Here is a 142,153-nt window from a genome sequence, read left to right as displayed (position 1 = left end):
AAGCAGGCTTTAGTAGCGTTGGAGACAGCCGGGCTTTTATGAATTATTATGACCAACACAATGTGATCCATATTACTTTCAGCTTGACAGAAATTCTATTCAGGCACAGTCTCCCACTACAAGCTAGTGAGGACATGCTGATGCTGTGAACTTTTTAATGCCTAAAGGAATGATTGGGAGTTTTACTTACCATATAAATTGGTAAAATGATGCCGTATGCCGGAAGACTTCCTTTTTTTTTTTTCCTTCAGTCTCGGCAATTCAGATAAACTCGGTTGTGAAACACTGCCACCGGTGGTCATTCAGTATAATCTGCAGCTGGAAAAGTCCACTGTTAGCACATTTTCTATAAGCGATACAAAAAAATCTTGATTTTTATAAAGGGTAAACAGATCAATACTATGGAGTCTTTTATTGTGTAAATCAACAGCTCATTAGAAAATCAAATCTCAATTTTAGCTTTTTATCCTCGCATACTTCTCTGCATCCCTTGCCTCATTTGCTAAAACTCTCTAAACAACTGTAGCGCGTACATTAGGACATAGATCAACAGATGTTTTTGCCAGCCAAGTGGCAGTGAACCATTCTCACTTCTTTTGTTTTAGGATATGGTACACCAGTAGCAATTAAGCCAGCTGATAAGTTGAGAGTAAGGGTTATGCCACAGTTCATGGGAATAATAAAAACTATGAATAGCATAATGACCATCTCCATTTTAGCCAATTCCCACCACTTCAGAAATGGTGAAGATGACTCTTATCCTCAAACGTACGTTGATACAAAATGAGAAGTCTCAAAAACTTTCCTAATTTCTTTCATCTTAGTTTTCAGTTGGACATCCTGTCCACCCTGCTACTCATTTAGTTACCAACATCAATGTATCCTACTGCTTGTTAGCCAACAGAGTGGCCCTCATGTCCGACAACATCTTGCTTTAGCTTTATGATGTCAGCTTGCTAGGCAACAGAGTGGCCCTCATGTCAGACAACATCTGATTAGCTTTATGATGTCAGCGCACCACTGGACCAATTGTCCTTGTGGCAGCTGACCACACAGGAGGATGAGATCAGAAGTTATGCAGTAGGTTACTATCTGTATTCATAACTACAAGGCAAGTAGGAGGGGGAATGGTAAAGGACTCTGAACCACTCAAAGCACTGGGGCCTTTTTGAAAGTCGGATGGAGATACATAAACAGATTATCCTTAACAATCCATCTTGAGTATCAGAGTCCAACATACGGAGTGCAGGAGAAGAGGTGAAATGAGCTTCCTTCCGTGAGAATGTAACACGCTCGTTCTGAAATGAGGTAGTACATTTCAGCCTCAAAGGCAGCAATTTGCTCGAATGGAACATTGCTAGTTCCAGGATCTAAAGCAGGCTTTAGTAGCGTTGGAGACAGCCGGGCTTTTATGAATTATTATGACCAACACAATGTGATCCATATTACTTTCAGCTTGACAGAAATTCTATTCAGGCACAGTCTCCCACTACAAGCTAGTGAGGACATGCTGATGCTGTGAACTTTTTAATGCCTAAAGGAATGATTGGGAGTTTTACTTACCATATAAATTGGTAAAATGATGCCGTATGCCGGAAGACTTCCTTTTTTTTTTTTCCTTCAGTCTCGGCAATTCAGATAAACTCGGTTGTGAAACACTGCCACCGGTGGTCATTCAGTATAATCTGCAGCTGGAAAAGTCCACTGTTAGCACATTTTCTATAAGCGATACAAAAAAATCTTGATTTTTATAAAGGGTAAACAGATCAATACTATGGAGTCTTTTATTGTGTAAATCAACAGCTCATTAGAAAATCAAATCTCAATTTTAGCTTTTTATCCTCGCATACTTCTCTGCATCCCTTGCCTCATTTGCTAAAACTCTCTAAACAACTGTAGCGCGTACATTAGGACATAGATCAACAGATGTTTTTGCCAGCCAAGTGGCAGTGAACCATTCTCACTTCTTTTGTTTTAGGATATGGTACACCAGTAGCAATTAAGCCAGCTGATAAGTTGAGAGTAAGGGTTATGCCACAGTTCATGGGAATAATAAAAACTATGAATAGCATAATGACCATCTCCATTTTAGCCAATTCCCACCACTTCAGAAATGGTGAAGATGACTCTTATCCTCAAACGTACGTTGATACAAAACGAGAAGTCTCAAAAACTTTACTAATTTCTTTCATCTTAGTTTTCAGTTGGACATCCTGTCCACCCTGCTACTCATTTAGTTACCAACATCAATGTATCCTACTGCTTGTTAGCCAACAGAGTGGCCCTCATGTCCGACAACATCTTGCTTTAGCTTTATGATGTCAGCTTGCTAGGCAACAGAGTGGCCCTCATGTCAGACAACATCTGATTAGCTTTATGATGTCAGCGCACCACTGGACCAATTGTCCTTGTGGCAGCTGACCACACAGGAGGATGACATCAGAAGTTATGCAGTAGGTTACTATCTGTATTCATGACTACAAGGCAAGTAGGAGGGGGAATGGTAAAGGACTCTGAACCACTCAAAGCACTGGGGCCTTTTTGAAAGTCGGATGGAGATACATAAACAGATTATCCTTAACAATCCATCTTGAGTATCAGAGTCCAACATACGGAGTGCAGGAGAAGAGGTGAAATGAGCTTCCTTCCGTGAGAATGTAACACGCTCGTTCTGAAATGAGGTAGTACATTTCAGCCTCAAAGGCAGCAATTTGCTCGAATGGAACATTGCTAGTTCCAGGATCTAAAGCAGGCTTTAGTAACGTTGGAGACAGCCGGGCTTTTATGAATTATTATGACCAACACAATGTGATCCATATTACTTTCAGCTTGACAGAAATTCTATTCAGGCACAGTCTCCCACTACAAGCTAGTGAGGACATGCTGATGCTGTGAACTTTTTAATGCCTAAAGGAATGATTGGGAGTTTTACTTACCATATAAATTGGTAAAATGATGCCGTATGCCGGAAGACTTCCTTTTTTTTTTTCCTTCAGTCTCGGCAATTCAGAGAAACTGTTGTGAAACACTGCCACCGGTGGTCATTCACTATAATCTGCAGATGGAAAAGTCCACTGTTAGCACATTTTCTATAAGCGATACAAAAAAATCTTGATTTTTATAAAGGGTAAACAGATCAATACTATGGAGTCTTTTATTGTGTAAATCAACAGCTCATTAGAAAATCAAATCTCAATTTTAGCTTTTTATCCTCGCATACTTCTCTGCATCACTTGCCTCATTTGCTAAAACTCTCTAAACAACTGTAGCGCGTACATTAGGACATAGATCAATAGATGTTTTTGCCAGCCAAGTGGCAGTGAACCATTCTCACTTCTTTTGTTTTAGGATATGGTACACCAGTAGCAATTAAGCCAGCTGATAAGTTGAGAGTAAGGGTTATGCCACAGTTCATGGGAATAATAAAAACTATGAATAGCATAATGACCATCTCCATTTTAGCCAATTCCCACCACTTCAGAAATGGTGAAGATGACTCTTATCCACAAACGTACGTTGATACAAAACGAGAAGTCTCAAAAACTTTACTAATTTCTTTCATCTTAGTTTTCAGTTGGACATCCTGTCCACCCTGCTACTCATTTAGTTACCAACATCAATGTATCCTACTGCTTGTTAGCCAACAGAGTGGCCCTCATGTCCGACAACATCTTGCTTTAGCTTTATGATGTCAGCTTGCTAGGCAACAGAGTGGCCCTCATGTCAGACAACATCTGATTAGCTTTATGATGTCAGCGCACCACTGGACCAATTGTCCTTGTGGCAGCTGACCACACAGGAGGATGACATCAGAAGTTATGCAGTAGGTTACTATCTGTATTCATGACTACAAGGCAAGTAGGAGGGGGAATGGTAAAGGACTCTGAACCACTCAAAGCACTGGGGCCTTTTTGAAAGTCGGATGGAGATACATAAACAGATTATCCTTAACAATCCATCTTGAGTATCAGAGTCCAACATACGGAGTGCAGGAGAAGAGGTGAAATGAGCTTCCTTCCGTGAGAATGTAACACGCTCGTTCTGAAATGAGGTAGTACATTTCAGCCTCAAAGGCAGCAATTTGCTCGAATGGAACATTGCTAGTTCCAGGATCTAAAGCAGGCTTTAGTAACGTTGGAGACAGCCGGGCTTTTATGAATTATTATGACCAACACAATGTGATCCATATTACTTTCAGCTTGACAGAAATTCTATTCAGGCACAGTCTCCCACTACAAGCTAGTGAGGACATGCTGATGCTGTGAACTTTTTAATGCCTAAAGGAATGATTGGGAGTTTTACTTACCATATAAATTGGTAAAATGATGCCGTATGCCGGAAGACTTCCTTTTTTTTTTTCCTTCAGTCTCGGCAATTCAGAGAAACTGTTGTGAAACACTGCCACCGGTGGTCATTCAGTATAATCTGCAGATGGAAAAGTCCACTGTTAGCACATTTTCTATAAGCGATACAAAAAAATCTTGATTTTTATAAAGGGTAAACAGATCAATACTATGGAGTCTTTTATTGTGTAAATCAACAGCTCATTAGAAAATCAAATCTCAATTTTAGCTTTTTATCCTCGCATACTTCTCTGCATCCCTTGCCTCATTTGCTAAAACTCTCTAAACAACTGTAGCGCGTACATTAGGACATAGATCAATAGATGTTTTTGCCAGCCAAGTGGCAGTGAACCATTCTCACTTCTTTTGTTTTAGGATATGGTACACCAGTAGCAATTAAGCCAGCTGATAAGTTGAGTAAGGGTTATGCCACAGTTCATGGGAATAATAAAAACTATGAATAGCATAATGACCATCTCCATTTTAGCCAATTCCCACCACTTCAGAAATGGTGAAGATGACTCTTATCCTCAAACGTACGTTGATACAAAATGAGAAGTCTCAAAAACTTTCCTAATTTCTTTCATCTTAGTTTTCAGTTGGACATCCTGTCCACCCTGCTACTCATTTAGTTACCAACATCAATGTATCCTACTGCTTGTTAGCCAACAGAGTGGCCCTCATGTCCGACAACATCTTGCTTTAGCTTTATGATGTCAGCTTGCTAGGCAACAGAGTGGCCCTCATGTCAGACAACATCTGATTAGCTTTATGATGTCAGCGCACCACTGGACCAATTGTCCTTGTGGCAGCTGACCACACAGGAGGATGAGATCAGAAGTTATGCAGTAGGTTACTATCTGTATTCATAACTACAAGGCAAGTAGGAGGGGGAATGGTAAAGGACTCTGAACCACTCAAAGCACTGGGGCCTTTTTGAAAGTCGGATGGAGATACATAAACAGATTATCCTTAACAATCCATCTTGAGTATCAGAGTCCAACATACGGAGTGCAGGAGAAGAGGTGAAATGAGCTTCCTTCCGTGAGAATGTAACACGCTCGTTCTGAAATGAGGTAGTACATTTCAGCCTCAAAGGCAGCAATTTGCTCGAATGGAACATTGCTAGTTCCAGGATCTAAAGCAGGCTTTAGTAGCGTTGGAGACAGCCGGGCTTTTATGAATTATTATGACCAACACAATGTGATCCATATTACTTTCAGCTTGACAGAAATTCTATTCAGGCACAGTCTCCCACTACAAGCTAGTGAGGACATGCTGATGCTGTGAACTTTTTAATGCCTAAAGGAATGATTGGGAGTTTTACTTACCATATAAATTGGTAAAATGATGCCGTATGCCGGAAGACTTCCTTTTTTTTTTTTCCTTCAGTCTCGGCAATTCAGATAAACTCGGTTGTGAAACACTGCCACCGGTGGTCATTCAGTATAATCTGCAGCTGGAAAAGTCCACTGTTAGCACATTTTCTATAAGCGATACAAAAAAATCTTGATTTTTATAAAGGGTAAACAGATCAATACTATGGAGTCTTTTATTGTGTAAATCAACAGCTCATTAGAAAATCAAATCTCAATTTTAGCTTTTTATCCTCGCATACTTCTCTGCATCCCTTGCCTCATTTGCTAAAACTCTCTAAACAACTGTAGCGCGTACATTAGGACATAGATCAACAGATGTTTTTGCCAGCCAAGTGGCAGTGAACCATTCTCACTTCTTTTGTTTTAGGATATGGTACACCAGTAGCAATTAAGCCAGCTGATAAGTTGAGAGTAAGGGTTATGCCACAGTTCATGGGAATAATAAAAACTATGAATAGCATAATGACCATCTCCATTTTAGCCAATTCCCACCACTTCAGAAATGGTGAAGATGACTCTTATCCTCAAACGTACGTTGATACAAAACGAGAAGTCTCAAAAACTTTACTAATTTCTTTCATCTTAGTTTTCAGTTGGACATCCTGTCCACCCTGCTACTCATTTAGTTACCAACATCAATGTATCCTACTGCTTGTTAGCCAACAGAGTGGCCCTCATGTCCGACAACATCTTGCTTTAGCTTTATGATGTCAGCTTGCTAGGCAACAGAGTGGCCCTCATGTCAGACAACATCTGATTAGCTTTATGATGTCAGCGCACCACTGGACCAATTGTCCTTGTGGCAGCTGACCACACAGGAGGATGACATCAGAAGTTATGCAGTAGGTTACTATCTGTATTCATGACTACAAGGCAAGTAGGAGGGGGAATGGTAAAGGACTCTGAACCACTCAAAGCACTGGGGCCTTTTTGAAAGTCGGATGGAGATACATAAACAGATTATCCTTAACAATCCATCTTGAGTATCAGAGTCCAACATACGGAGTGCAGGAGAAGAGGTGAAATGAGCTTCCTTCCGTGAGAATGTAACACGCTCGTTCTGAAATGAGGTAGTACATTTCAGCCTCAAAGGCAGCAATTTGCTCGAATGGAACATTGCTAGTTCCAGGATCTAAAGCAGGCTTTAGTAACGTTGGAGACAGCCGGGCTTTTATGAATTATTATGACCAACACAATGTGATCCATATTACTTTCAGCTTGACAGAAATTCTATTCAGGCACAGTCTCCCACTACAAGCTAGTGAGGACATGCTGATGCTGTGAACTTTTTAATGCCTAAAGGAATGATTGGGAGTTTTACTTACCATATAAATTGGTAAAATGATGCCGTATGCCGGAAGACTTCCTTTTTTTTTTTCCTTCAGTCTCGGCAATTCAGAGAAACTGTTGTGAAACACTGCCACCGGTGGTCATTCACTATAATCTGCAGATGGAAAAGTCCACTGTTAGCACATTTTCTATAAGCGATACAAAAAAATCTTGATTTTTATAAAGGGTAAACAGATCAATACTATGGAGTCTTTTATTGTGTAAATCAACAGCTCATTAGAAAATCAAATCTCAATTTTAGCTTTTTATCCTCGCATACTTCTCTGCATCACTTGCCTCATTTGCTAAAACTCTCTAAACAACTGTAGCGCGTACATTAGGACATAGATCAATAGATGTTTTTGCCAGCCAAGTGGCAGTGAACCATTCTCACTTCTTTTGTTTTAGGATATGGTACACCAGTAGCAATTAAGCCAGCTGATAAGTTGAGAGTAAGGGTTATGCCACAGTTCATGGGAATAATAAAAACTATGAATAGCATAATGACCATCTCCATTTTAGCCAATTCCCACCACTTCAGAAATGGTGAAGATGACTCTTATCCTCAAACGTACGTTGATACAAAATGAGAAGTCTCAAAAACTTTCCTAATTTCTTTCATCTTAGTTTTCAGTTGGACATCCTGTCCACCCTGCTACTCATTTAGTTACCAACATCAATGTATCCTACTGCTTGTTAGCCAACAGAGTGGCCCTCATGTCCGACAACATCTTGCTTTAGCTTTATGATGTCAGCTTGCTAGGCAACAGAGTGGCCCTCATGTCAGACAACATCTGATTAGCTTTATGATGTCAGCGCACCACTGGACCAATTGTCCTTGTGGCAGCTGACCACACAGGAGGATGAGATCAGAAGTTATGCAGTAGGTTACTATCTGTATTCATGACTACAAGGCAAGTAGGAGGGGGAATGGTAAAGGACTCTGAACCACTCAAAGCACTGGGGCCTTTTTGAAAGTCGGATGGAGATACATAAACAGATTATCCTTAACAATCCATCTTGAGTATCAGAGTCCAACATACGGAGTGCAGGAGAAGAGGTGAAATGAGCTTCCTTCCGTGAGAATGTAACACGCTCGTTCTGAAATGAGGTAGTACATTTCAGCCTCAAAGGCAGCAATTTGCTCGAATGGAACATTGCTAGTTCCAGGATCTAAAGCAGGCTTTAGTAACGTTGGAGACAGCCGGGCTTTTATGAATTATTATGACCAACACAATGTGATCCATATTACTTTCAGCTTGACAGAAATTCTATTCAGGCACAGTCTCCCACTACAAGCTAGTGAGGACATGCTGATGCTGTGAACTTTTTAATGCCTAAAGGAATGATTGGGAGTTTTACTTACCATATAAATTGGTAAAATGATGCCGTATGCCGGAAGACTTCCTTTTTTTTTTTCCTTCAGTCTCGGCAATTCAGAGAAACTGTTATGAAACACTGCCACCGGTGGTCATTCACTATAATCTGCAGATGGAAAAGTCCACTGTTAGCACATTTTCTATAAGCGATACAAAAAAATCTTGATTTTTATAAAGGGTAAACAGATCAATACTATGGAGTCTTTTATTGTGTAAATCAACAGCTCATTAGAAAATCAAATCTCAATTTTAGCTTTTTATCCTCGCATACTTCTCTGCATCACTTGCCTCATTTGCTAAAACTCTCTAAACAACTGTAGCGCGTACATTAGGACATAGATCAATAGATGTTTTTGCCAGCCAAGTGGCAGTGAACCATTCTCACTTCTTTTGTTTTAGGATATGGTACACCAGTAGCAATTAAGCCAGCTGATAAGTTGAGAGTAAGGGTTATGCCACAGTTCATGGGAATAATAAAAACTATGAATAGCATAATGACCATCTCCATTTTAGCCAATTCCCACCACTTCAGAAATGGTGAAGATGACTCTTATCCACAAACGTACGTTGATACAAAACGAGAAGTCTCAAAAACTTTACTAATTTCTTTCATCTTAGTTTTCAGTTGGACATCCTGTCCACCCTGCTACTCATTTAGTTACCAACATCAATGTATCCTACTGCTTGTTAGCCAACAGAGTGGCCCTCATGTCCGACAACATCTTGCTTTAGCTTTATGATGTCAGCTTGCTAGGCAACAGAGTGGCCCTCATGTCAGACAACATCTGATTAGCTTTATGATGTCAGCGCACCACTGGACCAATTGTCCTTGTGGCAGCTGACCACACAGGAGGATGACATCAGAAGTTATGCAGTAGGTTACTATCTGTATTCATGACTACAAGGCAAGTAGGAGGGGGAATGGTAAAGGACTCTGAACCACTCAAAGCACTGGGGCCTTTTTGAAAGTCGGATGGAGATACATAAACAGATTATCCTTAACAATCCATCTTGAGTATCAGAGTCCAACATACGGAGTGCAGGAGAAGAGGTGAAATGAGCTTCCTTCCGTGAGAATGTAACACGCTCGTTCTGAAATGAGGTAGTACATTTCAGCCTCAAAGGCAGCAATTTGCTCGAATGGAACATTGCTAGTTCCAGGATCTAAAGCAGGCTTTAGTAACGTTGGAGACAGCCGGGCTTTTATGAATTATTATGACCAACACAATGTGATCCATATTACTTTCAGCTTGACAGAAATTCTATTCAGGCACAGTCTCCCACTACAAGCTAGTGAGGACATGCTGATGCTGTGAACTTTTTAATGCCTAAAGGAATGATTGGGAGTTTTACTTACCATATAAATTGGTAAAATGATGCCGTATGCCGGAAGACTTCCTTTTTTTTTTTCCTTCAGTCTCGGCAATTCAGAGAAACTGTTGTGAAACACTGCCACCGGTGGTCATTCACTATAATCTGCAGATGGAAAAGTCCACTGTTAGCACATTTTCTATAAGCGATACAAAAAAATCTTGATTTTTATAAAGGGTAAACAGATCAATACTATGGAGTCTTTTATTGTGTAAATCAACAGCTCATTAGAAAATCAAATCTCAATTTTAGCTTTTTATCCTCGCATACTTCTCTGCATCACTTGCCTCATTTGCTAAAACTCTCTAAACAACTGTAGCGCGTACATTAGGACATAGATCAATAGATGTTTTTGCCAGCCAAGTGGCAGTGAACCATTCTCACTTCTTTTGTTTTAGGATATGGTACACCAGTAGCAATTAAGCCAGCTAAGTTGAGAGTAAGGGTTATGCCACAGTTCATGGGAATAATAAAAACTATGAATAGCATAATGACCATCTCCATTTTAGCCAATTCCCACCACTTCAGAAATGGTGAAGATGACTCTTATCCTCAAACGTACGTTGATACAAAATGAGAAGTCTCAAAAACTTTCCTAATTTCTTTCATCTTAGTTTTCAGTTGGACATCCTGTCCACCCTGCTACTCATTTAGTTACCAACATCAATGTATCCTACTGCTTGTTAGCCAACAGAGTGGCCCTCATGTCCGACAACATCTTGCTTTAGCTTTATGATGTCAGCTTGCTAGGCAACAGAGTGGCCCTCATGTCAGACAACATCTGATTAGCTTTATGATGTCAGCGCACCACTGGACCAATTGTCCTTGTGGCAGCTGACCACACAGGAGGATGAGATCAGAAGTTATGCAGTAGGTTACTATCTGTATTCATGACTACAAGGCAAGTAGGAGGGGGAATGGTAAAGGACTCTGAACCACTCAAAGCACTGGGGCCTTTTTGAAAGTCGGATGGAGATACATAAACAGATTATCCTTAACAATCCATCTTGAGTATCAGAGTCCAACATAGGGAGTGCAGGAGAAGAGGTGAAATGAGATTCCTTCCGTGAGAATGTAACACGCTCGTTCTGAAATGAGGTAGTACATTTCAGCCTCAAAGGCAGCAATTTGCTCGAATGGAAAATTGCTAGTTCCAGGATCTAAAGCAGGCTTTAGTGGAGTTGGAGACAGCCGGGCTTTTATGAATTATTATGACCAACACAATGTGATCCATATTACTTTCAGCTTGACAGAAATTCTATTCAGGCACAGTCTCCCACTACAAGCTAGTGAGGACATGCTGATGCTGTGAACTTTTTAATGCCTAAAGGAATGATTGGGAGTTTTACTTACCATATAAATTGGTGAAATGATGCCGTATGCCGGAAGACTTCCTTTTTTTTTTTCCTTCAGTCTCGGCAATTCAGAGAAACTGTTGTGAAACACTGCCACCGGTGGTCATTCAGTATAATCTGCAGATGGAAAAGTCCACTGTTAGCACATTTTCTATAAGCGATACAAAAAAATCTTGATTTTTATAAAGGGTAAACAGATCAATACTATGGAGTCTTTTATTGTGTAAATCAACAGCTCATTAGAAAATCAAATCTCAATTTTAGCTTTTTATCCTCGCATACTTCTCTGCATCCCTTGCCTCATTTGCTAAAACTCTCTAAACAACTGTAGCGCGTACATTAGGACATAGATCAATAGATGTTTTTGCCAGCCAAGTGGCAGTGAACCATTCTCACTTCTTTTGTTTTAGGATATGGTACACCAGTAGCAATTAAGCCAGCTGATAAGTTGAGTAAGGGTTATGCCACAGTTCATGGGAATAATAAAAACTATGAATAGCATAATGACCATCTCCATTTTAGCCAATTCCCACCACTTCAGAAATGGTGAAGATGACTCTTATCCTCAAACGTACGTTGATACAAAATGAGAAGTCTCAAAAACTTTCCTAATTTCTTTCATCTTAGTTTTCAGTTGGACATCCTGTCCACCCTGCTACTCATTTAGTTACCAACATCAATGTATCCTACTGCTTGTTAGCCAACAGAGTGGCCCTCATGTCCGACAACATCTTGCTTTAGCTTTATGATGTCAGCTTGCTAGGCAACAGAGTGGCCCTCATGTCAGACAACATCTGATTAGCTTTATGATGTCAGCGCACCACTGGACCAATTGTCCTTGTGGCAGCTGACCACACAGGAGGATGACATCAGAAGTTATGCAGTAGGTTACTATCTGTATTCATGACTACAAGGCAAGTAGGAGGGGGAATGGTAAAGGACTCTGAACCACTCAAAGCACTGGGGCCTTTTTGAAAGTCGGATGGAGATACATAAACAGATTATCCTTAACAATCCATCTTGAGTATCAGAGTCCAACATACGGAGTGCAGGAGAAGAGGTGAAATGAGCTTCCTTCCGTGAGAATGTAACACGCTCGTTCTGAAATGAGGTAGTACATTTCAGCCTCAAAGGCAGCAATTTGCTCGAATGGAACATTGCTAGTTCCAGGATCTAAAGCAGGCTTTAGTAACGTTGGAGACAGCCGGGCTTTTATGAATTATTATGACCAACACAATGTGATCCATATTACTTTCAGCTTGACAGAAATTCTATTCAGGCACAGTCTCCCACTACAAGCTAGTGAGGACATGCTGATGCTGTGAACTTTTTAATGCCTAAAGGAATGATTGGGAGTTTTACTTACCATATAAATTGGTAAAATGATGCCGTATGCCGGAAGACTTCCTTTTTTTTTTTCCTTCAGTCTCGGCAATTCAGAGAAACTGTTGTGAAACACTGCCACCGGTGGTCATTCAGTATAATCTGCAGATGGAAAAGTCCACTGTTAGCACATTTTCTATAAGCGATACAAAAAAATCTTGATTTTTATAAAGGGTAAACAGATCAATACTATGGAGTCTTTTATTGTGTAAATCAACAGCTCATTAGAAAATCAAATCTCAATTTTAGCTTTTTATCCTCGCATACTTCTCTGCATCACTTGCCTCATTTGCTAAAACTCTCTAAACAACTGTAGCGCGTACATTAGGACATAGATCAATAGATGTTTTTGCCAGCCAAGTGGCAGTGAACCATTCTCACTTCTTTTGTTTTAGGATATGGTACACCAGTAGCAATTAAGCCAGCTGATAAGTTGAGAGTAAGGGTTATGCCACAGTTCATGGGAATAATAAAAACTATGAATAGCATAATGACCATCTCCATTTTAGCCAATTCCCACCACTTCAGAAATGGTGAAGATGACTCTTATCCTCAAACGTACGTTGATACAAAATGAGAAGTCTCAAAAACTTTCCTAATTTCTTTCATCTTAGTTTTCAGTTGGACATCCTGTCCACCCTGCTACTCATTTAGTTACCAACATCAATGTATCCTACTGCTTGTTAGCCAACAGAGTGGCCCTCATGTCCGACAACATCTTGCTTTAGCTTTATGATGTCAGCTTGCTAGGCAACAGAGTGGCCCTCATGTCAGACAACATCTGATTAGCTTTATGATGTCAGCGCACCACTGGACCAATTGTCCTTGTGGCAGCTGACCACACAGGAGGATGACATCAGAAGTTATGCAGTAGGTTACTATCTGTATTCATGACTACAAGGCAAGTAGGAGGGGGAATGGTAAAGGACTCTGAACCACTCAAAGCACTGGGGCCTTTTTGAAAGTCGGATGGAGATACATAAACAGATTATCCTTAACAATCCATCTTGAGTATCAGAGTCCAACATACGGAGTGCAGGAGAAGAGGTGAAATGAGCTTCCTTCCGTGAGAATGTAACACGCTCGTTCTGAAATGAGGTAGTACATTTCAGCCTCAAAGGCAGCAATTTGCTCGAATGGAACATTGCTAGTTCCAGGATCTAAAGCAGGCTTTAGTAACGTTGGAGACAGCCGGGCTTTTATGAATTATTATGACCAACACAATGTGATCCATATTACTTTCAGCTTGACAGAAATTCTATTCAGGCACAGTCTCCCACTACAAGCTAGTGAGGACATGCTGATGCTGTGAACTTTTTAATGCCTAAAGGAATGATTGGGAGTTTTACTTACCATATAAATTGGTAAAATGATGCCGTATGCCGGAAGACTTCCTTTTTTTTTTTCCTTCAGTCTCGGCAATTCAGAGAAACTGTTATGAAACACTGCCACCGGTGGTCATTCACTATAATCTGCAGATGGAAAAGTCCACTGTTAGCACATTTTCTATAAGCGATACAAAAAAATCTTGATTTTTATAAAGGGTAAACAGATCAATACTATGGAGTCTTTTATTGTGTAAATCAACAGCTCATTAGAAAATCAAATCTCAATTTTAGCTTTTTATCCTCGCATACTTCTCTGCATCACTTGCCTCATTTGCTAAAACTCTCTAAACAACTGTAGCGCGTACATTAGGACATAGATCAATAGATGTTTTTGCCAGCCAAGTGGCAGTGAACCATTCTCACTTCTTTTGTTTTAGGATATGGTACACCAGTAGCAATTAAGCCAGCTGATAAGTTGAGAGTAAGGGTTATGCCACAGTTCATGGGAATAATAAAAACTATGAATAGCATAATGACCATCTCCATTTTAGCCAATTCCCACCACTTCAGAAATGGTGAAGATGACTCTTATCCACAAACGTACGTTGATACAAAACGAGAAGTCTCAAAAACTTTACTAATTTCTTTCATCTTAGTTTTCAGTTGGACATCCTGTCCACCCTGCTACTCATTTAGTTACCAACATCAATGTATCCTACTGCTTGTTAGCCAACAGAGTGGCCCTCATGTCCGACAACATCTTGCTTTAGCTTTATGATGTCAGCTTGCTAGGCAACAGAGTGGCCCTCATGTCAGACAACATCTGATTAGCTTTATGATGTCAGCGCACCACTGGACCAATTGTCCTTGTGGCAGCTGACCACACAGGAGGATGACATCAGAAGTTATGCAGTAGGTTACTATCTGTATTCATGACTACAAGGCAAGTAGGAGGGGGAATGGTAAAGGACTCTGAACCACTCAAAGCACTGGGGCCTTTTTGAAAGTCGGATGGAGATACATAAACAGATTATCCTTAACAATCCATCTTGAGTATCAGAGTCCAACATACGGAGTGCAGGAGAAGAGGTGAAATGAGCTTCCTTCCGTGAGAATGTAACACGCTCGTTCTGAAATGAGGTAGTACATTTCAGCCTCAAAGGCAGCAATTTGCTCGAATGGAACATTGCTAGTTCCAGGATCTAAAGCAGGCTTTAGTAACGTTGGAGACAGCCGGGCTTTTATGAATTATTATGACCAACACAATGTGATCCATATTACTTTCAGCTTGACAGAAATTCTATTCAGGCACAGTCTCCCACTACAAGCTAGTGAGGACATGCTGATGCTGTGAACTTTTTAATGCCTAAAGGAATGATTGGGAGTTTTACTTACCATATAAATTGGTAAAATGATGCCGTATGCCGGAAGACTTCCTTTTTTTTTTTCCTTCAGTCTCGGCAATTCAGAGAAACTGTTGTGAAACACTGCCACCGGTGGTCATTCACTATAATCTGCAGATGGAAAAGTCCACTGTTAGCACATTTTCTATAAGCGATACAAAAAAATCTTGATTTTTATAAAGGGTAAACAGATCAATACTATGGAGTCTTTTATTGTGTAAATCAACAGCTCATTAGAAAATCAAATCTCAATTTTAGCTTTTTATCCTCGCATACTTCTCTGCATCACTTGCCTCATTTGCTAAAACTCTCTAAACAACTGTAGCGCGTACATTAGGACATAGATCAATAGATGTTTTTGCCAGCCAAGTGGCAGTGAACCATTCTCACTTCTTTTGTTTTAGGATATGGTACACCAGTAGCAATTAAGCCAGCTGATAAGTTGAGAGTAAGGGTTATGCCACAGTTCATGGGAATAATAAAAACTATGAATAGCATAATGACCATCTCCATTTTAGCCAATTCCCACCACTTCAGAAATGGTGAAGATGACTCTTATCCTCAAACGTACGTTGATACAAAATGAGAAGTCTCAAAAACTTTCCTAATTTCTTTCATCTTAGTTTTCAGTTGGACATCCTGTCCACCCTGCTACTCATTTAGTTACCAACATCAATGTATCCTACTGCTTGTTAGCCAACAGAGTGGCCCTCATGTCCGACAACATCTTGCTTTAGCTTTATGATGTCAGCTTGCTAGGCAACAGAGTGGCCCTCATGTCAGACAACATCTGATTAGCTTTATGATGTCAGCGCACCACTGGACCAATTGTCCTTGTGGCAGCTGACCACACAGGAGGATGACATCAGAAGTTATGCAGTAGGTTACTATCTGTATTCATGACTACAAGGCAAGTAGGAGGGGGAATGGTAAAGGACTCTGAACCACTCAAAGCACTGGGGCCTTTTTGAAAGTCGGATGGAGATACATAAACAGATTATCCTTAACAATCCATCTTGAGTATCAGAGTCCAACATACGGAGTGCAGGAGAAGAGGTGAAATGAGCTTCCTTCCGTGAGAATGTAACACGCTCGTTCTGAAATGAGGTAGTACATTTCAGCCTCAAAGGCAGCAATTTGCTCGAATGGAACATTGCTAGTTCCAGGATCTAAAGCAGGCTTTAGTAACGTTGGAGACAGCCGGGCTTTTATGAATTATTATGACCAACACAATGTGATCCATATTACTTTCAGCTTGACAGAAATTCTATTCAGGCACAGTCTCCCACTACAAGCTAGTGAGGACATGCTGATGCTGTGAACTTTTTAATGCCTAAAGGAATGATTGGGAGTTTTACTTACCATATAAATTGGTAAAATGATGCCGTATGCCGGAAGACTTCCTTTTTTTTTTTCCTTCAGTCTCGGCAATTCAGAGAAACTGTTATGAAACACTGCCACCGGTGGTCATTCACTATAATCTGCAGATGGAAAAGTCCACTGTTAGCACATTTTCTATAAGCGATACAAAAAAATCTTGATTTTTATAAAGGGTAAACAGATCAATACTATGGAGTCTTTTATTGTGTAAATCAACAGCTCATTAGAAAATCAAATCTCAATTTTAGCTTTTTATCCTCGCATACTTCTCTGCATCACTTGCCTCATTTGCTAAAACTCTCTAAACAACTGTAGCGCGTACATTAGGACATAGATCAATAGATGTTTTTGCCAGCCAAGTGGCAGTGAACCATTCTCACTTCTTTTGTTTTAGGATATGGTACACCAGTAGCAATTAAGCCAGCTGATAAGTTGAGAGTAAGGGTTATGCCACAGTTCATGGGAATAATAAAAACTATGAATAGCATAATGACCATCTCCATTTTAGCCAATTCCCACCACTTCAGAAATGGTGAAGATGACTCTTATCCACAAACGTACGTTGATACAAAACGAGAAGTCTCAAAAACTTTACTAATTTCTTTCATCTTAGTTTTCAGTTGGACATCCTGTCCACCCTGCTACTCATTTAGTTACCAACATCAATGTATCCTACTGCTTGTTAGCCAACAGAGTGGCCCTCATGTCCGACAACATCTTGCTTTAGCTTTATGATGTCAGCTTGCTAGGCAACAGAGTGGCCCTCATGTCAGACAACATCTGATTAGCTTTATGATGTCAGCGCACCACTGGACCAATTGTCCTTGTGGCAGCTGACCACACAGGAGGATGACATCAGAAGTTATGCAGTAGGTTACTATCTGTATTCATGACTACAAGGCAAGTAGGAGGGGGAATGGTAAAGGACTCTGAACCACTCAAAGCACTGGGGCCTTTTTGAAAGTCGGATGGAGATACATAAACAGATTATCCTTAACAATCCATCTTGAGTATCAGAGTCCAACATACGGAGTGCAGGAGAAGAGGTGAAATGAGCTTCCTTCCGTGAGAATGTAACACGCTCGTTCTGAAATGAGGTAGTACATTTCAGCCTCAAAGGCAGCAATTTGCTCGAATGGAACATTGCTAGTTCCAGGATCTAAAGCAGGCTTTAGTAACGTTGGAGACAGCCGGGCTTTTATGAATTATTATGACCAACACAATGTGATCCATATTACTTTCAGCTTGACAGAAATTCTATTCAGGCACAGTCTCCCACTACAAGCTAGTGAGGACATGCTGATGCTGTGAACTTTTTAATGCCTAAAGGAATGATTGGGAGTTTTACTTACCATATAAATTGGTAAAATGATGCCGTATGCCGGAAGACTTCCTTTTTTTTTTTCCTTCAGTCTCGGCAATTCAGAGAAACTGTTGTGAAACACTGCCACCGGTGGTCATTCACTATAATCTGCAGATGGAAAAGTCCACTGTTAGCACATTTTCTATAAGCGATACAAAAAAATCTTGATTTTTATAAAGGGTAAACAGATCAATACTATGGAGTCTTTTATTGTGTAAATCAACAGCTCATTAGAAAATCAAATCTCAATTTTAGCTTTTTATCCTCGCATACTTCTCTGCATCACTTGCCTCATTTGCTAAAACTCTCTAAACAACTGTAGCGCGTACATTAGGACATAGATCAATAGATGTTTTTGCCAGCCAAGTGGCAGTGAACCATTCTCACTTCTTTTGTTTTAGGATATGGTACACCAGTAGCAATTAAGCCAGCTGATAAGTTGAGAGTAAGGGTTATGCCACAGTTCATGGGAATAATAAAAACTATGAATAGCATAATGACCATCTCCATTTTAGCCAATTCCCACCACTTCAGAAATGGTGAAGATGACTCTTATCCTCAAACGTACGTTGATACAAAATGAGAAGTCTCAAAAACTTTCCTAATTTCTTTCATCTTAGTTTTCAGTTGGACATCCTGTCCACCCTGCTACTCATTTAGTTACCAACATCAATGTATCCTACTGCTTGTTAGCCAACAGAGTGGCCCTCATGTCCGACAACATCTTGCTTTAGCTTTATGATGTCAGCTTGCTAGGCAACAGAGTGGCCCTCATGTCAGACAACATCTGATTAGCTTTATGATGTCAGCGCACCACTGGACCAATTGTCCTTGTGGCAGCTGACCACACAGGAGGATGAGATCAGAAGTTATGCAGTAGGTTACTATCTGTATTCATGACTACAAGGCAAGTAGGAGGGGGAATGGTAAAGGACTCTGAACCACTCAAAGCACTGGGGCCTTTTTGAAAGTCGGATGGAGATACATAAACAGATTATCCTTAACAATCCATCTTGAGTATCAGAGTCCAACATAGGGAGTGCAGGAGAAGAGGTGAAATGAGATTCCTTCCGTGAGAATGTAACACGCTCGTTCTGAAATGAGGTAGTACATTTCAGCCTCAAAGGCAGCAATTTGCTCGAATGGAAAATTGCTAGTTCCAGGATCTAAAGCAGGCTTTAGTGGAGTTGGAGACAGCCGGGCTTTTATGAATTATTATGACCAACACAATGTGATCCATATTACTTTCAGCTTGACAGAAATTCTATTCAGGCACAGTCTCCCACTACAAGCTAGTGAGGACATGCTGATGCTGTGAACTTTTTAATGCCTAAAGGAATGATTGGGAGTTTTACTTACCATATAAATTGGTAAAATGATGCCGTATGCCGGAAGACTTCCTTTTTTTTTTTCCTTCAGTCTCGGCAATTCAGAGAAACTGTTGTGAAACACTGCCACCGGTGGTCATTCAGTATAATCTGCAGATGGAAAAGTCCACTGTTAGCACATTTTCTATAAGCGATACAAAAAAATCTTGATTTTTATAAAGGGTAAACAGATCAATACTATGGAGTCTTTTATTGTGTAAATCAACAGCTCATTAGAAAATCAAATCTCAATTTTAGCTTTTTATCCTCGCATACTTCTCTGCATCCCTTGCCTCATTTGCTAAAACTCTCTAAACAACTGTAGCGCGTACATTAGGACATAGATCAATAGATGTTTTTGCCAGCCAAGTGGCAGTGAACCATTCTCACTTCTTTTGTTTTAGGATATGGTACACCAGTAGCAATTAAGCCAGCTGATAAGTTGAGTAAGGGTTATGCCACAGTTCATGGGAATAATAAAAACTATGAATAGCATAATGACCATCTCCATTTTAGCCAATTCCCACCACTTCAGAAATGGTGAAGATGACTCTTATCCTCAAACGTACGTTGATACAAAATGAGAAGTCTCAAAAACTTTCCTAATTTCTTTCATCTTAGTTTTCAGTTGGACATCCTGTCCACCCTGCTACTCATTTAGTTACCAACATCAATGTATCCTACTGCTTGTTAGCCAACAGAGTGGCCCTCATGTCCGACAACATCTTGCTTTAGCTTTATGATGTCAGCTTGCTAGGCAACAGAGTGGCCCTCATGTCAGACAACATCTGATTAGCTTTATGATGTCAGCGCACCACTGGACCAATTGTCCTTGTGGCAGCTGACCACACAGGAGGATGACATCAGAAGTTATGCAGTAGGTTACTATCTGTATTCATGACTACAAGGCAAGTAGGAGGGGGAATGGTAAAGGACTCTGAACCACTCAAAGCACTGGGGCCTTTTTGAAAGTCGGATGGAGATACATAAACAGATTATCCTTAACAATCCATCTTGAGTATCAGAGTCCAACATACGGAGTGCAGGAGAAGAGGTGAAATGAGCTTCCTTCCGTGAGAATGTAACACGCTCGTTCTGAAATGAGGTAGTACATTTCAGCCTCAAAGGCAGCAATTTGCTCGAATGGAACATTGCTAGTTCCAGGATCTAAAGCAGGCTTTAGTAACGTTGGAGACAGCCGGGCTTTTATGAATTATTATGACCAACACAATGTGATCCATATTACTTTCAGCTTGACAGAAATTCTATTCAGGCACAGTCTCCCACTACAAGCTAGTGAGGACATGCTGATGCTGTGAACTTTTTAATGCCTAAAGGAATGATTGGGAGTTTTACTTACCATATAAATTGGTAAAATGATGCCGTATGCCGGAAGACTTCCTTTTTTTTTTTCCTTCAGTCTCGGCAATTCAGAGAAACTGTTGTGAAACACTGCCACCGGTGGTCATTCAGTATAATCTGCAGATGGAAAAGTCCACTGTTAGCACATTTTCTATAAGCGATACAAAAAAATCTTGATTTTTATAAAGGGTAAACAGATCAATACTATGGAGTCTTTTATTGTGTAAATCAACAGCTCATTAGAAAATCAAATCTCAATTTTAGCTTTTTATCCTCGCATACTTCTCTGCATCCCTTGCCTCATTTGCTAAAACTCTCTAAACAACTGTAGCGCGTACATTAGGACATAGATCAATAGATGTTTTTGCCAGCCAAGTGGCAGTGAACCATTCTCACTTCTTTTGTTTTAGGATATGGTACACCAGTAGCAATTAAGCCAGCTGATAAGTTGAGTAAGGGTTATGCCACAGTTCATGGGAATAATAAAAACTATGAATAGCATAATGACCATCTCCATTTTAGCCAATTCCCACCACTTCAGAAATGGTGAAGATGACTCTTATCCTCAAACGTACGTTGATACAAAATGAGAAGTCTCAAAAACTTTCCTAATTTCTTTCATCTTAGTTTTCAGTTGGACATCCTGTCCACCCTGCTACTCATTTAGTTACCAACATCAATGTATCCTACTGCTTGTTAGCCAACAGAGTGGCCCTCATGTCCGACAACATCTTGCTTTAGCTTTATGATGTCAGCTTGCTAGGCAACAGAGTGGCCCTCATGTCAGACAACATCTGATTAGCTTTATGATGTCAGCGCACCACTGGACCAATTGTCCTTGTGGCAGCTGACCACACAGGAGGATGACATCAGAAGTTATGCAGTAGGTTACTATCTGTATTCATGACTACAAGGCAAGTAGGAGGGGGAATGGTAAAGGACTCTGAACCACTCAAAGCACTGGGGCCTTTTTGAAAGTCGGATGGAGATACATAAACAGATTATCCTTAACAATCCATCTTGAGTATCAGAGTCCAACATACGGAGTGCAGGAGAAGAGGTGAAATGAGCTTCCTTCCGTGAGAATGTAACACGCTCGTTCTGAAATGAGGTAGTACATTTCAGCCTCAAAGGCAGCAATTTGCTCGAATGGAACATTGCTAGTTCCAGGATCTAAAGCAGGCTTTAGTAACGTTGGAGACAGCCGGGCTTTTATGAATTATTATGACCAACACAATGTGATCCATATTACTTTCAGCTTGACAGAAATTCTATTCAGGCACAGTCTCCCACTACAAGCTAGTGAGGACATGCTGATGCTGTGAACTTTTTAATGCCTAAAGGAATGATTGGGAGTTTTACTTACCATATAAATTGGTAAAATGATGCCGTATGCCGGAAGACTTCCTTTTTTTTTTTCCTTCAGTCTCGGCAATTCAGAGAAACTGTTGTGAAACACTGCCACCGGTGGTCATTCAGTATAATCTGCAGATGGAAAAGTCCACTGTTAGCACATTTTCTATAAGCGATACAAAAAAATCTTGATTTTTATAAAGGGTAAACAGATCAATACTATGGAGTCTTTTATTGTGTAAATCAACAGCTCATTAGAAAATCAAATCTCAATTTTAGCTTTTTATCCTCGCATACTTCTCTGCATCACTTGCCTCATTTGCTAAAACTCTCTAAACAACTGTAGCGCGTACATTAGGACATAGATCAATAGATGTTTTTGCCAGCCAAGTGGCAGTGAACCATTCTCACTTCTTTTGTTTTAGGATATGGTACACCAGTAGCAATTAAGCCAGCTGATAAGTTGAGAGTAAGGGTTATGCCACAGTTCATGGGAATAATAAAAACTATGAATAGCATAATGACCATCTCCATTTTAGCCAATTCCCACCACTTCAGAAATGGTGAAGATGACTCTTATCCTCAAACGTACGTTGATACAAAATGAGAAGTCTCAAAAACTTTCCTAATTTCTTTCATCTTAGTTTTCAGTTGGACATCCTGTCCACCCTGCTACTCATTTAGTTACCAACATCAATGTATCCTACTGCTTGTTAGCCAACAGAGTGGCCCTCATGTCCGACAACATCTTGCTTTAGCTTTATGATGTCAGCTTGCTAGGCAACAGAGTGGCCCTCATGTCAGACAACATCTGATTAGCTTTATGATGTCAGCGCACCACTGGACCAATTGTCCTTGTGGCAGCTGACCACACAGGAGGATGACATCAGAAGTTATGCAGTAGGTTACTATCTGTATTCATGACTACAAGGCAAGTAGGAGGGGGAATGGTAAAGGACTCTGAACCACTCAAAGCACTGGGGCCTTTTTGAAAGTCGGATGGAGATACATAAACAGATTATCCTTAACAATCCATCTTGAGTATCAGAGTCCAACATACGGAGTGCAGGAGAAGAGGTGAAATGAGCTTCCTTCCGTGAGAATGTAACACGCTCGTTCTGAAATGAGGTAGTACATTTCAGCCTCAAAGGCAGCAATTTGCTCGAATGGAACATTGCTAGTTCCAGGATCTAAAGCAGGCTTTAGTAACGTTGGAGACAGCCGGGCTTTTATGAATTATTATGACCAACACAATGTGATCCATATTACTTTCAGCTTGACAGAAATTCTATTCAGGCACAGTCTCCCACTACAAGCTAGTGAGGACATGCTGATGCTGTGAACTTTTTAATGCCTAAAGGAATGATTGGGAGTTTTACTTACCATATAAATTGGTAAAATGATGCCGTATGCCGGAAGACTTCCTTTTTTTTTTTCCTTCAGTCTCGGCAATTCAGAGAAACTGTTATGAAACACTGCCACCGGTGGTCATTCACTATAATCTGCAGATGGAAAAGTCCACTGTTAGCACATTTTCTATAAGCGATACAAAAAAATCTTGATTTTTATAAAGGGTAAACAGATCAATACTATGGAGTCTTTTATTGTGTAAATCAACAGCTCATTAGAAAATCAAATCTCAATTTTAGCTTTTTATCCTCGCATACTTCTCTGCATCACTTGCCTCATTTGCTAAAACTCTCTAAACAACTGTAGCGCGTACATTAGGACATAGATCAATAGATGTTTTTGCCAGCCAAGTGGCAGTGAACCATTCTCACTTCTTTTGTTTTAGGATATGGTACACCAGTAGCAATTAAGCCAGCTGATAAGTTGAGAGTAAGGGTTATGCCACAGTTCATGGGAATAATAAAAACTATGAATAGCATAATGACCATCTCCATTTTAGCCAATTCCCACCACTTCAGAAATGGTGAAGATGACTCTTATCCACAAACGTACGTTGATACAAAACGAGAAGTCTCAAAAACTTTACTAATTTCTTTCATCTTAGTTTTCAGTTGGACATCCTGTCCACCCTGCTACTCATTTAGTTACCAACATCAATGTATCCTACTGCTTGTTAGCCAACAGAGTGGCCCTCATGTCCGACAACATCTTGCTTTAGCTTTATGATGTCAGCTTGCTAGGCAACAGAGTGGCCCTCATGTCAGACAACATCTGATTAGCTTTATGATGTCAGCGCACCATTGGACCAATTGTCCTTGTGGCAGCTGACCACACAGGAGGATGACATCAGAAGTTATGCAGTAGGTTACTATCTGTATTCATGACTACAAGGCAAGTAGGAGGGGGAATGGTAAAGGACTCTGAACCACTCAAAGCACTGGGGCCTTTTTGAAAGTCGGATGGAGATACATAAACAGATTATCCTTAACAATCCATCTTGAGTATCAGAGTCCAACATACGGAGTGCAGGAGAAGAGGTGAAATGAGCTTCCTTCCGTGAGAATGTAACACGCTCGTTCTGAAATGAGGTAGTACATTTCAGCCTCAAAGGCAGCAATTTGCTCGAATGGAACATTGCTAGTTCCAGGATCTAAAGCAGGCTTTAGTAACGTTGGAGACAGCCGGGCTTTTATGAATTATTATGACCAACACAATGTGATCCATATTACTTTCAGCTTGACAGAAATTCTATTCAGGCACAGTCTCCCACTACAAGCTAGTGAGGACATGCTGATGCTGTGAACTTTTTAATGCCTAAAGGAATGATTGGGAGTTTTACTTACCATATAAATTGGTAAAATGATGCCGTATGCCGGAAGACTTCCTTTTTTTTTTTCCTTCAGTCTCGGCAATTCAGAGAAACTGTTGTGAAACACTGCCACCGGTGGTCATTCAGTATAATCTGCAGATGGAAAAGTCCACTGTTAGCACATTTTCTATAAGCGATACAAAAAAATCTTGATTTTTATAAAGGGTAAACAGATCAATACTATGGAGTCTTTTATTGTGTAAATCAACAGCTCATTAGAAAATCAAATCTCAATTTTAGCTTTTTATCCTCGCATACTTCTCTGCATCACTTGCCTCATTTGCTAAAACTCTCTAAACAACTGTAGCGCGTACATTAGGACATAGATCAATAGATGTTTTTGCCAGCCAAGTGGCAGTGAACCATTCTCACTTCTTTTGTTTTAGGATATGGTACACCAGTAGCAATTAAGCCAGCTGATAAGTTGAGAGTAAGGGTTATGCCACAGTTCATGGGAATAATAAAAACTATGAATAGCATAATGACCATCTCCATTTTAGCCAATTCCCACCACTTCAGAAATGGTGAAGATGACTCTTATCCACAAACGTACGTTGATACAAAACGAGAAGTCTCAAAAACTTTACTAATTTCTTTCATCTTAGTTTTCAGTTGGACATCCTGTCCACCCTGCTACTCATTTAGTTACCAACATCAATGTATCCTACTGCTTGTTAGCCAACAGAGTGGCCCTCATGTCCGACAACATCTTGCTTTAGCTTTATGATGTCAGCTTGCTAGGCAACAGAGTGGCCCTCATGTCAGACAACATCTGATTAGCTTTATGATGTCAGCGCACCACTGGACCAATTGTCCTTGTGGCAGCTGACCACACAGGAGGATGACATCAGAAGTTATGCAGTAGGTTACTATCTGTATTCATGACTACAAGGCAAGTAGGAGGGGGAATGGTAAAGGACTCTGAACCACTCAAAGCACTGGGGCCTTTTTGAAAGTCGGATGGAGATACATAAACAGATTATCCTTAACAATCCATCTTGAGTATCAGAGTCCAACATACGGAGTGCAGGAGAAGAGGTGAAATGAGCTTCCTTCCGTGAGAATGTAACACGCTCGTTCTGAAATGAGGTAGTACATTTCAGCCTCAAAGGCAGCAATTTGCTCGAATGGAACATTGCTAGTTCCAGGATCTAAAGCAGGCTTTAGTAACGTTGGAGACAGCCGGGCTTTTATGAATTATTATGACCAACACAATGTGATCCATATTACTTTCAGCTTGACAGAAATTCTATTCAGGCACAGTCTCCCACTACAAGCTAGTGAGGACATGCTGATGCTGTGAACTTTTTAATGCCTAAAGGAATGATTGGGAGTTTTACTTACCATATAAATTGGTAAAATGATGCCGTATGCCGGAAGACTTCCTTTTTTTTTTTCCTTCAGTCTCGGCAATTCAGAGAAACTGTTGTGAAACACTGCCACCGGTGGTCATTCACTATAATCTGCAGATGGAAAAGTCCACTGTTAGCACATTTTCTATAAGCGATACAAAAAAATCTTGATTTTTATAAAGGGTAAACAGATCAATACTATGGAGTCTTTTATTGTGTAAATCAACAGCTCATTAGAAAATCAAATCTCAATTTTAGCTTTTTATCCTCGCATACTTCTCTGCATCACTTGCCTCATTTGCTAAAACTCTCTAAACAACTGTAGCGCGTACATTAGGACATAGATCAATAGATGTTTTTGCCAGCCAAGTGGCAGTGAACCATTCTCACTTCTTTTGTTTTAGGATATGGTACACCAGTAGCAATTAAGCCAGCTGATAAGTTGAGAGTAAGGGTTATGCCACAGTTCATGGGAATAATAAAAACTATGAATAGCATAATGACCATCTCCATTTTAGCCAATTCCCACCACTTCAGAAATGGTGAAGATGACTCTTATCCTCAAACGTACGTTGATACAAAATGAGAAGTCTCAAAAACTTTCCTAATTTCTTTCATCTTAGTTTTCAGTTGGACATCCTGTCCACCCTGCTACTCATTTAGTTACCAACATCAATGTATCCTACTGCTTGTTAGCCAACAGAGTGGCCCTCATGTCCGACAACATCTTGCTTTAGCTTTATGATGTCAGCTTGCTAGGCAACAGAGTGGCCCTCATGTCAGACAACATCTGATTAGCTTTATGATGTCAGCGCACCACTGGACCAATTGTCCTTGTGGCAGCTGACCACACAGGAGGATGACATCAGAAGTTATGCAGTAGGTTACTATCTGTATTCATGACTACAAGGCAAGTAGGAGGGGGAATGGTAAAGGACTCTGAACCACTCAAAGCACTGGGGCCTTTTTGAAAGTCGGATGGAGATACATAAACAGATTATCCTTAACAATCCATCTTGAGTATCAGAGTCCAACATACGGAGTGCAGGAGAAGAGGTGAAATGAGCTTCCTTCCGTGAGAATGTAACACGCTCGTTCTGAAATGAGGTAGTACATTTCAGCCTCAAAGGCAGCAATTTGCTCGAATGGAACATTGCTAGTTCCAGGATCTAAAGCAGGCTTTAGTAACGTTGGAGACAGCCGGGCTTTTATGAATTATTATGACCAACACAATGTGATCCATATTACTTTCAGCTTGACAGAAATTCTATTCAGGCACAGTCTCCCACTACAAGCTAGTGAGGACATGCTGATGCTGTGAACTTTTTAATGCCTAAAGGAATGATTGGGAGTTTTACTTACCATATAAATTGGTAAAATGATGCCGTATGCCGGAAGACTTCCTTTTTTTTTTTCCTTCAGTCTCGGCAATTCAGAGAAACTGTTATGAAACACTGCCACCGGTGGTCATTCACTATAATCTGCAGATGGAAAAGTCCACTGTTAGCACATTTTCTATAAGCGATACAAAAAAATCTTGATTTTTATAAAGGGTAAACAGATCAATACTATGGAGTCTTTTATTGTGTAAATCAACAGCTCATTAGAAAATCAAATCTCAATTTTAGCTTTTTATCCTCGCATACTTCTCTGCATCACTTGCCTCATTTGCTAAAACTCTCTAAACAACTGTAGCGCGTACATTAGGACATAGATCAATAGATGTTTTTGCCAGCCAAGTGGCAGTGAACCATTCTCACTTCTTTTGTTTTAGGATATGGTACACCAGTAGCAATTAAGCCAGCTGATAAGTTGAGAGTAAGGGTTATGCCACAGTTCATGGGAATAATAAAAACTATGAATAGCATAATGACCATCTCCATTTTAGCCAATTCCCACCACTTCAGAAATGGTGAAGATGACTCTTATCCACAAACGTACGTTGATACAAAACGAGAAGTCTCAAAAACTTTACTAATTTCTTTCATCTTAGTTTTCAGTTGGACATCCTGTCCACCCTGCTACTCATTTAGTTACCAACATCAATGTATCCTACTGCTTGTTAGCCAACAGAGTGGCCCTCATGTCCGACAACATCTTGCTTTAGCTTTATGATGTCAGCTTGCTAGGCAACAGAGTGGCCCTCATGTCAGACAACATCTGATTAGCTTTATGATGTCAGCGCACCACTGGACCAATTGTCCTTGTGGCAGCTGACCACACAGGAGGATGACATCAGAAGTTATGCAGTAGGTTACTATCTGTATTCATGACTACAAGGCAAGTAGGAGGGGGAATGGTAAAGGACTCTGAACCACTCAAAGCACTGGGGCCTTTTTGAAAGTCGGATGGAGATACATAAACAGATTATCCTTAACAATCCATCTTGAGTATCAGAGTCCAACATACGGAGTGCAGGAGAAGAGGTGAAATGAGCTTCCTTCCGTGAGAATGTAACACGCTCGTTCTGAAATGAGGTAGTACATTTCAGCCTCAAAGGCAGCAATTTGCTCGAATGGAACATTGCTAGTTCCAGGATCTAAAGCAGGCTTTAGTAACGTTGGAGACAGCCGGGCTTTTATGAATTATTATGACCAACACAATGTGATCCATATTACTTTCAGCTTGACAGAAATTCTATTCAGGCACAGTCTCCCACTACAAGCTAGTGAGGACATGCTGATGCTGTGAACTTTTTAATGCCTAAAGGAATGATTGGGAGTTTTACTTACCATATAAATTGGTAAAATGATGCCGTATGCCGGAAGACTTCCTTTTTTTTTTTCCTTCAGTCTCGGCAATTCAGAGAAACTGTTGTGAAACACTGCCACCGGTGGTCATTCACTATAATCTGCAGATGGAAAAGTCCACTGTTAGCACATTTTCTATAAGCGATACAAAAAAATCTTGATTTTTATAAAGGGTAAACAGATCAATACTATGGAGTCTTTTATTGTGTAAATCAACAGCTCATTAGAAAATCAAATCTCAATTTTAGCTTTTTATCCTCGCATACTTCTCTGCATCACTTGCCTCATTTGCTAAAACTCTCTAAACAACTGTAGCGCGTACATTAGGACATAGATCAATAGATGTTTTTGCCAGCCAAGTGGCAGTGAACCATTCTCACTTCTTTTGTTTTAGGATATGGTACACCAGTAGCAATTAAGCCAGCTGATAAGTTGAGAGTAAGGGTTATGCCACAGTTCATGGGAATAATAAAAACTATGAATAGCATAATGACCATCTCCATTTTAGCCAATTCCCACCACTTCAGAAATGGTGAAGATGACTCTTATCCTCAAACGTACGTTGATACAAAATGAGAAGTCTCAAAAACTTTCCTAATTTCTTTCATCTTAGTTTTCAGTTGGACATCCTGTCCACCCTGCTACTCATTTAGTTACCAACATCAATGTATCCTACTGCTTGTTAGCCAACAGAGTGGCCCTCATGTCCGACAACATCTTGCTTTAGCTTTATGATGTCAGCTTGCTAGGCAACAGAGTGGCCCTCATGTCAGACAACATCTGATTAGCTTTATGATGTCAGCGCACCACTGGACCAATTGTCCTTGTGGCAGCTGACCACACAGGAGGATGAGATCAGAAGTTATGCAGTAGGTTACTATCTGTATTCATGACTACAAGGCAAGTAGGAGGGGGAATGGTAAAGGACTCTGAACCACTCAAAGCACTGGGGCCTTTTTGAAAGTCGGATGGAGATACATAAACAGATTATCCTTAACAATCCATCTTGAGTATCAGAGTCCAACATAGGGAGTGCAGGAGAAGAGGTGAAATGAGATTCCTTCCGTGAGAATGTAACACGCTCGTTCTGAAATGAGGTAGTACATTTCAGCCTCAAAGGCAGCAATTTGCTCGAATGGAAAATTGCTAGTTCCAGGATCTAAAGCAGGCTTTAGTGGAGTTGGAGACAGCCGGGCTTTTATGAATTATTATGACCAACACAATGTGATCCATATTACTTTCAGCTTGACAGAAATTCTATTCAGGCACAGTCTCCCACTACAAGCTAGTGAGGACATGCTGATGCTGTGAACTTTTTAATGCCTAAAGGAATGATTGGGAGTTTTACTTACCATATAAATTGGTAAAATGATGCCGTATGCCGGAAGACTTCCTTTTTTTTTTTCCTTCAGTCTCGGCAATTCAGAGAAACTGTTGTGAAACACTGCCACCGGTGGTCATTCAGTATAATCTGCAGATGGAAAAGTCCACTGTTAGCACATTTTCTATAAGCGATACAAAAAAATCTTGATTTTTATAAAGGGTAAACAGATCAATACTATGGAGTCTTTTATTGTGTAAATCAACAGCTCATTAGAAAATCAAATCTCAATTTTAGCTTTTTATCCTCGCATACTTCTCTGCATCCCTTGCCTCATTTGCTAAAACTCTCTAAACAACTGTAGCGCGTACATTAGGACATAGATCAATAGATGTTTTTGCCAGCCAAGTGGCAGTGAACCATTCTCACTTCTTTTGTTTTAGGATATGGTACACCAGTAGCAATTAAGCCAGCTGATAAGTTGAGTAAGGGTTATGCCACAGTTCATGGGAATAATAAAAACTATGAATAGCATAATGACCATCTCCATTTTAGCCAATTCCCACCACTTCAGAAATGGTGAAGATGACTCTTATCCTCAAACGTACGTTGATACAAAATGAGAAGTCTCAAAAACTTTCCTAATTTCTTTCATCTTAGTTTTCAGTTGGACATCCTGTCCACCCTGCTACTCATTTAGTTACCAACATCAATGTATCCTACTGCTTGTTAGCCAACAGAGTGGCCCTCATGTCCGACAACATCTTGCTTTAGCTTTATGATGTCAGCTTGCTAGGCAACAGAGTGGCCCTCATGTCAGACAACATCTGATTAGCTTTATGATGTCAGCGCACCACTGGACCAATTGTCCTTGTGGCAGCTGACCACACAGGAGGATGACATCAGAAGTTATGCAGTAGGTTACTATCTGTATTCATGACTACAAGGCAAGTAGGAGGGGGAATGGTAAAGGACTCTGAACCACTCAAAGCACTGGGGCCTTTTTGAAAGTCGGATGGAGATACATAAACAGATTATCCTTAACAATCCATCTTGAGTATCAGAGTCCAACATACGGAGTGCAGGAGAAGAGGTGAAATGAGCTTCCTTCCGTGAGAATGTAACACGCTCGTTCTGAAATGAGGTAGTACATTTCAGCCTCAAAGGCAGCAATTTGCTCGAATGGAACATTGCTAGTTCCAGGATCTAAAGCAGGCTTTAGTAACGTTGGAGACAGCCGGGCTTTTATGAATTATTATGACCAACACAATGTGATCCATATTACTTTCAGCTTGACAGAAATTCTATTCAGGCACAGTCTCCCACTACAAGCTAGTGAGGACATGCTGATGCTGTGAACTTTTTAATGCCTAAAGGAATGATTGGGAGTTTTACTTACCATATAAATTGGTAAAATGATGCCGTATGCCGGAAGACTTCCTTTTTTTTTTTCCTTCAGTCTCGGCAATTCAGAGAAACTGTTGTGAAACACTGCCACCGGTGGTCATTCAGTATAATCTGCAGATGGAAAAGTCCACTGTTAGCACATTTTCTATAAGCGATACAAAAAAATCTTGATTTTTATAAAGGGTAAACAGATCAATACTATGGAGTCTTTTATTGTGTAAATCAACAGCTCATTAGAAAATCAAATCTCAATTTTAGCTTTTTATCCTCGCATACTTCTCTGCATCCCTTGCCTCATTTGCTAAAACTCTCTAAACAACTGTAGCGCGTACATTAGGACATAGATCAATAGATGTTTTTGCCAGCCAAGTGGCAGTGAACCATTCTCACTTCTTTTGTTTTAGGATATGGTACACCAGTAGCAATTAAGCCAGCTGATAAGTTGAGTAAGGGTTATGCCACAGTTCATGGGAATAATAAAAACTATGAATAGCATAATGACCATCTCCATTTTAGCCAATTCCCACCACTTCAGAAATGGTGAAGATGACTCTTATCCTCAAACGTACGTTGATACAAAATGAGAAGTCTCAAAAACTTTCCTAATTTCTTTCATCTTAGTTTTCAGTTGGACATCCTGTCCACCCTGCTACTCATTTAGTTACCAACATCAATGTATCCTACTGCTTGTTAGCCAACAGAGTGGCCCTCATGTCCGACAACATCTTGCTTTAGCTTTATGATGTCAGCTTGCTAGGCAACAGAGTGGCCCTCATGTCAGACAACATCTGATTAGCTTTATGATGTCAGCGCACCACTGGACCAATTGTCCTTGTGGCAGCTGACCACACAGGAGGATGACATCAGAAGTTATGCAGTAGGTTACTATCTGTATTCATGACTACAAGGCAAGTAGGAGGGGGAATGGTAAAGGACTCTGAACCACTCAAAGCACTGGGGCCTTTTTGAAAGTCGGATGGAGATACATAAACAGATTATCCTTAACAATCCATCTTGAGTATCAGAGTCCAACATACGGAGTGCAGGAGAAGAGGTGAAATGAGCTTCCTTCCGTGAGAATGTAACACGCTCGTTCTGAAATGAGGTAGTACATTTCAGCCTCAAAGGCAGCAATTTGCTCGAATGGAACATTGCTAGTTCCAGGATCTAAAGCAGGCTTTAGTAACGTTGGAGACAGCCGGGCTTTTATGAATTATTATGACCAACACAATGTGATCCATATTACTTTCAGCTTGACAGAAATTCTATTCAGGCACAGTCTCCCACTACAAGCTAGTGAGGACATGCTGATGCTGTGAACTTTTTAATGCCTAAAGGAATGATTGGGAGTTTTACTTACCATATAAATTGGTAAAATGATGCCGTATGCCGGAAGACTTCCTTTTTTTTTTTCCTTCAGTCTCGGCAATTCAGAGAAACTGTTGTGAAACACTGCCACCGGTGGTCATTCAGTATAATCTGCAGATGGAAAAGTCCACTGTTAGCACATTTTCTATAAGCGATACAAAAAAATCTTGATTTTTATAAAGGGTAAACAGATCAATACTATGGAGTCTTTTATTGTGTAAATCAACAGCTCATTAGAAAATCAAATCTCAATTTTAGCTTTTTATCCTCGCATACTTCTCTGCATCACTTGCCTCATTTGCTAAAACTCTCTAAACAACTGTAGCGCGTACATTAGGACATAGATCAATAGATGTTTTTGCCAGCCAAGTGGCAGTGAACCATTCTCACTTCTTTTGTTTTAGGATATGGTACACCAGTAGCAATTAAGCCAGCTGATAAGTTGAGAGTAAGGGTTATGCCACAGTTCATGGGAATAATAAAAACTATGAATAGCATAATGACCATCTCCATTTTAGCCAATTCCCACCACTTCAGAAATGGTGAAGATGACTCTTATCCTCAAACGTACGTTGATACAAAATGAGAAGTCTCAAAAACTTTCCTAATTTCTTTCATCTTAGTTTTCAGTTGGACATCCTGTCCACCCTGCTACTCATTTAGTTACCAACATCAATGTATCCTACTGCTTGTTAGCCAACAGAGTGGCCCTCATGTCCGACAACATCTTGCTTTAGCTTTATGATGTCAGCTTGCTAGGCAACAGAGTGGCCCTCATGTCAGACAACATCTGATTAGCTTTATGATGTCAGCGCACCACTGGACCAATTGTCCTTGTGGCAGCTGACCACACAGGAGGATGACATCAGAAGTTATGCAGTAGGTTACTATCTGTATTCATGACTACAAGGCAAGTAGGAGGGGGAATGGTAAAGGACTCTGAACCACTCAAAGCACTGGGGCCTTTTTGAAAGTCGGATGGAGATACATAAACAGATTATCCTTAACAATCCATCTTGAGTATCAGAGTCCAACATACGGAGTGCAGGAGAAGAGGTGAAATGAGCTTCCTTCCGTGAGAATGTAACACGCTCGTTCTGAAATGAGGTAGTACATTTCAGCCTCAAAGGCAGCAATTTGCTCGAATGGAACATTGCTAGTTCCAGGATCTAAAGCAGGCTTTAGTAACGTTGGAGACAGCCGGGCTTTTATGAATTATTATGACCAACACAATGTGATCCATATTACTTTCAGCTTGACAGAAATTCTATTCAGGCACAGTCTCCCACTACAAGCTAGTGAGGACATGCTGATGCTGTGAACTTTTTAATGCCTAAAGGAATGATTGGGAGTTTTACTTACCATATAAATTGGTAAAATGATGCCGTATGCCGGAAGACTTCCTTTTTTTTTTTCCTTCAGTCTCGGCAATTCAGAGAAACTGTTATGAAACACTGCCACCGGTGGTCATTCACTATAATCTGCAGATGGAAAAGTCCACTGTTAGCACATTTTCTATAAGCGATACAAAAAAATCTTGATTTTTATAAAGGGTAAACAGATCAATACTATGGAGTCTTTTATTGTGTAAATCAACAGCTCATTAGAAAATCAAATCTCAATTTTAGCTTTTTATCCTCGCATACTTCTCTGCATCACTTGCCTCATTTGCTAAAACTCTCTAAACAACTGTAGCGCGTACATTAGGACATAGATCAATAGATGTTTTTGCCAGCCAAGTGGCAGTGAACCATTCTCACTTCTTTTGTTTTAGGATATGGTACACCAGTAGCAATTAAGCCAGCTGATAAGTTGAGAGTAAGGGTTATGCCACAGTTCATGGGAATAATAAAAACTATGAATAGCATAATGACCATCTCCATTTTAGCCAATTCCCACCACTTCAGAAATGGTGAAGATGACTCTTATCCACAAACGTACGTTGATACAAAACGAGAAGTCTCAAAAACTTTACTAATTTCTTTCATCTTAGTTTTCAGTTGGACATCCTGTCCACCCTGCTACTCATTTAGTTACCAACATCAATGTATCCTACTGCTTGTTAGCCAACAGAGTGGCCCTCATGTCCGACAACATCTTGCTTTAGCTTTATGATGTCAGCTTGCTAGGCAACAGAGTGGCCCTCATGTCAGACAACATCTGATTAGCTTTATGATGTCAGCGCACCATTGGACCAATTGTCCTTGTGGCAGCTGACCACACAGGAGGATGACATCAGAAGTTATGCAGTAGGTTACTATCTGTATTCATGACTACAAGGCAAGTAGGAGGGGGAATGGTAAAGGACTCTGAACCACTCAAAGCACTGGGGCCTTTTTGAAAGTCGGATGGAGATACATAAACAGATTATCCTTAACAATCCATCTTGAGTATCAGAGTCCAACATACGGAGTGCAGGAGAAGAGGTGAAATGAGCTTCCTTCCGTGAGAATGTAACACGCTCGTTCTGAAATGAGGTAGTACATTTCAGCCTCAAAGGCAGCAATTTGCTCGAATGGAACATTGCTAGTTCCAGGATCTAAAGCAGGCTTTAGTAACGTTGGAGACAGCCGGGCTTTTATGAATTATTATGACCAACACAATGTGATCCATATTACTTTCAGCTTGACAGAAATTCTATTCAGGCACAGTCTCCCACTACAAGCTAGTGAGGACATGCTGATGCTGTGAACTTTTTAATGCCTAAAGGAATGATTGGGAGTTTTACTTACCATATAAATTGGTAAAATGATGCCGTATGCCGGAAGACTTCCTTTTTTTTTTTCCTTCAGTCTCGGCAATTCAGAGAAACTGTTGTGAAACACTGCCACCGGTGGTCATTCAGTATAATCTGCAGATGGAAAAGTCCACTGTTAGCACATTTTCTATAAGCGATACAAAAAAATCTTGATTTTTATAAAGGGTAAACAGATCAATACTATGGAGTCTTTTATTGTGTAAATCAACAGCTCATTAGAAAATCAAATCTCAATTTTAGCTTTTTATCCTCGCATACTTCTCTGCATCCCTTGCCTCATTTGCTAAAACTCTCTAAACAACTGTAGCGCGTACATTAGGACATAGATCAATAGATGTTTTTGCCAGCCAAGTGGCAGTGAACCATTCTCACTTCTTTTGTTTTAGGATATGGTACACCAGTAGCAATTAAGCCAGCTGATAAGTTGAGTAAGGGTTATGCCACAGTTCATGGGAATAATAAAAACTATGAATAGCATAATGACCATCTCCATTTTAGCCAATTCCCACCACTTCAGAAATGGTGAAGATGACTCTTATCCTCAAACGTACGTTGATACAAAACGAGAAGTCTCAAAAACTTTCCTAATTTCTTTCATCTTAGTTTTCAGTTGGACATCCTGTCCACCCTGCTACTCATTTAGTTACCAACATCAATGTATCCTACTGCTTGTTAGCCAACAGAGTGGCCCTCATGTCCGACAACATCTTGCTTTAGCTTTATGATGTCAGCTTGCTAGGAAACAGAGTGGCCCTCATGTCAGACAACATCTGATTAGCTTTATGATGTCAGCGCACCACTGGACCAATTGTCCTTGTGGCAGCTGACCACACAGGAGGATGACATCAGAAGTTATGCAGTAGGTTACTATCTGTATTCATGACTACAAGGCAAGTAGGAGGGGGAATGGTAAAGGACTCTGAACCACTCAAAGCACTGGGGCCTTTTTGAAAGTCGGATGGAGATACATAAACAGATTATCCTTAACAATCCATCTTGAGTATCAGAGTCCAACATAGGGAGTGCAGGAGAAGAGGTGAAATGAGCTTCCTTCCGTGAGAATGTAACACGCTCGTTCTGAAATGAGGTAGTACATTTCAGCCTCAAAGGCAGCAATTTGCTCGAATGGAACATTGCTAGTTCCAGGATCTAAAGCAGGCTTTAGTAACGTTGGAGACAGCCGGGCTTTTATGAATTATTATGACCAACACAATGTGATCCATATTACTTTCAGCTTGACAGAAATTCTATTCAGGCACAGTCTCCCACTACAAGCTAGTGAGGACATGCTGATGCTGTGAACTTTTTAATGCCTAAAGGAATGATTGGGAGTTTTACTTACCATATAAATTGGTAAAATGATGCCGTATGCCGGAAGACTTCCTTTTTTTTTTTCCTTCAGTCTCGGCAATTCAGAGAAACTGTTGTGAAACACTGCCACCGGTGGTCATTCAGTATAATCTGCAGATGGAAAAGTCCACTGTTAGCACATTTTCTATAAGCGATACAAAAAAATCTTGATTTTTATAAAGGGTAAACAGATCAATACTATGGAGTCTTTTATTGTGTAAATCAACAGCTCATTAGAAAATCAAATCTCAATTTTAGCTTTTTATCCTCGCATACTTCTCTGCATCCCTTGCCTCATTTGCTAAAACTCTCTAAACAACTGTAGCGCGTACATTAGGACATAGATCAATAGATGTTTTTGCCAGCCAAGTGGCAGTGAACCATTCTCACTTCTTTTGTTTTAGGATATGGTACACCAGTAGCAATTAAGCCAGCTGATAAGTTGAGTAAGGGTTATGCCACAGTTCATGGGAATAATAAAAACTATGAATAGCATAATGACCATCTCCATTTTAGCCAATTCCCACCACTTCAGAAATGGTGAAGATGACTCTTATCCTCAAACGTACGTTGATACAAAACGAGAAGTCTCAAAAACTTTCCTAATTTCTTTCATCTTAGTTTTCAGTTGGACATCCTGTCCACCCTGCTACTCATTTAGTTACCAACATCAATGTATCCTACTGCTTGTTAGCCAACAGAGTGGCCCTCATGTCCGACAACATCTTGCTTTAGCTTTATGATGTCAGCTTGCTAGGCAACAGAGTGGCCCTCATGTCAGACAACATCTGATTAGCTTTATGATGTCAGCGCACCACTGGACCAATTGTCCTTGTGGCAGCTGACCACACAGGAGGATGACATCAGAAGTTATGCAGTAGGTTACTATCTGTATTCATGACTACAAGGCAAGTAGGAGGGGGAATGGTAAAGGACTCTGAACCACTCAAAGCACTGGGGCCTTTTTGAAAGTCGGATGGAGATACATAAACAGATTATCCTTAACAATCCATCTTGAGTATCAGAGTCCAACATAGGGAGTGCAGGAGAAGAGGTGAAATGAGCTTCCTTCCGTGAGAATGTAACACGCTCGTTCTGAAATGAGGTAGTACATTTCAGCCTCAAAGGCAGCAATTTGCTCGAATGGAACATTGCTAGTTCCAGGATCTAAAGCAGGCTTTAGTAACGTTGGAGACAGCCGGGCTTTTATGAATTATTATGACCAACACAATGTGATCCATATTACTTTCAGCTTGACAGAAATTCTATTCAGGCACAGTCTCCCACTACAAGCTAGTGAGGACATGCTGATGCTGTGAACTTTTTAATGCCTAAAGGAATGATTGGGAGTTTTACTTACCATATAAATTGGTAAAATGATGCCGTATGCCGGAAGACTTCCTTTTTTTTTTTCCTTCAGTCTCGGCAATTCAGAGAAACTGTTGTGAAACACTGCCACCGGTGGTCATTCAGTATAATCTGCAGATGGAAAAGTCCACTGTTAGCACATTTTCTATAAGCGATACAAAAAAATCTTGATTTTTATAAAGGGTAAACAGATCAATACTATGGAGTCTTTTATTGTGTAAATCAACAGCTCATTAGAAAATCAAATCTCAATTTTAGCTTTTTATCCTCGCATACTTCTCTGCATCACTTGCCTCATTTGCTAAAACTCTCTAAACAACTGTAGCGCGTACATTAGGACATAGATCAATAGATGTTTTTGCCAGCCAAGTGGCAGTGAACCATTCTCACTTCTTTTGTTTTAGGATATGGTACACCAGTAGCAATTAAGCCAGCTGATAAGTTGAGAGTAAGGGTTATGCCACAGTTCATGGGAATAATAAAAACTATGAATAGCATAATGACCATCTCCATTTTAGCCAATTCCCACCACTTCAGAAATGGTGAAGATGACTCTTATCCTCAAACGTACGTTGATACAAAATGAGAAGTCTCAAAAACTTTCCTAATTTCTTTCATCTTAGTTTTCAGTTGGACATCCTGTCCACCCTGCTACTCATTTAGTTACCAACATCAATGTATCCTACTGCTTGTTAGCCAACAGAGTGGCCCTCATGTCCGACAACATCTTGCTTTAGCTTTATGATGTCAGCTTGCTAGGCAACAGAGTGGCCCTCATGTCAGACAACATCTGATTAGCTTTATGATGTCAGCGCACCACTGGACCAATTGTCCTTGTGGCAGCTGACCACACAGGAGGATGAGATCAGAAGTTATGCAGTAGGTTACTATCTGTATTCATGACTACAAGGCAAGTAGGAGGGGGAATGGTAAAGGACTCTGAACCACTCAAAGCACTGGGGCCTTTTTGAAAGTCGGATGGAGATACATAAACAGATTATCCTTAACAATCCATCTTGAGTATCAGAGTCCAACATAGGGAGTGCAGGAGAAGAGGTGAAATGAGCTTCCTTCCGTGAGAATGTAACACGCTCGTTCTGAAATGAGGTAGTACATTTCAGCCTCAAAGGCAGCAATTTGCTCGAATGGAACATTGCTAGTTCCAGGATCTAAAGCAGGCTTTAGTGGAGTTGGAGACAGCCGGGCTTTTATGAATTATTATGACCAACACAATGTGATCCATATTACTTTCAGCTTGACAGAAATTCTATTCAGGCACAGTCTCCCACTACAAGCTAGTGAGGACATGCTGATGCTGTGAACTTTTTAATGCCTAAAGGAATGATTGGGAGTTTTACTTACCATATAAATTGGTAAAATGATGCCGTATGCCGGAAGACTTCAATTTTTTTTTTTTTCTTCAGTCTCGGCAATTCAGAGAAACTCGGTTGTGAAACACTGCCACCGGTGGTCATTCAGTATAATCTGCAGATGGAAAAGTCCACTGTTAGCACATTTTCTATAAGCGATACAAAAAAATCTTGATTTTTATAAAAGGTAAACAGATCAATACTATGGAGTCTTTTATTGTGTAAATCAACAGCTCATTAGAAAATCAAATCTCAATTTTAGCTTTTTATCCTCGCATACTTCTCTGCATCCCTTGCCTCATTTGCTAAAACTCTCTAAACAACTGTAGCGCGTACATTAGGACATAGATCAATAGATGTTTTTGCCAGCCAAGTGGCAGTGAACCATTCTCACTTCTTTTGTTTTAGGATATGGTACACCAGTAGCAATTAAGCCAGCTGATAGGTTGAGAGTAAGGGTTATGCCACAGTTCATGGGAATAATAAAAACTATGAATAGCATAATGACCATCTCCATTTTAGCCAATTCCCACCACTTCAGAAATGGTGAAGATGACTCTTATCCTCAAACGTACGTTGATACAAAATGAGAAGTCTCAAAAACTTTCCTAATTTCTTTCATCTTAGTTTTCAGTTGGACATCCTGTCCACCCTGCTACTCATTTAGTTACCAACATCAATGTATCCTACTGCTTGTTAGCCAACAGAGTGGCCCTCATGTCCGACAACATCTTGCTTTAGCTTTATGATGTCAGCTTGCTAGGCAACAGAGTGGCCCTCATGTCAGACAACATCTGATTAGCTTTATGATGTCAGCGCACCACTGGACCAATTGTCCTTGTGGCAGCTGACCACACAGGAGGATGACATCAGAAGTTATGCAGTAGGTTACTATCTGTATTCATGACTACAAGGCAAGTAGGAGGGGGAATGGTAAAGGACTCTGAACCACTCAAAGCACTGGGGCCTTTTTGAAAGTCGGATGGAGATACATAAACAGATTATCCTTAACAATCCATCTTGAGTATCAGAGTCCAACATACGGAGTGCAGGAGAAGAGGTGAAATGAGCTTCCTTCCGTGAGAATGTAACACGCTCGTTCTGAAATGAGGTAGTACATTTCAGCCTCAAAGGCAGCAATTTGCTCGAATGGAACATTGCTAGTTCCAGGATCTAAAGCAGGCTTTAGTAACGTTGGAGACAGCCGGGCTTTTATGAATTATTATGACCAACACAATGTGATCCATATTACTTTCAGCTTGACAGAAATTCTATTCAGGCACAGTCTCCCACTACAAGCTAGTGAGGACATGCTGATGCTGTGAACTTTTTAATGCCTAAAGGAATGATTGGGAGTTTTACTTACCATATAAATTGGTAAAATGATGCCGTATGCCGGAAGACTTCCTTTTTTTTTTTCCTTCAGTCTCGGCAATTCAGAGAAACTGTTGTGAAACACTGCCACCGGTGGTCATTCAGTATAATCTGCAGATGGAAAAGTCCACTGTTAGCACATTTTCTATAAGCGATACAAAAAAATCTTGATTTTTATAAAGGGTAAACAGATCAATACTATGGAGTCTTTTATTGTGTAAATCAACAGCTCATTAGAAAATCAAATCTCAATTTTAGCTTTTTATCCTCGCATACTTCTCTGCATCACTTGCCTCATTTGCTAAAACTCTCTAAACAACTGTAGCGCGTACATTAGGACATAGATCAATAGATGTTTTTGCCAGCCAAGTGGCAGTGAACCATTCTCACTTCTTTTGTTTTAGGATATGGTACACCAGTAGCAATTAAGCCGGCTGATAAGTTGAGAGTAAGGGTTATGCCACAGTTCATGGGAATAATAAAAACTATGAATAGCATAATGACCATCTCCATTTTAGCCAATTCCCACCACTTCAGAAATGGTGAAGATGACTCTTATCCACAAACGTACGTTGATACAAAACGAGAAGTCTCAAAAACTTTACTAATTTCTTTCATCTTAGTTTTCAGTTGGACATCCTGTCCACCCTGCTACTCATTTAGTTACCAACATCAATGTATCCTACTGCTTGTTAGCCAACAGAGTGGCCCTCATGTCCGACAACATCTTGCTTTAGCTTTATGATGTCAGCTTGCTAGGCAACAGAGTGGCCCTCATGTCAGACAACATCTGATTAGCTTTATGATGTCAGCGCACCACTGGACCAATTGTCCTTGTGGCAGCTGACCACACAGGAGGATGACATCAGAAGTTATGCAGTAGGTTACTATCTGTATTCATGACTACAAGGCAAGTAGGAGGGGGAATGGTAAAGGACTCTGAACCACTCAAAGCACTGGGGCCTTTTTGAAAGTCGGATGGAGATACATAAACAGATTATCCTTAACAATCCATCTTGAGTATCAGAGTCCAACATAGGGAGTGCAGGAGAAGAGGTGAAATGAGCTTCCTTCCGTGAGAATGTAACACGCTCGTTCTGAAATGAGGTAGTACATTTCAGCCTCAAATGCAGCAATTTGCTCGAATGGAACATTGCTAGTTCCAGGATCTAAAGCAGGCTTTAGTGGAGTTGGAGACAGCCGGGCTTTTATGAATTATTATGACCAACACAATGTGATCCATATTACTTTCAGCTTGACAGAAATTCTATTCAGGCACAGTCTCCCACTACAAGCTAGTGAGGACATGCTGATGCTGTGAACTTTTTAATGCCTAAAGGAATGATTGGGAGTTTTACTTACCATATAAATTGGTAAAATGATGCCGTATGCCGGAAGACTTCCTTTTTTTTTTTCCTTCAGTCTCGGCAATTCAGAGAAACTGTTGTGAAACACTGCCACCGGTGGTCATTCAGTATAATCTGCAGATGGAAAAGTCCACTGTTGGCACATTTTCTATAAGCGATACAAAAAAATCTTGATTTTTATAAAGGGTAAACAGATCAATACTATGGAGTCTTTTATTGTGTAAATCAACAGCTCATTAGAAAATCAAATCTCAATTTTAGCTTTTTATCCTCGCATACTTCTCTGCATCCCTTGCCTCATTTGCTAAAACTCTCTAAACAACTGTAGCGCGTACATTAGGACATAGATCAATAGATGTTTTTGCCAGCCAAGTGGCAGTGAACCATTCTCACTTCTTTTGTTTTAGGATATGGTACACCAGTAGCAATTAAGCCAGCTGATAAGTTGAGAGTAAGGGTTATGCCACAGTTCATGGGAATAATAAAAACTATGAATAGCATAATGACCATCTCCATTTTAGCCAATTCCCACCACTTCAGAAATGGTGAAGATGACTCTTATCCTCAAACGTACGTTGATACAAAACGAGAAGTCTCAAAAACTTTCCTAATTTCTTTCATCTTAGTTTTCAGTTGGACATCCTGTCCACCCTGCTACTCATTTAGTTACCAACATCAATGTATCCTACTGCTTGTTAGCCAACAGAGTGGCCCTCATGTCCGACAACATCTTGCTTTAGCTTTATGATGTCAGCTTGCTAGGCAACAGAGTGGCCCTCATGTCAGACAACATCTGATTAGCTTTATGATGTCAGCGCACCACTGGACCAATTGTCCTTGTGGCAGCTGACCACACAGGAGGATGACATCAGAAGTTATGCAGTAGGTTACTATCTGTATTCATGACTACAAGGCAAGTAGGAGGGGGAATGGTAAAGGACTCTGAACCACTCAAAGCACTGGGGCCTTTTTGAAAGTCGGATGGAGATACATAAACAGATTATCCTTAACAATCCATCTTGAGTATCAGAGTCCAACATACGGAGTGCAGGAGAAGAGGTGAAATGAGCTTCCTTCCGTGAGAATGTAACACGCTCGTTCTGAAATGAGGTAGTACATTTCAGCCTCAAAGGCAGCAATTTGCTCGAATGGAACATTGCTAGTTCCAGGATCTAAAGCAGGCTTTAGTAACGTTGGAGACAGCCGGGCTTTTATGAATTATTATGACCAACACAATGTGATCCATATTACTTTCAGCTTGACAGAAATTCTATTCAGGCACAGTCTCCCACTACAAGCTAGTGAGGACATGCTGATGCTGTGAACTTTTTAATGCCTAAAGGAATGATTGGGAGTTTTACTTACCATATAAATTGGTAAAATGATGCCGTATGCCGGAAGACTTCCTTTTTTTTTTTCCTTCAGTCTCGGCAATTCAGAGAAACTGTTGTGAAACACTGCCACCGGTGGTCATTCAGTATAATCTGCAGATGGAAAAGTCCACTGTTAGCACATTTTCTATAAGCGATACAAAAAAATCTTGATTTTTATAAAGGGTAAACAGATCAATACTATGGAGTCTTTTATTGTGTAAATCAACAGCTCATTAGAAAATCAAATCTCAATTTTAGCTTTTTATCCTCGCATACTTCTCTGCATCCCTTGCCTCATTTGCTAAAACTCTCTAAACAACTGTAGCGCGTACATTAGGACATAGATCAATAGATGTTTTTGCCAGCCAAGTGGCAGTGAACCATTCTCACTTCTTTTGTTTTAGGATATGGTACACCAGTAGCAATTAAGCCAGCTGATAGGTTGAGAGTAAGGGTTATGCCACAGTTCATGGGAATAATAAAAACTATGAATAGCATAATGACCATCTCCATTTTAGCCAATTCCCACCACTTCAGAAATGGTGAAGATGACTCTTATCCTCAAACGTACGTTGATACAAAATGAGAAGTCTCAAAAACTTTCCTAATTTCTTTCATCTTAGTTTTCAGTTGGACATCCTGTCCACCCTGCTACTCATTTAGTTACCAACATCAATGTATCCTACTGCTTGTTAGCCAACAGAGTGGCCCTCATGTCCGACAACATCTTGCTTTAGCTTTATGATGTCAGCTTGCTAGGCAACAGAGTGGCCCTCATGTCAGACAACATCTGATTAGCTTTATGATGTCAGCGCACCACTGGACCAATTGTCCTTGTGGCAGCTGACCACACAGGAGGATGACATCAGAAGTTATGCAGTAGGTTACTATCTGTATTCATGACTACAAGGCAAGTAGGAGGGGGAATGGTAAAGGACTCTGAACCACTCAAAGCACTGGGGCCTTTTTGAAAGTCGGATGGAGATACATAAACAGATTATCCTTAACAATCCATCTTGAGTATCAGAGTCCAACATACGGAGTGCAGGAGAAGAGGTGAAATGAGCTTCCTTCCGTGAGAATGTAACACGCTCGTTCTGAAATGAGGTAGTACATTTCAGCCTCAAAGGCAGCAATTTGCTCGAATGGAACATTGCTAGTTCCAGGATCTAAAGCAGGCTTTAGTAACGTTGGAGACAGCCGGGCTTTTATGAATTATTATGACCAACACAATGTGATCCATATTACTTTCAGCTTGACAGAAATTCTATTCAGGCACAGTCTCCCACTACAAGCTAGTGAGGACATGCTGATGCTGTGAACTTTTTAATGCCTAAAGGAATGATTGGGAGTTTTACTTACCATATAAATTGGTAAAATGATGCCGTATGCCGGAAGACTTCCTTTTTTTTTTTCCTTCAGTCTCGGCAATTCAGAGAAACTGTTGTGAAACACTGCCACCGGTGGTCATTCAGTATAATCTGCAGATGGAAAAGTCCACTGTTAGCACATTTTCTATAAGCGATACAAAAAAATCTTGATTTTTATAAAGGGTAAACAGATCAATACTATGGAGTCTTTTATTGTGTAAATCAACAGCTCATTAGAAAATCAAATCTCAATTTTAGCTTTTTATCCTCGCATACTTCTCTGCATCCCTTGCCTCATTTGCTAAAACTCTCTAAACAACTGTAGCGCGTACATTATGACATAGATCAATAGATGTTTTTGCCAGCCAAGTGGCAGTGAACCATTCTCACTTCTTTTGTTTTAGGATATGGTACACCAGTAGCAATTAAGCCAGCTGATAAGTTGAGAGTAAGGGTTATGCCACAGTTCATGGGAATAATAAAAACTATGAATAGCATAATGACCATCTCCATTTTAGCCAATTCCCACCACTTCAGAAATGGTGAAGATGACTCTTATCCTCAAACGTACGTTGATACAAAATGAGAAGTCTCAAAAACTTTCCTAATTTCTTTCATCTTAGTTTTCAGTTGGACATCCTGTCCACCCTGCTACTCATTTAGTTACCAACATCAATGTATCCTACTGCTTGTTAGCCAACAGAGTGGCCCTCATGTCCGACAACATCTTGCTTTAGCTTTATGATGTCAGCTTGCTAGGCAACAGAGTGGCCCTCATGTCAGACAACATCTGATTAGCTTTATGATGTCAGCGCACCACTGGACCAATTGTCCTTGTGGCAGCTGACCACACAGGAGGATGACATCAGAAGTTATGCAGTAGGTTACTATCTGTATTCATGACTACAAGGCAAGTAGGAGGGGGAATGGTAAAGGACTCTGAACCACTCAAAGCACTGGGGCCTTTTTGAAAGTCGGATGGAGATACATAAACAGATTATCCTTAACAATCCATCTTGAGTATCAGAGTCCAACATAGGGAGTGCAGGAGAAGAGGTGAAATGAGCTTCCTTCCGTGAGAATGTAACACGCTCGTTCTGAAATGAGGTAGTACATTTCAGCCTCAAAGGCAGCAATTTGCTCGAATGGAACATTGCTAGTTCCAGGATCTAAAGCAGGCTTTAGTGGAGTTGGAGACAGCCGGGCTTTTATGAATTATTATGACCAACATAATGTGATCCATATTACTTTCAGCTTGACAGAAATTCTATTCAGGCACAGTCTCCCACTACAAGCTAGTGAGGACATGCTGATGCTGTGAACTTTTTAATGCCTAAAGGAATGATTGGGAGTTTTACTTACCATATAAATTGGTAAAATGATGCCGTATGCCGGAAGACTTCCTTTTTTTTTTTCCTTCAGTCTCGGCAATTCAGAGAAACTGTTGTGAAACACTGCCACCGGTGGTCATTCAGTATAATCTGCAGATGGAAAAGTCCACTGTTAGCACATTTTCTATAAGCGATACAAAAAAATCTTGATTTTTATAAAGGGTAAACAGATCAATACTATGGAGTCTTTTATTGTGTAAATCAACAGCTCATTAGAAAATCAAATCTCAATTTTAGCTTTTTATCCTCGCATACTTCTCTGCATCCCTTGCCTCATTTGCTAAAACTCTCTAAACAACTGTAGCGCGTACATTAGGACATAGATCAATAGATGTTTTTGCCAGCCAAGTGGCAGTGAACCATTCTCACTTCTTTTGTTTTAGGATATGGTACACCAGTAGCAATTAAGCCAGCTGATAAGTTGAGAGTAAGGGTTATGCCACAGTTCATGGGAATAATAAAAACTATGAATAGCATAATGACCATCTCCATTTTAGCCAATTCCCACCACTTCAGAAATGGTGAAGATGACTCTTATCCTCAAACGTACGTTGATACAAAATGAGAAGTCTCAAAAACTTTCCTAATTTCTTTCATCTTAGTTTTCAGTTGGACATCCTGTCCACCCTGCTACTCATTTAGTTACCAACATCAATGTATCCTACTGCTTGTTAGCCAACAGAGTGGCCCTCATGTCCGACAACATCTTGCTTTAGCTTTATGATGTCAGCTTGCTAGGCAACAGAGTGGCCCTCATGTCAGACAACATCTGATTAGCTTTATGATGTCAGCGCACCACTGGACCAATTGTCCTTGTGGCAGCTGACCACACAGGAGGATGACATCAGAAGTTATGCAGTAGGTTACTATCTGTATTCATGACTACAAGGCAAGTAGGAGGGGGAATGGTAAAGGACTCTGAACCACTCAAAGCACTGGGGCCTTTTTGAAAGTCGGATGGAGATACATAAACAGATTATCCTTAACAATCCATCTTGAGTATCAGAGTCCTACATACGGAGTGCAGGAGAAGAGGTGAAATGAGCTTCCTTCCGTGAGAATGTAACACGCTCGTTCTGAAATGAGGTAGTACATTTCAGCCTCAAAGGCAGCAATTTGCTCGAATGGAACATTGCTAGTTCCAGGATCTAAAGCAGGCTTTAGTAACGTTGGAGACAGCCGGGCTTTTATGAATTATTATGACCAACACAATGTGATCCATATTACTTTCAGCTTGACAGAAATTCTATTCAGGCACAGTCTCCCACTACAAGCTAGTGAGGACATGCTGATGCTGTGAACTTTTTAATGCCTAAAGGAATGATTGGGAGATTTACTTACCATATAAATTGGTAAAATGATGCCGTATGCCGGAAGACTTCCTTTTTTTTTTTCCTTCAGTCTCGGCAATTCAGAGAAACTGTTGTGAAACACTGCCACCGGTGGTCATTCAGTATAATCTGCAGATGGAAAAGTCCACTGTTGGCACATTTTCTATAAGCAATACAAAAAAATCTTGATTTTTATAAAGGGTAAACAGATCAATACTATGGAGTCTTTTATTGTGTAAATCAACAGCTCATTAGAAAATCAAATCTCAATTTTAGCTTTTTATCCTCGCATACTTCTCTGCATCCCTTGCCTCATTTGCTAAAACTCTCTAAACAACTGTAGCGCGTACATTAGGACATAGATCAACAGATGTTTTTGCCAGCCAAGTGGCAGTGAACAATTCTCACTTCTTTTGTTTTAGGATATGGTACACCAGTAGCAATTAAGCCAGCTGATAAGTTGAGAGTAAGGGTTATGCCACAGTTCATGGGAATAATAAAAACTATGAATAGCATAATGACCATCTCCATTTTAGCCAATTCCCACCACTTCAGAAATGGTGAAGATGACTCTTATCCTCAAACGTACGTTGATACAAAACGAGAAGTCTCAAAAACTTTACTAATTTCTTTCATCTTAGTTTTCAGTTGGACATCCTGTCCACCCTGCTACTCATTTAGTTACCAACATCAATGTATCCTACTGCTTGTTAGCCAACAGAGTGGCCCTCATGTCCGACAACATCTTGCTTTAGCTTTATGATGTCAGCTTGCTAGGCAACAGAGTGGCCCTCATGTCAGACAACATCTGATTAGCTTTATGATGTCAGCGCACCACTGGACCAATTGTCCTTGTGGCAGCTGACCACACAGGAGGATGACATCAGAAGTTATGCAGTAGGTTACTATCTGTATTCATGACTACAAGGCAAGTAGGAGGGGGAATGGTAAAGGACTCTGAACCACTCAAAGCACTGGGGCCTTTTTGAAAGTCGGATGGAGATACATAAACAGATTATCCTTAACAATCCATCTTGAGTATCAGAGTCCAACATAGGGAGTGCAGGAGAAGAGGTGAAATGAGCTTCCTTCCGTGAGAATGTAACACGCTCGTTCTGAAATGAGGTAGTACATTTCAGCCTCAAAGGCAGCAATTTGCTCGAATGGAACATTGCTAGTTCCAGGATCTAAAGCAGGCTTTAGTAACGTTGGAGACAGCCGGGCTTTTATGAATTATTATGACCAACACAATGTGATCCATATTACTTTCAGCTTGACAGAAATTCTATTCAGGCACAGTCTCCCACTACAAGCTAGTGAGGACATGCTGATGCTGTGAACTTTTTAATGCCTAAAGGAATGATTGGGAGTTTTACTTACCATATAAATTGGTAAAATGATGCCGTATGCCGGAAGACTTCCTTTTTTTTTTTCCTTCAGTCTCGGCAATTCAGAGAAACTGTTGTGAAACACTGCCACCGGTGGTCATTCAGTATAATCTGCAGATGGAAAAGTCCACTGTTAGCACATTTTCTATAAGCGATACAAAAAAATCTTGATTTTTATAAAGGGTAAACAGATCAATACTATGGAGTCTTTTATTGTGTAAATCAACAGCTCATTAGAAAATCAAATCTCAATTTTAGCTTTTTATCCTCGCATACTTCTCTGCATCACTTGCCTCATTTGCTAAAACTCTCTAAACAACTGTAGCGCGTACATTAGGACATAGATCAATAGATGTTTTTGCCAGCCAAGTGGCAGTGAACCATTCTCACTTCTTTTGTTTTAGGATATGGTACACCAGTAGCAATTAAGCCGGCTGATAAGTTGAGAGTAAGGGTTATGCCACAGTTCATGGGAATAATAAAAACTATGAATAGCATAATGACCATCTCCATTTTAGCCAATTCCCACCACTTCAGAAATGGTGAAGATGACTCTTATCCACAAACGTACGTTGATACAAAACGAGAAGTCTCAAAAACTTTACTAATTTCTTTCATCTTAGTTTTCAGTTGGACATCCTGTCCACCCTGCTACTCATTTAGTTACCAACATCAATGTATCCTACTGCTTGTTAGCCAACAGAGTGGCCCTCATGTCCGACAACATCTTGCTTTAGCTTTATGATGTCAGCTTGCTAGGCAACAGAGTGGCCCTCATGTCAGACAACATCTGATTAGCTTTATGATGTCAGCGCACCACTGGACCAATTGTCCTTGTGGCAGCTGACCACACAGGAGGATGACATCAGAAGTTATGCAGTAGGTTACTATCTGTATTCATGACTACAAGGCAAGTAGGAGGGGGAATGGTAAAGGACTCTGAACCACTCAAAGCACTGGGGCCTTTTTGAAAGTCGGATGGAGATACATAAACAGATTATCCTTAACAATCCATCTTGAGTATCAGAGTCCAACATAGGGAGTGCAGGAGAAGAGGTGAAATGAGCTTCCTTCCGTGAGAATGTAACACGCTCGTTCTGAAATGAGGTAGTACATTTCAGCCTCAAATGCAGCAATTTGCTCGAATGGAACATTGCTAGTTCCAGGATCTAAAGCAGGCTTTAGTGGAGTTGGAGACAGCCGGGCTTTTATGAATTATTATGACCAACACAATGTGATCCATATTACTTTCAGCTTGACAGAAATTCTATTCAGGCACAGTCTCCCACTACAAGCTAGTGAGGACATGCTGATGCTGTGAACTTTTTAATGCCTAAAGGAATGATTGGGAGTTTTACTTACCATATAAATTGGTAAAATGATGCCGTATGCCGGAAGACTTCCTTTTTTTTTTTCCTTCAGTCTCGGCAATTCAGAGAAACTGTTGTGAAACACTGCCACCGGTGGTCATTCAGTATAATCTGCAGATGGAAAAGTCCACTGTTGGCACATTTTCTATAAGCGATACAAAAAAATCTTGATTTTTATAAAGGGTAAACAGATCAATACTATGGAGTCTTTTATTGTGTAAATCAACAGCTCATTAGAAAATCAAATCTCAATTTTAGCTTTTTATCCTCGCATACTTCTCTGCATCCCTTGCCTCATTTGCTAAAACTCTCTAAACAACTGTAGCGCGTACATTAGGACATAGATCAATAGATGTTTTTGCCAGCCAAGTGGCAGTGAACCATTCTCACTTCTTTTGTTTTAGGATATGGTACACCAGTAGCAATTAAGCCAGCTGATAAGTTGAGAGTAAGGGTTATGCCACAGTTCATGGGAATAATAAAAACTATGAATAGCATAATGACCATCTCCATTTTAGCCAATTCCCACCACTTCAGAAATGGTGAAGATGACTCTTATCCTCAAACGTACGTTGATACAAAACGAGAAGTCTCAAAAACTTTCCTAATTTCTTTCATCTTAGTTTTCAGTTGGACATCCTGTCCACCCTGCTACTCATTTAGTTACCAACATCAATGTATCCTACTGCTTGTTAGCCAACAGAGTGGCCCTCATGTCCGACAACATCTTGCTTTAGCTTTATGATGTCAGCTTGCTAGGCAACAGAGTGGCCCTCATGTCAGACAACATCTGATTAGCTTTATGATGTCAGCGCACCACTGGACCAATTGTCCTTGTGGCAGCTGACCACACAGGAGGATGACATCAGAAGTTATGCAGTAGGTTACTATCTGTATTCATGACTACAAGGCAAGTAGGAGGGGGAATGGTAAAGGACTCTGAACCACTCAAAGCACTGGGGCCTTTTTGAAAGTCGGATGGAGATACATAAACAGATTATCCTTAACAATCCATCTTGAGTATCAGAGTCCAACATACGGAGTGCAGGAGAAGAGGTGAAATGAGCTTCCTTCCGTGAGAATGTAACACGCTCGTTCTGAAATGAGGTAGTACATTTCAGCCTCAAAGGCAGCAATTTGCTCGAATGGAACATTGCTAGTTCCAGGATCTAAAGCAGGCTTTAGTAACGTTGGAGACAGCCGGGCTTTTATGAATTATTATGACCAACACAATGTGATCCATATTACTTTCAGCTTGACAGAAATTCTATTCAGGCACAGTCTCCCACTACAAGCTAGTGAGGACATGCTGATGCTGTGAACTTTTTAATGCCTAAAGGAATGATTGGGAGTTTTACTTACCATATAAATTGGTAAAATGATGCCGTATGCCGGAAGACTTCCTTTTTTTTTTCCTTCAGTCTCGGCAATTCAGAGAAACTGTTGTGAAACACTGCCACCGGTGGTCATTCAGTATAATCTGCAGATGGAAAAGTCCACTGTTAGCACATTTTCTATAAGCGATACAAAAAAATCTTGATTTTTATAAAGGGTAAACAGATCAATACTATGGAGTCTTTTATTGTGTAAATCAACAGCTCATTAGAAAATCAAATCTCAATTTTAGCTTTTTATCCTCGCATACTTCTCTGCATCCCTTGCCTCATTTGCTAAAACTCTCTAAACAACTGTAGCGCGTACATTAGGACATAGATCAATAGATGTTTTTGCCAGCCAAGTGGCAGTGAACCATTCTCACTTCTTTTGTTTTAGGATATGGTACACCAGTAGCAATTAAGCCAGCTGATAGGTTGAGAGTAAGGGTTATGCCACAGTTCATGGGAATAATAAAAACTATGAATAGCATAATGACCATCTCCATTTTAGCCAATTCCCACCACTTCAGAAATGGTGAAGATGACTCTTATCCTCAAACGTACGTTGATACAAAATGAGAAGTCTCAAAAACTTTCCTAATTTCTTTCATCTTAGTTTTCAGTTGGACATCCTGTCCACCCTGCTACTCATTTAGTTACCAACATCAATGTATCCTACTGCTTGTTAGCCAACAGAGTGGCCCTCATGTCCGACAACATCTTGCTTTAGCTTTATGATGTCAGCTTGCTAGGCAACAGAGTGGCCCTCATGTCAGACAACATCTGATTAGCTTTATGATGTCAGCGCACCACTGGACCAATTGTCCTTGTGGCAGCTGACCACACAGGAGGATGACATCAGAAGTTATGCAGTAGGTTACTATCTGTATTCATGACTACAAGGCAAGTAGGAGGGGGAATGGTAAAGGACTCTGAACCACTCAAAGCACTGGGGCCTTTTTGAAAGTCGGATGGAGATACATAAACAGATTATCCTTAACAATCCATCTTGAGTATCAGAGTCCAACATACGGAGTGCAGGAGAAGAGGTGAAATGAGCTTCCTTCCGTGAGAATGTAACACGCTCGTTCTGAAATGAGGTAGTACATTTCAGCCTCAAAGGCAGCAATTTGCTCGAATGGAACATTGCTAGTTCCAGGATCTAAAGCAGGCTTTAGTAACGTTGGAGACAGCCGGGCTTTTATGAATTATTATGACCAACACAATGTGATCCATATTACTTTCAGCTTGACAGAAATTCTATTCAGGCACAGTCTCCCACTACAAGCTAGTGAGGACATGCTGATGCTGTGAACTTTTTAATGCCTAAAGGAATGATTGGGAGTTTTACTTACCATATAAATTGGTAAAATGATGCCGTATGCCGGAAGACTTCCTTTTTTTTTTTCCTTCAGTCTCGGCAATTCAGAGAAACTGTTGTGAAACACTGCCACCGGTGGTCATTCAGTATAATCTGCAGATGGAAAAGTCCACTGTTAGCACATTTTCTATAAGCGATACAAAAAAATCTTGATTTTTATAAAGGGTAAACAGATCAATACTATGGAGTCTTTTATTGTGTAAATCAACAGCTCATTAGAAAATCAAATCTCAATTTTAGCTTTTTATCCTCGCATACTTCTCTGCATCCCTTGCCTCATTTGCTAAAACTCTCTAAACAACTGTAGCGCGTACATTATGACATAGATCAATAGATGTTTTTGCCAGCCAAGTGGCAGTGAACCATTCTCACTTCTTTTGTTTTAGGATATGGTACACCAGTAGCAATTAAGCCAGCTGATAAGTTGAGAGTAAGGGTTATGCCACAGTTCATGGGAATAATAAAAACTATGAATAGCATAATGACCATCTCCATTTTAGCCAATTCCCACCACTTCAGAAATGGTGAAGATGACTCTTATCCTCAAACGTACGTTGATACAAAATGAGAAGTCTCAAAAACTTTCCTAATTTCTTTCATCTTAGTTTTCAGTTGGACATCCTGTCCACCCTGCTACTCATTTAGTTACCAACATCAATGTATCCTACTGCTTGTTAGCCAACAGAGTGGCCCTCATGTCCGACAACATCTTGCTTTAGCTTTATGATGTCAGCTTGCTAGGCAACAGAGTGGCCCTCATGTCAGACAACATCTGATTAGCTTTATGATGTCAGCGCACCACTGGACCAATTGTCCTTGTGGCAGCTGACCACACAGGAGGATGACATCAGAAGTTATGCAGTAGGTTACTATCTGTATTCATGACTACAAGGCAAGTAGGAGGGGGAATGGTAAAGGACTCTGAACCACTCAAAGCACTGGGGCCTTTTTGAAAGTCGGATGGAGATACATAAACAGATTATCCTTAACAATCCATCTTGAGTATCAGAGTCCAACATAGGGAGTGCAGGAGAAGAGGTGAAATGAGCTTCCTTCCGTGAGAATGTAACACGCTCGTTCTGAAATGAGGTAGTACATTTCAGCCTCAAAGGCAGCAATTTGCTCGAATGGAACATTGCTAGTTCCAGGATCTAAAGCAGGCTTTAGTGGAGTTGGAGACAGCCGGGCTTTTATGAATTATTATGACCAACATAATGTGATCCATATTACTTTCAGCTTGACAGAAATTCTATTCAGGCACAGTCTCCCACTACAAGCTAGTGAGGACATGCTGATGCTGTGAACTTTTTAATGCCTAAAGGAATGATTGGGAGTTTTACTTACCATATAAATTGGTAAAATGATGCCGTATGCCGGAAGACTTCCTTTTTTTTTTTCCTTCAGTCTCGGCAATTCAGAGAAACTGTTGTGAAACACTGCCACCGGTGGTCATTCAGTATAATCTGCAGATGGAAAAGTCCACTGTTAGCACATTTTCTATAAGCGATACAAAAAAATCTTGATTTTTATAAAGGGTAAACAGATCAATACTATGGAGTCTTTTATTGTGTAAATCAACAGCTCATTAGAAAATCAAATCTCAATTTTAGCTTTTTATCCTCGCATACTTCTCTGCATCCCTTGCCTCATTTGCTAAAACTCTCTAAACAACTGTAGCGCGTACATTAGGACATAGATCAATAGATGTTTTTGCCAGCCAAGTGGCAGTGAACCATTCTCACTTCTTTTGTTTTAGGATATGGTACACCAGTAGCAATTAAGCCAGCTGATAAGTTGAGAGTAAGGGTTATGCCACAGTTCATGGGAATAATAAAAACTATGAATAGCATAATGACCATCTCCATTTTAGCCAATTCCCACCACTTCAGAAATGGTGAAGATGACTCTTATCCTCAAACGTACGTTGATACAAAATGAGAAGTCTCAAAAACTTTCCTAATTTCTTTCATCTTAGTTTTCAGTTGGACATCCTGTCCACCCTGCTACTCATTTAGTTACCAACATCAATGTATCCTACTGCTTGTTAGCCAACAGAGTGGCCCTCATGTCCGACAACATCTTGCTTTAGCTTTATGATGTCAGCTTGCTAGGCAACAGAGTGGCCCTCATGTCAGACAACATCTGATTAGCTTTATGATGTCAGCGCACCACTGGACCAATTGTCCTTGTGGCAGCTGACCACACAGGAGGATGACATCAGAAGTTATGCAGTAGGTTACTATCTGTATTCATGACTACAAGGCAAGTAGGAGGGGGAATGGTAAAGGACTCTGAACCACTCAAAGCACTGGGGCCTTTTTGAAAGTCGGATGGAGATACATAAACAGATTATCCTTAACAATCCATCTTGAGTATCAGAGTCCAACATAGGGAGTGCAGGAGAAGAGGTGAAATGAGCTTCCTTCCGTGAGAATGTAACACGCTCGTTCTGAAATGAGGTAGTACATTTAAGCCACAAATGCAGCAATTTGCTCGAATGGAACATTGCTAGTTCCAGGATCTAAAGCAGGCTTTAGTGGAGTTGGAGACAGCCGGGCTTTTATGAATTATTATGACCAACACAATGTGATCCATATTACTTTCAGCTTGACAGAAATTCTATTCAGGCACAGTCTCCCACTACAAGCTAGTGAGGACATGCTGATGCTGTGAACTTTTTAATGCCTAAAGGAATGATTGGGAGTTTTACTTACCATATAAATTGGTAAAATGATGCCGTATGCCGGAAGACTTCCTTTTTTTTTTTCCTTCAGTCTCGGCAATTCAGAGAAACTGTTGTGAAACACTGCCACCGGTGGTCATTCAGTATAATCAGCAGATGGAAAAGTCCACTGTTAGCACATTTTCTATAAGCGATACAAAAAAATCTTGATTTTTATAAAGGGTAAACAGATCAATACTATGGAGTCTTTTATTGTGTAAATCAACAGCTCATTAGAAAATCAAATCTCAATTTTAGCTTTTTATCCTCGCATACTTCTCTGCATCCCTTGCCTCATTTGCTAAAACTCTCTAAACAACTGTAGCGCGTACATTAGGACATAGATCAATAGATGTTTTTGCCAGCCAAGTGGCAGTGAACCATTCTCACTTCTTTTGTTTTAGGATATGGTACACCAGTAGCAATTAAGCCAGCTGATAAGTTGAGAGTAAGGGTTATGCCACAGTTCATGGGAATAATAAAAACTATGAATAGCATAATGACCATCTCCATTTTAGCCAATTCCCACCACTTCAGAAATGGTGAAGATGACTCTTATCCTCAAACGTACGTTGATACAAAACGAGAAGTCTCAAAAACTTTACTAATTTCTTTCATCTTAGTTTTCAGTTGGACATCCTGTCCACCCTGCTACTCATTTAGTTACCAACATCAATGTATCCTACTGCTTGTTAGCCAACAGAGTGGCCCTCATGTCCGACAACATCTTGCTTTAGCTTTATGATGTCAGCTTGCTAGGCAACAGAGTGGCCCTCATGTCAGACAACATCTGATTAGCTTTATGATGTCAGCGCACCACTGGACCAATTGTCCTTGTGGCAGCTGACCACACAGGAGGATGACATCAGAAGTTATGCAGTAGGTTACTATCTGTATTCATGACTACAAGGCAAGTAGGAGGGGGAATGGTAAAGGACTCTGAACCACTCAAAGCACTGGGGCCTTTTTGAAAGTCGGATGGAGATACATAAACAGATTATCCTTAACAATCCATCTTGAGTATCAGAGTCCTACATACGGAGTGCAGGAGAAGAGGTGAAATGAGCTTCCTTCCGTGAGAATGTAACACGCTCGTTCTGAAATGAGGTAGTACATTTCAGCCTCAAAGGCAGCAATTTGCTCGAATGGAACATTGCTAGTTCCAGGATCTAAAGCAGGCTTTAGTAACGTTGGAGACAGCCGGGCTTTTATGAATTATTATGACCAACACAATGTGATCCATATTACTTTCAGCTTGACAGAAATTCTATTCAGGCACAGTCTCCCACTACAAGCTAGTGAGGACATGCTGATGCTGTGAACTTTTTAATGCCTAAAGGAATGATTGGGAGATTTACTTACCATATAAATTGGTAAAATGATGCCGTATGCCGGAAGACTTCCTTTTTTTTTTTCCTTCAGTCTCGGCAATTCAGAGAAACTGTTGTGAAACACTGCCACCGGTGGTCATTCAGTATAATCTGCAGATGGAAAAGTCCACTGTTGGCACATTTTCTATAAGCAATACAAAAAAATCTTGATTTTTATAAAGGGTAAACAGATCAATACTATGGAGTCTTTTATTGTGTAAATCAACAGCTCATTAGAAAATCAAATCTCAATTTTAGCTTTTTATCCTCGCATACTTCTCTGCATCCCTTGCCTCATTTGCTAAAACTCTCTAAACAACTGTAGCGCGTACATTAGGACATAGATCAACAGATGTTTTTGCCAGCCAAGTGGCAGTGAACAATTCTCACTTCTTTTGTTTTAGGATATGGTACACCAGTAGCAATTAAGCCAGCTGATAAGTTGAGAGTAAGGGTTATGCCACAGTTCATGGGAATAATAAAAACTATGAATAGCATAATGACCATCTCCATTTTAGCCAATTCCCACCACTTCAGAAATGGTGAAGATGACTCTTATCCTCAAACGTACGTTGATACAAAACGAGAAGTCTCAAAAACTTTACTAATTTCTTTCATCTTAGTTTTCAGTTGGACATCCTGTCCACCCTGCTACTCATTTAGTTACCAACATCAATGTATCCTACTGCTTGTTAGCCAACAGAGTGGCCCTCATGTCCGACAACATCTTGCTTTAGCTTTATGATGTCAGCTTGCTAGGCAACAGAGTGGCCCTCATGTCAGACAACATCTGATTAGCTTTATGATGTCAGCGCACCACTGGACCAATTGTCCTTGTGGCAGCTGACCACACAGGAGGATGACATCAGAAGTTATGCAGTAGGTTACTATCTGTATTCATGACTACAAGGCAAGTAGGAGGGGGAATGGTAAAGGACTCTGAACCACTCAAAGCACTGGGGCCTTTTTGAAAGTCGGATGGAGATACATAAACAGATTATCCTTAACAATCCATCTTGAGTATCAGAGTCCAACATAGGGAGTGCAGGAGAAGAGGTGAAATGAGCTTCCTTCCGTGAGAATGTAACACGCTCGTTCTGAAATGAGGTAGTACATTTCAGCCTCAAAGGCAGCAATTTGCTCGAATGGAACATTGCTAGTTCCAGGATCTAAAGCAGGCTTTAGTAACGTTGGAGACAGCCGGGCTTTTATGAATTATTATGACCAACACAATGTGATCCATATTACTTTCAGCTTGACAGAAATTCTATTCAGGCACAGTCTCCCACTACAAGCTAGTGAGGACATGCTGATGCTGTGAACTTTTTAATGCCTAAAGGAATGATTGGGAGTTTTACTTACCATATAAATTGGTAAAATGATGCCGTATGCCGGAAGACTTCCTTTTTTTTTTTCCTTCAGTCTCGGCAATTCAGAGAAACTGTTGTGAAACACTGCCACCGGTGGTCATTCAGTATAATCAGCAGATGGAAAAGTCCACTGTTAGCACATTTTCTATAAGCGATACAAAAAAATCTTGATTTTTATAAAGGGTAAACAGATCAATACTATGGAGTCTTTTATTGTGTAAATCAACAGCTCATTAGAAAATCAAATCTCAATTTTAGCTTTTTATCCTCGCATACTTCTCTGCATCCCTTGCCTCATTTGCTAAAACTCTCTAAACAACTGTAGCGCGTACATTAGGACATAGATCAATAGATGTTTTTGCCAGCCAAGTGGCAGTGAACCATTCTCACTTCTTTTGTTTTAGGATATGGTACACCAGTAGCAATTAAGCCAGCTGATAAGTTGAGAGTAAGGGTTATGCCACAGTTCATGGGAATAATAAAAACTATGAATAGCATAATGACCATCTCCATTTTAGCCAATTCCCACCACTTCAGAAATGGTGAAGATGACTCTTATCCTCAAACGTACGTTGATACAAAACGAGAAGTCTCAAAAACTTTCCTAATTTCTTTCATCTTAGTTTTCAGTTGGACATCCTGTCCACCCTGCTACTCATTTAGTTACCAACATCAATGTATCCTACTGCTTGTTAGCCAACAGAGTGGCCCTCATGTCCGACAACATCTTGCTTTAGCTTTATGATGTCAGCTTGCTAGGCAACAGAGTGGCCCTCATGTCAGACAACATCTGATTAGCTTTATGATGTCAGCGCACCACTGGACCAATTGTCCTTGTGGCAGCTGACCACACAGGAGGATGACATCAGAAGTTATGCAGTAGGTTACTATCTGTATTCATGACTACAAGGCAAGTAGGAGGGGGAATGGTAAAGGACTCTGAACCACTCAAAGCACTGGGGCCTTTTTGAAAGTCGGATGGAGATACATAAACAGATTATCCTTAACAATCCATCTTGAGTATCAGAGTCCAACATACGGAGTGCAGGAGAAGAGGTGAAATGAGCTTCCTTCCGTGAGAATGTAACACGCTCGTTCTGAAATGAGGTAGTACATTTCAGCCTCAAAGGCAGCAATTTGCTCGAATGGAACATTGCTAGTTCCAGGATCTAAAGCAGGCTTTAGTAACGTTGGAGACAGCCGGGCTTTTATGAATTATTATGACCAACACAATGTGATCCATATTACTTTCAGCTTGACAGAAATTCTATTCAGGCACAGTCTCCCACTACAAGCTAGTGAGGACATGCTGATGCTGTGAACTTTTTAATGCCTAAAGGAATGATTGGGAGTTTTACTTACCATATAAATTGGTAAAATGATGCCGTATGCCGGAAGACTTCCTTTTTTTTTTTCCTTCAGTCTCGGCAATTCAGAGAAACTGTTGTGAAACACTGCCACCGGTGGTCATTCACTATAATCTGCAGATGGAAAAGTCCACTGTTAGCACATTTTCTATAAGCGATACAAAAAAATCTTGATTTTTATAAAAGGTAAACAGATCAATACTATGGAGTCTTTTATTGTGTAAATCAACAGCTCATTAGAAAATCAAATCTCAATTTTAGCTTTTTATCCTCGCATACTTCTCTGCATCCCTTGCCTCATTTGCTAAAACTCTCTAAACAACTGTAGCGCGTACATTAGGACATAGATCAATAGATGTTTTTGCCAGCCAAGTGGCAGTGAACCATTCTCACTTCTTTTGTTTTAGGATATGGTACACCAGTAGCAATTAAGCCAGCTGATAGGTTGAGAGTAAGGGTTATGCCACAGTTCATGGGAATAATAAAAACTATGAATAGCATAATGACCATCTCCATTTTAGCCAATTCCCACCACTTCAGAAATGGTGAAGATGACTCTTATCCTCAAACGTACGTTGATACAAAATGAGAAGTCTCAAAAACTTTCCTAATTTCTTTCATCTTAGTTTTCAGTTGGACATCCTGTCCACCCTGCTACTCATTTAGTTACCAACATCAATGTATCCTACTGCTTGTTAGCCAACAGAGTGGCCCTCATGTCCGACAACATCTTGCTTTAGCTTTATGATGTCAGCTTGCTAGGCAACAGAGTGGCCCTCATGTCAGACAACATCTGATTAGCTTTATGATGTCAGCGCACCACTGGACCAATTGTCCTTGTGGCAGCTGACCACACAGGAGGATGACATCAGAAGTTATGCAGTAGGTTACTATCTGTATTCATGACTACAAGGCAAGTAGGAGGGGGAATGGTAAAGGACTCTGAACCACTCAAAGCACTGGGGCCTTTTTGAAAGTCGGATGGAGATACATAAACAGATTATCCTTAACAATCCATCTTGAGTATCAGAGTCCAACATACGGAGTGCAGGAGAAGAGGTGAAATGAGCTTCCTTCCGTGAGAATGTAACACGCTCGTTCTGAAATGAGGTAGTACATTTCAGCCTCAAAGGCAGCAATTTGCTCGAATGGAACATTGCTAGTTCCAGGATCTAAAGCAGGCTTTAGTAACGTTGGAGACAGCCGGGCTTTTATGAATTATTATGACCAACACAATGTGATCCATATTACTTTCAGCTTGACAGAAATTCTATTCAGGCACAGTCTCCCACTACAAGCTAGTGAGGACATGCTGATGCTGTGAACTTTTTAATGCCTAAAGGAATGATTGGGAGTTTTACTTACCATATAAATTGGTAAAATGATGCCGTATGCCGGAAGACTTCCTTTTTTTTTTTCCTTCAGTCTCGGCAATTCAGAGAAACTGTTGTGAAACACTGCCACCGGTGGTCATTCAGTATAATCTGCAGATGGAAAAGTCCACTGTTAGCACATTTTCTATAAGCGATACAAAAAAATCTTGATTTTTATAAAGGGTAAACAGATCAATACTATGGAGTCTTTTATTGTGTAAATCAACAGCTCATTAGAAAATCAAATCTCAATTTTAGCTTTTTATCCTCGCATACTTCTCTGCATCCCTTGCCTCATTTGCTAAAACTCTCTAAACAACTGTAGCGCGTACATTAGGACATAGATCAATAGATGTTTTTGCCAGCCAAGTGGCAGTGAACCATTCTCACTTCTTTTGTTTTAGGATATGGTACACCAGTAGCAATTAAGCCAGCTGATAGGTTGAGAGTAAGGGTTATGCCACAGTTCATGGGAATAATAAAAACTATGAATAGCATAATGACCATCTCCATTTTAGCCAATTCCCACCACTTCAGAAATGGTGAAGATGACTCTTATCCTCAAACGTACGTTGATACAAAATGAGAAGTCTCAAAAACTTTCCTAATTTCTTTCATCTTAGTTTTCAGTTGGACATCCTGTCCACCCTGCTACTCATTTAGTTACCAACATCAATGTATCCTACTGCTTGTTAGCCAACAGAGTGGCCCTCATGTCCGACAACATCTTGCTTTAGCTTTATGATGTCAGCTTGCTAGGCAACAGAGTGGCCCTCATGTCAGACAACATCTGATTAGCTTTATGATGTCAGCGCACCACTGGACCAATTGTCCTTGTGGCAGCTGACCACACAGGAGGATGACATCAGAAGTTATGCAGTAGGTTACTATCTGTATTCATGACTACAAGGCAAGTAGGAGGGGGAATGGTAAAGGACTCTGAACCACTCAAAGCACTGGGGCCTTTTTGAAAGTCGGATGGAGATACATAAACAGATTATCCTTAACAATCCATCTTGAGTATCAGAGTCCAACATACGGAGTGCAGGAGAAGAGGTGAAATGAGCTTCCTTCCGTGAGAATGTAACACGCTCGTTCTGAAATGAGGTAGTACATTTCAGCCTCAAAGGCAGCAATTTGCTCGAATGGAACATTGCTAGTTCCAGGATCTAAAGCAGGCTTTAGTAACGTTGGAGACAGCCGGGCTTTTATGAATTATTATGACCAACACAATGTGATCCATATTACTTTCAGCTTGACAGAAATTCTATTCAGGCACAGTCTCCCACTACAAGCTAGTGAGGACATGCTGATGCTGTGAACTTTTTAATGCCTAAAGGAATGATTGGGAGTTTTACTTACCATATAAATTGGTAAAATGATGCCGTATGCCGGAAGACTTCCTTTTTTTTTTTCCTTCAGTCTCGGCAATTCAGAGAAACTGTTGTGAAACACTGCCACCGGTGGTCATTCAGTATAATCTGCAGATGGAAAAGTCCACTGTTAGCACATTTTCTATAAGCGATACAAAAAAATCTTGATTTTTATAAAGGGTAAACAGATCAATACTATGGAGTCTTTTATTGTGTAAATCAACAGCTCATTAGAAAATCAAATCTCAATTTTAGCTTTTTATCCTCGCATACTTCTCTGCATCCCTTGCCTCATTTGCTAAAACTCTCTAAACAACTGTAGCGCGTACATTATGACATAGATCAATAGATGTTTTTGCCAGCCAAGTGGCAGTGAACCATTCTCACTTCTTTTGTTTTAGGATATGGTACACCAGTAGCAATTAAGCCAGCTGATAAGTTGAGAGTAAGGGTTATGCCACAGTTCATGGGAATAATAAAAACTATGAATAGCATAATGACCATCTCCATTTTAGCCAATTCCCACCACTTCAGAAATGGTGAAGATGACTCTTATCCTCAAACGTACGTTGATACAAAATGAGAAGTCTCAAAAACTTTCCTAATTTCTTTCATCTTAGTTTTCAGTTGGACATCCTGTCCACCCTGCTACTCATTTAGTTACCAACATCAATGTATCCTACTGCTTGTTAGCCAACAGAGTGGCCCTCATGTCCGACAACATCTTGCTTTAGCTTTATGATGTCAGCTTGCTAGGCAACAGAGTGGCCCTCATGTCAGACAACATCTGATTAGCTTTATGATGTCAGCGCACCACTGGACCAATTGTCCTTGTGGCAGCTGACCACACAGGAGGATGACATCAGAAGTTATGCAGTAGGTTACTATCTGTATTCATGACTACAAGGCAAGTAGGAGGGGGAATGGTAAAGGACTCTGAACCACTCAAAGCACTGGGGCCTTTTTGAAAGTCGGATGGAGATACATAAACAGATTATCCTTAACAATCCATCTTGAGTATCAGAGTCCAACATAGGGAGTGCAGGAGAAGAGGTGAAATGAGCTTCCTTCCGTGAGAATGTAACACGCTCGTTCTGAAATGAGGTAGTACATTTCAGCCTCAAAGGCAGCAATTTGCTCGAATGGAACATTGCTAGTTCCAGGATCTAAAGCAGGCTTTAGTGGAGTTGGAGACAGCCGGGCTTTTATGAATTATTATGACCAACATAATGTGATCCATATTACTTTCAGCTTGACAGAAATTCTATTCAGGCACAGTCTCCCACTACAAGCTAGTGAGGACATGCTGATGCTGTGAACTTTTTAATGCCTAAAGGAATGATTGGGAGTTTTACTTACCATATAAATTGGTAAAATGATGCCGTATGCCGGAAGACTTCCTTTTTTTTTTTCCTTCAGTCTCGGCAATTCAGAGAAACTGTTGTGAAACACTGCCACCGGTGGTCATTCAGTATAATCTGCAGATGGAAAAGTCCACTGTTAGCACATTTTCTATAAGCGATACAAAAAAATCTTGATTTTTATAAAGGGTAAACAGATCAATACTATGGAGTCTTTTATTGTGTTAATCAACAGCTCATTAGAAAATCAAATCTCAATTTTAGCTTTTTATCCTCGCATACTTCTCTGCATCCCTTGCCTCATTTGCTAAAACTCTCTAAACAACTGTAGCGCGTACATTAGGACATAGATCAACAGATGTTTTTGCCAGCCAAGTGGCAGTGAACCATTCTCACTTCTTTTGTTTTAGGATATGGTACACCAGTAGCAATTAAGCCAGCTGATAAGTTGAGAGTAAGGGTTATGCCACAGTTCATGGGAATAATAAAAACTATGAATAGCATAATGACCATCTCCATTTTAGCCAATTCCCACCACTTCAGAAATGGTGAAGATGACTCTTATCCTCAAACGTACGTTGATACAAAATGAGAAGTCTCAAAAACTTTCCTAATTTCTTTCATCTTAGTTTTCAGTTGGACATCCTGTCCACCCTGCTACTCATTTAGTTACCAACATCAATGTATCCTACTGCTTGTTAGCCAACAGAGTGGCCCTCATGTCCGACAACATCTTGCTTTAGCTTTATGATGTCAGCTTGCTAGGCAACAGAGTGGCCCTCATGTCAGACAACATCTGATTAGCTTTATGATGTCAGCGCACCACTGGACCAATTGTCCTTGTGGCAGCTGACCACACAGGAGGATGACATCAGAAGTTATGCAGTAGGTTACTATCTGTATTCATGACTACAAGGCAAGTAGGAGGGGGAATGGTAAAGGACTCTGAACCACTCAAAGCACTGGGGCCTTTTTGAAAGTCGGATGGAGATACATAAACAGATTATCCTTAACAATCCATCTTGAGTATCAGAGTCCAACATAGGGAGTGCAGGAGAAGAGGTGAAATGAGCTTCCTTCCGTGAGAATGTAACACGCTCGTTCTGAAATGAGGTAGTACATTTCAGCCTCAAAGGCAGCAATTTGCTCGAATGGAACATTGCTAGTTCCAGGATCTAAAGCAGGCTTTAGTGGAGTTGGAGACAGCCGGGCTTTTATGAATTATTATGACCAACATAATGTGATCCATATTACTTTCAGCTTGACAGAAATTCTATTCAGGCACAGTCTCCCACTACAAGCTAGTGAGGACATGCTGATGCTGTGAACTTTTTAATGCCTAAAGGAATGATTGGGAGTTTTACTTACCATATAAATTGGTAAAATGATGCCGTATGCCGGAAGACTTCCTTTTTTTTTTTCCTTCAGTCTCGGCAATTCAGAGAAACTGTTGTGAAACACTGCCACCGGTGGTCATTCAGTATAATCTGCAGATGGAAAAGTCCACTGTTAGCACATTTTCTATAAGCGATACAAAAAAATCTTGATTTTTATAAAGGGTAAACAGATCAATACTATGGAGTCTTTTATTGTGTTAATCAACAGCTCATTAGAAAATCAAATCTCAATTTTAGCTTTTTATCCTCGCATACTTCTCTGCATCCCTTGCCTCATTTGCTAAAACTCTCTAAACAACTGTAGCGCGTACATTAGGACATAGATCAACAGATGTTTTTGCCAGCCAAGTGGCAGTGAACCATTCTCACTTCTTTTGTTTTAGGATATGGTACACCAGTAGCAATTAAGCCAGCTGATAAGTTGAGAGTAAGGGTTATGCCACAGTTCATGGGAATAATAAAAACTATGAATAGCATAATGACCATCTCCATTTTAGCCAATTCCCACCACTTCAGAAATGGTGAAGATGACTCTTATCCTCAAACGTACGTTGATACAAAACGAGAAGTCTCAAAAACTTTACTAATTTCTTTCATCTTAGTTTTCAGTTGGACATCCTGTCCACCCTGCTACTCATTTAGTTACCAACATCAATGTATCCTACTGCTTGTTAGCCAACAGAGTGGCCCTCATGTCCGACAACATCTTGCTTTAGCTTTATGATGTCAGCTTGCTAGGCAACAGAGTGGCCCTCATGTCAGACAACATCTGATTAGCTTTATGATGTCAGCGCACCACTGGACCAATTGTCCTTGTGGCAGCTGACCACACAGGAGGATGACATCAGAAGTTATGCAGTAGGTTACTATCTGTATTCATGACTACAAGGCAAGTAGGAGGGGGAATGGTAAAGGACTCTGAACCACTCAAAGCACTGGGGCCTTTTTGAAAGTCGGATGGAGATACATAAACAGATTATCCTTAACAATCCATCTTGAGTATCAGAGTCCAACATACGGAGTGCAGGAGAAGAGGTGAAATGAGCTTCCTTCCGTGAGAATGTAACACGCTCGTTCTGAAATGAGGTAGTACATTTCAGCCTCAAAGGCAGCAATTTGCTCGAATGGAACATTGCTAGTTCCAGGATCTAAAGCAGGCTTTAGTAACGTTGGAGACAGCCGGGCTTTTATGAATTATTATGACCAACACAATGTGATCCATATTACTTTCAGCTTGACAGAAATTCTATTCAGGCACAGTCTCCCACTACAAGCTAGTGAGGACATGCTGATGCTGTGAACTTTTTAATGCCTAAAGGAATGATTGGGAGTTTTACTTACCATATAAATTGGTAAAATGATGCCGTATGCCGGAAGACTTCCTTTTTTTTTTTCCTTCAGTCTCGGCAATTCAGAGAAACTGTTGTGAAACACTGCCACCGGTGGTCATTCAGTATAATCTGCAGATGGAAAAGTCCACTGTTAGCACATTTTCTATAAGCGATACAAAAAAATCTTGATTTTTATAAAGGGTAAACAGATCAATACTATGGAGTCTTTTATTGTGTAAATCAACAGCTCATTAGAAAATCAAATCTCAATTTTAGCTTTTTATCCTCGCATACTTCTCTGCATCCCTTGCCTCATTTGCTAAAACTCTCTAAACAACTGTAGCGCGTACATTAGGACATAGATCAATAGATGTTTTTGCCAGCCAAGTGGCAGTGAACCATTCTCACTTCTTTTGTTTTAGGATATGGTACACCAGTAGCAATTAAGCCAGCTGATAAGTTGAGAGTAAGGGTTATGCCACAGTTCATGGGAATAATAAAAACTATGAATAGCATAATGACCATCTCCATTTTAGCCAATTCCCACCACTTCAGAAATGGTGAAGATGACTCTTATCCTCAAACGTACGTTGATACAAAATGAGAAGTCTCAAAAACTTTCCTAATTTCTTTCATCTTAGTTTTCAGTTGGACATCCTGTCCACCCTGCTACTCATTTAGTTACCAACATCAATGTATCCTACTGCTTGTTAGCCAACAGAGTGGCCCTCATGTCCGACAACATCTTGCTTTAGCTTTATGATGTCAGCTTGCTAGGCAACAGAGTGGCCCTCATGTCAGACAACATCTGATTAGCTTTATGATGTCAGCGCACCACTGGACCAATTGTCCTTGTGGCAGCTGACCACACAGGAGGATGACATCAGAAGTTATGCAGTAGGTTACTATCTGTATTCATGACTACAAGGCAAGTAGGAGGGGGAATGGTAAAGGACTCTGAACCACTCAAAGCACTGGGGCCTTTTTGAAAGTCGGATGGAGATACATAAACAGATTATCCTTAACAATCCATCTTGAGTATCAGAGTCCAACATAGGGAGTGCAGGAGAAGAGGTGAAATGAGCTTCCTTCCGTGAGAATGTAACACGCTCGTTCTGAAATGAGGTAGTACATTTAAGCCACAAATGCAGCAATTTGCTCGAATGGAACATTGCTAGTTCCAGGATCTAAAGCAGGCTTTAGTGGAGTTGGAGACAGCCGGGCTTTTATGAATTATTATGACCAACACAATGTGATCCATATTACTTTCAGCTTGACAGAAATTCTATTCAGGCACAGTCTCCCACTACAAGCTAGTGAGGACATGCTGATGCTGTGAACTTTTTAATGCCTAAAGGAATGATTGGGAGTTTTACTTACCATATAAATTGGTAAAATGATGCCGTATGCCGGAAGACTTCCTTTTTTTTTTTCCTTCAGTCTCGGCAATTCAGAGAAACTGTTGTGAAACACTGCCACCGGTGGTCATTCAGTATAATCAGCAGATGGAAAAGTCCACTGTTAGCACATTTTCTATAAGCGATACAAAAAAATCTTGATTTTTATAAAGGGTAAACAGATCAATACTATGGAGTCTTTTATTGTGTAAATCAACAGCTCATTAGAAAATCAAATCTCAATTTTAGCTTTTTATCCTCGCATACTTCTCTGCATCCCTTGCCTCATTTGCTAAAACTCTCTAAACAACTGTAGCGCGTACATTAGGACATAGATCAATAGATGTTTTTGCCAGCCAAGTGGCAGTGAACCATTCTCACTTCTTTTGTTTTAGGATATGGTACACCAGTAGCAATTAAGCCAGCTGATAAGTTGAGAGTAAGGGTTATGCCACAGTTCATGGGAATAATAAAAACTATGAATAGCATAATGACCATCTCCATTTTAGCCAATTCCCACCACTTCAGAAATGGTGAAGATGACTCTTATCCTCAAACGTACGTTGATACAAAACGAGAAGTCTCAAAAACTTTACTAATTTCTTTCATCTTAGTTTTCAGTTGGACATCCTGTCCACCCTGCTACTCATTTAGTTACCAACATCAATGTATCCTACTGCTTGTTAGCCAACAGAGTGGCCCTCATGTCCGACAACATCTTGCTTTAGCTTTATGATGTCAGCTTGCTAGGCAACAGAGTGGCCCTCATGTCAGACAACATCTGATTAGCTTTATGATGTCAGCGCACCACTGGACCAATTGTCCTTGTGGCAGCTGACCACACAGGAGGATGACATCAGAAGTTATGCAGTAGGTTACTATCTGTATTCATGACTACAAGGCAAGTAGGAGGGGGAATGGTAAAGGACTCTGAACCACTCAAAGCACTGGGGCCTTTTTGAAAGTCGGATGGAGATACATAAACAGATTATCCTTAACAATCCATCTTGAGTATCAGAGTCCAACATACGGAGTGCAGGAGAAGAGGTGAAATGAGCTTCCTTCCGTGAGAATGTAACACGCTCGTTCTGAAATGAGGTAGTACATTTCAGCCTCAAAGGCAGCAATTTGCTCGAATGGAACATTGCTAGTTCCAGGATCTAAAGCAGGCTTTAGTAACGTTGGAGACAGCCGGGCTTTTATGAATTATTATGACCAACACAATGTGATCCATATTACTTTCAGCTTGACAGAAATTCTATTCAGGCACAGTCTCCCACTACAAGCTAGTGAGGACATGCTGATGCTGTGAACTTTTTAATGCCTAAAGGAATGATTGGGAGATTTACTTACCATATAAATTGGTAAAATGATGCCGTATGCCGGAAGACTTCCTTTTTTTTTTTCCTTCAGTCTCGGCAATTCAGAGAAACTGTTGTGAAACACTGCCACCGGTGGTCATTCAGTATAATCTGCAGATGGAAAAGTCCACTGTTGGCACATTTTCTATAAGCAATACAAAAAAATCTTGATTTTTATAAAGGGTAAACAGATCAATACTATGGAGTCTTTTATTGTGTAAATCAACAGCTCATTAGAAAATCAAATCTCAATTTTAGCTTTTTATCCTCGCATACTTCTCTGCATCCCTTGCCTCATTTGCTAAAACTCTCTAAACAACTGTAGCGCGTACATTAGGACATAGATCAACAGATGTTTTTGCCAGCCAAGTGGCAGTGAACAATTCTCACTTCTTTTGTTTTAGGATATGGTACACCAGTAGCAATTAAGCCAGCTGATAAGTTGAGAGTAAGGGTTATGCCACAGTTCATGGGAATAATAAAAACTATGAATAGCATAATGACCATCTCCATTTTAGCCAATTCCCACCACTTCAGAAATGGTGAAGATGACTCTTATCCTCAAACGTACGTTGATACAAAACGAGAAGTCTCAAAAACTTTACTAATTTCTTTCATCTTAGTTTTCAGTTGGACATCCTGTCCACCCTGCTACTCATTTAGTTACCAACATCAATGTATCCTACTGCTTGTTAGCCAACAGAGTGGCCCTCATGTCCGACAACATCTTGCTTTAGCTTTATGATGTCAGCTTGCTAGGCAACAGAGTGGCCCTCATGTCAGACAACATCTGATTAGCTTTATGATGTCAGCGCACCACTGGACCAATTGTCCTTGTGGCAGCTGACCACACAGGAGGATGACATCAGAAGTTATGCAGTAGGTTACTATCTGTATTCATGACTACAAGGCAAGTAGGAGGGGGAATGGTAAAGGACTCTGAACCACTCAAAGCACTGGGGCCTTTTTGAAAGTCGGATGGAGATACATAAACAGATTATCCTTAACAATCCATCTTGAGTATCAGAGTCCAACATAGGGAGTGCAGGAGAAGAGGTGAAATGAGCTTCCTTCCGTGAGAATGTAACACGCTCGTTCTGAAATGAGGTAGTACATTTCAGCCTCAAAGGCAGCAATTTGCTCGAATGGAACATTGCTAGTTCCAGGATCTAAAGCAGGCTTTAGTAACGTTGGAGACAGCCGGGCTTTTATGAATTATTATGACCAACACAATGTGATCCATATTACTTTCAGCTTGACAGAAATTCTATTCAGGCACAGTCTCCCACTACAAGCTAGTGAGGACATGCTGATGCTGTGAACTTTTTAATGCCTAAAGGAATGATTGGGAGTTTTACTTACCATATAAATTGGTAAAATGATGCCGTATGCCGGAAGACTTCCTTTTTTTTTTTCCTTCAGTCTCGGCAATTCAGAGAAACTGTTGTGAAACACTGCCACCGGTGGTCATTCAGTATAATCAGCAGATGGAAAAGTCCACTGTTAGCACATTTTCTATAAGCGATACAAAAAAATCTTGATTTTTATAAAGGGTAAACAGATCAATACTATGGAGTCTTTTATTGTGTAAATCAACAGCTCATTAGAAAATCAAATCTCAATTTTAGCTTTTTATCCTCGCATACTTCTCTGCATCCCTTGCCTCATTTGCTAAAACTCTCTAAACAACTGTAGCGCGTACATTAGGACATAGATCAATAGATGTTTTTGCCAGCCAAGTGGCAGTGAACCATTCTCACTTCTTTTGTTTTAGGATATGGTACACCAGTAGCAATTAAGCCAGCTGATAAGTTGAGAGTAAGGGTTATGCCACAGTTCATGGGAATAATAAAAACTATGAATAGCATAATGACCATCTCCATTTTAGCCAATTCCCACCACTTCAGAAATGGTGAAGATGACTCTTATCCTCAAACGTACGTTGATACAAAACGAGAAGTCTCAAAAACTTTCCTAATTTCTTTCATCTTAGTTTTCAGTTGGACATCCTGTCCACCCTGCTACTCATTTAGTTACCAACATCAATGTATCCTACTGCTTGTTAGCCAACAGAGTGGCCCTCATGTCCGACAACATCTTGCTTTAGCTTTATGATGTCAGCTTGCTAGGCAACAGAGTGGCCCTCATGTCAGACAACATCTGATTAGCTTTATGATGTCAGCGCACCACTGGACCAATTGTCCTTGTGGCAGCTGACCACACAGGAGGATGACATCAGAAGTTATGCAGTAGGTTACTATCTGTATTCATGACTACAAGGCAAGTAGGAGGGGGAATGGTAAAGGACTCTGAACCACTCAAAGCACTGGGGCCTTTTTGAAAGTCGGATGGAGATACATAAACAGATTATCCTTAACAATCCATCTTGAGTATCAGAGTCCAACATACGGAGTGCAGGAGAAGAGGTGAAATGAGCTTCCTTCCGTGAGAATGTAACACGCTCGTTCTGAAATGAGGTAGTACATTTCAGCCTCAAAGGCAGCAATTTGCTCGAATGGAACATTGCTAGTTCCAGGATCTAAAGCAGGCTTTAGTAACGTTGGAGACAGCCGGGCTTTTATGAATTATTATGACCAACACAATGTGATCCATATTACTTTCAGCTTGACAGAAATTCTATTCAGGCACAGTCTCCCACTACAAGCTAGTGAGGACATGCTGATGCTGTGAACTTTTTAATGCCTAAAGGAATGATTGGGAGTTTTACTTACCATATAAATTGGTAAAATGATGCCGTATGCCGGAAGACTTCCTTTTTTTTTTTCCTTCAGTCTCGGCAATTCAGAGAAACTGTTGTGAAACACTGCCACCGGTGGTCATTCAGTATAATCAGCAGATGGAAAAGTCCACTGTTGGCACATTTTCTATAAGCAATACAAAAAAATCTTGATTTTTATAAAGGGTAAACAGATCAATACTATGGAGTCTTTTATTGTGTAAATCAACAGCTCATTAGAAAATCAAATCTCAATTTTAGCTTTTTATCCTCGCATACTTCTCTGCATCCCTTGCCTCATTTGCTAAAACTCTCTAAACATCTGTAGCGCGTACATTATGACATAGATCAATAGATGTTTTTGCCAGCCAAGTGGCAGTGAACCATTCTCACTTCTTTTGTTTTAGGATATGGTACACCAGTAGCAATTAAGCCAGCTGATAAGTTGAGAGTAAGGGTTATGCCACAGTTCATGGGAATAATAAAAACTATGAATAGCATAATGACCATCTCCATTTTAGCCAATTCCCACCACTTCAGAAATGGTGAAGATGACTCTTATCCTCAAACGTACGTTGATACAAAATGAGAAGTCTCAAAAACTTTCCTAATTTCTTTCATCTTAGTTTTCAGTTGGACATCCTGTCCACCCTGCTACTCATTTAGTTACCAACATCAATGTATCCTACTGCTTGTTAGCCAACAGAGTGGCCCTCATGTCCGACAACATCTTGCTTTAGCTTTATGATGTCAGCTTGCTAGGCAACAGAGTGGCCCTCATGTCAGACAACATCTGATTAGCTTTATGATGTCAGCGCACCACTGGACCAATTGTCCTTGTGGCAGCTGACCACACAGGAGGATGACATCAGAAGTTATGCAGTAGGTTACTATCTGTATTCATGACTACAAGGCAAGTAGGAGGGGGAATGGTAAAGGACTCTGAACCACTCAAAGCACTGGGGCCTTTTTGAAAGTCGGATGGAGATACATAAACAGATTATCCTTAACAATCCATCTTGAGTATCAGAGTCCAACATACGGAGTGCAGGAGAAGAGGTGAAATGAGCTTCCTTCCGTGAGAATGTAACACGCTCGTTCTGAAATGAGGTAGTACATTTCAGCCTCAAAGGCAGCAATTTGCTCGAATGGAACATTGCTAGTTCCAGGATCTAAAGCAGGCTTTAGTGGAGTTGGAGACAGCCGGGCTTTTATGAATTATTATGACCAACACAATGTGATCCATATTACTTTCAGCTTGACAGAAATTCTATTCAGGCACAGTCTCCCACTACAAGCTAGTGAGGACATGCTGATGCTGTGAACTTTTTAATGCCTAAAGGAATGATTGGGAGTTTTACTTACCATATAAATTGGTAAAATGATGCCGTATGCCGGAAGACTTCCTTTTTTTTTTTCCTTCAGTCTCGGCAATTCAGAGAAACTGTTGTGAAACACTGCCACCGGTGGTCATTCAGTATAATCTGCAGATGGAAAAGTCCACTGTTAGCACATTTTCTATAAGCGATACAAAAAAATCTTGATTTTTATAAAGGGTAAACAGATCAATACTATGGAGTCTTTTATTGTGTAAATCAACAGCTCATTAGAAAATCAAATCTCAATTTTAGCTGTTTATCCTCGCATACTTCTCTGCATCCCTTGCCTCATTTGCTAAAACTCTCTAACTAACTGTAGCGCGTACATTAGGACATAGATCAATAGATGTTTTTGCCAGCCAAGTGGCAGTGAACCATTCTCACTTCTTTTGTTTTAGGATATGGTACACCAGTAGCAATTAAGCCAGCTGATAAGTTGAGTAAGGGTTATGCCACAGTTCATGGGAATAATAAAAACTATGAATAGCATAATGACCATCTCCATTTTAGCCAATTCCCACCACTTCAGAAATGGTGAAGATGACTCTTATCCTCAAACGTACGTTGATACAAAATGAGAAGTCTCAAAAACTTTCCTAATTTCTTTCATCTTAGTTTTCAGTTGGACATCCTGTCCACCCTGCTACTCATTTAGTTACCAACATCAATGTATCCTACTGCTTGTTAGCCAACAGAGTGGCCCTCATGTCCGACAACATCTTGCTTTAGCTTTATGATGTCAGCTTGCTAGGCAACAGAGTGGCCCTCATGTCAGACAACATCTGATTAGCTTTATGATGTCAGCGCACCACTGGACCAATTGTCCTTGTGGCAGCTGACCACACAGGAGGATGACATCAGAAGTTATGCAGTAGGTTACTATCTGTATTCATGACTACAAGGCAAGTAGGAGGGGGAATGGTAAAGGACTCTGAACCACTCAAAGCACTGGGGCCTTTTTGAAAGTCGGATGGAGATACATAAACAGATTATCCTTAACAATCCATCTTGAGTATCAGAGTCCAACATACGGAGTGCAGGAGAAGAGGTGAAATGAGCTTCCTTCCGTGAGAATGTAACACGCTCGTTCTGAAATGAGGTAGTACATTTCAGCCTCAAAGGCAGCAATTTGCTCGAATGGAACATTGCTAGTTCCAGGATCTAAAGCAGGCTTTAGTAACGTTGGAGACAGCCGGGCTTTTATGAATTATTATGACCAACACAATGTGATCCATATTACTTTCAGCTTGACAGAAATTCTATTCAGGCACAGTCTCCCACTACAAGCTAGTGAGGACATGCTGATGCTGTGAACTTTTTAATGCCTAAAGGAATGATTGGGAGTTTTACTTACCATATAAATTGGTAAAATGATGCCGTATGCCGGAAGACTTCCTTTTTTTTTTTCCTTCAGTCTCGGCAATTCAGAGAAACTGTTGTGAAACACTGCCACCGGTGGTCATTCAGTATAATCTGCAGATGGAAAAGTCCACTGTTAGCACATTTTCTATAAGCGATACAAAAAAATCTTGATTTTTATAAAGGGTAAACAGATCAATACTATGGAGTCTTTTATTGTGTAAATCAACAGCTCATTAGAAAATCAAATCTCAATTTTAGCTTTTTATCCTCGCATACTTCTCTGCATCCCTTGCCTCATTTGCTAAAACTCTCTAACTAACTGTAGCGCGTACATTAGGACATAGATCAATAGATGTTTTTGCCAGCCAAGTGGCAGTGAACCATTCTCACTTCTTTTGTTTTAGGATATGGTACACCAGTAGCAATTAAGCCAGCTGATAAGTTGAGTAAGGGTTATGCCACAGTTCATGGGAATAATAAAAACTATGAATAGCATAATGACCATCTCCATTTTAGCCAATTCCCACCACTTCAGAAATGGTGAAGATGACTCTTATCCTCAAACGTACGTTGATACAAAATGAGAAGTCTCAAAAACTTTCCTAATTTCTTTCATCTTAGTTTTCAGTTGGACATCCTGTCCACCCTGCTACTCATTTAGTTACCAACATCAATGTATCCTACTGCTTGTTAGCCAACAGAGTGGCCCTCATGTCCGACAACATCTTGCTTTAGCTTTATGATGTCAGCTTGCTAGGCAACAGAGTGGCCCTCATGTCAGACAACATCTGATTAGCTTTATGATGTCAGCGCACCACTGGACCAATTGTCCTTGTGGCAGCTGACCACACAGGAGGATGACATCAGAAGTTATGCAGTAGGTTACTATCTGTATTCATGACTACAAGGCAAGTAGGAGGGGGAATGGTAAAGGACTCTGAACCACTCAAAGCACTGGGGCCTTTTTGAAAGTCGGATGGAGATACATAAACAGATTATCCTTAACAATCCATCTTGAGTATCAGAGTCCAACATACGGAGTGCAGGAGAAGAGGTGAAATGAGCTTCCTTCCGTGAGAATGTAACACGCTCGTTCTGAAATGAGGTAGTACATTTCAGCCTCAAAGGCAGCAATTTGCTCGAATGGAACATTGCTAGTTCCAGGATCTAAAGCAGGCTTTAGTAACGTTGGAGACAGCCGGGCTTTTATGAATTATTATGACCAACACAATGTGATCCATATTACTTTCAGCTTGACAGAAATTCTATTCAGGCACAGTCTCCCACTACAAGCTAGTGAGGACATGCTGATGCTGTGAACTTTTTAATGCCTAAAGGAATGATTGGGAGTTTTACTTACCATATAAATTGGTAAAATGATGCCGTATGCCGGAAGACTTCCTTTTTTTTTTTCCTTCAGTCTCGGCAATTCAGAGAAACTGTTGTGAAACACTGCCACCGGTGGTCATTCAGTATAATCTGCAGATGGAAAAGTCCACTGTTAGCACATTTTCTATAAGCGATACAAAAAAATCTTGATTTTTATAAAGGGTAAACAGATCAATACTATGGAGTCTTTTATTGTGTAAATCAACAGCTCATTAGAAAATCAAATCTCAATTTTAGCTTTTTATCCTCGCATACTTCTCTGCATCCCTTGCCTCATTTGCTAAAACTCTCTAACTAACTGTAGCGCGTACATTAGGACATAGATCAATAGATGTTTTTGCCAGCCAAGTGGCAGTGAACCATTCTCACTTCTTTTGTTTTAGGATATGGTACACCAGTAGCAATTAAGCCAGCTGATAAGTTGAGAGTAAGGGTTATGCCACAGTTCATGGGAATAATAAAAACTATGAATAGCATAATGACCATCTCCATTTTAGCCAATTCCCACCACTTCAGAAATGGTGAAGATGACTCTTATCCTCAAACGTACGTTGATACAAAATGAGAAGTCTCAAAAACTTTCCTAATTTCTTTCATCTTAGTTTTCAGTTGGACATCCTGTCCACCCTGCTACTCATTTAGTTACCAACATCAATGTATCCTACTGCTTGTTAGCCAACAGAGTGGCCCTCATGTCCGACAACATCTTGCTTTAGCTTTATGATGTCAGCTTGCTAGGCAACAGAGTGGCCCTCATGTCAGACAACATCTGATTAGCTTGATGATGTCAGCGCACCACTGGACCAATTGTCCTTGTGGCAGCTGACCACACAGGAGGATGACATCAGAAGTTATGCAGTAGGTTACTATCTGTATTCATGACTACAAGGCAAGTAGGAGGGGGAATGGTAAAGGACTCTGAACCACTCAAAGCACTGGGGCCTTTTTGAAAGTCGGATGGAGATACATAAACAGATTATCCTTAACAATCCATCTTGAGTATCAGAGTCCAACATACGGAGTGCAGGAGAAGAGGTGAAATGAGCTTCCTTCCGTGAGAATGTAACACGCTCGTTCTGAAATGAGGTAGTACATTTCAGCCTCAAAGGCAGCAATTTGCTCGAATGGAACATTGCTAGTTCCAGGATCTAAAGCAGGCTTTAGTAACGTTGGAGACAGCCGGGCTTTTATGAATTATTATGACCAACACAATGTGATCCATATTACTTTCAGCTTGACAGAAATTCTATTCAGGCACAGTCTCCCACTACAAGCTAGTGAGGACATGCTGATGCTGTGAACTTTTTAATGCCTAAAGGAATGATTGGGAGTTTTACTTACCATATAAATTGGTAAAATGATGCCGTATGCCGGAAGACTTCCTTTTTTTTTTTCCTTCAGTCTCGGCAATTCAGAGAAACTGTTGTGAAACACTGCCACCGGTGGTCATTCAGTATAATCTGCAGATGGAAAAGTCCACTGTTAGCACATTTTCTATAAGCGATACAAAAAAATCTTGATTTTTATAAAGGGTAAACAGATCAATACTATGGAGTCTTTTATTGTGTAAATCAACAGCTCATTAGAAAATCAAATCTCAATTTTAGCTTTTTATCCTCGCATACTTCTCTGCATCCCTTGCCTCATTTGCTAAAACTCTCTAAACAACTGTAGCGCGTACATTAGGACATAGATCAATAGATGTTTTTGCCAGCCAAGTGGCAGTGAACCATTCTCACTTCTTTTGTTTTAGGATATGGTACACCAGTAGCAATTAAGCCAGCTGATAAGTTGAGAGTAAGGGTTATGCCACAGTTCATGGGAATAATAAAAACTATGAATAGCATAATGACCATCTCCATTTTAGCCAATTCCCACCACTTCAGAAATGGTGAAGATGACTCTTATCCTCAAACGTACGTTGATACAAAATGAGAAGTCTCAAAAACTTTCCTAATTTCTTTCATCTTAGTTTTCAGTTGGACATCCTGTCCACCCTGCTACTCATTTAGTTACCAACATCAATGTATCCTACTGCTTGTTAGCCAACAGAGTGGCCCTCATGTCCGACAACATCTTGCTTTAGCTTTATGATGTCAGCTTGCTAGGCAACAGAGTGGCCCTCATGTCAGACAACATCTGATTAGCTTTATGATGTCAGCGCACCACTGGACCAATTGTCCTTGTGGCAGCTGACCACACAGGAGGATGACATCAGAAGTTATGCAGTAGGTTACTATCTGTATTCATGACTACAAGGCAAGTAGGAGGGGGAATGGTAAAGGACTCTGAACCACTCAAAGCACTGGGGCCTTTTTGAAAGTCGGATGGAGATACATAAACAGATTATCCTTAACAATCCATCTTGAGTATCAGAGTCCAACATAGGGAGTGCAGGAGAAGAGGTGAAATGAGCTTCCTTCCGTGAGAATGTAACACGCTCGTTCTGAAATGAGGTAGTACATTTAAGCCACAAATGCAGCAATTTGCTCGAATGGAACATTGCTAGTTCCAGGATCTAAAGCAGGCTTTAGTGGAGTTGGAGACAGCCGGGCTTTTATGAATTATTATGACCAACACAATGTGATCCATATTACTTTCAGCTTGACAGAAATTCTATTCAGGCACAGTCTCCCACTACAAGCTAGTGAGGACATGCTGATGCTGTGAACTTTTTAATGCCTAAAGGAATGATTGGGAGTTTTACTTACCATATAAATTGGTAAAATGATGCCGTATGCCGGAAGACTTCCTTTTTTTTTTTCCTTCAGTCTCGGCAATTCAGAGAAACTGTTGTGAAACACTGCCACCGGTGGTCATTCAGTATAATCAGCAGATGGAAAAGTCCACTGTTAGCACATTTTCTATAAGCGATACAAAAAAATCTTGATTTTTATAAAGGGTAAACAGATCAATACTATGGAGTCTTTTATTGTGTAAATCAACAGCTCATTAGAAAATCAAATCTCAATTTTAGCTTTTTATCCTCGCATACTTCTCTGCATCCCTTGCCTCATTTGCTAAAACTCTCTAAACAACTGTAGCGCGTACATTAGGACATAGATCAATAGATGTTTTTGCCAGCCAAGTGGCAGTGAACCATTCTCACTTCTTTTGTTTTAGGATATGGTACACCAGTAGCAATTAAGCCAGCTGATAAGTTGAGAGTAAGGGTTATGCCACAGTTCATGGGAATAATAAAAACTATGAATAGCATAATGACCATCTCCATTTTAGCCAATTCCCACCACTTCAGAAATGGTGAAGATGACTCTTATCCTCAAACGTACGTTGATACAAAACGAGAAGTCTCAAAAACTTTACTAATTTCTTTCATCTTAGTTTTCAGTTGGACATCCTGTCCACCCTGCTACTCATTTAGTTACCAACATCAATGTATCCTACTGCTTGTTAGCCAACAGAGTGGCCCTCATGTCCGACAACATCTTGCTTTAGCTTTATGATGTCAGCTTGCTAGGCAACAGAGTGGCCCTCATGTCAGACAACATCTGATTAGCTTTATGATGTCAGCGCACCACTGGACCAATTGTCCTTGTGGCAGCTGACCACACAGGAGGATGACATCAGAAGTTATGCAGTAGGTTACTATCTGTATTCATGACTACAAGGCAAGTAGGAGGGGGAATGGTAAAGGACTCTGAACCACTCAAAGCACTGGGGCCTTTTTGAAAGTCGGATGGAGATACATAAACAGATTATCCTTAACAATCCATCTTGAGTATCAGAGTCCAACATACGGAGTGCAGGAGAAGAGGTGAAATGAGCTTCCTTCCGTGAGAATGTAACACGCTCGTTCTGAAATGAGGTAGTACATTTCAGCCTCAAAGGCAGCAATTTGCTCGAATGGAACATTGCTAGTTCCAGGATCTAAAGCAGGCTTTAGTAACGTTGGAGACAGCCGGGCTTTTATGAATTATTATGACCAACACAATGTGATCCATATTACTTTCAGCTTGACAGAAATTCTATTCAGGCACAGTCTCCCACTACAAGCTAGTGAGGACATGCTGATGCTGTGAACTTTTTAATGCCTAAAGGAATGATTGGGAGATTTACTTACCATATAAATTGGTAAAATGATGCCGTATGCCGGAAGACTTCCTTTTTTTTTTTCCTTCAGTCTCGGCAATTCAGAGAAACTGTTGTGAAACACTGCCACCGGTGGTCATTCAGTATAATCTGCAGATGGAAAAGTCCACTGTTGGCACATTTTCTATAAGCAATACAAAAAAATCTTGATTTTTATAAAGGGTAAACAGATCAATACTATGGAGTCTTTTATTGTGTAAATCAACAGCTCATTAGAAAATCAAATCTCAATTTTAGCTTTTTATCCTCGCATACTTCTCTGCATCCCTTGCCTCATTTGCTAAAACTCTCTAAACAACTGTAGCGCGTACATTAGGACATTGATCAACAGATGTTTTTGCCAGCCAAGTGGCAGTGAACAATTCTCACTTCTTTTGTTTTAGGATATGGTACACCAGTAGCAATTAAGCCAGCTGATAAGTTGAGAGTAAGGGTTATGCCACAGTTCATGGGAATAATAAAAACTATGAATAGCATAATGACCATCTCCATTTTAGCCAATTCCCACCACTTCAGAAATGGTGAAGATGACTCTTATCCTCAAACGTACGTTGATACAAAACGAGAAGTCTCAAAAACTTTACTAATTTCTTTCATCTTAGTTTTCAGTTGGACATCCTGTCCACCCTGCTACTCATTTAGTTACCAACATCAATGTATCCTACTGCTTGTTAGCCAACAGAGTGGCCCTCATGTCCGACAACATCTTGCTTTAGCTTTATGATGTCAGCTTGCTAGGCAACAGAGTGGCCCTCATGTCAGACAACATCTGATTAGCTTTATGATGTCAGCGCACCACTGGACCAATTGTCCTTGTGGCAGCTGACCACACAGGAGGATGACATCAGAAGTTATGCAGTAGGTTACTATCTGTATTCATGACTACAAGGCAAGTAGGAGGGGGAATGGTAAAGGACTCTGAACCACTCAAAGCACTGGGGCCTTTTTGAAAGTCGGATGGAGATACATAAACAGATTATCCTTAACAATCCATCTTGAGTATCAGAGTCCAACATAGGGAGTGCAGGAGAAGAGGTGAAATGAGCTTCCTTCCGTGAGAATGTAACACGCTCGTTCTGAAATGAGGTAGTACATTTCAGCCTCAAAGGCAGCAATTTGCTCGAATGGAACATTGCTAGTTCCAGGATCTAAAGCAGGCTTTAGTAACGTTGGAGACAGCCGGGCTTTTATGAATTATTATGACCAACACAATGTGATCCATATTACTTTCAGCTTGACAGAAATTCTATTCAGGCACAGTCTCCCACTACAAGCTAGTGAGGACATGCTGATGCTGTGAACTTTTTAATGCCTAAAGGAATGATTGGGAGTTTTACTTACCATATAAATTGGTAAAATGATGCCGTATGCCGGAAGACTTCCTTTTTTTTTTTCCTTCAGTCTCGGCAATTCAGAGAAACTGTTGTGAAACACTGCCACCGGTGGTCATTCAGTATAATCAGCAGATGGAAAAGTCCACTGTTGGCACATTTTCTATAAGCAATACAAAAAAATCTTGATTTTTATAAAGGGTAAACAGATCAATACTATGGAGTCTTTTATTGTGTAAATCAACAGCTCATTAGAAAATCAAATCTCAATTTTAGCTTTTTATCCTCGCATACTTCTCTGCATCCCTTGCCTCATTTGCTAAAACTCTCTAAACATCTGTAGCGCGTACATTATGACATAGATCAATAGATGTTTTTGCCAGCCAAGTGGCAGTGAACCATTCTCACTTCTTTTGTTTTAGGATATGGTACACCAGTAGCAATTAAGCCAGCTGATAAGTTGAGAGTAAGGGTTATGCCACAGTTCATGGGAATAATAAAAACTATGAATAGCATAATGACCATCTCCATTTTAGCCAATTCCCACCACTTCAGAAATGGTGAAGATGACTCTTATCCTCAAACGTACGTTGATACAAAATGAGAAGTCTCAAAAACTTTCCTAATTTCTTTCATCTTAGTTTTCAGTTGGACATCCTGTCCACCCTGCTACTCATTTAGTTACCAACATCAATGTATCCTACTGCTTGTTAGCCAACAGAGTGGCCCTCATGTCCGACAACATCTTGCTTTAGCTTTATGATGTCAGCTTGCTAGGCAACAGAGTGGCCCTCATGTCAGACAACATCTGATTAGCTTTATGATGTCAGCGCACCACTGGACCAATTGTCCTTGTGGCAGCTGACCACACAGGAGGATGACATCAGAAGTTATGCAGTAGGTTACTATCTGTATTCATGACTACAAGGCAAGTAGGAGGGGGAATGGTAAAGGACTCTGAACCACTCAAAGCACTGGGGCCTTTTTGAAAGTCGGATGGAGATACATAAACAGATTATCCTTAACAATCCATCTTGAGTATCAGAGTCCAACATACGGAGTGCAGGAGAAGAGGTGAAATGAGCTTCCTTCCGTGAGAATGTAACACGCTCGTTCTGAAATGAGGTAGTACATTTCAGCCTCAAAGGCAGCAATTTGCTCGAATGGAACATTGCTAGTTCCAGGATCTAAAGCAGGCTTTAGTAACGTTGGAGACAGCCGGGCTTTTATGAATTATTATGACCAACACAATGTGATCCATATTACTTTCAGCTTGACAGAAATTCTATTCAGGCACAGTCTCCCACTACAAGCTAGTGAGGACATGCTGATGCTGTGAACTTTTTAATGCCTAAAGGAATGATTGGGAGTTTTACTTACCATATAAATTGGTAAAATGATGCCGTATGCCGGAAGACTTCCTTTTTTTTTTTCCTTCAGTCTCGGCAATTCAGAGAAACTGTTGTGAAACACTGCCACCGGTGGTCATTCAGTATAATCAGCAGATGGAAAAGTCCACTGTTGGCACATTTTCTATAAGCAATACAAAAAAATCTTGATTTTTATAAAGGGTAAACAGATCAATACTATGGAGTCTTTTATTGTGTAAATCAACAGCTCATTAGAAAATCAAATCTCAATTTTAGCTTTTTATCCTCGCATACTTCTCTGCATCCCTTGCCTCATTTGCTAAAACTCTCTAAACATCTGTAGCGCGTACATTATGACATAGATCAATAGATGTTTTTGCCAGCCAAGTGGCAGTGAACCATTCTCACTTCTTTTGTTTTAGGATATGGTACACCAGTAGCAATTAAGCCAGCTGATAAGTTGAGAGTAAGGGTTATGCCACAGTTCATGGGAATAATAAAAACTATGAATAGCATAATGACCATCTCCATTTTAGCTAATTCCCACCACTTCAGAAATGGTGAAGATGACTCTTATCCTCAAACGTACGTTGATACAAAATGAGAAGTCTCAAAAACTTTCCTAATTTCTTTCATCTTAGTTTTCAGTTGGACATCCTGTCCACCCTGCTACTCATTTAGTTACCAACATCAATGTATCCTACTGCTTGTTAGCCAACAGAGTGGCCCTCATGTCCGACAACATCTTGCTTTAGCTTTATGATGTCAGCTTGCTAGGCAACAGAGTGGCCCTCATGTCAGACAACATCTGATTAGCTTTATGATGTCAGCGCACCACTGGACCAATTGTCCTTGTGGCAGCTGACCACACAGGAGGATGACATCAGAAGTTATGCAGTAGGTTACTATCTGTATTCATGACTACAAGGCAAGTAGGAGGGGGAATGGTAAAGGACTCTGAACCACTCAAAGCACTGGGGCCTTTTTGAAAGTCGGATGGAGATACATAAACAGATTATCCTTAACAATCCATCTTGAGTATCAGAGTCCAACATACGGAGTGCAGGAGAAGAGGTGAAATGAGCTTCCTTCCGTGAGAATGTAACACGCTCGTTCTGAAATGAGGTAGTACATTTCAGCCTCAAAGGCAGCAATTTGCTCGAATGGAACATTGCTAGTTCCAGGATCTAAAGCAGGCTTTAGTGGAGTTGGAGACAGCCGGGCTTTTATGAATTATTATGACCAACACAATGTGATCCATATTACTTTCAGCTTGACAGAAATTCTATTCAGGCACAGTCTCCCACTACAAGCTAGTGAGGACATGCTGATGCTGTGAACTTTTTAATGCCTAAAGGAATGATTGGGAGTTTTACTTACCATATAAATTGGTAAAATGATGCCGTATGCCGGAAGACTTCCTTTTTTTTTTTCCTTCAGTCTCGGCAATTCAGAGAAACTGTTGTGAAACACTGCCACCGGTGGTCATTCAGTATAATCTGCAGATGGAAAAGTCCACTGTTAGCACATTTTCTATAAGCGATACAAAAAAATCTTGATTTTTATAAAGGGTAAACAGATCAATACTATGGAGTCTTTTATTGTGTAAATCAACAGCTCATTAGAAAATCAAATCTCAATTTTAGCTGTTTATCCTCGCATACTTCTCTGCATCCCTTGCCTCATTTGCTAAAACTCTCTAACTAACTGTAGCGCGTACATTAGGACATAGATCAATAGATGTTTTTGCCAGCCAAGTGGCAGTGAACCATTCTCACTTCTTTTGTTTTAGGATATGGTACACCAGTAGCAATTAAGCCAGCTGATAAGTTGAGTAAGGGTTATGCCACAGTTCATGGGAATAATAAAAACTATGAATAGCATAATGACCATCTCCATTTTAGCCAATTCCCACCACTTCAGAAATGGTGAAGATGACTCTTATCCTCAAACGTACGTTGATACAAAATGAGAAGTCTCAAAAACTTTCCTAATTTCTTTCATCTTAGTTTTCAGTTGGACATCCTGTCCACCCTGCTACTCATTTAGTTACCAACATCAATGTATCCTACTGCTTGTTAGCCAACAGAGTGGCCCTCATGTCCGACAACATCTTGCTTTAGCTTTATGATGTCAGCTTGCTAGGCAACAGAGTGGCCCTCATGTCAGACAACATCTGATTAGCTTTATGATGTCAGCGCACCACTGGACCAATTGTCCTTGTGGCAGCTGACCACACAGGAGGATGACATCAGAAGTTATGCAGTAGGTTACTATCTGTATTCATGACTACAAGGCAAGTAGGAGGGGGAATGGTAAAGGACTCTGAACCACTCAAAGCACTGGGGCCTTTTTGAAAGTCGGATGGAGATACATAAACAGATTATCCTTAACAATCCATCTTGAGTATCAGAGTCCAACATACGGAGTGCAGGAGAAGAGGTGAAATGAGCTTCCTTCCGTGAGAATGTAACACGCTCGTTCTGAAATGAGGTAGTACATTTCAGCCTCAAAGGCAGCAATTTGCTCGAATGGAACATTGCTAGTTCCAGGATCTAAAGCAGGCTTTAGTAACGTTGGAGACAGCCGGGCTTTTATGAATTATTATGACCAACACAATGTGATCCATATTACATTCAGCTTGACAGAAATTCTATTCAGGCACAGTCTCCCACTACAAGCTAGTGAGGACATGCTGATGCTGTGAACTTTTTAATGCCTAAAGGAATGATTGGGAGTTTTACTTACCATATAAATTGGTAAAATGATGCCGTATGCCGGAAGACTTCCTTTTTTTTTTTCCTTCAGTCTCGGCAATTCAGAGAAACTGTTGTGAAACACTGCCACCGGTGGTCATTCAGTATAATCTGCAGATGGAAAAGTCCACTGTTAGCACATTTTCTATAAGCGATACAAAAAAATCTTGATTTTTATAAAGGGTAAACAGATCAATACTATGGAGTCTTTTATTGTGTAAATCAACAGCTCATTAGAAAATCAAATCTCAATTTTAGCTTTTTATCCTCGCATACTTCTCTGCATCCCTTGCCTCATTTGCTAAAACTCTCTAACTAACTGTAGCGCGTACATTAGGACATAGATCAATAGATGTTTTTGCCAGCCAAGTGGCAGTGAACCATTCTCACTTCTTTTGTTTTAGGATATGGTACACCAGTAGCAATTAAGCCAGCTGATAAGTTGAGAGTAAGGGTTATGCCACAGTTCATGGGAATAATAAAAACTATGAATAGCATAATGACCATCTCCATTTTAGCCAATTCCCACCACTTCAGAAATGGTGAAGATAACTCTTATCCTCAAACGTACGTTGATACAAAATGAGAAGTCTCAAAAACTTTCCTAATTTCTTTCATCTTAGTTTTCAGTTGGACATCCTGTCCACCCTGCTACTCATTTAGGTACCAACATCAATGTATCCTACTGCTTGTTAGCCAACAGAGTGGCCCTCATGTCCGACAACATCTTGCTTTAGCTTTATGATGTCAGCTTGCTAGGCAACAGAGTGGCCCTCATGTCAGACAACATCTGATTAGCTTGATGATGTCAGCGCACCACTGGACCAATTGTCCTTGTGGCAGCTGACCACACAGGAGGATGACATCAGAAGTTATGCAGTAGGTTACTATCTGTATTCATGACTACAAGGCAAGTAGGAGGGGAAATGGTAAAGGACTCTGAACCACTCAAAGCACTGGGGCCTTTTTGAAAGTCGGATGGAGATACATAAACAGATTATCCTTAACAATCCATCTTGAGTATCAGAGTCCAACATACGGAGTGCAGGAGAAGAGGTGAAATGAGCTTCCTTCCGTGAGAATGTAACACGCTCGTTCTGAAATGAGGTAGTACATTTCAGCCTCAAAGGCAGCAATTTGCTCGAATGGAACATTGCTAGTTCCAGGATCTAAAGCAGGCTTTAGTAACGTTGGAGACAGCCGGGCTTTTATGAATTATTATGACCAACACAATGTGATCCATATTACTTTCAGCTTGACAGAAATTCTATTCAGGCACAGTCTCCCACTACAAGCTAGTGAGGACATGCTGATGCTGTGAACTTTTTAATGCCTAAAGGAATGATTGGGAGTTTTACTTACCATATAAATTGGTAAAATGATGCCGTATGCCGGAAGACTTCCTTTTTTTTTTTCCTTCAGTCTCGGCAATTCAGAGAAACTGTTGTGAAACACTGCCACCGGTGGTCATTCAGTATAATCTGCAGATGGAAAAGTCCACTGTTAGCACATTTTCTATAAGCGATACAAAAAAATCTTGATTTTTATAAAGGGTAAACAGATCAATACTATGGAGTCTTTTATTGTGTAAATCAACAGCTCATTAGAAAATCAAATCTCAATTTTAGCTTTTTATCCTCGCATACTTCTCTGCATCCCTTGCCTCATTTGCTAAAACTCTCTAACTAACTGTAGCGCGTACATTAGGACATAGATCAATAGATGTTTTTGCCAGCCAAGTGGCAGTGAACCATTCTCACTTCTTTTGTTTTAGGATATGGTACACCAGTAGCAATTAAGCCAGCTGATAAGTTGAGAGTAAGGGTTATGCCACAGTTCATGGGAATAATAAAAACTATGAATAGCATAATGACCATCTCCATTTTAGCCAATTCCCACCACTTCAGAAATGGTGAAGATGACTCTTATCCTCAAACGTACGTTGATACAAAACGAGAAGTCTCAAAAACTTTCCTAATTTCTTTCATCTTAGTTTTCAGTTGGACATCCTGTCCACCCTGCTACTCATTTAGTTACCAACATCAATGTATCCTACTGCTTGTTAGCCAACAGAGTGGCCCTCATGTCCGACAACATCTTGCTTTAGCTTTATGATGTCAGCTTGCTAGGCAACAGAGTGGCCCTCATGTCAGACAACATCTGATTAGCTTTATGATGTCAGCGCACCACTGGACCAATTGTCCTTGTGGCAGCTGACCACACAGGAGGATGACATCAGAAGTTATGCAGTAGGTTACTATCTGTATTCATGACTACAAGGCAAGTAGGAGGGGGAATGGTAAAGGACTCTGAACCACTCAAAGCACTGGGGCCTTTTTGAAAGTCGGATGGAGATACATAAACAGATTATCCTTAACAATCCATCTTGAGTATCAGAGTCCAACATACGGAGTGCAGGAGAAGAGGTGAAATGAGCTTCCTTCCGTGAGAATGTAACACGCTCGTTCTGAAATGAGGTAGTACATTTCAGCCTCAAAGGCAGCAATTTGCTCTAATGGAACATTGCTAGTTCCAGGATCTAAAGCAGGCTTTAGTAACGTTGGAGACAGCCGGGCTTTTATGAATTATTATGACCAACACAATGTGATCCATATTACTTTCAGCTTGACAGAAATTCTATTCAGGCACAGTCTCCCACTACAAGCTAGTGAGGACATGCTGATGCTGTGAACTTTTTAATGCCTAAAGGAATGATTGGGAGATTTACTTACCATATAAATTGGTAAAATGATGCCGTATGCCGGAAGACTTCCTTTTTTTTTTTCCTTCAGTCTCGGCAATTCAGAGAAACTGTTGTGAAACACTGCCACCGGTGGTCATTCAGTATAATCAGCAGATGTAAAAGTCCACTGTTGGCACATTTTCTATAAGCAATACAAAAAAATCTTGATTTTTATAAAGGGTAAACAGATCAATACTATGGAGTCTTTTATTGTGTAAATCAACAGCTCATTAGAAAATCAAATCTCAATTTTAGCTTTTTATCCTCGCATACTTCTCTGCATCCCTTGCCTCATTTGCTAAAACTCTCTAAACATCTGTAGCGCGTACATTATGACATAGATCAATAGATGTTTTTGCCAGCCAAGTGGCAGTGAACCATTCTCACTTCTTTTGTTTTAGGATATGGTACACCAGTAGCAATTAAGCCAGCTGATAAGTTGAGAGTAAGGGTTATGCCACAGTTCATGGGAATAATAAAAACTATGAATAGCATAATGACCATCTCCATTTTAGCCAATTCCCACCACTTCAGAAATGGTGAAGATGACTCTTATCCTCAAACGTACGTTGATACAAAATGAGAAGTCTCAAAAACTTTCCTAATTTCTTTCATCTTAGTTTTCAGTTGGACATCCTGTCCACCCTGCTACTCATTTAGTTACCAACATCAATGTATCCTACTGCTTGTTAGCCAACAGAGTGGCCCTCATGTCCGACAACATCTTGCTTTAGCTTTATGATGTCAGCTTGCTAGGCAACAGAGTGGCCCTCATGTCAGACAACATCTGATTAGCTTTATGATGTCAGCGCACCACTGGACCAATTGTCCTTGTGGCAGCTGACCACACAGGAGGATGACATCAGAAGTTATGCAGTAGGTTACTATCTGTATTCATGACTACAAGGCAAGTAGGAGGGGGAATGGTAAAGGACTCTGAACCACTCAAAGCACTGGGGCCTTTTTGAAAGTCGGATGGAGATACATAAACAGATTATCCTTAACAATCCATCTTGAGTATCAGAGTCCAACATACGGAGTGCAGGAGAAGAGGTGAAATGAGCTTCCTTCCGTGAGAATGTAACACGCTCGTTCTGAAATGAGGTAGTACATTTCAGCCTCAAAGGCAGCAATTTGCTCGAATGGAACATTGCTAGTTCCAGGATCTAAAGCAGGCTTTAGTAACGTTGGAGACAGCCGGGCTTTTATGAATTATTATGACCAACACAATGTGATCCATATTACTTTCAGCTTGACAGAAATTCTATTCAGGCACAGTCTCCCACTACAAGCTAGTGAGGACATGCTGATGCTGTGAACTTTTTAATGCCTAAAGGAATGATTGGGAGTTTTACTTACCATATAAATTGGTAAAATGATGCCGTATGCCGGAAGACTTCCTTTTTTTTTTTTCCTTCAGTCTCGGCAATTCAGAGAAACTCGGTTGTGAAACACTGCCACCGGTGGTCATTCAGTATAATCTGCAGATGGAAAAGTCCACTGTTGGCACATTTTCTATAAGCAATACAAAAAAATCTTGATTTTTATAAAGGGTAAACAGATCAATACTATGGAGTCTTTTATTGTGTAAATCAACAGCTCATTAGAAAATCAAATCTCAATTTTAGCTTTTTATCCTCGCATACTTCTCTGCATCCCTTGCCTCATTTGCTAAAACTCTCTAAACATCTGTAGCGCGTACATTATGACATAGATCAATAGATGTTTTTGCCAGCCAAGTGGCAGTGAACCATTCTCACTTCTTTTGTTTTAGGATATGGTACACCAGTAGCAATTAAGCCAGCTGATAAGTTGAGAGTAAGGGTTATGCCACAGTTCATGGGAATAATAAAAACTATGAATAGCATAATGACCATCTCCATTTTAGCCAATTCCCACCACTTCAGAAATGGTGAAGATGACTCTTATCCTCAAACGTACGTTGATACAAAATGAGAAGTCTCAAAAACTTTCCTAATTTCTTTCATCTTAGTTTTCAGTTGGACATCCTGTCCACCCTGCTACTCATTTAGTTACCAACATCAATGTATCCTACTGCTTGTTAGCCAACAGAGTGGCCCTCATGTCCGACAACATCTTGCTTTAGCTTTATGATGTCAGCTTGCTAGGCAACAGAGTGGCCCTCATGTCAGACAACATCTGATTAGCTTTATGATGTCAGCGCACCACTGGACCAATTGTCCTTGTGGCAGCTGACCACACAGGAGGATGACATCAGAAGTTATGCAGTAGGTTACTATCTGTATTCATGACTACAAGGCAAGTAGGAGGGGGAATGGTAAAGGACTCTGAACCACTCAAAGCACTGGGGCCTTTTTGAAAGTCGGATGGAGATACATAAACAGATTATCCTTAACAATCCATCTTGAGTATCAGAGTCCAACATACGGAGTGCAGGAGAAGAGGTGAAATGAGCTTCCTTCCGTGAGAATGTAACACGCTCGTTCTGAAATGAGGTAGTACATTTCAGCCTCAAAGGCAGCAATTTGCTCGAATGGAACATTGCTAGTTCCAGGATCTAAAGCAGGCTTTAGTAACGTTGGAGACAGCCGGGCTTTTATGAATTATTATGACCAACACAATGTGATCCATATTACTTTCAGCTTGACAGAAATTCTATTCAGGCACAGTCTCCCACTACAAGCTAGTGAGGACATGCTGATGCTGTGAACTTTTTAATGCCTAAAGGAATGATTGGGAGTTTTACTTACCATATAAATTGGTAAAATGATGCCGTATGCCGGAAGACTTCCTTTTTTTTTTTTCCTTCAGTCTCGGCAATTCAGAGAAACTGTTGTGAAACACTGCCACCGGTGGTCATTCAGTATAATCTGCAGATGGAAAAGTCCACTGTTGGCACATTTTCTATAAGCAATACAAAAAAATCTTGATTTTTATAAAGGGTAAACAGATCAATACTATGGAGTCTTTTATTGTGTAAATCAACAGCTCATTAGAAAATCAAATCTCAATTTTAGCTTTTTATCCTCGCATACTTCTCTGCATCCCTTGCCTCATTTGCTAAAACTCTCTAAACAACTGTAGCGCGTACATTAGGACATAGATCAATAGATGTTTTTGCCAGCCAAGTGGCAGTGAACCATTCTCACTTCTTTTGTTTTAGGATATGGTACACCAGTAGCAATTAAGCCAGCTGATAAGTTGAGAGTAAGGGTTATGCCACAGTTCATGGGAATAATAAAAACTATGAATAGCATAATGACCATCTCCATTTTAGCCAATTCCCACCACTTCAGAAATGGTGAAGATGACTCTTATCCTCAAACGTACGTTGATACAAAACGAGAAGTCTCAAAAACTTTCCTAATTTCTTTCATCTTAGTTTTCAGTTGGACATCCTGTCCACCCTGCTACTCATTTAGTTACCAACATCAATGTATCCTACTGCTTGTTAGCCAACAGAGTGGCCATCATGTCCGACAACATCTTGCTTTAGCTTTATGATGTCAGCTTGCTAGGCAACAGAGTGGCCCTCATGTCAGACAACATCTGATTAGCTTTATGATGTCAGCGCACCACTGGACCAATTGTCCTTGTGGCAGCTGACCACACAGGAGGATGACATCAGAAGTTATGCAGTAGGTTAGTATCTGTATTCATGACTACAAGGCAAGTAGGAGGGGGAATGGTAAAGGACTCTGAACCACTCAAAGCACTGGGGCCTTTTTGAAAGTCGGATGGAGATACATAAACAGATTATCCTTAACAATCCATCTTGAGTATCAGAGTCCAACATACGGAGTGCAGGAGAAGAGGTGAAATGAGCTTCCTTCCGTGAGAATGTAACACGCTCGTTCTGAAATGAGGTAGTACATTTCAGCCTCAAAGGCAGCAATTTGCTCGAATGGAACATTGCTAGTTCCAGGATCTAAAGCAGGCTTTAGTAGCGTTGGAGACAGCCGGGCTTTTATGAATTATTATGACCAACACAATGTGATCCATATTACTTTCAGCTTGACAGAAATTCTATTCAGGCACAGTCTCCCACTACAAGCTAGTGAGGACATTCTGATGCTGTGAACTTTTTAATGCCTAAAGGAATGATTGGGAGTTTTACTTACCATATAAATTGGTAAAATGATGCCGTATGCCGGAAGACTTCAATTTTTTTTTTTTCTTCAGTCTCGGCAATTCAGATAAACTCGGTTGTGAAACACTGCCACCGGTGGTCATTCAGTATAATCTGCAGATGGAAAAGTCCACTGTTAGCACATTTTCTATAAGCGATACAAAAAAATCTTGATTTTTATAAAGGGTAAACAGATCAATACTATGGAGTCTTTTATTGTGTAAATCAACAGCTCATTAGAAAATCAAATCTCAATTTTAGCTTTTTATCCTCGCATACTTCTCTGCATCCCTTGCCTCATTTGCTAAAACTCTCTAAACAACTGTAGCGCGTACATTAGGACATAGATCAATAGATGTTTTTGCCAGCCAAGTGGCAGTGAACCATTCTCACTTCTTTTGTTTTAGGATATGGTACACCAGTAGCAATTAAGCCAGCTGATAAGTTGAGAGTAAGGGTTATGCCACAGTTCATGGGAATAATAAAAACTATGAATAGCATAATGACCATCTCCATTTTAGCCAATTCCCACCACTTCAGAAATGGTGAAGATGACTCTTATCCTCAAACGTACGTTGATACAAAACGAGAAGTCTCAAAAACTTTCCTAATTTCTTTCATCTTAGTTTTCAGTTGGACATCCTGTCCACCCTGCTACTCATTTAGTTACCAACATCAATGTATCCTACTGCTTGTTAGCCAACAGAGTGGCCCTCATGTCCGACAACATCTTGCTTTAGCTTTATGATGTCAGCTTGCTAGGCAACAGAGTGGCCCTCATGTCAGACAACATCTGATTAGCTTTATGATGTCAGCGCACCACTGGACCAATTGTCCTTGTGGCAGCTGACCACACAGGAGGATGACATCAGAAGTTATGCAGTAGGTTACTATCTGTATTCATGACTACAAGGCAAGTAGGAGGGGGAATGGTAAAGGACTCTGAACCACTCAAAGCACTGGGGCCTTTTTGAAAGTCGGATGGAGATACATAAACAGATTATCCTTAACAATCCATCTTGAGTATCAGAGTCCAACATACGGAGTGCAGGAGAAGAGGTGAAATGAGCTTCCTTCCGTGAGAATGTAACACGCTCGTTCTGAAATGAGGTAGTACATTTCAGCCTCAAAGGCAGCAATTTGCTCGAATGGAACATTGCTAGTTCCAGGATCTAAAGCAGGCTTTAGTAACGTTGGAGACAGCCGGGCTTTTATGAATTATTATGACCAACACAATGTGATCCATATTACTTTCAGCTTGACAGAAATTCTATTCAGGCACAGTCTCCCACTACAAGCTAGTGAGGACATGCTGATGCTGTGAACTTTTTAATGCCTAAAGGAATGATTGGGAGTTTTACTTACCATATAAATTGGTAAAATGATGCCGTATGCCGGAAGACTTCCTTTTTTTTTTTTCCTTCAGTCTCGGCAATTCAGAGAAACTCGGTTGTGAAACACTGCCACCGGTGGTCATTCAGTATAATCTGCAGATGGAAAAGTCCACTGTTGGCACATTTTCTATAAGCAATACAAAAAAATCTTGATTTTTATAAAGGGTAAACAGATCAATACTATGGAGTCTTTTATTGTGTAAATCAACAGCTCATTAGAAAATCAAATCTCAATTTTAGCTTTTTATCCTCGCATACTTCTCTGCATCCCTTGCCTCATTTGCTAAAACTCTCTAAACATCTGTAGCGCGTACATTATGACATAGATCAATAGATGTTTTTGCCAGCCAAGTGGCAGTGAACCATTCTCACTTCTTTTGTTTTAGGATATGGTACACCAGTAGCAATTAAGCCAGCTGATAAGTTGAGAGTAAGGGTTATGCCACAGTTCATGGGAATAATAAAAACTATGAATAGCATAATGACCATCTCCATTTTAGCCAATTCCCACCACTTCAGAAATGGTGAAGATGACTCTTATCCTCAAACGTACGTTGATACAAAATGAGAAGTCTCAAAAACTTTCCTAATTTCTTTCATCTTAGTTTTCAGTTGGACATCCTGTCCACCCTGCTACTCATTTAGTTACCAACATCAATGTATCCTACTGCTTGTTAGCCAACAGAGTGGCCCTCATGTCCGACAACATCTTGCTTTAGCTTTATGATGTCAGCTTGCTAGGCAACAGAGTGGCCCTCATGTCAGACAACATCTGATTAGCTTTATGATGTCAGCGCACCACTGGACCAATTGTCCTTGTGGCAGCTGACCACACAGGAGGATGACATCAGAAGTTATGCAGTAGGTTACTATCTGTATTCATGACTACAAGGCAAGTAGGAGGGGGAATGGTAAAGGACTCTGAACCACTCAAAGCACTGGGGCCTTTTTGAAAGTCGGATGGAGATACATAAACAGATTATCCTTAACAATCCATCTTGAGTATCAGAGTCCAACATACGGAGTGCAGGAGAAGAGGTGAAATGAGCTTCCTTCCGTGAGAATGTAACACGCTCGTTCTGAAATGAGGTAGTACATTTCAGCCTCAAAGGCAGCAATTTGCTCGAATGGAACATTGCTAGTTCCAGGATCTAAAGCAGGCTTTAGTAACGTTGGAGACAGCCGGGCTTTTATGAATTATTATGACCAACACAATGTGATCCATATTACTTTCAGCTTGACAGAAATTCTATTCAGGCACAGTCTCCCACTACAAGCTAGTGAGGACATGCTGATGCTGTGAACTTTTTAATGCCTAAAGGAATGATTGGGAGTTTTACTTACCATATAAATTGGTAAAATGATGCCGTATGCCGGAAGACTTCCTTTTTTTTTTTTCCTTCAGTCTCGGCAATTCAGAGAAACTGTTGTGAAACACTGCCACCGGTGGTCATTCAGTATAATCTGCAGATGGAAAAGTCCACTGTTGGCACATTTTCTATAAGCAATACAAAAAAATCTTGATTTTTATAAAGGGTAAACAGATCAATACTATGGAGTCTTTTATTGTGTAAATCAACAGCTCATTAGAAAATCAAATCTCAATTTTAGCTTTTTATCCTCGCATACTTCTCTGCATCCCTTGCCTCATTTGCTAAAACTCTCTAAACAACTGTAGCGCGTACATTAGGACATAGATCAATAGATGTTTTTGCCAGCCAAGTGGCAGTGAACCATTCTCACTTCTTTTGTTTTAGGATATGGTACACCAGTAGCAATTAAGCCAGCTGATAAGTTGAGAGTAAGGGTTATGCCACAGTTCATGGGAATAATAAAAACTATGAATAGCATAATGACCATCTCCATTTTAGCCAATTCCCACCACTTCAGAAATGGTGAAGATGACTCTTATCCTCAAACGTACGTTGATACAAAACGAGAAGTCTCAAAAACTTTCCTAATTTCTTTCATCTTAGTTTTCAGTTGGACATCCTGTCCACCCTGCTACTCATTTAGTTACCAACATCAATGTATCCTACTGCTTGTTAGCCAACAGAGTGGCCATCATGTCCGACAACATCTTGCTTTAGCTTTATGATGTCAGCTTGCTAGGCAACAGAGTGGCCCTCATGTCAGACAACATCTGATTAGCTTTATGATGTCAGCGCACCACTGGACCAATTGTCCTTGTGGCAGCTGACCACACAGGAGGATGACATCAGAAGTTATGCAGTAGGTTACTATCTGTATTCATGACTACAAGGCAAGTAGGAGGGGGAATGGTAAAGGACTCTGAACCACTCAAAGCACTGGGGCCTTTTTGAAAGTCGGATGGAGATACATAAACAGATTATCCTTAACAATCCATCTTGAGTATCAGAGTCCAACATACGGAGTGCAGGAGAAGAGGTGAAATGAGCTTCCTTCCGTGAGAATGTAACACGCTCGTTCTGAAATGAGGTAGTACATTTCAGCCTCAAAGGCAGCAATTTGCTCGAATGGAACATTGCTAGTTCCAGGATCTAAAGCAGGCTTTAGTAGCGTTGGAGACAGCCGGGCTTTTATGAATTATTATGACCAACACAATGTGATCCATATTACTTTCAGCTTGACAGAAATTCTATTCAGGCACAGTCTCCCACTACAAGCTAGTGAGGACATGCTGATGCTGTGAACTTTTTAATGCCTAAAGGAATGATTGGGAGTTTTACTTACCATATAAATTGATAAAATGATGCCGTATGCTGGAAGACTTCAATTTTTTTTTTTTTCTTCAGTCTCGGCAATTCAGAGAAACTCGGTTGTGAAACACTGCCACCGGTGGTCATTCAGTATAATCTGCAGATGGAAAAGTCCACTGTTAGCACATTTTCTATAAGCGATACAAAAAAATCTTGATTTTTATAAAGGGTAAACAGATCAATACTATGGAGTCTTTTATTGTGTAAATCAACAGCTCATTAGAAAATCAAATCTCAATTTTAGCTTTTTATCCTCGCATACTTCTCTGCATCCCTTGCCTCATTTGCTAAAACTCTCTAAACAACTGTAGCGCGTACATTAGGACATAGATCAATAGATGTTTTTGCCAGCCAAGTGGCAGTGAACCATTCTCACTTCTTTTGTTTTAGGATATGGTACACCAGTAGCAATTAAGCCAGCTGATAAGTTGAGAGTAAGGGTTATGCCACAGTTCATGGGAATAATAAAAACTATGAATAGCATAATGACCATCTCCATTTTAGCCAATTCCCACCACTTCAGAAATGGTGAAGATGACTCTTATCCTCAAACGTACGTTGATACAAAACGAGAAGTCTCAAAAACTTTACTAATTTCTTTCATCTTAGTTTTCAGTTGGACATCCTGTCCACCCTGCTACTCATTTAGTTACCAACATCAATGTATCCTACTGCTTGTTAGCCAACAGAGTGGCCCTCATGTCCGACAACATCTTGCTTTAGCTTTATGATGTCAGCTTGCTAGGCAACAGAGTGGCCCTCATGTCAGACAACATCTGATTAGCTTTATGATGTCAGCGCACCACTGGACCAATTGTCCTTGTGGCAGCTGACCACACAGGAGGATGACATCAGAAGTTATGCAGTAGGTTACTATCTGTATTCATGACTACAAGGCAAGTAGGAGGGGGAATGGTTAAGGACCCTGAACCACTCAAAGCACTGGGGCCTTTTTGAAAGTCGGATGGAGATACATAAACAGATTATCCTTAACAATCCATCTTGAGTATCAGAGTCCAACATACGGAGTGCAGGAGAAGAGGTGAAATGAGCTTCCTTCCGTGAGAATGTAACACGCTCGTTCTGAAATGAGGTAGTACATTTCAGCCTCAAAGGCAGCAATTTGCTCGAATGGAACATTGCTAGTTCCAGGATCTAAAGCAGGCTTTAGTAACGTTGGAGACAGCCGGGCTTTTATGAATTATTATGACCAACACAATGTGATCCATATTACTTTCAGCTTGACAGAAATTCTATTCAGGCACAGTCTCCCACTACAAGCTAGTGAGGACATGCTGATGCTGTGAACTTTTTAATGCCTAAAGGAATGATTGGGAGTTTTACTTACCATATAAATTGGTAAAATGATGCCGTATGCCGGAAGACTTCCTTTTTTTTTTTTCCTTCAGTCTCGGCAATTCAGAGAAACTCGGTTGTGAAACACTGCCACCGGTGGTCATTCAGTATAATCTGCAGATGGAAAAGTCCACTGTTGGCACATTTTCTATAAGCAATACAAAAAAATCTTGATTTTTATAAAGGGTAAACAGATCAATACTATGGAGTCTTTTATTGTGTAAATCAACAGCTCATTAGAAAATCAAATCTCAATTTTAGCTTTTTATCCTCGCATACTTCTCTGCATCCCTTGCCTCATTTGCTAAAACTCTCTAAACAACTGTAGCGCGTACATTAGGACATAGATCAATAGATGTTTTTGCCAGCCAAGTGGCAGTGAACCATTCTCACTTCTTTTGTTTTAGGATATGGTACACCAGTAGCAATTAAGCCAGCTGATAAGTTGAGAGTAAGGGTTATGCCACAGTTCATGGGAATAATAAAAACTATGAATAGCATAATGACCATCTCCATTTTAGCCAATTCCCACCACTTCAGAAATGGTGAAGATGACTCTTATCCTCAAACGTACGTTGATACAAAACGAGAAGTCTCAAAAACTTTCCTAATTTCTTTCATCTTAGTTTTCAGTTGGACATCCTGTCCACCCTGCTACTCATTTAGTTACCAACATCAATGTATCCTACTGCTTGTTAGCCAACAGAGTGGCCCTCATGTCCGACAACATCTTGCTTTAGCTTTATGATGTCAGCTTGCTAGGCAACAGAGTGGCCCTCATGTCAGACAACATCTGATTAGCTTTATGATGTCAGCGCACCACTGGACCAATTGTCCTTGTGGCAGCTGACCACACAGGAGGATGACATCAGAAGTTATGCAGTAGGTTACTATCTGTATTCATGACTACAAGGCAAGTAGGAGGGGGAATGGTAAAGGACTCTGAACCACTCAAAGCACTGGGGCCTTTTTGAAAGTCGGATGGAGATACATAAACAGATTATCCTTAACAATCCATCTTGAGTATCAGAGTCCAACATACGGAGTGCAGGAGAAGAGGTGAAATGAGCTTCCTTCCGTGAGAATGTAACACGCTCGTTCTGAAATGAGGTAGTACATTTCAGCCTCAAAGGCAGCAATTTGCTCGAATGGAACATTGCTAGTTCCAGGATCTAAAGCAGGCTTTAGTAACGTTGGAGACAGCCGGGCTTTTATGAATTATTATGACCAACACAATGTGATCCATATTACTTTCAGCTTGACAGAAATTCTATTCAGGCACAGTCTCCCACTACAAGCTAGTGAGGACATGCTGATGCTGTGAACTTTTTAATGCCTAAAGGAATGATTGGGAGTTTTACTTACCATATAAATTGGTAAAATGATGCCGTATGCCGGAAGACTTCCTTTTTTTTTTTTCCTTCAGTCTCGGCAATTCAGAGAAACTCGGTTGTGAAACACTGCCACCGGTGGTCATTCAGTATAATCTGCAGATGGAAAAGTCCACTGTTGGCACATTTTCTATAAGCAATACAAAAAAATCTTGATTTTTATAAAGGGTAAACAGATCAATACTATGGAGTCTTTTATTGTGTAAATCAACAGCTCATTAGAAAATCAAATCTCAATTTTAGCTTTTTATCCTCGCATACTTCTCTGCATCCCTTGCCTCATTTGCTAAAACTCTCTAAACATCTGTAGCGCGTACATTATGACATAGATCAATAGATGTTTTTGCCAGCCAAGTGGCAGTGAACCATTCTCACTTCTTTTGTTTTAGGATATGGTACACCAGTAGCAATTAAGCCAGCTGATAAGTTGAGAGTAAGGGTTATGCCACAGTTCATGGGAATAATAAAAACTATGAATAGCATAATGACCATCTCCATTTTAGCCAATTCCCACCACTTCAGAAATGGTGAAGATGACTCTTATCCTCAAACGTACGTTGATACAAAATGAGAAGTCTCAAAAACTTTCCTAATTTCTTTCATCTTAGTTTTCAGTTGGACATCCTGTCCACCCTGCTACTCATTTAGTTACCAACATCAATGTATCCTACTGCTTGTTAGCCAACAGAGTGGCCCTCATGTCCGACAACATCTTGCTTTAGCTTTATGATGTCAGCTTGCTAGGCAACAGAGTGGCCCTCATGTCAGACAACATCTGATTAGCTTTATGATGTCAGCGCACCACTGGACCAATTGTCCTTGTGGCAGCTGACCACACAGGAGGATGACATCAGAAGTTATGCAGTAGGTTACTATCTGTATTCATGACTACAAGGCAAGTAGGAGGGGGAATGGTAAAGGACTCTGAACCACTCAAAGCACTGGGGCCTTTTTGAAAGTCGGATGGAGATACATAAACAGATTATCCTTAACAATCCATCTTGAGTATCAGAGTCCAACATACGGAGTGCAGGAGAAGAGGTGAAATGAGCTTCCTTCCGTGAGAATGTAACACGCTCGTTCTGAAATGAGGTAGTACATTTCAGCCTCAAAGGCAGCAATTTGCTCGAATGGAACATTGCTAGTTCCAGGATCTAAAGCAGGCTTTAGTAACGTTGGAGACAGCCGGGCTTTTATGAATTATTATGACCAACACAATGTGATCCATATTACTTTCAGCTTGACAGAAATTCTATTCAGGCACAGTCTCCCACTACAAGCTAGTGAGGACATGCTGATGCTGTGAACTTTTTAATGCCTAAAGGAATGATTGGGAGTTTTACTTACCATATAAATTGGTAAAATGATGCCGTATGCCGGAAGACTTCCTTTTTTTTTTTTCCTTCAGTCTCGGCAATTCAGAGAAACTGTTGTGAAACACTGCCACCGGTGGTCATTCAGTATAATCTGCAGATGGAAAAGTCCACTGTTGGCACATTTTCTATAAGCAATACAAAAAAATCTTGATTTTTATAAAGGGTAAACAGATCAATACTATGGAGTCTTTTATTGTGTAAATCAACAGCTCATTAGAAAATCAAATCTCAATTTTAGCTTTTTATCCTCGCATACTTCTCTGCATCCCTTGCCTCATTTGCTAAAACTCTCTAAACAACTGTAGCGCGTACATTAGGACATAGATCAATAGATGTTTTTGCCAGCCAAGTGGCAGTGAACCATTCTCACTTCTTTTGTTTTAGGATATGGTACACCAGTAGCAATTAAGCCAGCTGATAAGTTGAGAGTAAGGGTTATGCCACAGTTCATGGGAATAATAAAAACTATGAATAGCATAATGACCATCTCCATTTTAGCCAATTCCCACCACTTCAGAAATGGTGAAGATGACTCTTATCCTCAAACGTACGTTGATACAAAACGAGAAGTCTCAAAAACTTTCCTAATTTCTTTCATCTTAGTTTTCAGTTGGACATCCTGTCCACCCTGCTACTCATTTAGTTACCAACATCAATGTATCCTACTGCTTGTTAGCCAACAGAGTGGCCATCATGTCCGACAACATCTTGCTTTAGCTTTATGATGTCAGCTTGCTAGGCAACAGAGTGGCCCTCATGTCAGACAACATCTGATTAGCTTTATGATGTCAGCGCACCACTGGACCAATTGTCCTTGTGGCAGCTGACCACACAGGAGGATGACATCAGAAGTTATGCAGTAGGTTACTATCTGTATTCATGACTACAAGGCAAGTAGGAGGGGGAATGGTAAAGGACTCTGAACCACTCAAAGCACTGGGGCCTTTTTGAAAGTCGGATGGAGATACATAAACAGATTATCCTTAACAATCCATCTTGAGTATCAGAGTCCAACATACGGAGTGCAGGAGAAGAGGTGAAATGAGCTTCCTTCCGTGAGAATGTAACACGCTCGTTCTGAAATGAGGTAGTACATTTCAGCCTCAAAGGCAGCAATTTGCTCGAATGGAACATTGCTAGTTCCAGGATCTAAAGCAGGCTTTAGTAGCGTTGGAGACAGCCGGGCTTTTATGAATTATTATGACCAACACAATGTGATCCATATTACTTTCAGCTTGACAGAAATTCTATTCAGGCACAGTCTCCCACTACAAGCTAGTGAGGACATGCTGATGCTGTGAACTTTTTAATGCCTAAAGGAATGATTGGGAGTTTTACTTACCATATAAATTGATAAAATGATGCCGTATGCTGGAAGACTTCAATTTTTTTTTTTTTCTTCAGTCTCGGCAATTCAGAGAAACTCGGTTGTGAAACACTGCCACCGGTGGTCATTCAGTATAATCTGCAGATGGAAAAGTCCACTGTTAGCACATTTTCTATAAGCGATACAAAAAAATCTTGATTTTTATAAAGGGTAAACAGATCAATACTATGGAGTCTTTTATTGTGTAAATCAACAGCTCATTAGAAAATCAAATCTCAATTTTAGCTTTTTATCCTCGCATACTTCTCTGCATCCCTTGCCTCATTTGCTAAAACTCTCTAAACAACTGTAGCGCGTACATTAGGACATAGATCAATAGATGTTTTTGCCAGCCAAGTGGCAGTGAACCATTCTCACTTCTTTTGTTTTAGGATATGGTACACCAGTAGCAATTAAGCCAGCTGATAAGTTGAGAGTAAGGGTTATGCCACAGTTCATGGGAATAATAAAAACTATGAATAGCATAATGACCATCTCCATTTTAGCCAATTCCCACCACTTCAGAAATGGTGAAGATGACTCTTATCCTCAAACGTACGTTGATACAAAACGAGAAGTCTCAAAAACTTTACTAATTTCTTTCATCTTAGTTTTCAGTTGGACATCCTGTCCACCCTGCTACTCATTTAGTTACCAACATCAATGTATCCTACTGCTTGTTAGCCAACAGAGTGGCCCTCATGTCCGACAACATCTTGCTTTAGCTTTATGATGTCAGCTTGCTAGGCAACAGAGTGGCCCTCATGTCAGACAACATCTGATTAGCTTTATGATGTCAGCGCACCACTGGACCAATTGTCCTTGTGGCAGCTGACCACACAGGAGGATGACATCAGAAGTTATGCAGTAGGTTACTATCTGTATTCATGACTACAAGGCAAGTAGGAGGGGGAATGGTTAAGGACCCTGAACCACTCAAAGCACTGGGGCCTTTTTGAAAGTCGGATGGAGATACATAAACAGATTATCCTTAACAATCCATCTTGAGTATCAGAGTCCAACATACGGAGTGCAGGAGAAGAGGTGAAATGAGCTTCCTTCCGTGAGAATGTAACACGCTCGTTCTGAAATGAGGTAGTACATTTCAGCCTCAAAGGCAGCAATTTGCTCGAATGGAACATTGCTAGTTCCAGGATCTAAAGCAGGCTTTAGTAACGTTGGAGACAGCCGGGCTTTTATGAATTATTATGACCAACACAATGTGATCCATATTACTTTCAGCTTGACAGAAATTCTATTCAGGCACAGTCTCCCACTACAAGCTAGTGAGGACATGCTGATGCTGTGAACTTTTTAATGCCTAAAGGAATGATTGGGAGTTTTACTTACCATATAAATTGGTAAAATGATGCCGTATGCCGGAAGACTTCCTTTTTTTTTTTTCCTTCAGTCTCGGCAATTCAGAGAAACTCGGTTGTGAAACACTGCCACCGGTGGTCATTCAGTATAATCTGCAGATGGAAAAGTCCACTGTTGGCACATTTTCTATAAGCAATACAAAAAAATCTTGATTTTTATAAAGGGTAAACAGATCAATACTATGGAGTCTTTTATTGTGTAAATCAACAGCTCATTAGAAAATCAAATCTCAATTTTAGCTTTTTATCCTCGCATACTTCTCTGCATCCCTTGCCTCATTTGCTAAAACTCTCTAAACAACTGTAGCGCGTACATTAGGACATAGATCAATAGATGTTTTTGCCAGCCAAGTGGCAGTGAACCATTCTCACTTCTTTTGTTTTAGGATATGGTACACCAGTAGCAATTAAGCCAGCTGATAAGTTGAGAGTAAGGGTTATGCCACAGTTCATGGGAATAATAAAAACTATGAATAGCATAATGACCATCTCCATTTTAGCCAATTCCCACCACTTCAGAAATGGTGAAGATGACTCTTATCCTCAAACGTACGTTGATACAAAACGAGAAGTCTCAAAAACTTTCCTAATTTCTTTCATCTTAGTTTTCAGTTGGACATCCTGTCCACCCTGCTACTCATTTAGTTACCAACATCAATGTATCCTACTGCTTGTTAGCCAACAGAGTGGCCCTCATGTCCGACAACATCTTGCTTTAGCTTTATGATGTCAGCTTGCTAGGCAACAGAGTGGCCCTCATGTCAGACAACATCTGATTAGCTTTATGATGTCAGCGCACCACTGGACCAATTGTCCTTGTGGCAGCTGACCACACAGGAGGATGACATCAGAAGTTATGCAGTAGGTTACTATCTGTATTCATGACTACAAGGCAAGTAGGAGGGGGAATGGTTAAGGACCCTGAACCACTCAAAGCACTGGGGCCTTTTTGAAAGTCGGATGGAGATACATAAACAGATTATCCTTAACAATCCATCTTGAGTATCAGAGTCCAACATACGGAGTGCAGGAGAAGAGGTGAAATGAGCTTCCTTCCGTGAGAATGTAACACGCTCGTTCTGAAATGAGGTAGTACATTTCAGCCTCAAAGGCAGCAATTTGCTCGAATGGAACATTGCTAGTTCCAGGATCTAAAGCAGGCTTTAGTAACGTTGGAGACAGCCGGGCTTTTATGAATTATTATGACCAACACAATGTGATCCATATTACTTTCAGCTTGACAGAAATTCTATTCAGGCACAGTCTCCCACTACAAGCTAGTGAGGACATGCTGATGCTGTGAACTTTTTAATGCCTAAAGGAATGATTGGGAGTTTTACTTACCATATAAATTGGTAAAATGATGCCGTATGCCGGAAGACTTCCTTTTTTTTTTTTCCTTCAGTCTCGGCAATTCAGAGAAACTCGGTTGTGAAACACTGCCACCGGTGGTCATTCAGTATAATCTGCAGATGGAAAAGTCCACTGTTGGCACATTTTCTATAAGCAATACAAAAAAATCTTGATTTTTATAAAGGGTAAACAGATCAATACTATGGAGTCTTTTATTGTGAAAATCAACAGCTCATTAGAAAATCAAATCTCAATTTTAGCTTTTTATCCTCACATACTTCTCTGCATCCCTTGCCTCATTTGCTAATACTCTCTAAACAACTGTAGCGCGTACATTAGGACATAGATCAATAGATGTTTTGGCCAGCCAAGTGGCAGTGAACCATTCTTACTTCTTTTGTTTTAGGATATGGTACACCAGTAGCAATTAAGCCAGCTGATAAGTTGAGAGTAAGGGTTATGCCACAGTTCATGGGAATAATAAAAACTATGAATAGCATAATGACCATCTCCATTTTAGCCAATTCCCACCACTTCAGAAATGGTGAAGAAGACTCTTATCCTCAAACGTACGTTGATACAAAACGAGAAGTCTCAAAAACTTTCCTAATTTCTTTCATCTTAGTTTTCAGTTGGACATCCTGTCCACCCTGCTACTCATTTAGTTACCAACATCAATGTATCCTACTGCTTGTTAGCCAACAGAGTGGCCCTCATATCCGACAACATCTTGCTTTAGCTTTATGATGTCAGCTTGCTAGGCAACAGAGTGGCCCTCATGTCAGACAACATCTGATTAGCTTTATGATGTCAGCGCACCACTGGACCAATTGTCCTTGTGGCAGCTGACCACACAGGAGGATGACATCAGAAGTTATGCAGTAGGTTACTATCTGTATTCATGACTACAAGGCAAGTAGGAGGGGGAATGGTAAAGGACTCTGAACCACTCAAAGCACTGGGGCCTTTTTGAAAGTCGGATGGAGATACATAAACAGATTATCCTTAACAATCCATCTTGAGTATCAGAGTCCAACATACGGAGTGCAGGAGAAGAGGTGAAATGAGCTTCCTTCCGTGAGAATGTAACACGCTCGTTCTGAAATGAGGTAGTACATTTCAGCCTCAAAGGCAGCAATTTGCTCGAATGGAACATTGCTAGTTCCAGGATCTAAAGCAGGCTTTAGTAGCGTTGGAGACAGCCGGGCTTTTATGAATTATTATGACCAACACAATGTGATCCATATTACTTTCAGCTTGACAGAAATTCTATTCAGGCACAGTCTCCCACTACAAGCTAGTGAGGACATTCTGATGCTGTGAACTTTTTAATGCCTAAAGGAATGATTGGGAGTTTTACTTACCATATAAATTGGTAAAATGATGCCGTATGCCGGAAGACTTCAATTTTTTTTTTTTCTTCAGTCTCGGCAATTCAGATAAACTCGGTTGTGAAACACTGCCACCGGTGGTCATTCAGTATAATCTGCAGATGGAAAAGTCCACTGTTAGCACATTTTCTATAAGCGATACAAAAAAATCTTGATTTTTATAAAGGGTAAACAGATCAATACTATGGAGTCTTTTATTGTGTAAATCAACAGCTCATTAGAAAATCAAATCTCAATTTTAGCTTTTTATCCTCGCATACTTCTCTGCATCCCTTGCCTCATTTGCTAAAACTCTCTAAACAACTGTAGCGCGTACATTAGGACATAGATCAATAGATGTTTTTGCCAGCCAAGTGGCAGTGAACCATTCTCACTTCTTTTGTTTTAGGATATGGTACACCAGTAGCAATTAAGCCAGCTGATAAGTTGAGAGTAAGGGTTATGCCACAGTTCATGGGAATAATAAAAACTATGAATAGCATAATGACCATCTCCATTTTAGCCAATTCCCACCACTTCAGAAATGGTGAAGATGACTCTTATCCTCAAACGTACGTTGATACAAAACGAGAAGTCTCAAAAACTTTACTAATTTCTTTCATCTTAGTTTTCAGTTGGACATCCTGTCCACCCTGCTACTCATTTAGTTACCAACATCAATGTATCCTACTGCTTGTTAGCCAACAGAGTGGCCATCATGTCCGACAACATCTTGCTTTAGCTTTATGATGTCAGCTTGCTAGGCAACAGAGTGGCCCTCATGTCAGACAACATCTGATTAGCTTTATGATGTCAGCGCACCACTGGACCAATTGTCCTTGTGGCAGCTGACCACACAGGAGGATGACATCAGAAGTTATGCAGTAGGTTACTATCTGTATTCATGACTACAAGGCAAGTAGGAGGGGGAATGGTAAAGGACTCTGAACCACTCAAAGCACTGGGGCCTTTTTGAAAGTCGGATGGAGATACATAAACAGATTATCCTTAACAATCCATCTTGAGTATCAGAGTCCAACATACGGAGTGCAGGAGAAGAGGTGAAATGAGCTTCCTTCCGTGAGAATGTAACACGCTCGTTCTGAAATGAGGTAGTACATTTCAGCCTCAAAGGCAGCAATTTGCTCGAATGGAACATTGCTAGTTCCAGGATCTAAAGCAGGCTTTAGTAACGTTGGAGACAGCCGGGCTTTTATGAATTATTATGACCAACACAATGTGATCCATATTACTTTCAGCTTGACAGAAATTCTATTCAGGCACAGTCTCCCACTACAAGCTAGTGAGGACATGCTGATGCTGTGAACTTTTTAATGCCTAAAGGAATGATTGGGAGTTTTACTTACCATATAAATTGGTAAAATGATGCCGTATGCCGGAAGACTTCCTTTTTTTTTTTCCTTCAGTCTCGGCAATTCAGAGAAACTGTTGTGAAACACTGCCACCGGTGGTCATTCAGTATAATCTGCAGATGGAAAAGTCCACTGTTAGCACATTTTCTATAAGCGATACAAAAAAATCTTGATTTTTATAAAGGGTAAACAGATCAATACTATGGAGTCTTTTATTGTGCAAATCAACAGCTCATTAGAAAATCAAATCTCAATTTTAGCTTTTTATCCTCGCATACTTCTCTGCATCCCTTGCCTCATTTGCTAAAACTCTCTAAACAACTGTAGCGCGTACATTAGGACATAGATCAATAGATGTTTTTGCCAGCCAAGTGGCAGTGAACCATTCTCACTTCTTTTGTTTTAGGATATGGTACACCAGTAGCAATTAAGCCAGCTGATAAGTTGAGAGTAAGGGTTATGCCACAGTTCATGGGAATAATAAAAACTATGAATAGCATAATGACCATCTCCATTTTAGCCAATTCCCACCACTTCAGAAATGGTGAAGATGACTCTTATCCTCAAACGTACGTTGATACAAAACGAGAAGTCTCAAAAACTTTCCTAATTTCTTTCATCTTAGTTTTCAGTTGGACATCCTGTCCACCCTGCTACTCATTTAGTTACCAACATCAATGTATCCTACTGCTTGTTAGCCAACAGAGTGGCCCTCATGTCCGACAACATCTTGCTTTAGCTTTATGATGTCAGCTTGCTAGGCAACAGAGTGGCCCTCATGTCAGACAACATCTGATTAGCTTTATGATGTCAGCGCACCACTGGACCAATTGTCCTTGTGGCAGCTGACCACACAGGAGGATGACATCAGAAGTTATGCAGTAGGTTACTATCTGTATTCATGACTACAAGGCAAGTAGGAGGGGGAATGGTTAAGGACCCTGAACCACTCAAAGCACTGGGGCCTTTTTGAAAGTCGGATGGAGATACATAAACAGATTATCCTTAACAATCCATCTTGAGTATCAGAGTCCAACATACGGAGTGCAGGAGAAGAGGTGAAATGAGCTTCCTTCCGTGAGAATGTAACACGCTCGTTCTGAAATGAGGTAGTACATTTCAGCCTCAAAGGCAGCAATTTGCTCGAATGGAACATTGCTAGTTCCAGGATCTAAAGCAGGCTTTAGTAACGTTGGAGACAGCCGGGCTTTTATGAATTATTATGACCAACACAATGTGATCCATATTACTTTCAGCTTGACAGAAATTCTATTCAGGCACAGTCTCCCACTACAAGCTAGTGAGGACATGCTGATGCTGTGAACTTTTTAATGCCTAAAGGAATGATTGGGAGTTTTACTTACCATATAAATTGGTAAAATGATGCCGTATGCCGGAAGACTTCCTTTTTTTTTTTTCCTTCAGTCTCGGCAATTCAGAGAAACTCGGTCGTGAAACACTGCCACCGGTGGTCATTCAGTATAATCTGCAGATGGAAAAGTCCACTGTTGGCACATTTTCTATAAGCAATACAAAAAAATCTTGATTTTTATAAAGGGTAAACAGATCAATACTATGGAGTCTTTTATTGTGAAAATCAACAGCTCATTAGAAAATCAAATCTCAATTTTAGCTTTTTATCCTCACATACTTCTCTGCATCCCTTGCCTCATTTGCTAATACTCTCTAAACAACTGTAGCGCGTACATTAGGACATAGATCAATAGATGTTTTGGCCAGCCAAGTGGCAGTGAACCATTCTTACTTCTTTTGTTTTAGGATATGGTACACCAGTAGCAATTAAGCCAGCTGATAAGTTGAGAGTAAGGGTTATGCCACAGTTCATGGGAATAATAAAAACTATGAATAGCATAATGACCATCTCCATTTTAGCCAATTCCCACCACTTCAGAAATGGTGAAGAAGACTCTTATCCTCAAACGTACGTTGATACAAAACGAGAAGTCTCAAAAACTTTCCTAATTTCTTTCATCTTAGTTTTCAGTTGGACATCCTGTCCACCCTGCTACTCATTTAGTTACCAACATCAATGTATCCTACTGCTTGTTAGCCAACAGAGTGGCCCTCATATCCGACAACATCTTGCTTTAGCTTTATGATGTCAGCTTGCTAGGCAACAGAGTGGCCCTCATGTCAGACAACATCTGATTAGCTTTATGATGTCAGCGCACCACTGGACCAATTGTCCTTGTGGCAGCTGACCACACAGGAGGATGACATCAGAAGTTATGCAGTAGGTTACTATCTGTATTCATGACTACAAGGCAAGTAGGAGGGGGAATGGTAAAGGACTCTGAACCACTCAAAGCACTGGGGCCTTTTTGAAAGTCGGATGGAGATACATAAACAGATTATCCTTAACAATCCATCTTGAGTATCAGAGTCCAACATACGGAGTGCAGGAGAAGAGGTGAAATGAGCTTCCTTCCGTGAGAATGTAACACGCTCGTTCTGAAATGAGGTAGTACATTTCAGCCTCAAAGGCAGCAATTTGCTCGAATGGAACATTGCTAGTTCCAGGATCTAAAGCAGGCTTTAGTAGCGTTGGAGACAGCCGGGCTTTTATGAATTATTATGACCAACACAATGTGATCCATATTACTTTCAGCTTGACAGAAATTCTATTCAGGCACAGTCTCCCACTACAAGCTAGTGAGGACATGCTGATGCTGTGAACTTTTTAATGCCTAAAGGAATGATTGGGAGATTTACTTACCATATAAATTGGTAAAATGATGCCGTATGCCGGAAGACTTCCTTTTTTTTTTTCCTTCAGTCTCGGCAATTCAGAGAAACTGTTGTGAAACACTGCCACCGGTGGTCATTCAGTATAATCAGCAGATGTAAAAGTCCACTGTTGGCACATTTTCTATAAGCAATACAAAAAAATCTTGATTTTTATAAAGGGTAAACAGATCAATACTATGGAGTCTTTTATTGTGTAAATCAACAGCTCATTAGAAAATCAAATCTCAATTTTAGCTTTTTATCCTAGCATACTTCTCTGCATCCCTTGCCTCATTTGCTAAAACTCTCTAAACATCTGTAGCGCGTACATTATGACATAGATCAATAGATGTTTTTGCCAGCCAAGTGGCAGTGAACCATTCTCACTTCTTTTGTTTTAGGATATGGTACACCAGTAGCAATTAAGCCAGCTGATAAGTTGAGAGTAAGGGTTATGCCACAGTTCATGGGAATAATAAAAACTATGAATAGCATAATGACCATCTCCATTTTAGCCAATTCCCACCACTTCAGAAATGGTGAAGATGACTCTTATCCTCAAACGTACGTTGATACAAAATGAGAAGTCTCAAAAACTTTCCTAATTTCTTTCATCTTAGTTTTCAGTTGGACATCCTGTCCACCCTGCTACTCATTTAGTTACCAACATCAATGTATCCTACTGCTTGTTAGCCAACAGAGTGGCCCTCATGTCCGACAACATCTTGCTTTAGCTTTATGATGTCAGCTTGCTAGGCAACAGAGTGGCCCTCATGTCAGACAACATCTGATTAGCTTTATGATGTCAGCGCACCACTGGACCAATTGTCCTTGTGGCAGCTGACCACACAGGAGGATGACATCAGAAGTTATGCAGTAGGTTACTATCTGTATTCATGACTACAAGGCAAGTAGGAGGGGGAATGGTAAAGGACTCTGAACCACTCAAAGCACTGGGGCCTTTTTGAAAGTCGGATGGAGATACATAAACAGATTATCCTTAACAATCCATCTTGAGTATCAGAGTCCAACATACGGAGTGCAGGAGAAGAGGTGAAATGAGCTTCCTTCCGTGAGAATGTAACACGCTCGTTCTGAAATGAGGTAGTACATTTCAGCCTCAAAGGCAGCAATTTGCTCGAATGGAACATTGCTAGTTCCAGGATCTAAAGCAGGCTTTAGTAACGTTGGAGACAGCCGGGCTTTTATGAATTATTATGACCAACACAATGTGATCCATATTACTTTCAGCTTGACAGAAATTCTATTCAGGCACAGTCTCCCACTACAAGCTAGTGAGGACATGCTGATGCTGTGAACTTTTTAATGCCTAAAGGAATGATTGGGAGTTTTACTTACCATATAAATTGGTAAAATGATGCCGTATGCCGGAAGACTTCCTTTTTTTTTTTCCTTCAGTCTCGGCAATTCAGAGAAACTGTTGTGAAACACTGCCACCGGTGGTCATTCAGTATAATCTGCAGATGGAAAAGTCCACTGTTAGCACATTTTCTATAAGCGATACAAAAAAATCTTGATTTTTATAAAGGGTAAACAGATCAATACTATGGAGTCTTTTATTGTGTAAATCAACAGCTCATTAGAAAATCAAATCTCAATTTTAGCTTTTTATCCTCGCATACTTCTCTGCATCCCTTGCCTCATTTGCTAAAACTCTCTAAACAACTGTAGCGCGTACATTAGGACATAGATCAATAGATGTTTTTGCCAGCCAAGTGGCAGTGAACCATTCTCACTTCTTTTGTTTTAGGATATGGTACACCAGTAGCAATTAAGCCAGCTGATAAGTTGAGAGTAAGGGTTATGCCACAGTTCATGGGAATAATAAAAACTATGAATAGCATAATGACCATCTCCATTTTAGCCAATTCCCACCACTTCAGAAATGGTGAAGATGACTCTTATCCTCAAACGTACGTTGATACAAAACGAGAAGTCTCAAAAACTTTACTAATTTCTTTCATCTTAGTTTTCAGTTGGACATCCTGTCCACCCTGCTACTCATTTAGTTACCAACATCAATGTATCCTACTGCTTGTTAGCCAACAGAGTGGCCATCATGTCCGACAACATCTTGCTTTAGCTTTATGATGTCAGCTTGCTAGGCAACAGAGTGGCCCTCATGTCAGACAACATCTGATTAGCTTTATGATGTCAGCGCACCACTGGACCAATTGTCCTTGTGGCAGCTGACCACACAGGAGGATGACATCAGAAGTTATGCAGTAGGTTACTATCTGTATTCATGACTACAAGGCAAGTAGGAGGGGGAATGGTAAAGGACTCTGAACCACTCAAAGCACTGGGGCCTTTTTGAAAGTCGGATGGAGATACATAAACAGATTATCCTTAACAATCCATCTTGAGTATCAGAGTCCAACATACGGAGTGCAGGAGAAGAGGTGAAATGAGCTTCCTTCCGTGAGAATGTAACACGCTCGTTCTGAAATGAGGTAGTACATTTCAGCCTCAAAGGCAGCAATTTGCTCGAATGGAACATTGCTAGTTCCAGGATCTAAAGCAGGCTTTAGTAACGTTGGAGACAGCCGGGCTTTTATGAATTATTATGACCAACACAATGTGATCCATATTACTTTCAGCTTGACAGAAATTCTATTCAGGCACAGTCTCCCACTACAAGCTAGTGAGGACATGCTGATGCTGTGAACTTTTTAATGCCTAAAGGAATGATTGGGAGTTTTACTTACCATATAAATTGGTAAAATGATGCCGTATGCCGGAAGACTTCCTTTTTTTTTTTCCTTCAGTCTCGGCAATTCAGAGAAACTGTTGTGAAACACTGCCACCGGTGGTCATTCAGTATAATCTGCAGATGGAAAAGTCCACTGTTGGCACATTTTCTATAAGCAATACAAAAAAATCTTGATTTTTATAAAGGGTAAACAGATCAATACTATGGAGTCTTTTATTGTGAAAATCAACAGCTCATTAGAAAATCAAATCTCAATTTTAGCTTTTTATCCTCACATACTTCTCTGCATCCCTTGCCTCATTTGCTAATACTCTCTAAACAACTGTAGCGCGTACATTAGGACATAGATCAATAGATGTTTTGGCCAGCCAAGTGGCAGTGAACCATTCTTACTTCTTTTGTTTTAGGATATGGTACACCAGTAGCAATTAAGCCAGCTGATAAGTTGAGAGTAAGGGTTATGCCACAGTTCATGGGAATAATAAAAACTATGAATAGCATAATGACCATCTCCATTTTAGCCAATTCCCACCACTTCAGAAATGGTGAAGAAGACTCTTATCCTCAAACGTACGTTGATACAAAACGAGAAGTCTCAAAAACTTTCCTAATTTCTTTCATCTTAGTTTTCAGTTGGACATCCTGTCCACCCTGCTACTCATTTAGTTACCAACATCAATGTATCCTACTGCTTGTTAGCCAACAGAGTGGCCCTCATATCCGACAACATCTTGCTTTAGCTTTATGATGTCAGCTTGCTAGGCAACAGAGTGGCCCTCATGTCAGACAACATCTGATTAGCTTTATGATGTCAGCGCACCACTGGACCAATTGTCCTTGTGGCAGCTGACCACACAGGAGGATGACATCAGAAGTTATGCAGTAGGTTACTATCTGTATTCATGACTACAAGGCAAGTAGGAGGGGGAATGGTAAAGGACTCTGAACCACTCAAAGCACTGGGGCCTTTTTGAAAGTCGGATGGAGATACATAAACAGATTATCCTTAACAATCCATCTTGAGTATCAGAGTCCAACATACGGAGTGCAGGAGAAGAGGTGAAATGAGCTTCCTTCCGTGAGAATGTAACACGCTCGTTCTGAAATGAGGTAGTACATTTCAGCCTCAAAGGCAGCAATTTGCTCGAATGGAACATTGCTAGTTCCAGGATCTAAAGCAGGCTTTAGTAGCGTTGGAGACAGCCGGGCTTTTATGAATTATTATGACCAACACAATGTGATCCATATTACTTTCAGCTTGACAGAAATTCTATTCAGGCACAGTCTCCCACTACAAGCTAGTGAGGACATGCTGATGCTGTGAACTTTTTAATGCCTAAAGGAATGATTGGGAGATTTACTTACCATATAAATTGGTAAAATGATGCCGTATGCCGGAAGACTTCCTTTTTTTTTTTCCTTCAGTCTCGGCAATTCAGAGAAACTGTTGTGAAACACTGCCACCGGTGGTCATTCAGTATAATCAGCAGATGTAAAAGTCCACTGTTGGCACATTTTCTATAAGCAATACAAAAAAATCTTGATTTTTATAAAGGGTAAACAGATCAATACTATGGAGTCTTTTATTGTGTAAATCAACAGCTCATTAGAAAATCAAATCTCAATTTTAGCTTTTTATCCTAGCATACTTCTCTGCATCCCTTGCCTCATTTGCTAAAACTCTCTAAACATCTGTAGCGCGTACATTATGACATAGATCAATAGATGTTTTTGCCAGCCAAGTGGCAGTGAACCATTCTCACTTCTTTTGTTTTAGGATATGGTACACCAGTAGCAATTAAGCCAGCTGATAAGTTGAGAGTAAGGGTTATGCCACAGTTCATGGGAATAATAAAAACTATGAATAGCATAATGACCATCTCCATTTTAGCCAATTCCCACCACTTCAGAAATGGTGAAGATGACTCTTATCCTCAAACGTACGTTGATACAAAATGAGAAGTCTCAAAAACTTTCCTAATTTCTTTCATCTTAGTTTTCAGTTGGACATCCTGTCCACCCTGCTACTCATTTAGTTACCAACATCAATGTATCCTACTGCTTGTTAGCCAACAGAGTGGCCCTCATGTCCGACAACATCTTGCTTTAGCTTTATGATGTCAGCTTGCTAGGCAACAGAGTGGCCCTCATGTCAGACAACATCTGATTAGCTTTATGATGTCAGCGCACCACTGGACCAATTGTCCTTGTGGCAGCTGACCACACAGGAGGATGACATCAGAAGTTATGCAGTAGGTTACTATCTGTATTCATGACTACAAGGCAAGTAGGAGGGGGAATGGTAAAGGACTCTGAACCACTCAAAGCACTGGGGCCTTTTTGAAAGTCGGATGGAGATACATAAACAGATTATCCTTAACAATCCATCTTGAGTATCAGAGTCCAACATACGGAGTGCAGGAGAAGAGGTGAAATGAGCTTCCTTCCGTGAGAATGTAACACGCTCGTTCTGAAATGAGGTAGTACATTTCAGCCTCAAAGGCAGCAATTTGCTCGAATGGAACATTGCTAGTTCCAGGATCTAAAGCAGGCTTTAGTAACGTTGGAGACAGCCGGGCTTTTATGAATTATTATGACCAACACAATGTGATCCATATTACTTTCAGCTTGACAGAAATTCTATTCAGGCACAGTCTCCCACTACAAGCTAGTGAGGACATGCTGATGCTGTGAACTTTTTAATGCCTAAAGGAATGATTGGGAGTTTTACTTACCATATAAATTGGTAAAATGATGCCGTATGCCGGAAGACTTCCTTTTTTTTTTTCCTTCAGTCTCGGCAATTCAGAGAAACTGTTGTGAAACACTGCCACCGGTGGTCATTCAGTATAATCTGCAGATGGAAAAGTCCACTGTTAGCACATTTTCTATAAGCGATACAAAAAAATCTTGATTTTTATAAAGGGTAAACAGATCAATACTATGGAGTCTTTTATTGTGCAAATCAACAGCTCATTAGAAAATCAAATCTCAATTTTAGCTTTTTATCCTCGCATACTTCTCTGCATCCCTTGCCTCATTTGCTAAAACTCTCTAAACAACTGTAGCGCGTACATTAGGACATAGATCAATAGATGTTTTTGCCAGCCAAGTGGCAGTGAACCATTCTCACTTCTTTTGTTTTAGGATATGGTACACCAGTAGCAATTAAGCCAGCTGATAAGTTGAGAGTAAGGGTTATGCCACAGTTCATGGGAATAATAAAAACTATGAATAGCATAATGACCATCTCCATTTTAGCCAATTCCCACCACTTCAGAAATGGTGAAGATGACTCTTATCCTCAAACGTACGTTGATACAAAACGAGAAGTCTCAAAAACTTTCCTAATTTCTTTCATCTTAGTTTTCAGTTGGACATCCTGTCCACCCTGCTACTCATTTAGTTACCAACATCAATGTATCCTACTGCTTGTTAGCCAACAGAGTGGCCCTCATGTCCGACAACATCTTGCTTTAGCTTTATGATGTCAGCTTGCTAGGCAACAGAGTGGCCCTCATGTCAGACAACATCTGATTAGCTTTATGATGTCAGCGCACCACTGGACCAATTGTCCTTGTGGCAGCTGACCACACAGGAGGATGACATCAGAAGTTATGCAGTAGGTTACTATCTGTATTCATGACTACAAGGCAAGTAGGAGGGGGAATGGTTAAGGACCCTGAACCACTCAAAGCACTGGGGCCTTTTTGAAAGTCGGATGGAGATACATAAACAGATTATCCTTAACAATCCATCTTGAGTATCAGAGTCCAACATACGGAGTGCAGGAGAAGAGGTGAAATGAGCTTCCTTCCGTGAGAATGTAACACGCTCGTTCTGAAATGAGGTAGTACATTTCAGCCTCAAAGGCAGCAATTTGCTCGAATGGAACATTGCTAGTTCCAGGATCTAAAGCAGGCTTTAGTAACGTTGGAGACAGCCGGGCTTTTATGAATTATTATGACCAACACAATGTGATCCATATTACTTTCAGCTTGACAGAAATTCTATTCAGGCACAGTCTCCCACTACAAGCTAGTGAGGACATGCTGATGCTGTGAACTTTTTAATGCCTAAAGGAATGATTGGGAGTTTTACTTACCATATAAATTGGTAAAATGATGCCGTATGCCGGAAGACTTCCTTTTTTTTTTTTCCTTCAGTCTCGGCAATTCAGAGAAACTCGGTCGTGAAACACTGCCACCGGTGGTCATTCAGTATAATCTGCAGATGGAAAAGTCCACTGTTGGCACATTTTCTATAAGCAATACAAAAAAATCTTGATTTTTATAAAGGGTAAACAGATCAATACTATGGAGTCTTTTATTGTGAAAATCAACAGCTCATTAGAAAATCAAATCTCAATTTTAGCTTTTTATCCTCACATACTTCTCTGCATCCCTTGCCTCATTTGCTAATACTCTCTAAACAACTGTAGCGCGTACATTAGGACATAGATCAATAGATGTTTTGGCCAGCCAAGTGGCAGTGAACCATTCTTACTTCTTTTGTTTTAGGATATGGTACACCAGTAGCAATTAAGCCAGCTGATAAGTTGAGAGTAAGGGTTATGCCACAGTTCATGGGAATAATAAAAACTATGAATAGCATAATGACCATCTCCATTTTAGCCAATTCCCACCACTTCAGAAATGGTGAAGAAGACTCTTATCCTCAAACGTACGTTGATACAAAACGAGAAGTCTCAAAAACTTTCCTAATTTCTTTCATCTTAGTTTTCAGTTGGACATCCTGTCCACCCTGCTACTCATTTAGTTACCAACATCAATGTATCCTACTGCTTGTTAGCCAACAGAGTGGCCCTCATATCCGACAACATCTTGCTTTAGCTTTATGATGTCAGCTTGCTAGGCAACAGAGTGGCCCTCATGTCAGACAACATCTGATTAGCTTTATGATGTCAGCGCACCACTGGACCAATTGTCCTTGTGGCAGCTGACCACACAGGAGGATGACATCAGAAGTTATGCAGTAGGTTACTATCTGTATTCATGACTACAAGGCAAGTAGGAGGGGGAATGGTAAAGGACTCTGAACCACTCAAAGCACTGGGGCCTTTTTGAAAGTCGGATGGAGATACATAAACAGATTATCCTTAACAATCCATCTTGAGTATCAGAGTCCAACATACGGAGTGCAGGAGAAGAGGTGAAATGAGCTTCCTTCCGTGAGAATGTAACACGCTCGTTCTGAAATGAGGTAGTACATTTCAGCCTCAAAGGCAGCAATTTGCTCGAATGGAACATTGCTAGTTCCAGGATCTAAAGCAGGCTTTAGTAGCGTTGGAGACAGCCGGGCTTTTATGAATTATTATGACCAACACAATGTGATCCATATTACTTTCAGCTTGACAGAAATTCTATTCAGGCACAGTCTCCCACTACAAGCTAGTGAGGACATGCTGATGCTGTGAACTTTTTAATGCCTAAAGGAATGATTGGGAGATTTACTTACCATATAAATTGGTAAAATGATGCCGTATGCCGGAAGACTTCCTTTTTTTTTTCCTTCAGTCTCGGCAATTCAGAGAAACTGTTGTGAAACACTGCCACCGGTGGTCATTCAGTATAATCAGCAGATGTAAAAGTCCACTGTTGGCACATTTTCTATAAGCAATACAAAAAAATCTTGATTTTTATAAAGGGTAAACAGATCAATACTATGGAGTCTTTTATTGTGTAAATCAACAGCTCATTAGAAAATCAAATCTCAATTTTAGCTTTTTATCCTAGCATACTTCTCTGCATCCCTTGCCTCATTTGCTAAAACTCTCTAAACATCTGTAGCGCGTACATTATGACATAGATCAATAGATGTTTTTGCCAGCCAAGTGGCAGTGAACCATTCTCACTTCTTTTGTTTTAGGATATGGTACACCAGTAGCAATTAAGCCAGCTGATAAGTTGAGAGTAAGGGTTATGCCACAGTTCATGGGAATAATAAAAACTATGAATAGCATAATGACCATCTCCATTTTAGCCAATTCCCACCACTTCAGAAATGGTGAAGATGACTCTTATCCTCAAACGTACGTTGATACAAAATGAGAAGTCTCAAAAACTTTCCTAATTTCTTTCATCTTAGTTTTCAGTTGGACATCCTGTCCACCCTGCTACTCATTTAGTTACCAACATCAATGTATCCTACTGCTTGTTAGCCAACAGAGTGGCCCTCATGTCCGACAACATCTTGCTTTAGCTTTATGATGTCAGCTTGCTAGGCAACAGAGTGGCCCTCATGTCAGACAACATCTGATTAGCTTTATGATGTCAGCGCACCACTGGACCAATTGTCCTTGTGGCAGCTGACCACACAGGAGGATGACATCAGAAGTTATGCAGTAGGTTACTATCTGTATTCATGACTACAAGGCAAGTAGGAGGGGGAATGGTAAAGGACTCTGAACCACTCAAAGCACTGGGGCCTTTTTGAAAGTCGGATGGAGATACATAAACAGATTATCCTTAACAATCCATCTTGAGTATCAGAGTCCAACATACGGAGTGCAGGAGAAGAGGTGAAATGAGCTTCCTTCCGTGAGAATGTAACACGCTCGTTCTGAAATGAGGTAGTACATTTCAGCCTCAAAGGCAGCAATTTGCTCGAATGGAACATTGCTAGTTCCAGGATCTAAAGCAGGCTTTAGTAACGTTGGAGACAGCCGGGCTTTTATGAATTATTATGACCAACACAATGTGATCCATATTACTTTCAGCTTGACAGAAATTCTATTCAGGCACAGTCTCCCACTACAAGCTAGTGAGGACATGCTGATGCTGTGAACTTTTTAATGCCTAAAGGAATGATTGGGAGTTTTACTTACCATATAAATTGGTAAAATGATGCCGTATGCCGGAAGACTTCCTTTTTTTTTTTTCCTTCAGTCTCGGCAATTCAGAGAAACTCGGTTGTGAAACACTGCCACCGGTGGTCATTCAGTATAATCTGCAGATGGAAAAGTCCACTGTTGGCACATTTTCTATAAGCAATACAAAAAAATCTTGATTTTTATAAAGGGTAAACAGATCAATACTATGGAGTCTTTTATTGTGTAAATCAACAGCTCATTAGAAAATCAAATCTCAATTTTAGCTTTTTATCCTCGCATACTTCTCTGCATCCCTTGCCTCATTTGCTAAAACTCTCTAAACATCTGTAGCGCGTACATTATGACATAGATCAATAGATGTTTTTGCCAGCCAAGTGGCAGTGAACCATTCTCACTTCTTTTGTTTTAGGATATGGTACACCAGTAGCAATTAAGCCAGCTGATAAGTTGAGAGTAAGGGTTATGCCACAGTTCATGGGAATAATAAAAACTATGAATAGCATAATGACCATCTCCATTTTAGCCAATTCCCACCACTTCAGAAATGGTGAAGATGACTCTTATCCTCAAACGTACGTTGATACAAAACGAGAAGTCTCAAAAACTTTCCTAATTTCTTTCATCTTAGTTTTCAGTTGGACATCCTGTCCACCCTGCTACTCATTTAGTTACCAACATCAATGTATCCTACTGCTTGTTAGCCAACAGAGTGGCCCTCATGTCCGACAACATCTTGCTTTAGCTTTATGATGTCAGCTTGCTAGGCAACAGAGTGGCCCTCATGTCAGACAACATCTGATTAGCTTCATGATGTCAGCGCACCACTGGACCAATTGTCCTTGTGGCAGCTGACCACACAGGAGGATGACATCAGAAGTTATGCAGTAGGTTACTATCTGTATTCATGACTACAAGGCAAGTAGGAGGGGGAATGGTAAAGGACTCTGAACCACTCAAAGCACTGGGGCCTTTTTGAAAGTCGGATGGAGATACATAAACAGATTATCCTTAACAATCCATCTTGAGTATCAGAGTCCAACATACGGAGTGCAGGAGAAGAGGTGAAATGAGCTTCCTTCCGTGAGAATGTAACACGCTCGTTCTGAAATGAGGTAGTACATTTCAGCCTCAAAGGCAGCAATTTGCTCGAATGGAACATTGCTAGTTCCAGGATCTAAAGCAGGCTTTAGTAACGTTGGAGACAGCCGGGCTTTTATGAATTATTATGACCAACACAATGTGATCCATATTACTTTCAGCTTGACAGAAATTCTATTCAGGCACAGTCTCCCACTACAAGCTAGTGAGGACATGCTGATGCTGTGAACTTTTTAATGCCTAAAGGAATGATTGGGAGATTTACTTACCATATAAATTGGTAAAATGATGCCGTATGCCGGAAGACTTCCTTTTTTTTTTTCCTTCAGTCTCGGCAATTCAGAGAAACTGTTGTGAAACACTGCCACCGGTGGTCATTCAGTATAATCAGCAGATGTAAAAGTCCACTGTTGGCACATTTTCTATAAGCAATACAAAAAAATCTTGATTTTTATAAAGGGTAAACAGATCAATACTATGGAGTCTTTTATTGTGTAAATCAACAGCTCATTAGAAAATCAAATCTCAATTTTAGCTTTTTATCCTCGCATACTTCTCTGCATCCCTTGCCTCATTTGCTAAAACTCTCTAAACATCTGTAGCGCGTACATTATGACATAGATCAATAGATGTTTTTGCCAGCCAAGTGGCAGTGAACCATTCTCACTTCTTTTGTTTTAGGATATGGTACACCAGTAGCAATTAAGCCAGCTGATAAGTTGAGAGTAAGGGTTATGCCACAGTTCATGGGAATAATAAAAACTATGAATAGCATAATGACCATCTCCATTTTAGCCAATTCCCACCACTTCAGAAATGGTGAAGATGACTCTTATCCTCAAACGTACGTTGATACAAAATGAGAAGTCTCAAAAACTTTCCTAATTTCTTTCATCTTAGTTTTCAGTTGGACATCCTGTCCACCCTGCTACTCATTTAGTTACCAACATCAATGTATCCTACTGCTTGTTAGCCAACAGAGTGGCCCTCATGTCCGACAACATCTTGCTTTAGCTTTATGATGTCAGCTTGCTAGGCAACAGAGTGGCCCTCATGTCAGACAACATCTGATTAGCTTTATGATGTCAGCGCACCACTGGACCAATTGTCCTTGTGGCAGCTGACCACACAGGAGGATGACATCAGAAGTTATGCAGTAGGTTACTATCTGTATTCATGACTACAAGGCAAGTAGGAGGGGGAATGGTAAAGGACTCTGAACCACTCAAAGCACTGGGGCCTTTTTGAAAGTCGGATGGAGATACATAAACAGATTATCCTTAACAATCCATCTTGAGTATCAGAGTCCAACATACGGAGTGCAGGAGAAGAGGTGAAATGAGCTTCCTTCCGTGAGAATGTAACACGCTCGTTCTGAAATGAGGTAGTACATTTCAGCCTCAAAGGCAGCAATTTGCTCGAATGGAACATTGCTAGTTCCAGGATCTAAAGCAGGCTTTAGTAACGTTGGAGACAGCCGGGCTTTTATGAATTATTATGACCAACACAATGTGATCCATATTACTTTCAGCTTGACAGAAATTCTATTCAGGCACAGTCTCCCACTACAAGCTAGTGAGGACATGCTGATGCTGTGAACTTTTTAATGCCTAAAGGAATGATTGGGAGTTTTACTTACCATATAAATTGGTAAAATGATGCCGTATGCCGGAAGACTTCCTTTTTTTTTTTCCTTCAGTCTCGGCAATTCAGAGAAACTGTTGTGAAACACTGCCACCGGTGGTCATTCAGTATAATCTGCAGATGGAAAAGTCCACTGTTAGCACATTTTCTATAAGCGATACAAAAAAATCTTGATTTTTATAAAGGGTAAACAGATCAATACTATGGAGTCTTTTATTGTGCAAATCAACAGCTCATTAGAAAATCAAATCTCAATTTTAGCTTTTTATCCTCGCATACTTCTCTGCATCCCTTGCCTCATTTGCTAAAACTCTCTAAACAACTGTAGCGCGTACATTAGGACATAGATCAATAGATGTTTTTGCCAGCCAAGTGGCAGTGAACCATTCTCACTTCTTTTGTTTTAGGATATGGTACACCAGTAGCAATTAAGCCAGCTGATAAGTTGAGAGTAAGGGTTATGCCACAGTTCATGGGAATAATAAAAACTATGAATAGCATAATGACCATCTCCATTTTAGCCAATTCCCACCACTTCAGAAATGGTGAAGATGACTCTTATCCTCAAACGTACGTTGATACAAAACGAGAAGTCTCAAAAACTTTCCTAATTTCTTTCATCTTAGTTTTCAGTTGGACATCCTGTCCACCCTGCTACTCATTTAGTTACCAACATCAATGTATCCTACTGCTTGTTAGCCAACAGAGTGGCCCTCATGTCCGACAACATCTTGCTTTAGCTTTATGATGTCAGCTTGCTAGGCAACAGAGTGGCCCTCATGTCAGACAACATCTGATTAGCTTTATGATGTCAGCGCACCACTGGACCAATTGTCCTTGTGGCAGCTGACCACACAGGAGGATGACATCAGAAGTTATGCAGTAGGTTACTATCTGTATTCATGACTACAAGGCAAGTAGGAGGGGGAATGGTTAAGGACCCTGAACCACTCAAAGCACTGGGGCCTTTTTGAAAGTCGGATGGAGATACATAAACAGATTATCCTTAACAATCCATCTTGAGTATCAGAGTCCAACATACGGAGTGCAGGAGAAGAGGTGAAATGAGCTTCCTTCCGTGAGAATGTAACACGCTCGTTCTGAAATGAGGTAGTACATTTCAGCCTCAAAGGCAGCAATTTGCTCGAATGGAACATTGCTAGTTCCAGGATCTAAAGCAGGCTTTAGTAACGTTGGAGACAGCCGGGCTTTTATGAATTATTATGACCAACACAATGTGATCCATATTACTTTCAGCTTGACAGAAATTCTATTCAGGCACAGTCTCCCACTACAAGCTAGTGAGGACATGCTGATGCTGTGAACTTTTTAATGCCTAAAGGAATGATTGGGAGTTTTACTTACCATATAAATTGGTAAAATGATGCCGTATGCCGGAAGACTTCCTTTTTTTTTTTTCCTTCAGTCTCGGCAATTCAGAGAAACTCGGTCGTGAAACACTGCCACCGGTGGTCATTCAGTATAATCTGCAGATGGAAAAGTCCACTGTTGGCACATTTTCTATAAGCAATACAAAAAAATCTTGATTTTTATAAAGGGTAAACAGATCAATACTATGGAGTCTTTTATTGTGAAAATCAACAGCTCATTAGAAAATCAAATCTCAATTTTAGCTTTTTATCCTCACATACTTCTCTGCATCCCTTGCCTCATTTGCTAATACTCTCTAAACAACTGTAGCGCGTACATTAGGACATAGATCAATAGATGTTTTGGCCAGCCAAGTGGCAGTGAACCATTCTTACTTCTTTTGTTTTAGGATATGGTACACCAGTAGCAATTAAGCCAGCTGATAAGTTGAGAGTAAGGGTTATGCCACAGTTCATGGGAATAATAAAAACTATGAATAGCATAATGACCATCTCCATTTTAGCCAATTCCCACCACTTCAGAAATGGTGAAGAAGACTCTTATCCTCAAACGTACGTTGATACAAAACGAGAAGTCTCAAAAACTTTCCTAATTTCTTTCATCTTAGTTTTCAGTTGGACATCCTGTCCACCCTGCTACTCATTTAGTTACCAACATCAATGTATCCTACTGCTTGTTAGCCAACAGAGTGGCCCTCATATCCGACAACATCTTGCTTTAGCTTTATGATGTCAGCTTGCTAGGCAACAGAGTGGCCCTCATGTCAGACAACATCTGATTAGCTTTATGATGTCAGCGCACCACTGGACCAATTGTCCTTGTGGCAGCTGACCACACAGGAGGATGACATCAGAAGTTATGCAGTAGGTTACTATCTGTATTCATGACTACAAGGCAAGTAGGAGGGGGAATGGTAAAGGACTCTGAACCACTCAAAGCACTGGGGCCTTTTTGAAAGTCGGATGGAGATACATAAACAGATTATCCTTAACAATCCATCTTGAGTATCAGAGTCCAACATACGGAGTGCAGGAGAAGAGGTGAAATGAGCTTCCTTCCGTGAGAATGTAACACGCTCGTTCTGAAATGAGGTAGTACATTTCAGCCTCAAAGGCAGCAATTTGCTCGAATGGAACATTGCTAGTTCCAGGATCTAAAGCAGGCTTTAGTAGCGTTGGAGACAGCCGGGCTTTTATGAATTATTATGACCAACACAATGTGATCCATATTACTTTCAGCTTGACAGAAATTCTATTCAGGCACAGTCTCCCACTACAAGCTAGTGAGGACATGCTGATGCTGTGAACTTTTTAATGCCTAAAGGAATGATTGGGAGATTTACTTACCATATAAATTGGTAAAATGATGCCGTATGCCGGAAGACTTCCTTTTTTTTTTCCTTCAGTCTCGGCAATTCAGAGAAACTGTTGTGAAACACTGCCACCGGTGGTCATTCAGTATAATCAGCAGATGTAAAAGTCCACTGTTGGCACATTTTCTATAAGCAATACAAAAAAATCTTGATTTTTATAAAGGGTAAACAGATCAATACTATGGAGTCTTTTATTGTGTAAATCAACAGCTCATTAGAAAATCAAATCTCAATTTTAGCTTTTTATCCTAGCATACTTCTCTGCATCCCTTGCCTCATTTGCTAAAACTCTCTAAACATCTGTAGCGCGTACATTATGACATAGATCAATAGATGTTTTTGCCAGCCAAGTGGCAGTGAACCATTCTCACTTCTTTTGTTTTAGGATATGGTACACCAGTAGCAATTAAGCCAGCTGATAAGTTGAGAGTAAGGGTTATGCCACAGTTCATGGGAATAATAAAAACTATGAATAGCATAATGACCATCTCCATTTTAGCCAATTCCCACCACTTCAGAAATGGTGAAGATGACTCTTATCCTCAAACGTACGTTGATACAAAATGAGAAGTCTCAAAAACTTTCCTAATTTCTTTCATCTTAGTTTTCAGTTGGACATCCTGTCCACCCTGCTACTCATTTAGTTACCAACATCAATGTATCCTACTGCTTGTTAGCCAACAGAGTGGCCCTCATGTCCGACAACATCTTGCTTTAGCTTTATGATGTCAGCTTGCTAGGCAACAGAGTGGCCCTCATGTCAGACAACATCTGATTAGCTTTATGATGTCAGCGCACCACTGGACCAATTGTCCTTGTGGCAGCTGACCACACAGGAGGATGACATCAGAAGTTATGCAGTAGGTTACTATCTGTATTCATGACTACAAGGCAAGTAGGAGGGGGAATGGTAAAGGACTCTGAACCACTCAAAGCACTGGGGCCTTTTTGAAAGTCGGATGGAGATACATAAACAGATTATCCTTAACAATCCATCTTGAGTATCAGAGTCCAACATACGGAGTGCAGGAGAAGAGGTGAAATGAGCTTCCTTCCGTGAGAATGTAACACGCTCGTTCTGAAATGAGGTAGTACATTTCAGCCTCAAAGGCAGCAATTTGCTCGAATGGAACATTGCTAGTTCCAGGATCTAAAGCAGGCTTTAGTAACGTTGGAGACAGCCGGGCTTTTATGAATTATTATGACCAACACAATGTGATCCATATTACTTTCAGCTTGACAGAAATTCTATTCAGGCACAGTCTCCCACTACAAGCTAGTGAGGACATGCTGATGCTGTGAACTTTTTAATGCCTAAAGGAATGATTGGGAGTTTTACTTACCATATAAATTGGTAAAATGATGCCGTATGCCGGAAGACTTCCTTTTTTTTTTTTCCTTCAGTCTCGGCAATTCAGAGAAACTCGGTTGTGAAACACTGCCACCGGTGGTCATTCAGTATAATCTGCAGATGGAAAAGTCCACTGTTGGCACATTTTCTATAAGCAATACAAAAAAATCTTGATTTTTATAAAGGGTAAACAGATCAATACTATGGAGTCTTTTATTGTGTAAATCAACAGCTCATTAGAAAATCAAATCTCAATTTTAGCTTTTTATCCTCGCATACTTCTCTGCATCCCTTGCCTCATTTGCTAAAACTCTCTAAACATCTGTAGCGCGTACATTATGACATAGATCAATAGATGTTTTTGCCAGCCAAGTGGCAGTGAACCATTCTCACTTCTTTTGTTTTAGGATATGGTACACCAGTAGCAATTAAGCCAGCTGATAAGTTGAGAGTAAGGGTTATGCCACAGTTCATGGGAATAATAAAAACTATGAATAGCATAATGACCATCTCCATTTTAGCCAATTCCCACCACTTCAGAAATGGTGAAGATGACTCTTATCCTCAAACGTACGTTGATACAAAACGAGAAGTCTCAAAAACTTTCCTAATTTCTTTCATCTTAGTTTTCAGTTGGACATCCTGTCCACCCTGCTACTCATTTAGTTACCAACATCAATGTATCCTACTGCTTGTTAGCCAACAGAGTGGCCCTCATGTCCGACAACATCTTGCTTTAGCTTTATGATGTCAGCTTGCTAGGCAACAGAGTGGCCCTCATGTCAGACAACATCTGATTAGCTTCATGATGTCAGCGCACCACTGGACCAATTGTCCTTGTGGCAGCTGACCACACAGGAGGATGACATCAGAAGTTATGCAGTAGGTTACTATCTGTATTCATGACTACAAGGCAAGTAGGAGGGGGAATGGTAAAGGACTCTGAACCACTCAAAGCACTGGGGCCTTTTTGAAAGTCGGATGGAGATACATAAACAGATTATCCTTAACAATCCATCTTGAGTATCAGAGTCCAACATACGGAGTGCAGGAGAAGAGGTGAAATGAGCTTCCTTCCGTGAGAATGTAACACGCTCGTTCTGAAATGAGGTAGTACATTTCAGCCTCAAAGGCAGCAATTTGCTCGAATGGAACATTGCTAGTTCCAGGATCTAAAGCAGGCTTTAGTAACGTTGGAGACAGCCGGGCTTTTATGAATTATTATGACCAACACAATGTGATCCATATTACTTTCAGCTTGACAGAAATTCTATTCAGGCACAGTCTCCCACTACAAGCTAGTGAGGACATGCTGATGCTGTGAACTTTTTAATGCCTAAAGGAATGATTGGGAGATTTACTTACCATATAAATTGGTAAAATGATGCCGTATGCCGGAAGACTTCCTTTTTTTTTTTCCTTCAGTCTCGGCAATTCAGAGAAACTGTTGTGAAACACTGCCACCGGTGGTCATTCAGTATAATCAGCAGATGTAAAAGTCCACTGTTGGCACATTTTCTATAAGCAATACAAAAAAATCTTGATTTTTATAAAGGGTAAACAGATCAATACTATGGAGTCTTTTATTGTGTAAATCAACAGCTCATTAGAAAATCAAATCTCAATTTTAGCTTTTTATCCTCGCATACTTCTCTGCATCCCTTGCCTCATTTGCTAAAACTCTCTAAACATCTGTAGCGCCTACATTATGACATAGATCAATAGATGTTTTTGCCAGCCAAGTGGCAGTGAACCATTCTCACTTCTTTTGTTTTAGGATATGGTACACCAGTAGCAATTAAGCCAGCTGATAAGTTGAGAGTAAGGGTTATGCCACAGTTCATGGGAATAATAAAAACTATGAATAGCATAATGACCATCTCCATTTTAGCCAATTCCCACCACTTCAGAAATGGTGAAGATGACTCTTATCCTCAAACGTACGTTGATACAAAATGAGAAGTCTCAAAAACTTTCCTAATTTCTTTCATCTTAGTTTTCAGTTGGACATCCTGTCCACCCTGCTACTCATTTAGTTACCAACATCAATGTATCCTACTGCTTGTTAGCCAACAGAGTGGCCCTCATGTCCGACAACATCTTGCTTTAGCTTTATGATGTCAGCTTGCTAGGCAACAGAGTGGCCCTCATGTCAGACAACATCTGATTAGCTTTATGATGTCAGCGCACCACTGGACCAATTGTCCTTGTGGCAGCTGACCACACAGGAGGATGACATCAGAAGTTATGCAGTAGGTTACTATCTGTATTCATGACTACAAGGCAAGTAGGAGGGGGAATGGTAAAGGACTCTGAACCACTCAAAGCACTGGGGCCTTTTTGAAAGTCGGATGGAGATACATAAACAGATTATCCTTAACAATCCATCTTGAGTATCAGAGTCCAACATACGGAGTGCAGGAGAAGAGGTGAAATGAGCTTCCTTCCGTGAGAATGTAACACGCTCGTTCTGAAATGAGGTAGTACATTTCAGCCTCAAAGGCAGCAATTTGCTCGAATGGAACATTGCTAGTTCCAGGATCTAAAGCAGGCTTTAGTAACGTTGGAGACAGCCGGGCTTTTATGAATTATTATGACCAACACAATGTGATCCATATTACTTTCAGCTTGACAGAAATTCTATTCAGGCACAGTCTCCCACTACAAGCTAGTGAGGACATGCTGATGCTGTGAACTTTTTAATGCCTAAAGGAATGATTGGGAGTTTTACTTACCATATAAATTGGTAAAATGATGCCGTATGCCGGAAGACTTCCTTTTTTTTTTTTCCTTCAGTCTCGGCAATTCAGAGAAACTGTTGTGAAACACTGCCACCGGTGGTCATTCAGTATAATCTGCAGATGGAAAAGTCCACTGTTGGCACATTTTCTATAAGCAATACAAAAAAATCTTGATTTTTATAAAGGGTAAACAGATCAATACTATGGAGTCTTTTATTGTGTAAATCAACAGCTCATTAGAAAATCAAATCTCAATTTTAGCTTTTTATCCTCGCATACTTCTCTGCATCCCTTGCCTCATTTGCTAAAACTCTCTAAACAACTGTAGCGCGTACATTAGGACATAGATCAATAGATGTTTTTGCCAGCCAAGTGGCAGTGAACCATTCTCACTTCTTTTGTTTTAGGATATGGTACACCAGTAGCAATTAAGCCAGCTGATAAGTTGAGAGTAAGGGTTATGCCACAGTTCATGGGAATAATAAAAACTATGAATAGCATAATGACCATCTCCATTTTAGCCAATTCCCACCACTTCAGAAATGGTGAAGATGACTCTTATCCTCAAACGTACGTTGATACAAAACGAGAAGTCTCAAAAACTTTCCTAATTTCTTTCATCTTAGTTTTCAGTTGGACATCCTGTCCACCCTGCTACTCATTTAGTTACCAACATCAATGTATCCTACTGCTTGTTAGCCAACAGAGTGGCCATCATGTCCGACAACATCTTGCTTTAGCTTTATGATGTCAGCTTGCTAGGCAACAGAGTGGCCCTCATGTCAGACAACATCTGATTAGCTTTATGATGTCAGCGCACCACTGGACCAATTGTCCTTGTGGCAGCTGACCACACAGGAGGATGACATCAGAAGTTATGCAGTAGGTTACTATCTGTATTCATGACTACAAGGCAAGTAGGAGGGGGAATGGTAAAGGACTCTGAACCACTCAAAGCACTGGGGCCTTTTTGAAAGTCGGATGGAGATACATAAACAGATTATCCTTAACAATCCATCTTGAGTATCAGAGTCCAACATACGGAGTGCAGGAGAAGAGGTGAAATGAGCTTCCTTCCGTGAGAATGTAACACGCTCGTTCTGAAATGAGGTAGTACATTTCAGCCTCAAAGGCAGCAATTTGCTCGAATGGAACATTGCTAGTTCCAGGATCTAAAGCAGGCTTTAGTAGCGTTGGAGACAGCCGGGCTTTTATGAATTATTATGACCAACACAATGTGATCCATATTACTTTCAGCTTGACAGAAATTCTATTCAGGCACAGTCTCCCACTACAAGCTAGTGAGGACATGCTGATGCTGTGAACTTTTTAATGCCTAAAGGAATGATTGGGAGTTTTACTTACCATATAAATTGGTAAAATGATGCCGTATGCTGGAAGACTTCAATTTTTTTTTTTTTCTTCAGTCTCGGCAATTCAGAGAAACTCGGTTGTGAAACACTGCCACCGGTGGTCATTCAGTATAATCTGCAGATGGAAAAGTCCACTGTTAGCACATTTTCTATAAGCGATACAAAAAAATCTTGATTTTTATAAAGGGTAAACAGATCAATACTATGGAGTCTTTTATTGTGTAAATCAACAGCTCATTAGAAAATCAAATCTCAATTTTAGCTTTTTATCCTCGCATACTTCTCTGCATCCCTTGCCTCATTTGCTAAAACTCTCTAAACAACTGTAGCGCGTACATTAGGACATAGATCAATAGATGTTTTTGCCAGCCAAGTGGCAGTGAACCATTCTCACTTCTTTTGTTTTAGGATATGGTACACCAGTAGCAATTAAGCCAGCTGATAAGTTGAGAGTAAGGGTTATGCCACAGTTCATGGGAATAATAAAAACTATGAATAGCATAATGACCATCTCCATTTTAGCCAATTCCCACCACTTCAGAAATGGTGAAGATGACTCTTATCCTCAAACGTACGTTGATACAAAACGAGAAGTCTCAAAAACTTTACTAATTTCTTTCATCTTAGTTTTCAGTTGGACATCCTGTCCACCCTGCTACTCATTTAGTTACCAACATCAATGTATCCTACTGCTTGTTAGCCAACAGAGTGGCCCTCATGTCCGACAACATCTTGCTTTAGCTTTATGATGTCAGCTTGCTAGGCAACAGAGTGGCCCTCATGTCAGACAACATCTGATTAGCTTTATGATGTCAGCGCACCACTGGACCAATTGTCCTTGTGGCAGCTGACCACACAGGAGGATGACATCAGAAGTTATGCAGTAGGTTACTATCTGTATTCATGACTACAAGGCAAGTAGGAGGGGGAATGGTTAAGGACCCTGAACCACTCAAAGCACTGGGGCCTTTTTGAAAGTCGGATGGAGATACATAAACAGATTATCCTTAACAATCCATCTTGAGTATCAGAGTCCAACATACGGAGTGCAGGAGAAGAGGTGAAATGAGCTTCCTTCCGTGAGAATGTAACACGCTCGTTCTGAAATGAGGTAGTACATTTCAGCCTCAAAGGCAGCAATTTGCTCGAATGGAACATTGCTAGTTCCAGGATCTAAAGCAGGCTTTAGTAACGTTGGAGACAGCCGGGCTTTTATGAATTATTATGACCAACACAATGTGATCCATATTACTTTCAGCTTGACAGAAATTCTATTCAGGCACAGTCTCCCACTACAAGCTAGTGAGGACATGCTGATGCTGTGAACTTTTTAATGCCTAAAGGAATGATTGGGAGTTTTACTTACCATATAAATTGGTAAAATGATGCCGTATGCCGGAAGACTTCCTTTTTTTTTTTTCCTTCAGTCTCGGCAATTCAGAGAAACTCGGTTGTGAAACACTGCCACCGGTGGTCATTCAGTATAATCTGCAGATGGAAAAGTCCACTGTTGGCACATTTTCTATAAGCAATACAAAAAAATCTTGATTTTTATAAAGGGTAAACAGATCAATACTATGGAGTCTTTTATTGTGTAAATCAACAGCTCATTAGAAAATCAAATCTCAATTTTAGCTTTTTATCCTCGCATACTTCTCTGCATCCCTTGCCTCATTTGCTAAAACTCTCTAAACAACTGTAGCGCGTACATTAGGACATAGATCAATAGATGTTTTTGCCAGCCAAGTGGCAGTGAACCATTCTCACTTCTTTTGTTTTAGGATATGGTACACCAGTAGCAATTAAGCCAGCTGATAAGTTGAGAGTAAGGGTTATGCCACAGTTCATGGGAATAATAAAAACTATGAATAGCATAATGACCATCTCCATTTTAGCCAATTCCCACCACTTCAGAAATGGTGAAGATGACTCTTATCCTCAAACGTACGTTGATACAAAACGAGAAGTCTCAAAAACTTTCCTAATTTCTTTCATCTTAGTTTTCAGTTGGACATCCTGTCCACCCTGCTACTCATTTAGTTACCAACATCAATGTATCCTACTGCTTGTTAGCCAACAGAGTGGCCCTCATGTCCGACAACATCTTGCTTTAGCTTTATGATGTCAGCTTGCTAGGCAACAGAGTGGCCCTCATGTCAGACAACATCTGATTAGCTTTATGATGTCAGCGCACCACTGGACCAATTGTCCTTGTGGCAGCTGACCACACAGGAGGATGACATCAGAAGTTATGCAGTAGGTTACTATCTGTATTCATGACTACAAGGCAAGTAGGAGGGGGAATGGTTAAGGACCCTGAACCACTCAAAGCACTGGGGCCTTTTTGAAAGTCGGATGGAGATACATAAACAGATTATCCTTAACAATCCATCTTGAGTATCAGAGTCCAACATACGGAGTGCAGGAGAAGAGGTGAAATGAGCTTCCTTCCGTGAGAATGTAACACGCTCGTTCTGAAATGAGGTAGTACATTTCAGCCTCAAAGGCAGCAATTTGCTCGAATGGAACATTGCTAGTTCCAGGATCTAAAGCAGGCTTTAGTAACGTTGGAGACAGCCGGGCTTTTATGAATTATTATGACCAACACAATGTGATCCATATTACTTTCAGCTTGACAGAAATTCTATTCAGGCACAGTCTCCCACTACAAGCTAGTGAGGACATGCTGATGCTGTGAACTTTTTAATGCCTAAAGGAATGATTGGGAGTTTTACTTACCATATAAATTGGTAAAATGATGCCGTATGCCGGAAGACTTCCTTTTTTTTTTTTCCTTCAGTCTCGGCAATTCAGAGAAACTCGGTTGTGAAACACTGCCAACGGTGGTCATTCAGTATAATCTGCAGATGGAAAAGTCCACTGTTGGCACATTTTCTATAAGCAATACAAAAAAATCTTGATTTTTATAAAGGGTAAACAGATCAATACTATGGAGTCTTTTATTGTGAAAATCAACAGCTCATTAGAAAATCAAATCTCAATTTTAGCTTTTTATCCTCACATACTTCTCTGCATCCCTTGCCTCATTTGCTAATACTCTCTAAACAACTGTAGCGCGTACATTAGGACATAGATCAATAGATGTTTTGGCCAGCCAAGTGGCAGTGAACCATTCTTACTTCTTTTGTTTTAGGATATGGTACACCAGTAGCAATTAAGCCAGCTGATAAGTTGAGAGTAAGGGTTATGCCACAGTTCATGGGAATAATAAAAACTATGAATAGCATAATGACCATCTCCATTTTAGCCAATTCCCACCACTTCAGAAATGGTGAAGAAGACTCTTATCCTCAAACGTACGTTGATACAAAACGAGAAGTCTCAAAAACTTTCCTAATTTCTTTCATCTTAGTTTTCAGTTGGACATCCTGTCCACCCTGCTACTCATTTAGTTACCAACATCAATGTATCCTACTGCTTGTTAGCCAACAGAGTGGCCCTCATATCCGACAACATCTTGCTTTAGCTTTATGATGTCAGCTTGCTAGGCAACAGAGTGGCCCTCATGTCAGACAACATCTGATTAGCTTTATGATGTCAGCGCACCACTGGACCAATTGTCCTTGTGGCAGCTGACCACACAGGAGGATGACATCAGAAGTTATGCAGTAGGTTACTATCTGTATTCATGACTACAAGGCAAGTAGGAGGGGGAATGGTAAAGGACTCTGAACCACTCAAAGCACTGGGGCCTTTTTGAAAGTCGGATGGAGATACATAAACAGATTATCCTTAACAATCCATCTTGAGTATCAGAGTCCAACATACGGAGTGCAGGAGAAGAGGTGAAATGAGCTTCCTTCCGTGAGAATGTAACACGCTCGTTCTGAAATGAGGTAGTACATTTCAGCCTCAAAGGCAGCAATTTGCTCGAATGGAACATTGCTAGTTCCAGGATCTAAAGCAGGCTTTAGTAGCGTTGGAGACAGCCGGGCTTTTATGAATTATTATGACCAACACAATGTGATCCATATTACTTTCAGCTTGACAGAAATTCTATTCAGGCACAGTCTCCCACTACAAGCTAGTGAGGACATTCTGATGCTGTGAACTTTTTAATGCCTAAAGGAATGATTGGGAGTTTTACTTACCATATAAATTGGTAAAATGATGCCGTATGCCGGAAGACTTCAATTTTTTTTTTTTCTTCAGTCTCGGCAATTCAGATAAACTCGGTTGTGAAACACTGCCACCGGTGGTCATTCAGTATAATCTGCAGATGGAAAAGTCCACTGTTAGCACATTTTCTATAAGCGATACAAAAAAATCTTGATTTTTATAAAGGGTAAACAGATCAATACTATGGAGTCTTTTATTGTGTAAATCAACAGCTCATTAGAAAATCAAATCTCAATTTTAGCTTTTTATCCTCGCATACTTCTCTGCATCCCTTGCCTCATTTGCTAAAACTCTCTAAACAACTGTAGCGCGTACATTAGGACATAGATCAATAGATGTTTTTGCCAGCCAAGTGGCAGTGAACCATTCTCACTTCTTTTGTTTTAGGATATGGTACACCAGTAGCAATTAAGCCAGCTGATAAGTTGAGAGTAAGGGTTATGCCACAGTTCATGGGAATAATAAAAACTATGAATAGCATAATGACCATCTCCATTTTAGCCAATTCCCACCACTTCAGAAATGGTGAAGATGACTCTTATCCTCAAACGTACGTTGATACAAAACGAGAAGTCTCAAAAACTTTACTAATTTCTTTCATCTTAGTTTTCAGTTGGACATCCTGTCCACCCTGCTACTCATTTAGTTACCAACATCAATGTATCCTACTGCTTGTTAGCCAACAGAGTGGCCATCATGTCCGACAACATCTTGCTTTAGCTTTATGATGTCAGCTTGCTAGGCAACAGAGTGGCCCTCATGTCAGACAACATCTGATTAGCTTTATGATGTCAGCGCACCACTGGACCAATTGTCCTTGTGGCAGCTGACCACACAGGAGGATGACATCAGAAGTTATGCAGTAGGTTACTATCTGTATTCATGACTACAAGGCAAGTAGGAGGGGGAATGGTAAAGGACTCTGAACCACTCAAAGCACTGGGGCCTTTTTGAAAGTCGGATGGAGATACATAAACAGATTATCCTTAACAATCCATCTTGAGTATCAGAGTCCAACATACGGAGTGCAGGAGAAGAGGTGAAATGAGCTTCCTTCCGTGAGAATGTAACACGCTCGTTCTGAAATGAGGTAGTACATTTCAGCCTCAAAGGCAGCAATTTGCTCGAATGGAACATTGCTAGTTCCAGGATCTAAAGCAGGCTTTAGTAACGTTGGAGACAGCCGGGCTTTTATGAATTATTATTACCAACACAATGTGATCCATATTACTTTCAGCTTTACAGAAATTCTATTCAGGCACAGTCTCCCACTACAAGCTAGTGAGGACATGCTGATGCTGTGAACTTTTTAATGCCTAAAGGAATGATTGGGAGTTTTACTTACCATATAAATTGGTAAAATGATGCCGTATGCCGGAAGACTTCCTTTTTTTTTTTCCTTCAGTCTCGGCAATTCAGAGAAACTGTTGTGAAACACTGCCACCGGTGGTCATTCAGTATAATCTGCAGATGGAAAAGTCCACTGTTAGCACATTTTCTATAAGCGATACAAAAAAATCTTGATTTTTATAAAGGGTAAACAGATCAATACTATGGAGTCTTTTATTGTGTAAATCAACAGCTCATTAGAAAATCAAATCTCAATTTTAGCTTTTTATCCTCGCATACTTCTCTGCATCCCTTGCCTCATTTGCTAAAACTCTCTAAACAACTGTAGCGCGTACATTAGGACATAGATCAATAGATGTTTTTGCCAGCCAAGTGGCAGTGAACCATTCTCACTTCTTTTGTTTTAGGATATGGTACACCAGTAGCAATTAAGCCAGCTGATAAGTTGAGAGTAAGGGTTATGCCACAGTTCATGGGAATAATAAAAACTATGAATAGCATAATGACCATCTCCATTTTAGCCAATTCCCACCACTTCAGAAATGGTGAAGATGACTCTTATCCTCAAACGTACGTTGATACAAAACGAGAAGTCTCAAAAACTTTCCTAATTTCTTTCATCTTAGTTTTCAGTTGGACATCCTGTCCACCCTGCTACTCATTTAGTTACCAACATCAATGTATCCTACTGCTTGTTAGCCAACAGAGTGGCCCTCATGTCCGACAACATCTTGCTTTAGCTTTATGATGTCAGCTTGCTAGGCAACAGAGTGGCCCTCATGTCAGACAACATCTGATTAGCTTTATGATGTCAGCGCACCACTGGACCAATTGTCCTTGTGGCAGCTGACCACACAGGAGGATGACATCAGAAGTTATGCAGTAGGTTACTATCTGTATTCATGACTACAAGGCAAGTAGGAGGGGGAATGGTTAAGGACCCTGAACCACTCAAAGCACTGGGGCCTTTTTGAAAGTCGGATGGAGATACATAAACAGATTATCCTTAACAATCCATCTTGAGTATCAGAGTCCAACATACGGAGTGCAGGAGAAGAGGTGAAATGAGCTTCCTTCCGTGAGAATGTAACACGCTCGTTCTGAAATGAGGTAGTACATTTCAGCCTCAAAGGCAGCAATTTGCTCGAATGGAACATTGCTAGTTCCAGGATCTAAAGCAGGCTTTAGTAACGTTGGAGACAGCCGGGCTTTTATGAATTATTATGACCAACACAATGTGATCCATATTACTTTCAGCTTGACAGAAATTCTATTCAGGCACAGTCTCCCACTACAAGCTAGTGAGGACATGCTGATGCTGTGAACTTTTTAATGCCTAAAGGAATGATTGGGAGTTTTACTTACCATATAAATTGGTAAAATGATGCCGTATGCCGGAAGACTTCCTTTTTTTTTTTTCCTTCAGTCTCGGCAATTCAGAGAAACTCGGTTGTGAAACACTGCCACCGGTGGTCATTCAGTATAATCTGCAGATGGAAAAGTCCACTGTTGGCACATTTTCTATAAGCAATACAAAAAAATCTTGATTTTTATAAAGGGTAAACAGATCAATACTATGGAGTCTTTTATTGTGTAAATCAACAGCTCATTAGAAAATCAAATCTCAATTTTAGCTTTTTATCCTCGCATACTTCTCTGCATCCCTTGCCTCATTTGCTAAAACTCTCTAAACAACTGTAGCGCGTACATTAGGACATAGATCAATAGATGTTTTTGCCAGCCAAGTGGCAGTGAACCATTCTCACTTCTTTTGTTTTAGGATATGGTACACCAGTAGCAATTAAGCCAGCTGATAAGTTGAGAGTAAGGGTTATGCCACAGTTCATGGGAATAATAAAAACTATGAATAGCATAATGACCATCTCCATTTTAGCCAATTCCCACCACTTCAGAAATGGTGAAGATGACTCTTATCCTCAAACGTACGTTGATACAAAACGAGAAGTCTCAAAAACTTTCCTAATTTCTTTCATCTTAGTTTTCAGTTGGACATCCTGTCCACCCTGCTACTCATTTAGTTACCAACATCAATGTATCCTACTGCTTGTTAGCCAACAGAGTGGCCCTCATGTCCGACAACATCTTGCTTTAGCTTTATGATGTCAGCTTGCTAGGCAACAGAGTGGCCCTCATGTCAGACAACATCTGATTAGCTTTATGATGTCAGCGCACCACTGGACCAATTGTCCTTGTGGCAGCTGACCACACAGGAGGATGACATCAGAAGTTATGCAGTAGGTTACTATCTGTATTCATGACTACAAGGCAAGTAGGAGGGGGAATGGTTAAGGACCCTGAACCACTCAAAGCACTGGGGCCTTTTTGAAAGTCGGATGGAGATACATAAACAGATTATCCTTAACAATCCATCTTGAGTATCAGAGTCCAACATACGGAGTGCAGGAGAAGAGGTGAAATGAGCTTCCTTCCGTGAGAATGTAACACGCTCGTTCTGAAATGAGGTAGTACATTTCAGCCTCAAAGGCAGCAATTTGCTCGAATGGAACATTGCTAGTTCCAGGATCTAAAGCAGGCTTTAGTAACGTTGGAGACAGCCGGGCTTTTATGAATTATTATGACCAACACAATGTGATCCATATTACTTTCAGCTTGACAGAAATTCTATTCAGGCACAGTCTCCCACTACAAGCTAGTGAGGACATGCTGATGCTGTGAACTTTTTAATGCCTAAAGGAATGATTGGGAGTTTTACTTACCATATAAATTGGTAAAATGATGCCGTATGCCGGAAGACTTCCTTTTTTTTTTTTCCTTCAGTCTCGGCAATTCAGAGAAACTCGGTTGTGAAACACTGCCAACGGTGGTCATTCAGTATAATCTGCAGATGGAAAAGTCCACTGTTGGCACATTTTCTATAAGCAATACAAAAAAATCTTGATTTTTATAAAGGGTAAACAGATCAATACTATGGAGTCTTTTATTGTGAAAATCAACAGCTCATTAGAAAATCAAATCTCAATTTTAGCTTTTTATCCTCACATACTTCTCTGCATCCCTTGCCTCATTTGCTAATACTCTCTAAACAACTGTAGCGCGTACATTAGGACATAGATCAATAGATGTTTTGGCCAGCCAAGTGGCAGTGAACCATTCTTACTTCTTTTGTTTTAGGATATGGTACACCAGTAGCAATTAAGCCAGCTGATAAGTTGAGAGTAAGGGTTATGCCACAGTTCATGGGAATAATAAAAACTATGAATAGCATAATGACCATCTCCATTTTAGCCAATTCCCACCACTTCAGAAATGGTGAAGAAGACTCTTATCCTCAAACGTACGTTGATACAAAACGAGAAGTCTCAAAAACTTTCCTAATTTCTTTCATCTTAGTTTTCAGTTGGACATCCTGTCCACCCTGCTACTCATTTAGTTACCAACATCAATGTATCCTACTGCTTGTTAGCCAACAGAGTGGCCCTCATATCCGACAACATCTTGCTTTAGCTTTATGATGTCAGCTTGCTAGGCAACAGAGTGGCCCTCATGTCAGACAACATCTGATTAGCTTTATGATGTCAGCGCACCACTGGACCAATTGTCCTTGTGGCAGCTGACCACACAGGAGGATGACATCAGAAGTTATGCAGTAGGTTACTATCTGTATTCATGACTACAAGGCAAGTAGGAGGGGGAATGGTAAAGGACTCTGAACCACTCAAAGCACTGGGGCCTTTTTGAAAGTCGGATGGAGATACATAAACAGATTATCCTTAACAATCCATCTTGAGTATCAGAGTCCAACATACGGAGTGCAGGAGAAGAGGTGAAATGAGCTTCCTTCCGTGAGAATGTAACACGCTCGTTCTGAAATGAGGTAGTACATTTCAGCCTCAAAGGCAGCAATTTGCTCGAATGGAACATTGCTAGTTCCAGGATCTAAAGCAGGCTTTAGTAGCGTTGGAGACAGCCGGGCTTTTATGAATTATTATGACCAACACAATGTGATCCATATTACTTTCAGCTTGACAGAAATTCTATTCAGGCACAGTCTCCCACTACAAGCTAGTGAGGACATTCTGATGCTGTGAACTTTTTAATGCCTAAAGGAATGATTGGGAGTTTTACTTACCATATAAATTGGTAAAATGATGCCGTATGCCGGAAGACTTCAATTTTTTTTTTTTCTTCAGTCTCGGCAATTCAGATAAACTCGGTTGTGAAACACTGCCACCGGTGGTCATTCAGTATAATCTGCAGATGGAAAAGTCCACTGTTAGCACATTTTCTATAAGCGATACAAAAAAATCTTGATTTTTATAAAGGGTAAACAGATCAATACTATGGAGTCTTTTATTGTGTAAATCAACAGCTCATTAGAAAATCAAATCTCAATTTTAGCTTTTTATCCTCGCATACTTCTCTGCATCCCTTGCCTCATTTGCTAAAACTCTCTAAACAACTGTAGCGCGTACATTAGGACATAGATCAATAGATGTTTTTGCCAGCCAAGTGGCAGTGAACCATTCTCACTTCTTTTGTTTTAGGATATGGTACACCAGTAGCAATTAAGCCAGCTGATAAGTTGAGAGTAAGGGTTATGCCACAGTTCATGGGAATAATAAAAACTATGAATAGCATAATGACCATCTCCATTTTAGCCAATTCCCACCACTTCAGAAATGGTGAAGATGACTCTTATCCTCAAACGTACGTTGATACAAAACGAGAAGTCTCAAAAACTTTACTAATTTCTTTCATCTTAGTTTTCAGTTGGACATCCTGTCCACCCTGCTACTCATTTAGTTACCAACATCAATGTATCCTACTGCTTGTTAGCCAACAGAGTGGCCATCATGTCCGACAACATCTTGCTTTAGCTTTATGATGTCAGCTTGCTAGGCAACAGAGTGGCCCTCATGTCAGACAA

The 142,153-nt window shown here is 40.3% G+C and overlaps 3 long non-coding RNA genes across 3 annotated transcripts; all 3 read right to left on the bottom strand.

Annotated features, from left to right (window-relative positions):
• Window positions 1–30,381: 30,381 nt before the first annotated feature.
• LOC146785710 (uncharacterized) lies at window positions 30,382–57,842 on the bottom strand. The gene is made up of 21 exons (XR_014970778.1): window positions 57,724–57,842; window positions 56,354–56,506; window positions 54,984–55,102; window positions 53,614–53,732; window positions 52,245–52,362; window positions 50,875–51,027; window positions 49,505–49,623; window positions 48,135–48,287; window positions 46,765–46,883; window positions 45,395–45,513; window positions 44,025–44,143; window positions 42,655–42,807; window positions 41,285–41,403; window positions 39,911–40,033; window positions 38,541–38,659; window positions 37,173–37,291; window positions 35,805–35,923; window positions 34,435–34,553; window positions 33,065–33,183; window positions 31,697–31,815; window positions 30,382–30,447 (listed from the first exon to the last, which is right to left on the bottom strand). It is a non-coding gene; the product is annotated as an uncharacterized LOC146785710 (long non-coding RNA).
• A 10,894-nt stretch (window positions 57,843–68,736) lies between these two features.
• Window positions 68,737–81,162, bottom strand: LOC146785709 (uncharacterized). The gene is made up of 10 exons (XR_014970777.1): window positions 81,010–81,162; window positions 79,640–79,792; window positions 78,270–78,388; window positions 76,900–77,018; window positions 75,532–75,650; window positions 74,164–74,282; window positions 72,794–72,946; window positions 71,424–71,576; window positions 70,054–70,206; window positions 68,737–68,836 (listed from the first exon to the last, which is right to left on the bottom strand). It is a non-coding gene; the product is annotated as an uncharacterized LOC146785709 (long non-coding RNA).
• Window positions 81,163–82,379: 1,217 nt separating this feature from the next.
• LOC146785708 (uncharacterized) lies at window positions 82,380–133,243 on the bottom strand. Its single transcript, XR_014970773.1, has 38 exons — window positions 133,121–133,243; window positions 131,747–131,869; window positions 130,376–130,529; window positions 129,006–129,158; window positions 127,633–127,788; window positions 126,264–126,415; window positions 124,891–125,046; window positions 123,521–123,673; window positions 122,151–122,303; window positions 120,778–120,933; window positions 119,409–119,560; window positions 118,036–118,157; window positions 116,666–116,818; window positions 115,296–115,448; window positions 113,926–114,078; window positions 112,556–112,708; window positions 111,186–111,338; window positions 109,813–109,968; window positions 108,443–108,561; window positions 107,070–107,191; window positions 105,697–105,852; window positions 104,324–104,479; window positions 102,950–103,072; window positions 101,579–101,732; window positions 100,206–100,361; window positions 98,833–98,954; window positions 97,459–97,581; window positions 96,088–96,207; window positions 94,715–94,870; window positions 93,342–93,463; window positions 91,971–92,124; window positions 90,598–90,719; window positions 89,228–89,380; window positions 87,858–87,976; window positions 86,488–86,606; window positions 85,120–85,238; window positions 83,750–83,902; window positions 82,380–82,532 (listed from the first exon to the last, which is right to left on the bottom strand). It is a non-coding gene; the product is annotated as an uncharacterized LOC146785708 (long non-coding RNA).
• Window positions 133,244–142,153: the final 8,910 nt, after the last annotated feature.

The sequence above is a fragment of the Triturus cristatus genome, chromosome 11 (assembly GCF_964204655.1).
Source record: "Triturus cristatus chromosome 11, aTriCri1.1, whole genome shotgun sequence".
Taxonomy (NCBI): domain Eukaryota; kingdom Metazoa; phylum Chordata; class Amphibia; order Caudata; family Salamandridae; genus Triturus; species Triturus cristatus.
The sequence above is the reverse complement of the archived record's forward strand: the minus strand, read 5'-3'. Positions and strand labels throughout refer to the sequence as shown.